Here is a 144,179-nt window from a genome sequence, read left to right as displayed (position 1 = left end):
CCTGAGCACCGAGCACCCAGCACCCTGAGTACTGAGCACCCAGAACCCTGAGTACTGAGCCCCCAGCATACTGAGCACCGAGCACGCAGCACCCTGAGTACTGAGCACCCAGCACCCTGAGAACTGAGCACCCAGCACCCTGAGTACTGAGCACTGAGCACCCCGAGTACTGAGCACCGAGCACCCCGAGCACTGAGCACCCAGCACCCCGAGCACCGAGCACCCTGAGTACTGAGCACCCAGCACCCTGAGCACTGAGCACCCAGCACCCTGAGCACTGAGCACCCAGCACCCTGAGCACTGAGCACCCTGCACCCTGAGTACTGGGCACCGAGCACCCCGAGCACTGATCACCCAGCACCCTGAGCACTGAGCACCCTTAGTACTGAGCACTGAGCACCCTGAGTACTGAGCACTGAGCACCCTGAGTACTGAGCACCCTGCACCCTGAGTACTGAGCACCCAGCACTCTGAGCAATGATCACCCTGAGTACTGAGCACCCAGCACCTTGAGCACTGAGCACCGAGCACGCCATGCACTGGGCACCCAGCACCCGGAGTACTGAGCACCCAGCACCCTGAGTACTAAGCACCGAGCACCCTGAGTACTGAGCACCCAGCACCCTGAGCACTGAACACACAGCACCCTGAGTACTGAGCACCCCGAGCACTGAGCACCCAGCACCCTGAGTACTGAGCACCGAGCACCCCGAGCACTGAGCACCCAGCACCCCGAGCACTGAGCACCCAGCACCCCGAGCACTGAGCACCCAGCACCCTGAGTACTGAGCACCCAGCACCCTGAGTACTGAGCACCCAGCACCCCGAGCACTGAGCACCCAGCACCCTGAGCACTGAGCACCCAGCACCCTGAGCACTGAGCACCCAGCACCCCGAGCACTGAGCACCAAGCACCCTGAGTACTGAGCACTGAGCACCCAGCACCCCGAGCACTGAGCACTCAGCACCCTGAGTACTGAGCACTGAGCACCCAGCACCCCGAGCACTGAGCACCCAGCACCCTGAGCACTGAGCACCCAGCACCCGAGTACTGAGCACCCAGCAAAATGAGTACTGAGCACCCAGCTCCCTGAGTACTGAGCACCCAGCACCCCGAGTACTGAGCACCCAGCACCCTGAGTACTGAGCACTCAGCACCCTGAGCACTGAGAACCCAGCAACCTGAGTACTGAGCACCGAGCACCCTGAGTACTGAGCACCCAGCACCCTGAGTACTGAGCACCCAGCACACTGAGTACTGAGCACCCAGCACCCTGAGCACTGATCACCCAGCACCCTGAGTACTGAGCACCGAGTACCCTGAGTACTGAGCACCCAGCACCCCGAGCACTGAGCACTCAGCACCCTGAGTACTGAGCACTGAGCACCCAGCACCCTGAGCACTGAGCACCCAGCACCCTGTGTACTGAGCACTGAGTACCCAGTACCCCGAGCACTGAGAACCAGCACCCTGAGCAGTGAGCACCCAGCACCGCGAGTACTGAGCACACAGCACCCCGAGCACTGAGCAACCAGCACCCTGAGCACTGAGCACCCAGCACGCTGAGTACTGAGCACCCAGCACCCCGAGTACTGAGCACCCAGCACCCTGAGCACTGTGCACCCAGCACCCTGAGCACTGAGCACCGAAAACCCTGAGTACTGAGCACGGAGCACCCTGAGTACTGAGCACCCAGCACCCTGAGCACTGAGCACCCAGCACCCTGAGCACTGAGCACCCAGCACCCTTAGTACTGAGCACCCAGCACCCTGAGTACTGAACACCCAGCACCCCGAGCACTGAGCACCCAGCACCCTGAGCACTGAGCACCGAGCACCCTGAGTACTGAGCACCGAGCACCCTGAGTACTGAGCACCCAGCACCCTGAGCACTGAGCACCCAGCACCCTGAGCACTGAGCACCCAGCACCCTGAGTACTGAGCACCCAGCACCCTGAGTACTGAACACCCAGCACCCTGAGCACTGAGCACTGAGCACCCAGCACCCTGAGCACTGAGCACTGAGCACGCAGCACCCTGAGCACTGAGCACCCAGCACCCCGAGCACTGAGCACCCAGCACCCTGAGCACCCAGCACCCTGAGCACTGAGCACCCTGAGCACTGAGCCCTGAGCACCCAGCACCCTGAGTACTGTGCACCCAACACTCTGAGCACTGAGCACCCAGCACGCTGAGTACTGAGCCCTGAGCACCCAGCACCCTGAGTACTGAGCACCCAGCACCCCGAGCACTGAGCACCCAGCACCCTGTGTACTGAGCATCGAGCAACCCGAGCACTGAGCAACCAGCACCCTGAGTACTGAGCACCCAGCAAACCGAGAATGAGCACCCAGCACCCCGAGCACTGAGCACCCAGCACCCTGAGCACTGAGCACCCAGCACCATGAGTACTGAGCACCCTGAGTACTGACCACCCAGCACCCTGAGTACTGAGCACACTGCACCCCGAGCACTGAGCTCCCTGAGTACTGAGCACCCAGCAACCTGAGTACTGAGCACACAGCACCCTGAGTACTGAGCACTGAGCACCCAGAGAACTGAGCACCCAGCACCCCGAGGACTGAGCACCCAGCACCCTGTGCACTGAGCACTGAGCATTCAGCACCCCGAGCACTGAGCACCCTGAGCTCTTAGCACCCTGAGTACTGAGCACCCAGCACCCTGAGTACTGAGCACCCAGCACCCTGAGCACTGAGCACCCTGCACCCTGAGTACTGAGCACCCAGCACCCTGAGTACTGAGCACCAAGCACCCCGAGCACTGAGCACCCAGCACCCTGAGCACTGAGCACCCAGCACCCTGAGCACTGAGCACCCAGCACCCCGAGTACTGAGCAACGAGCACCCCGAGCACTGAGCACCCAGCACCCTGAGTACTGAGCACTCAGCACCCTGAGCACTGAGCACCCAGCACCCCGAGTACTGAGCACCCAGCACCCCGAGTACTGACCACTGAGCACCCTGAGTACTGAGCACCGAGCACCCCGAGTACTGAGCACTGAGCACTATGAGTACTGAGCACCCAGCACCCTGAGTACTGAGCACCCAGCACCCTGAGCACTGAGGACACAGCACCCTGAGTACTGAGCACGAGGCACCCTGAGCACTGAGCACCCAGCACCCTAAGTACTGAGCATCCAGCACCCCTCGCACTGAGCACCCAGCACCCTGAGTACTGAGCACTGAGCACCCAGCACCCCGAGCACTGAGCACACAGCACCCTGTGTACTGAGCACTGAGTACCCAGCACCCCGAGCACTGAGCACCGAGCACACTGAGTACTGAGCACTGAGCACCCAGCACCCCGAGCACTGAGCACTCAGCACCCTGTGTACTGAGCACTGAGCACCCAGCACCCCGAGCACTGAGCACCGAGCACCCTGAGTATTGAGCACCCAGCACACCGAGTACTGAGCACCCAGCACCCTGAGTACTGAGCACCCAGCACCCCGAGCACTGAGCACCGAGCACCCCGAGCACTGAGCACCCAGCACCCCGAGCACTGAGCACCCAGCACCCTGAGTACTTAGCACCCAGCACCCCGAGCACTGAGCACCCAGCACCCTGAGTACTGAGCACCGAGCACCCTGAGTACTGAGCACCCAGCACCCTGAGCACTGAGCACCCAGCACCCTGAGCACTGAGCACCCAGCACCCTGAGCACTGAGCACCCAGCACCCTGAGTACTGAGCACCCAATGTACTGAGCACTGAGCACCCTGAGCACTGAGCACCCAGCACCCTGAGTACTGAGCACCCAGCACCCTTAGTACTGAGCACCCAATGTACTGAGCACCGAGCACCCTGAGCACTGAGCACCCAGCACCCTGAGTACTGAGCACCCAGCACCCTGAGCACTGAGCACCCTGAGTACTGAGCACTGAGCACCCTGAGTACTGAGCAATGAGCACCCTGAGTACTGAGCACCCAGCACCCTGAGTACTGAGCACCCAGCAACCTGAGCACTGAGCACCGAGCACCCTGAGCACTGAGCACCCAGCACCCTGAGCACTGAGCACCCAGCACCCTGAGCACTGAGCACCCAGCACCCCGAGCACTGAGCACCCAGCACCCTGAGCACTGAGAACCCTGAGTACTGAGCACTGAGCACCCTGAGTACTGAGCACTGAGCACCCTGAGTATTGAGCACCCAGCACCCTGAGTACTGAGCACCCAGGACCCGGAGGAATGAGCACCCTGAGTACTGAGCTCCCAGCACCCTGAGCACTGAGCACCGAGCACCCCGAGCACTGAGCACCCAGCACCCGGAGTACTGAGCACCCAGCACCCTGAGTACTAAGCACCGAGCACGCTGAGTACTGAGCACCCAGTACCCTGAGCACTGAACACACAGCACCCTGAGTACTGAGCTCCCCGAGCACTGAGCACCCAGCATCCTGAGCACTGAGGACCCAGCACCCTGAGTACTGAGCACCCAGCACCCTGAGCACTGAGCACCCAGCACCCTGAGTACTGAGCACCCAGCACCCTGAGCACTGAGCACCCTGATTACTGAGCACTGAGCACCCTGAGTACTGAGCACTGAGCACCCTGAGTACTGAGCACCCAGCACCCTGAGTACTGAGCACCCAGCACCCTGAGTACTGAGCACCCAGCACCCTGAGTACTGAGCACCCAGCACCCTGAGTACTGAGCACCCAGCACCCTGAGCAATGAGCACCCTGAGTACTGAGCACCCAGCACCCTGAGCACTGAGCAGCCAGCACCCTGAGTACTGAGCAACCAGCACCCTGAGCACTGAGCACCCAGCACCCTGAGTACTGAGCATCCAGCACCCAGAGCACTGAGCACCCAGCTCCCTGAGTACTGAGCACTGAGCACCCAGCACCCCGAGCACTGAGCACCCAGCACCCTGTGTACTGAGCACTGAGTACCCAGAACCCCGAGCACTGAGCACCCAGCACCCTGAGCACTGAGCACCCTGAGTACTGAGCACTGAGCACCCTGCACCCTGAGTACTGAGCACCCAGCACCCTGAGCACTGAGCACACTGAGTACTGAGCACCGAGCACCCTGACCACTGAGCACCCTGCACGCTGAGTACTGAGCACTGAGCACCCTGAGCACTGAGCACCCAGCACCCTGAGTACTGAGTACCGAGCACCCTGAGTACTGAGCACCCAGCACTCTAAGCACTGAGCACCCAGCACCCTGAGCACTGAGCACCCAGCACCCCGAGCACTGAGCACCCAGCACTCCGAGCACTGAGCACCCAGCACCCCTAGCACTGAGCCTGAGCACCCTGAGTACTGAGCACTGAGCACCGTGAGTACTGAGTACCGAGCACCCTGAGTACTGAGCACCCAGCACCCTGAGCACTGAGCACCCAGCACAACGAGTACTGAGCACCCAGCACCCTGATTACTGAGCACCAAGCACCCCGAGCACTGAGCACCCAGCACAACGAGTACTGAGCACCCAGCACCCTGATTACTGAGCACCAAGCACCCCGAGCACTGAGCACCGAGCACCCCGAGCACTGAGCACTCAGCACCCTGAGCACTGAGGACCCAGCACCTTGAGCACTGAGCACCCAGCACCCTGAGTACTGAGCAGTGAGCACCCAGCACCCCGAGCACTGAGCACCCAGCACCCTGAGTACTGAGCACCCAGCACCCTGAGCACTGAGCAACCAGCACCCTGAGTACTGAGCACCCAACACCCCAAGCACTGAGCACCCTGAGTACTGAGCACCAGCACCCCAAGCACTGAGCACCCTGAGTACTGAGCACCCAGCACACTGAGTACTGAGCACCCAGCACCCCGAGCACTGAGCACCCAGCACCCTGATTACTGAGCAGCCAGCACCCTGAGTACTTAGCACCCAGCGTACTGAGCACCGAGCACGCAGCACCCTGAGTACTGAGCACCGAGCACCCTGAGTACTGAGCAGCCAGCACCCTGAGTACTGAGCACCCAGCACCCTGAGCACTGAGCACCTAGCACCCTGAGTACTGAGCACCGAGCACCCCGAGTACTGAGCACCCAGCACCCCGAGCACTGAGCACCCAGCACCCCGAGCACTGAGCACCCAGCACCCCGAGCACTGAGCACCCAGCACCCTGAGCACTGAGCACCCAGCACCCTGAGGACTGAGCACCCAGCACCCCGAGCACTGAGCACCCAGCACCCTGAGCACTGAGCACCCTGAGTACTGAGCACTGAGCACCCTGAGTACTGAGCACTGAGCACCCTGAGTACTGAGCACCCAGCACCCTGAGTACTGAGCACCCAGCACCCTGAGAACTGAGCACCGAGCACCCTGAGCACTGAGCACCCAGCACCCTGAGCACTGAGCACCCAGCACCCCGAGCAGTGAGCACCCAGCACCCTGAGCCCTGAGCACCCTGATTACTGAGCACTGAGCACCCTGAGTACTGAGCACTGAGCACCCTGAGTACTGAGCACCCAGAACCCTGAGTACTGAGCACCCAGCACCCTAAGCAATGAGCACCCTGAGTACTGAGCACCCAGCACCCTGAGCACTGAGCACCCAGCACCCTGAGTACTGAGCATCCAGCACCCGGAGCACTGAGCACCCAGCTCTCTGAGTACTGAGCACTGAGCACCCAGCACCCCGAGCACTGCGCACCCAGCACCCTGTGTACTGAGCACTGAGTACCCAGCACCCCGAGCACTGAGCACCCAGCACCCTGAGCACTGAGCACCCTGAGTACTGAGCACTGAGCACCCTGCACCCTGAGTACTGAGCACCCAGCACCCTGAGCACTGAGCACCCTGAGTACTGAGCACCGAGCACCCTGACCACTGAGCACCCTGCACGCTGAGTACTGAGCACTGAGCACCCTGAGCACTGAGCACCCAGCACCCTGAGTACTGAGCACCGAGCACCCTGAGTACTGAGCACCCAGCACTCTAAGCACTGAGCACCCAGCACCCTGAGCACTGAGCACCTAGCACCCTGAGTACTGAGCACCCAGCACCCTGAGTACTGAACACCCAGCACCCCGCGCACTGAGCACCCAGCACCCTGAGCACTTAGCAACGAGCACCCTGAGTACTGAGCACCCAGCACCCTGAGTACTGAGCACACAGCACCCTGAGCACTGAGCACCCAGCACCCTGAGCACTGAGCACCCAGCACCCTGAGTACTGAGCACCCAGCACCATGAGTACTGAACACCCAGCACCCTGAGCACTGAGCACTGAGCACCCAGCACCCTGAGCACTAAGCACTGAGCACCCAGCACCCTGAGCACTGAGCACCCAGCACCCCGAGCACTGAGCACCCAGCACCCTGAGCACCCAGCACCCTGAGCACTGAGCACCCTGAGCACTGAGCACTGAGCACCCAGCACCCTGAGTACTGAGCACCCAACACTCTGAGCACTGAGCACCCAGCACGCTGAGTACTGAGCCCTGAGCACCCAGCACCCTGAGTACTGAGCACCCAGCACCCCGAGCACTGAGCACCCAGCAACCTGTGTACTGAGCATCGAGCACCCTGAGCACTGAGCAACCAGCACCCTGAGTACTGAGCACCCAGCACCCTGAGCACTGAGCACCCAGCACCCTGAGCACTGAGCACCCAGCACCCAGAGCACTGAGCACTGAGCACCCTGAGTACTGAGCACTGAGCACCCTGAGCACTGAGCACTGAGCACCCTGAGTACTGAGCACTGAGCACCCTGAGCACTGAGCACCCAGCACCCCGAGCACTGAGCACCCAGCACCCCGAGCACTGAGCACCCAGCACCCCGAGCACTGAGCACCCAGCGCCCCGAGCACTGAGCACCAAGCACCCCGAGCACTGAGCACCCAGCACCCCGAGCACCGAGCACCCTGAGTACTAAGCACCGAGCACCCTGAGCACTGAGCATCCAGCACCCTGAGCACTGAGCACCCAGCACCCTGAGTACTGAGCACCCAGCACCCCGAGCACTGAGCACCCAGCACCCTGAGTACTGAGCACCCAGCACCCTGATCACTGAGCATCGAGCACCCTGATCACTGAGCACCCAGCAACCTGAGGACTGAGCACCCAGCACCCCGAGCACTGAGCTCCCAGCACCCTGAGCCCTGAGCACCCTGAGTACTGAGCACTGAGCACCCTGAGTACTGAGCACTGAGCACCCTGAGTACTGAGCACCCAGCACCCTGAGTACTGAGCACCCAGCACCCTGAGAACTGAGCACCGAGCACCCTGAGCACTGAGCACCCAGCACCCTGAGCACTGAGCACCCAGCACCCCGAGCAGTGAGCACCCAGCACCCTGAGCCCTGAGCACCCTGAGTACTGACCACTGAGCACCCTGAGTACTGAGCACCCAGCACCCTGAGTACTGAGCACCCAGCACCCTGAGCACTGAGCACCCTGCACCCTGAGTACTGAGCACCCAGCACCCTGAGTACTGAGCACCGAGCACCCCGAGCACTGAGCACACAGCACCCTGAGCACTGAGCACCCAGCACCCTGAGCACTGAGCACCCAGCACCCCGAGTACTGAGCAACGAGCACCCCGAGCACTGAGCACCCAGCACCCTGAGTACTGAGCACTCAGCACCCTGAGAACTGAGCACCCAGCACCCCGAGTACTGAGCACCCAGCACCCCGAGTACTGACCACTGAGCACCCTGAGTACTGAGCACCCAGCACCCCGAGTACTGAGCACTGAGCACTATGAGTACTGAGCACCCAGCACCCTGAGTACTGAGCACCCAGTACCCTGAGCACTGAACACACAGAACCCTGAGTACTGAGCACCCCGAGCACTGAGCACCCAGCACCCTGAGCACTGAGGACACAGCACCCTGAGTACTGAGCACCCAGCACCCTGAGCACTGAGCACCCAGCACCCTGAGTACTGAGCACGAGGCACCCTGAGCACTGAGCACCCAGCACCCTAAGTACTGAGCATCCAGCACCCCTCGCACTGAGCACCCAGCACCCTGAGTACTGAGCACTGAGCACCCAGCACCCCGAGCACTGAGCACACAGCACCCTGTGTACTGAGCACTGAGTACCCAGCACCCCGAGCACTGAGCACCGAGCACACTGAGTACTGAGCACTGAGCACCCAGCACCCCGAGCACTGAGCACTCAGCACCCTGTGTACTGAGCACTGAGCACCCAGCACCCCGAGCACTGAGCACCGAGCACCCTGAGTATTGAGCACCCAGCACACCGAGTACTGAGCACCCAGCACCCTGAGTACTGAGCACCCAGCACCCCGAGCACTGAGCACCGAGCACCCCGAGCACTGAGCACCCAGCACCCCGAGCACTGAGCACCCAGCACCCTGAGTACTTAGCACCCAGCACCCCGAGCACTGAGCACCCAGCACCCTGAGTACTGAGCACCGAGCACCCTGAGTACTGAGCATCCAGCACCCTGAGCACTGAGCACCCAGCACCCTGAGCACTGAGCACCCAGCACCCTGAGCACTGAGCACCCAGCACCCTGAGTACTGAGCACCCAATGTACTGAGCACTGAGCACCCTGAGCACTGAGCACCCAGCAACCTGAGTACTGAGCACCCAGCACCCTTAGTACTGAGCACCCAATGTACTGAGCACCGAGCACCCTGAGCACTGAGCACCCAGCACCCTGAGTACTGATCACCCAGCACCCTGAGCACTGAGCACCCTGAGTACTGAGCACTGAGCACCCTGAGTACTGAGCAATGAGCACCCTGAGTTCTGAGCACCCAGCACCCTGAGTACTGAGCACCCAGCAACCTGAGCACTGAGCACCGAGCACCCTGAGCACTGAGCACCCAGCACCCTGAGCACTGAGCACCCAGCACCCTGAGCACTGAGCATCCAGCACCCCGAGCACTGAGCACCCAGCACCCTGAGCACTGAGAACCCTGAGTACTGAGCACTGAGCACCCTGAGTACTGAGCACTGAGCACCCTGAGTATTGAGCACCCAGCACCCTGAGTACTGAGCACCCAGGACCCGGAGGAATGAGCACCCTGAGTACTGAGCTCCCAGCACCCTGAGCACTGAGCACCGAGCACCCCGAGCACTGAGCACCCAGCACCCGGAGTACTGAGCACCCAGCACCCTGAGTACTAAGCACCGAGCACCCTGAGTACTGAGCACCCAGTACCCTGAGCACTGAACACACAGCACCCTGAGTACTGAGCTCCCCGAGCACTGAGCACCCAGCATCCTGAGCACTGAGGACCCAGCACCCTGAGTACTGAGCACCCAGCACCCTGAGCACTGAGCACGCAGCACCCTGAGTACTGAGCACCCAGCACCCTGAGCACTGAGCACCCTGAGTACTGAGCACTGAGCACCCTGAGTACTGAGCACTGAGCACCCTGAGTACTGAGCACCCAGCACCCTGAGTACTGAGCACCCAGCACCCTGAGTACTGAGCACCCAGCACCCTGAGTACTGAGCACCCAGCACCCTGAGTACTGAGCACCCAGCACCCTGAGCAATGAGCACCCTGAGTACTGAGCACCCAGCACCCTGAGCACTGAGCATCCAGCACCCTGAGTACTGAGCAACCAGCACCCTGAGCACTGAGCACCCAGCACCCTGAGTACTGAGCATCCAGCACCCAGAGCACTGAGCACCCAGCTCCCTGAGTACTGAGCACTGAGCACCCAGCACCCCGAGCACTGAGCACCCAGCACCCTGTGTACTGAGCACTGAGTACCCAGAACCCCGAGCACTGAGCACCCAGCACCCTGAGCACTGAGCACCCTGAGTACTGAGCACTGAGCACCCTGCACCCTGAGTACTGAGCACCCAGCACCCTGAGCACTGAGCACACTGAGTACTGAGCACCGAGCACCCTGACCACTGAGCACCCTGCACGCTGAGTACTGAGCACTGAGCACCCTGAGCACTGAGCACCCAGCACCCTGAGTACTGAGTACCGAGCACCCTGAGTACTGAGCACCCAGCACTCTAAGCACTGAGCACCCAGCACCCTGAGCACTGAGCACCCAGCACCCCGAGCACTGAGCACCCAGCACTCCGAGCCATGAGCACCCAGCACCCCGAGCACTGAGCCTGAGCACCCTGAGTACTGAGCACTGAGCACCGTGAGTACTGAGTACCGAGCACCCTGAGTACTGAGCACCCAGCACCCTGAGCACTGAGCACCCAGCACAACGAGTACTGAGCACCCAGCACCCTGATTACTGAGCACCAAGCACCCCGAGCACTGAGCACCCAGCACAACGAGTACTGAGCACCCAGCACCCTGATTACTGAGCACCAAGCACCCCGAGCACTGAGCACCGAGCACCCCGAGCACTGAGCACTCAGCACCCTGAGCACTGAGGACCCAGCACCTTGAGCACTGAGCACCCAGCACCCTGAGTACTGAGCAGTGAGCACCCAGCACCCCGAGCACTGAGCACCCAGCACCCTGAGTACTGAGCACCCAGCACCCTGAGCACTGAGCAACCAGCACCCTGAGTACTGAGCACCCAACACCCCAAGCACTGAGCACCCTGAGTACTGAGCACCAGCACCCCAAGCACTGAGCACCCTGAGTACTGAGCACCCAGCACACTGAGTACTGAGCACCCAGCACCCCGAGCACTGAGCACCCAGCACCCTGATTACTGAGCAGCCAGCACCCTGAGTACTGAGCACCCAGCGTACTGAGCACCGAGCACGCAGCACCCTGAGTACTGAGCACCGAGCACCCTGAGTACTGAGCAGCCAGCACCCTGAGTACTGAGCACCCAGCACCCTGAGCACTGAGCACCTAGCACCCTGAGTACTGAGCACCGAGCACCCCGAGTACTGAGCACCCAGCACCCCGAGCACTGAGCACCCAGCACCCCGAGCACTGAGCACCCAGCACCCCGAGCACTGAGCACCCAGCACCCTGAGCACTGAGCACCCAGCACCCTGAGGACTGAGCACCCAGCACCCCGAGCACTGAGCACCCAGCACCCTGAGCACTGAGCACCCTGAGTACTGAGCACTGAGCACCCTGAGTACTGAGCACTGAGCACCCTGAGTACTGAGCACCCAGCACCCTGAGTACTGAGCACCCAGCACCCTGAGAACTGAGCACCGAGCACCCTGAGCACTGAGCACCCAGCACCCTGAGCACTGAGCACCCAGCACCCCGAGCAGTGAGCACCCAGCACCCTGAGCCCTGAGCACCCTGATTACTGAGCACTGAGCACCCTGAGTACTGAGCACTGAGCACCCTGAGTACTGAGCACCCAGAACCCTGAGTACTGAGCACCCAGCACCCTGAGCAATGAGCACCCTGAGTACTGAGCACCCAGCACCCTGAGCACTGAGCACCCAGCACCCTGAGTACTGAGCATCCAGCACCCGGAGCACTGAGCACCCAGCTCTCTGAGTACTGAGCACTGAGCACCCAGCACCCCGAGCACTGCGCACCCAGCACCCTGTGTACTGAGCACTGAGTACCCAGCACCCCGAGCACTGAGCACCCAGCACCCTGAGCACTGAGCACCCTGAGTACTGAGCACTGAGCACCCTGCACCCTGAGTACTGAGCACCCAGCACCCTGAGCACTGAGCACCCTGAGTACTGAGCACCGAGCATCCTGACCACTGAGCACCCTGCACGCTGAGTACTGAGCACTGAGCACCCTGAGCACTGAGCACCCAGCACCCTGAGTACTGAGCACCGAGCACCCTGAGTACTGAGCACCCAGCACTCTAAGCACTGAGCACCCAGCACCCTGAGCACTGAGCACCTAGCACCCTGAGTACTGAGCACCCAGCACCCTGAGTACTGAACACCCAGCACCCCGCGCACTGAGCACCCAGCACCCTGAGCACTGAGCAACGAGCACCCTGAGTACTGAGCACCCAGCACCCTGAGTACTGAGCACACAGCACCCTGAGCACTGAGCACATAGCACCCTGAGCACTGAGCACCCAGCACCCTGAGTACTGAGCACCCAGCACCATGAGTACTGAACACCCAGCACCCTGAGCACTGAGCACTGAGCACCCAGCACCCTGAGCACTAAGCACTGAGCACCCAGCACCCTGAGCACTGAGCACCCAGCACCCCGAGCACTGAGCACCCAGCACCCTGAGCACCCAGCACCCTGAGCACTGAGCACCCTGAGCACTGAGCACTGAGCACCCAGCACCCTGAGTACTGAGCACCCAACACTCTGAGCACTGAGCACCCAGCACGCTGAGTACTGAGCCCTGAGCACCCAGCACCCTGAGTACTGAGCACCCAGCACCCCGAGCACTGAGCACCCAGCAACCTGTGTACTGAGCATCGAGCACCCTGAGCACTGAGCAACCAGCACCCTGAGTACTGAGCACCCAGCACCCTGAGCACTGAGCACCCAGCACCCTGAGCACTGAGCACCCAGCACCCAGAGCACTGAGCACTGAGCACCCTGAGTACTGAGCACTGAGCACCCTGAGCACTGAGCACTGAGCACCCTGAGTACTGAGCACTGAGCACCCTGAGCACTGAGCACCCAGCACCCCGAGCACTGAGCACCCAGCACCCCGAGCACTGAGCACCCAGCACCCCGAGCACTGAGCACCGAGCACTCTGAGCACTGAGCATCCAGCACCCTGAGCACTGAGCACCCAGCACCCTGAGTACTGAGCACCGAGCACCCTGATCACTGAGCATCGAGCACCCTGATCACTGAGCACCCAGCAACCTGAGGACTGAGCACCCAGCACCCCGAGCACTGAGCTCCCAGCACCCTGAGCCCTGAGCACCCTGAGTACTGAGCACTGAGCACCCTGAGTACTGAGCACTGAGCACCCTGAGTACTGAGCACCCAGCACCCTGAGTACTGAGCACCCAGCACCCTGAGAACTGAGCACCGAGCACCCTGAGCACTGAGCACCCAGCACCCTGAGCACTGAGCACCCAGCACCCCGAGCAGTGAGCACCCAGCACCCTGAGCCCTGAGCACCCTGAGTACTGACCACTGAGCACCCTGAGTACTGAGCACCCAGCACCCTGAGTACTGAGCACCCAGCACCCTGAGTACTGAGCACCCAGCACCCTGAGCAATGAGCACCCTGAGTACTGAGCACCCAGCACCCTGAGCAATGAGCACCCAGCACCCTGAGTACTGAACAACCAGCACCCTGAGCACTGAGCACCCAGCACCCTGAGTACTGAGCATCCAGCACCCTGAGCACTGAGCACCCAGCTCCCTGAGTACTGAGCACTGAGCACCCAGCACCCCGAGCACTGAGCACCCAGCACCCTGTGTACTGAGCACTGAGTACCCAGCACCCCGAGCACTGAGCACCCAGCACCCTGAGCACTGAGCACCCTGAGTACTGAGCACTGAGCACCCTGCACCCTGAGTACTGAGCACCCAGCACCCTGAGCACTGAGCACCCTGAGTACTGAGCACTGAGCACCCTGACCACTGAGCACCCAGCACGCTGAGTACTGAGCACTGAGCACCCTGAGCACCGAGCACCCAGCACCCTGAGTACTGAGCACCCAGCACCCTGAGTACTGAGCCCCCAGCATACTGAGCACCGAGCACGCAGCACCCTGAGTACTGAGCACCCAGCACCCTGAGAACTGAGCACCCAGCACCCTGAGTACTGAGCACTGAGCACCCCGAGTACTGAGCACCGAGCACCCCGAGCACTGAGCACCCAGCACCCCGAGCACCGAGCACCCTGAGTACTGAGCACCCAGCACCCTGAGCACTGAGCACCCAGCACCCTGAGCACTGAGCACCCAGCACCCTGAGCACTGAGCACCCTGCACCCTGAGTACTGGGCACCGAGCACCCCGAGCACTGATCACCCAGCACCCTGAGCACTGAGCACCCTTAGTACTGAGCACTGAGCACCCTGAGTACTGAGCACTGAGCACCCTGAGTACTGAGCACCCTGCACCCTGAGTACTGAGCACCCAGCACTCTGAGCAATGATCACCCTGAGTACTGAGCACCCAGCACCTTGAGCACTGAGCACCGAGCACGCCATGCACTGGGCACCCAGCACCCGGAGTACTGAGCACCCAGCACCCTGAGTACTAAGCACCGAGCACCCTGAGTACTGAGCACCCAGCACCCTGAGCACTGAACACACAGCACCCTGAGTACTGAGCACCCCGAGCACTGAGCACCCAGCACCCTGAGTACTGAGCACCGAGCACCCCGAGCACTGAGCACCCAGCACCCCGAGCACTGAGCACCCAGCACCCCGAGCACTGAGCACCCAGCACCCTGAGTACTGAGCACCCAGCACCCTGAGTACTGAGCACCCAGCACCCCGAGCACTGAGCACCCAGCACCCTGAGCACTGAGCACCCAGCACCCTGAGCACTGAGCACCCAGCACCCCGAGCACTGAGCACCAAGCACCCTGAGTACTGAGCACTGAGCACCCAGCACGCCGAGCACTGAGCACTCAGCACCCTGAGTACTGAGCACTGAGCACCCAGCACCCCGAGCACTGAGCACCCAGCACCCTGAGCACTGAGCACCCAGCACCCGAGTACTGAGCACCCAGCAAAATGAGTACTGAGCACCCAGCTCCCTGAGTACTGAGCACCCAGCACCCCGAGTACTGAGCACCCAGCACCCTGAGTACTGAGCACTCAGCACCCTGAGCACTGAGAACCCAGCAACCTGAGTACTGAGCACCGAGCACCCTGAGTACTGAGCACCCAGCACCCTGAGTACTGAGCACCCAGCACACTGAGTACTGAGCACCCAGCACCCTGAGCACTGATCACCCAGCACCCTGAGTACTGAGCACCGAGTACCCTGAGTATTGAGCACCCAGCACCCCGAGCACTGAGCACTCAGCACCCTGAGTACTGAGCACTGAGCACCCAGCACCCCGAGCACTGAGCACCCAGCACCCTGTGTACTGAGCACTGAGTACCCAGTACCCCGAGCACTGAGAACCAGCACCCTGAGCAGTGAGCACCCAGCACCGCGAGTACTGAGCACACAGCACCCCGAGCACTGAGCAACCAGCACCCTGAGCACTGAGCACCCAGCACGCTGAGTACTGAGCACCCAGCACCCCGAGTACTGAGCACCCAGCAACCTGAGCACTGTGCACCCAGCACCCTGAGCACTGAGCACCGAGAACCCTGAGTACTGAGCACGGAGCACCCTGAGTACTGAGCACCCAGCACCCTGAGCACTGAGCACCCAGCACCCTGAGCACTGAGCACCCAGCACCCTGAGTACTGAGCACCCAGCACCCTGAGTACTGAACACCCAGCACCCCGAGCACTGAGCACCCAGCACCCTGAGCACTGAGCACCGAGCACCCTGAGTACTGAGCACCGAGCACCCTGAGTACTGAGCACCCAGCACCCTGAGCACTGAGCACCCAGCACCCTGAGCACTGAGCACCCAGCACCCTGAGTACTGAGCACCCAGCACCCTGAGTACTGAACACCCAGCACCCTGAGCACTGAGCACTGAGCACCCAGCACCCTGAGCACTGAGCACTGAGCACGCAGCACCCTGAGCACTGAGCACCCAGCACCCCGAGCACTGAGCACCCAGCACCCTGAGCACCCAGCACCCTGAGCACTGAGCACCCTGAGCACTGAGCCCTGAGCACCCAGCACCCTGAGTACTGTGCACCCAACACTCTGAGCACTGAGCACCCAGCACGCAGAGTACTGAGCCCTGAGCACCCAGCACCCTGAGTACTGAGCACCCAGCACCCCGAGCACTGAGCACCCAGCACCCTGTGTACTGAGCATCGAGCAACCCGAGCACTGAGCAACCAGCACCCTGAGTACTGAGCACCCAGCAAACCGAGAATGAGCACCCAGCACCCCGAGCACTGAGCACCCAGCACCCTGAGCACTGAGCACCCAGCACCCTGAGTACTGAGCACCCTGAGTACTGACCAACCAGCACCCTGAGTACTGAGCACACTGCACCCCGAGCACTGAGCTCCCTGAGTACTGAGCACCCAGCACCCTGAGTACTGAGCACACAGCACCCTGAGTACTGAGCACTGAGCACCCAGAGAACTGAGCACCCAGCACCCCGAGGACTGAGCACCCAGCACCCTGTGCACTGAGCACTGAGCATTCAGCACCCCGAGCACTGAGCACCCTGAGCTCTTAGCACCCTGAGTACTGAGCACCCAGCACCCTGAGTACTGAGCACCCAGCACCCTGAGCACTGGGCACCCTGCACCCTGAGTACTGAGCACCCAGCACCCTGAGTACTGAGCACCGAGCACCCCGAGCACTGAGCACCCAGCACCCTGAGCACTGAGCACCCAGCACCCTGAGCACTGAGCACCCAGCACCCCGAGTACTGAGCACCGAGCACCCCGAGCACTGAGCACCCAGCACCCTGAGTACTGAGCACTCAGCACCCTGAGCACTGAGCACCCAGCACCCCGAGTACTGAGCACCCAGCACCCCGAGTACTGACCACTGAGCACCCTGAGTACTGAGCACCCAGCACCCCGAGTACTGAGCACTGAGCACTATGAGTACTGAGCACCCAGCACCCTGAGTACTGAGCACCCAGTACCCTGAGCACTGAACACACAGAACCCTGAGTACTGAGCACCCCGAGCACTGAGCACCCAGCACCCTGAGCACTGAGGACACAGCACCCTGAGTACTGAGCACCCAGCACCCTGAGCACTGAGCACCCAGCACCCTGAGTACTGAGCACGAGGCACCCTGAGCACTGAGCACCCAGCACCCTAAGTACTGAGCATCCAGCACCCCTCGCACTGAGCACCCAGCACCCTGAGTACTGAGCACTGAGCACCCAGCACCCCGAGCACTGAGCACACAGCACCCTGTGTACTGAGCACTGAGTACCCAGCACCCCGAGCACTGAGCCCCGAGCACCCTGAGTACTGAGCACTGAGCACCCAGCACCCCGAGCACTGAGCACTCAGCACCCTGTGTACTGAGCACTGAGCACCCAGCACCCCGAGCACTGAGCACCGAGCACCCTGAGTATTGAGCACCCAGCACACCGAGTACTGAGCACCCAGCACCCTGAGTACTGAGCACCCAGCACCCCGAGCACTGAGCACCGAGCACCCCGAGCACTGAGCACCCAGCACCCCGAGCACTGAGCACCCAGCACCCTGAGTACTTAGCACCCAGCACCCCGAGCACTGAGCACCCAGCACCCTGAGTACTGAGAACCGAGCACCCTGAGTACTGAGCACCCAGCACCCTGAGCACTGAGCACCCAGCACCCTGAGCACTGAGCACCCAGCACCCTGAGCACTGAGCACCCAGCACCCTGAGTACTGAGCACCCAATGTACTGAGCACTGAGCACCCTGAGCACTGAGCACCCAGCACCCTGAGTACTGAGCACCCAGAACCCTTAGTACTGAGCACCCAATGTACTGAGCACCGAGCACCCTGAGCACTGAGCACCCAGCACCCTGAGTACTGAGCACCGAGCACCCTGAGCACTGAGCACCCAGCACCCTGAGCACTGAGCACCCAGCACCCCGAGCACTGAGCACCCAGCACCCTGAGCACTGAGAACCCTGAGTACTGAGCACTGAGCACCCTGAGTACTGAGCACTGAGCACCCTGAGTATTGAGCACCCAGCACCCTGAGTACTGAGCACCCAGGACCCGGAGGAATGAGCACCCTGAGTACTGAGCTCCCAGCACCCTGAGCACTGAGCACCGAGCACCCCGAGCACTGAGCACCCAGCACCCGGAGTACTGAGCACCCAGCACCCTGAGTACTAAGCACCGAGCACCCTGAGTACTGAGCACCCAGTACCCTGAGCACTGAACACACAGCACCCTGAGTACTGAGCTCCCCGAGCACTGAGCACCCAGCACCCTGAGCACTGAGGACCCAGCACCCTGAGTACTGAGCACCCAGCACCCTGAGCACTGAGCACCCAGCACCCTGAGTACTGAGCACCCAGCACCCTGAGCACTGAGCACCCAGCACCCTGAGTACTGAGCATCCAGCACCCTGAGCACTGAGCAGCCAGCACCCTGAGTACTGAGCACTGAGCACCCAGCACCCAGAGCACTGAGCACTCAGCACCCTGTGTACTGAGCACTGAGCACCCAGCACCCTGAGCACTAAGCACCCTGAGTACCGAGCACTCAGCACCCTGAGCACTGAGCACCCAGCACCCCGAGCACTGAGCACCCAGCACCCTGAGCACTGAGCACTGAGCACCCTGAGTACTGAGCACTGAGCACCCTGAGCACTGAGCACCGAGCACCCTGAGTACTGAGCACTGAGCACCCTGAGCACTGAGCACCCAGCACCCTGAGTACTGAGCACCCAGCACCCTGAGCACTGAGCACGCCGCACGCTGAGGACTGAGCACTGAGCACCGTGAGTACTGAGTACCGAGCACCCTGAGTACTGAGCACCCAGCACCCTGAGCACTGAGCACCCAGCACAACGAGTACTGAGCACCCAGCACCCTGAGTACTGAGCACCAAGCACCCCGAGCACTGAGCACCGAGCACCCCGAGCACTGAGCACCCAGCACCCCGAGCACTGAGCACCCAGCACCCTGAGTACTAAGCACCCAGCACCCCGAGTACTGAGCACCGAGAACCCCGAGCACTGAGCACCCAGCACCCCGAGAACTGAGCACCCAGCACCCTGAGCACTGAGCACCCAGCACCCCGAGTACTGAGCACCCAGCACCCTGAGTACTGAACACTCAGCACCCTGAGCACTGAGCACCCAGCACCCTGAGTACTGAGCACCCAGCACCCTGAGTACTGAACACCCAGCACCCTGAGTACTGAGCACCCAGCACCCCGAGTACTGAGCACTGAGCACTATGAGTACTGAGCACCCAGCACCCTGAGTACTGAGGACCCAGTACCCTGAGCACTGAACACACAGAACCCTGAGTACTGAGCACCCCGAGCAATGAGCACCCAGCACCCTGAGCACTGAGGACCCAGCACCCTGAGTACTGAGCACCCAGCACCCTGAGCACTGAGCACCCAGCACCCTGAGTACTGAGCACGAGGCACCCTGAGCACTGAGCACCCAGCACCCTAAGTACTGAGCATCCAGCACCCCGAGCACTGAGCACCCAGCACCCTGAGTACTGAGCACTGAGCACCCAGCACCCCGAGCACTGAGCACCGAGCACCCTGAGTACTGAGCACTGAGCACCCAGCACCCCGAGCACTGAGCACTTAGCACCCTGTGTACTGAGCACTGAGCACCCAGCACCCCGAGCACTGAGCACCGAGCACCCTGAGTACTGAGCACCCAGCACACCGAGTACTGAGAACCCAGCACCCTGAGTACTGAGCACCCAGCAACCCGAGCACTGAGCACCGAGCACCCCGAGCACTGAGCACCCAGCACCGCGAGCACTGAGCACCCAGCACCCTGAGTACTGAGCACCCAGCACCCCGAGCACTGAGCACCCAGCACCCTGAGTCCTGAGCACCGAGCACCCTGAGTACTGAGCACCCAGCACCCTGAGCACTGAGCACCCAGCACGCTGAGCACTGAGCACCCAGCACCCTGAGCACTGAGCACCCAGCACCCTGAGTACTGAGCACCCAATGTACTGAGCACTGAGCACCCTGAGCACTGAGCACCCAGCACCCTGAGTACTGAGCACCCAGCATCCTGAGTACTGAGCACCCAATGTACTGAGCACCGAGCACCCTGAGCACTGAGCACCCAGCACCCTGAGTACTGAGCACCCAGCACCCTGAGCACTGAGCACCCAGCACCCTGAGCACTGAGCACCCAGCACCCCGAGCACTGAGCACCCAGCACCCTGAGCACTGAGAACCCTGAGTACTGAGCACTGAGCACCCTGAGTACTGAGCACTGAGCACCCTGAGTATTGAGCACCCAGCACCCTGTGTACTGAGCACCCAGGACCCGGAGCAATGAGCACCCTGAGTACTGAGCACCCAGCACCCTGAGCACTGAGCACCGAGCACCCCGAGCACTGAGCACCCAGCACCTGGAGTACTGAGCACCTAGCACCCTGAGTACTAAGCACCGAGCACCCTGAGTACTGAGCACCCAGTACCCTGAGCACTGAACACACAGCACCCTGAGTACTGAGCTCCCCGAGCGCTGAGCACCCAGCACCCTGAGCACTGAGGACCCAGCACCCTGAGTACTGAGCACCCAGCACCCTGAGCACTGAGCACCTAGCACCCTGAGTACTGAGCACCCAGCACCCTGAGCACTGAGCACCCAGCACCCTGAGTACTGAGCATCCAGCACCCTGAGCACTGAGCAGCCAGCACCCTGAGTACTGAGCACGGAGCACCAAGCACCCAGAGCACTGAGCACTCAGCACCCTGTGTACTGAGCACTGAGCACCCAGCACCATGAGCACTGAGCACCCTGAGTACTGAGCACCCAGCACCCTGAGCACTGAGCACCCAGCACCCCGAGCACTGAGCACCCAGCACCCTGAGCACTGAGCACTGAGCACCCTGAGTACTGAGCACTGAGCACCCTGAGCACAGAGCACCGAGCACCCTGAGTACTGAGCACTGAGCACCCTGAGCACTGAGCACCCAGCACCCTGAGTACTGAGCACCCAGCACCCTGAGCACTGAGCACCCAGCACGCTGAGTACTGAGCACTGAGCACCGTGAGTACTGAGTACCGAGCACCCTGAGTACTGAGCACCCAGCACCCTGAGCACTGAGCACCCAGCACAACGAGTACTGAGCACCCAGCACCCTGATTACTGAGCACCAAGCACCCCGAGCACTGAGCACCGAACACCCCGAGCACTGAGCACCCAGCACCCCGAGCACTGAGCACCCAGCACCCTGAGTACTAAGCACCCAGCACCCCGAGCACTGAGCACCCAGCACCCTGAGTACTAAGCACCCAGCACCCTGAGTACTGAGCACCCAGCACCCTGAGCACTGAGCACCCAGCACCCTGAGTACTGAGCACTCAGCACCCTGAGCACTGAGCACCCAGCACCCTGAGTACTGAGCACCCAGCACCCTGAGTACTGAACACCCAGCACCCCGCGCACTGAGCACCCAGCATCCTGAGCACTGAGCAACGAGCACCCTGAGTACTGAGCACCCAGCACCCTGAGCACTGAGCACCCAGCACCCTGAGCACTGAGCACCCAGCACCCTGAGTACTGAGCACCCAGCACCGTGAGTACTGAACACCCAGCACCCTGAGCACTGAGCACTGAGCACCCAGCACCCTGAGCACTAAGCACTGAGCACCCAGCACCCTGAGCACTGAGCACCCAGCACCCCGAGCACTGAGCACCCAGCACCCTGAGCACCCAGCACCCTGAGCACTGAGCACCCTGAGCACTGAGCACTGAGCACCCAGCACCCTGAGTACTGAGCACCCAACACTCTGAGCACTGAGCACCCAGCACGCTGAGTACTGAGCCCTGAGCACCCAGCACCCTTAGTACTGAGCACCCAGCACCCCGAGCACTGAGCACCCAGCAACCTGTGTACTGAGCATCGAGCACCCCGAGCACTGAGCAACCAGCACCCAGAGCACTGAGCACTGAGCACCCTGAGTACTGAGCACTGAGCATCCTGAGCACTGAGCACTGAGCACCCTGAGTACTGAGCACTGAGCACCCTGAGCACTGAGCACCCAGCACCCCGAGCACTGAGCACCCAGCACCCCGAGCACTGAGCACCCAGCATCCCGAGCACTGAGCACCCAGCACCCCGAGCACTGAGCACCCAGCACCCCGAGCACTGAGCACCCAGCACCCCGAGCACCGAGCACCCTGAGTGCTAAGCACCGAGCACCCTGAGCACTGAGCATCCAGCACCCTGAGCACTGAGCACCCAGCACCCTGAGTACTGAGCACCCAGCACCCCGAGCACTGAGCACCCAGCACCCTGAGTACTGAGCACCCAGCACCCTGATCACTGAGCATCGAGCACCCTGATCACTGAGCACCCAGCAACCTGAGGACTGAGCACCCAGCACCCCGAGCACTGAGCTCCCAGCACCCTGAGCACTGAGAACCCTGAGTACTGAGCACTGAGCACCCTGAGTACAGAGCACTGAGCACCCTGTGTACTGAGCACCCAGCACCCTGAGTACTGAGCGCCCAGCACCCTGAGAACTGAGCACCGAGCACCCTGAGCACTGAGCACCCAGCACCCCGAGCACTGAGCACCCAGCACCCTGAGTACTGAGCACCCAGCACCCCGAGCACTGAGCACCCAGCACCCTGAGAACTGAGCACCCAGCACCCTGAGCACTGAGCACCCAGCACCCCGAGCACTGAGCACCAAGCACCCTGAGTACTGAGCACTGAGCACCCAGCACCCCGAGCACTGAGCACTCAGCACCCTGAGTACTCAGCACTGAGCACCCAGCACCCCGAGCACTGAGCACCCAGCACCCTGAGCACTGAGCACCCAGCACCGGAGTACTGAGCACCCAGCACAATGAGTACTGAGCACCCAGCTCCCTGAGTACTGAGCACCCAGCACCCCGAGTACTGAGCACCCAGCACCCTGAGTACTGAGCACTCAGCACCCTGAGCACTGAGGACCCAGCACCCTGAGTACTGAGCACCGAGCACCCTGAGTACTGAGCACCCAGCACCCTGAGTACTGAGCACCCAGCACACTGAGTACTGAGCACCCAGCACCCTGAGCACTGATCACCCAGCACCCTGAGTACTGAGCACCGAGCACCCAGCACCCCGAGCACTGAGCACTCAGCACCCTGTGTACTGAGCACTGAGCACCCAGCACCCCGAGCACTGAGCAACGAGCACCCTGAGTACTGAGCACCCAGCACACCGAGTACTGAGCACCCAGCACCCCGAGCACTGAGCACCCAGCACCCTGAGTACTGAGCACCCAGCACCCCGAGCACTGAGCACCCAGCACCCTGAGTACTGAGCACCGAGCACCCTGAGTACTGAGCACCCAGCACGCTGAGCACTGAGCACCCAGCACCCTGAGCACTGAGCACCCAGCACCCTGAGCACTGAGCACCCAGCACCCTGAGTACTGAGCACCCAATGTACTGAGCACTGAGCACCCTGAGCACTGAGCACCCAGCACCCTGAGTACTGAGCACCCAGCACCCTGAGTACTGAGCACCCAATGTACTGAGCACCGAGCACCCTGAGCACTGAGCACCCAGCACCCTGAGTACTGAGCACCCAGCACCCTGAGCACTGAGCACCCTGAGTACTGAGCACTGAGCACCCTGAGTACTGAGCAATGAGCACACTGAGTACTGAGCACCCAGCACCCTGAGTACTGAGCACCCAGCAACCTGAGCACTGAGCACCCAGCACCCTGAGCACTGAGCACCCAGCACCCTGAGCACTGAGCACCCAGCACCCTGAGCACTGAGCACCCAGCACCCCGAGCACTGAGCACCCAGCACCCTGAGCACTGAGAACCCTGAGTACTGAGCACTGAGCACCCTGAGTACTGAGCACTGAGCACCCTGTGTACTGAGCACCCAGCACACCGAGTACTGAGCACCCAGCACCCTGAGTACTGAGCACCCAGCACCCCGAGCACAGAGCACCGAGCACGCCGTGCACTGGGCACCCAGCACCCTGAGTACTAAGCACCGAGCACCCTGAGTACTGAGCACCCAGCACCCTGAGCACTGAACACACAGCACCCTGAGTACTGAGCACCCCGAGCACTGAGCACCCAGCACCCTGAGTACTGAGCACCAAGCACCCCGAGCACTGAGCACCCAGCACCCCGAGCACTGAGCACCCAGCACCCCGAGCACTGAGCACCCAGCACCCCGAGCACTGAGCACCCAGCACCCTGAGTACTGAGCACCCAGCACCCCGAGCACTGAGCACCCAGCACCCTGAGCACTGAGCACCCAGCACCCTGAGCACTGAGCACCCAGCACCCCGAGCACTGAGCACCAAGCACCCTGAGTACTGAGCACTGAGCACCCAGCACCCCGAGCACTGAGCACTCAGCACCCTGAGTACTCAGCACTGAGCACCCAGCACCCCGAGCACTGAGCACCCAGCACCCTGAGCACTGAGCACCCAGCACCCGAGTACTGAGCACCCAGCACAATGAGTACTGAGCACCCAGCTCCCTGAGTACTGAGCACCCAGCACCCCGAGTACTGAGCACCCAGCACCCTGAGTACTGAGCACTCAGCACCCTGAGCACTGAGGACCCAGCACCCTGAGTACTGAGCACCGAGCACCCTGAGTACTGAGCACCCAGCACCCTGAGTACTGAGCACCCAGCACACTGAGTACTGAGCACCCAGCACCCTGAGCACTGATCACCCAGCACCCTGAGTACTGAGCACCGAGCACCCAGCACCCCGAGCACTGAGCACTCAGCACCCTGTGTACTGAGCACTGAGCATCCAGCACCCCGAGCACTGAGCACCGAGCACCCTGAGTACTGAGCACCCAGCACACCGAGTACTGAGCACCCAGCACCCTGATTACTGAGCACCCAGCACCCCGAGCACAGAGCACCGAGCACACCGAGCACTGAGCACCCAGCACCCCGAGTACTGAGCACCCAGCACCCTGAGTACTGAGCACCCAGCACCCCGAGCACTGAGCACCCAGCACCCTGAGTACTGAGCACCGAGCACCCTGAGTACTGAGCACCCAGCACGCTGAGCACTGAGCACCCAGCACCCTGAGCACTGAGCACCCAGCACCCTGAGCACTGAGCACCCAGCACCCTGAGTACTGAGCACCCAATGTACTGAGCACTGAGCACCCTGAGCACTGAGCACCCAGCACCCTGAGTACTGAGCACCCAGCACCCTGAGTACTGAGCACCCAATGTACTGAGCACCGAGCACCCTGAGCACTGAGCACCCAGCACCCTGAGTACTGAGCACCCAGCACCCTGAGCACTGAGCACCCTGAGTACTGAGCACTGAGCACCCGGAGTACTGAGCAATGAGCACCCTGAGTACTGAGCACCCAGCACCCTGAGTACTGAGCACCCAGCAACCTGAGCACTGAGCACCCAGCACCCTGAGCACTGAGCACCCAGCACCCTGAGCACTGAGCACCCAGCACCCTGAGCACTGAGCACCCAGCACCCCGAGCACTGAGCACCCAGCACCCTGAGCACTGAGCACCCTGAGTACTGAGCACCGAGCACCCTGAGTACTGAGCACCCAGCACACCGAGTACTGAGCACCCAGCACCCTGAGTACTGAGCACCCAGCACCCCGAGCACAGAGCACCGAGCACACCGAGCACTGAGCACCCAGCACCCCGAGCACTGAGCACCCAGCACCCTGAGTACTGAGCACCCAGCACCCCGAGCACTGAGCACCCAGCACCCTGAGTACTGAGCACCGAGCACCCTGAGTACTGAGCACCCAGCACCCTGAGCACTGAGCACCCAGCACCCTGAGCACTGAGCACCCAGCACCCTGAGCACTGAGCACCCAGCACCCTGAGTACTGAGCACCCAATGTACTGAGCACTGAGCACCCTGAGCACTGAGCACCCAGCACCCTGAGTACTGAGCACCCAGCACCCTGAGTACTGAGCACCCAATGTACTGAGCACCGAGCACCCTGAGCACTGAGCACCCAGCACCCTGAGTACTGAGCACCCAGCACCCTGAGCACTGAGCACCCTGAGTACTGAGCACTGAGCACCCTGAGTACTGAGCAATGAGCACCCTGAGTACTGAGCACCCAGCACCCTGAGTACTGAGCACCCAGCAACCTGAGCACTGAGCACCAAGCACCCTGAGCACTGAGCACCCAGCACCCTGAGCACTGAGCACCCAGCACCCTGAGCACTGAGCACCCAGCACCCCGAGCACTGAGCACCCAGCACCCTGAGCACTGAGAACCCTGAGTACTGAGCACTGAGCACCCTGAGTACTGAGCACTGAGCACCCTGAGTATTGAGCACCCAGCACCCTGAGTACTGAGCACCCAGGACCCGGAGCAATGAGCACCCTGAATACTGAGCACCCAGCACCCTGAGCACTGAGCACCGAGCACCCCGAGCACTGAGCACCCAGCACCCGGAGTACTGAGCACCCAGCACCCTGAGTACTAAGCACCGAGCACCCTGAGTACTGAGCACCCAGTACCCTGAGCACTGAACACACAGCACCCTGTGTACTGAGCTCCCCGAGCACTGAGCACCCAGCACCCTGAGCACTGAGGACCCAGCACCCTGAGTACTGAGCATCCAGACACCCTGAGCACTGAGCAGCCAGCACCCTGAGTACTGAGCACTGAGCACCCAGCACCCAGAGAACTGAGCACTCAGCTCCCTGTGTACTGAGCACTGAGCACCCAGCACCCTGAGCACTGAGCACCCTGAGTACTGAGCACCCAGCACCCTGAGCACTGAGCACCCAGCACCCCGAGCCCTGAGCACCCAGCACCCTGAGCACTGAGCACTGAGCACCCTGAGTACTGAGCACTGAGCACCCTGAGCACTGAGCACCGAGCACCCTGAGTACTGAGCACTGAGCACCCTGAGCACTGAGCACCCAGCACCCTGAGTACTGAGCACCCAGCACCCTGAGCACTGAGCACCCAGCACGCTGAGTACTGAGCACTGAGCACCGTGAGTACTGAGTACCGAGCACCCTGAGTACTGAGCACCCAGCACCCTGAGCACTGAGCACCCAGCACAACGAGTACTGAGCACCCAGCACCCTGATTACTGAGCACCAAGCACCCCGAGCACTGAGCACCGAGCACCCCGAGCACTGAGCACCCAGCACCCCGAGCACTGAGCACCCAGCACCCTGAGTACTAAGCACCCAGCACCCTGAGTACTGAGCACCCAGCACCCCTAGCACTGAGCACCCAGCACCCTGAGTACTGAGCACTCAGCACCCTGAGCACTGAGCACCCAGCACCCTGAGTACTGAGCACCCAGCACCCTGAGTACTGAACACCCAGCACCCCGCGCACTGAGCACCCAGCATCCTGAGCACTGAGCAACGAGCACCCTGAGTACTGAGCACCCAGCACCCTGAGTACTGAGCACCCAGCACCCTGAGCACTGAGCACCCAGCACCCCGAGCACTGAGCATCGAGCACCCTGAGTACTAAGCACCCAGAACCCTGAGTACTGAGCACCCAGCAACCTGAGTACTGAGCACCCAGCACCCTGAGTACTGAGCACCCAGCGTACTGAGCACCGAGCACCCCGAGCACTGAGCACCTAGCACCCTGAGTACTGAACACCCAGCACCCTGAGCACTGAGCACCGAGCACACTGAGTACTGAGCACTGAGCACCCAGCACCCCGAGCACTGAGCACCCAGCACCCCGAGCACTGAGCACCCAGCACCCCGAGCACTGAGCACCCAGCACCCTGAGTACTGAGCACCCAGCACCCTGAGTACTGAGCACCCAACACCCTGATCACTGAGCACCCAGCAACCTGAGTACTGAGCACCCAACACCCCAAGCACTGAGCACCCTGAGTACTGAGCACCCAGCACCCCAAGCACTGAGCTCCCTGAGTACTGAGCACCCAGCACCCTGAGTACTGAGCAGCCAGCACCTTGAGTACTGAGCACCCAGCACCCTGAGCACTGAGCACCCAGCACCCCGAGCACTGAGCACCCAGCACCCCGTGCACTGAGCACCCAGCACCCCGAGCACCGAGTACCCTGAGTACTAAGCACCGAGCACCCTGAGCACTGAGCACCCAGCACCCTGAGCACTGAGCACCCAGCACTCTGAGTACTGAGCACCCAGCACCCTGAGCACTGAGCACACAGCACCCTGAGTACTGAGCACCCAGCACCCTGAGCACTGAGCACTGAGCACCCTGAGAACTGAGCACCCAGCACCCTGAGGACTGAGCACCCAGCACCCTGAGAACTGAGCACCCTGAGTACTGAGCACTGAGCACCCTGAGTACTGAGCACTGAGCACCCTGAGTACTGAGCAACCAGCACCCTGAGTACTGAGCACCCAGCACCCTGAGCACTGAGCACCAAGCACCCTGAGCACTGAGCACCCAGCACCCTGAGCACTGAGCACCCAGCACCCTGAGTAGTGAGCACCCAACGTACTGAGCACTGAGCACCCCGAGAACTGAGCACCCAGCAACCTGAGTACTGAGCACGGATCACCCCGAGCACTGAGCACCCAGCACCCTGAGTAGTGAGCACCCAACGTACTGAGCACCGAGCACACCAAGCACTGAGCACCCAGCAACCTGAGTACTGACCACCCAGCACCCCGAGCACTGAGCACCCAGCACGCTGAGCACTGAGCACCCAGCACCTTGAGCACTGATCACCCAGCAACCTGAGCACTGAGCACCCAGCACCCTGAGTACTGAGCACCCAGCACCCTGAGTACTGAGCACTCAGCACCCTGAGTACTGAGCACCGAGCACCCCGAGCACTGAGCACCCAGCACCCTGAGCACTAAGCACCCTGAGGACTGAGCACCCAGCACCCTGAGCACTGAGCACCCAGCACCCTGAGTACTGAGCACCGATCACCCTGAGCACTGAGCACCCAGAACCCAAAGCACTGAGCACCCAGCACCCTGAATACTGAGCACCCAGCACCCCGAGCACTGAGCACCCAGCACCCTGAGTACTGAGCACCCTGAGTACTGAGCACCGATCACCCTGAGCACTGAGCTCCCAGCACCCTGAGTACTGAGCACTCAGCACCCTGAGCACTGAGCACCCAGCACCCTGAGTACTGAGCACCCAGCACCCTGAGCACTGAGCACCCAGCACCCTGAGTACTGAGCACCCAGCACCCTGAGCACTGAGCACCCAGCACCCTGAGTACTGAGCACCCAGCACCCCGAGCACTGAGCACCAAGCACCCCGAGAATGAGCACCCAGCACCCCGAGTACTGAGCACCGAGCACCCTGAGCACTGAGTACCCAGCAACCTGAGTACTGAGCACCGAGCACCCCGAGCACTGAGCATGCAGCACCGCGAGCAATGAGCACCCAGCACCCGGAGCAATGAGCACCCAGCACCCTGAGCACCGAGCACCCTGAGTACTGAGCACTGAGCACCCTGAGTACTGAGCACAGAGCACCCTGAGTACTGAGCACCCAGCACCCTGAGTACTGAGCACCCAGCACCCTGAGCAATGAGAACCCTGAGTACTGAGCACCCAGCATCCTGAGTACTGAACACCCAGCACCGTGAGCACTGAACACACAGCACCCCGAGCACTGAGCACCCAGCACCCCGAGCACTGAGCACCCAGCAACCCGAGCACTGAGAACCCAGCACCATGTGTACTGAGCACCCAGCACCCTGAGTACTGAGCACCCAGCACCCCGAGCACTGAGCACCCAGCACCCTGAGCACTGAGCACCCAGCACCCCGAGCACTGAGCACCCAGCACCCAGCACCCTGAGCACTGAACACCCAGCACCCCGAGCACCGAGCACCCTGAGTACTAAGCACCGAGCACCCTGAGCACTGAGCACCCAGCACCCTGAGCACTGAGCACCCAGCACTCTGAGTACTGAGCACTCAGCACCCCGAGCACTGAGCACACAGCACCCTGAGTACTGAGCACCCAGCACCCCGAGCACTGAGCACCCAGCACCCCGAGCACCGAGCACCCTGAGTACTAAGCACCGAGCACCCTGAGCACTGAGCACCCAGCACCCTGAGCACTGAGCACCCAGCACTCTGAGTACTGAGCACCCAGCACCCCGAGCACTGAGCACACAGCACCCTGAGTACTGAGCACCCAGCACCCCGAGCACTGAGCACCCAGCACGCTGAGCACTGAGCACCCAGCACCCTGAGCACTGATCACCCAGCAACCTGAGCACTGAGCACCCAGCACCCTGAGTACTGAGCACCCAGCACCCTGAGTACTGAGCACTCAGCACCCTGAGTACTGAGCACCGAGCACCCCGAGCACTGAGCACCCAGCACCCTGAGCACTAAGCACCCTGAGGACTGAGCACCCAGCACCCTGAGCACTGAGCACCAAGCACCCTGAGCACTGAGCACCCTGAGTACTGAGCACCGATCACCCTGAGCACTGAGCTCCCAGCACCCTGAGTACTGAGCACCCAGCACCCTGAGCACTGAGCACCCAGCACCCTGAGTACTGAGCACCCAGCACCCTGAGCACTGGGCACCGAGCACCCCGAGTACTGAGCACCCAGCTCCCTGAGTACTGAACACCCAGCACCCTGAGCACTGAGCACTCAGCACCCTGATCACTGAGTACTGAGCACCGAGCACCCCGAGAACTGAGCACCCAGCACCCGGAGTACTGAGCACCCAACACCCTGAGTACTGAGCACCCAGCACCCCGAGTACTGAGCACCCAGCACCCCGAGCACTGAGCACCCAGCACCCCGAGCACTGAGCACCCAGCACCCTGAGTACTGAGCACTGGGCACCCAGCACCCCGAGCACTGAGCACCCAGCACCCTTAGTACTGAGCACTGAGCACCCAGCACCCCGAGCACTGAGCACCCAGCACCCTGAGCACTGAGCACCCAGCACCCTAAGCACTGAGCACCCAGCACCCTGAGTACTGAGCACTGAGCACCCAGCACCCTGAGTACTGAGCACTGAGCACCCAGCACCCCGAGCACTGAGCACCCAGCACCCTGAGCACTGAGCACCCAGCACCCTGAGCACTGAGCACCCAGCACCCGAGTACTGAGCACCCAGCACCCTGAGTACTGAGCACCCAGCACCCTGAGTACTGAGCACTGAGCACCCAGCACCCCGAGCACTGAGCACCCAGCACCCGAGTACTGAGCACCCAGCACCCCGAGCACTGAGCACCCAGCACCCCGAGAACTGAGCACCCAGCACCCCGAGCACTGAGCACCCAGCACCCTGAGTACTGAGCACCCAGCACCCTGAGTACTGAGCACCCAACACCCTGATCACTGAGCACCCAGCAACCTGAGTACTGAGCACCCAACACCCCAAGCACTGAGCACCCTGAGTACTGAGCACCCAGCAACCCAAGCACTGAGCTCCCTGAGTACTGAGCACCCAGCACCCTGAGTACTGAGCAGCCAGCACCTTGAGTACTGAGCACCCAGCACCCTGAGCACTGAGCACCCAGCACCCCGAGCACTGAGCACCCAGCACCCCGTGCACTGAGCACCCAGCACCCCGAGCACCGAGCACCCTGAGTACTAAGCACCGAGCACCCTGAGCACTGAGCACCCAGCACCCTGAGCACTGAGCACCCAGCACTCTGAGTACTGAGCACCCAGCACCCCGAGCACTGAGCACACAGCACCCTGAGTACTGAGCACCCAGCACCCTGAGCACTGAGCACTGAGCACCCTGAGCACTGAGCACCCAGCACCCTGAGGACTGAGCACCCAGCACCCTGAGAACTGAGCACCCTGAGTACTGAGCACTGAGCACCCTGAGTACTGAGCACTGAGCACCCTGAGTACTGAGCAACCAGCACCCTGAGTACTGAGCACCCAGCACCCTGAGCACTGAGCACCAAGCACCCTGAGCACTGAGCACCCAGCACCCTGAGCACTGAGCACCCAGCACCCTGAGTAGTGAGCACCCAACGTACTGAGCACTGAGCACCCCGAGAACTGAGCACCCAGCAACCTGAGTACTGAGCACGGATCACCCCGAGCACTGAGCACCCAGCACCCTGAGTAGTGAGCACCCAACGTACTGAGCACCGAGCACACCAAGCACTGAGCACCCAGCAACCTGAGCACTGAGCACCCAGCACCCTGAGTACTGAGCACCCAGCACCCTGAGTACTGAGCACTCAGCACCCTGAGTACTGAGCACCGAGCACCCCGAGCACTGAGCACCCAGCACCCTGAGCACTAAGCACCCTGAGGACTGAGCACCCAGCACCCTGAGCACTGAGCACCCAGCACCCTGAGTACTGAGCACCGATCACCCTGAGCACTGAGCACCCAGAACCCAAAGCACTGAGCACCCAGCACCCTGAATACTGAGCACCCAGCACCCCGAGCACTGAGCACCCAGCACCCTGAGTACTGAGCACCCTGAGTACTGAGCACCGATCACCCTGAGCACTGAGCTCCCAGCACCCTGAGTACTGAGCACTCAGCACCCTGAGCACTGAGCACCCAGCACCCTGAGTACTGAGCACCCAGCACCCTGAGCACTGAGCACCCAGCACCCTGAGTACTGAGCACCCAGCACCCTGAGCACTGAGCACCCAGCACCCTGAGTACTGAGCACCCAGCACCCCGAGCACTGAGCACCAAGCACCCCGAGAATGAGCACCCAGCACCCCGAGTACTGAGCACCGAGCACCCTGAGCACTGAGTACCCAGCACCCTGAGTACTGAGCATGCAGCACCGCGAGCAATGAGCACCCAGCACCCGGAGCAATGAGCACCCAGCACCCTGAGCACCGAGCACCCTGAGTACTGAGCACTGAGCACCCTGAGTACTGAGCACTGAGCACCCTGAGTACTGAGCACCCAGCACCCTGAGTACTGAGCACCCAGCACCCTGAGCAATGAGAACCCTGAGTACTGAGCACCCAGCATCCTGAGTACTGAACACCCAGCACCGTGAGCACTGAACACACAGCACCCCGAGCACTGAGCACCCAGCACCCCGAGCACTGAGCACCCAGCAACCCGAGCACTGAGAACCCAGCACCATGTGTACTGAGCACCCAGCACCCTGAGTACTGAGCACCCAGCACCCCGAGCACTGAGTACCCAGCACCCTGAGCACTGAGCACCCAGCACCCTGAGCACTGTGCACCCATCACCCTGAGGACTGAGCACTGAGCACCCAGCGCCCTGAGCACTGAGCACCCAGCACCCTGAGCACTGAGCACCCAGCACCCCGAGCACTGAGCACCCAGCACCCTGAGTACTGAGCACTGAGCACCCAGCACCCCGAGCACTGAGCACCCAGCACCCTGAGCACTGAGCACCCAGCACCCGAGTACTGAGCACCCAGCACCCTGAGTACTGAGCACCCAGCACCCCGAGCACTGAGCACCCAGCACCCTGAGCACTGAGCACCCAGCACCCCGAGCACTGAGCACCCAGCACCCTGAGTACTGAGCACTGAGCACCCAGCACCCCGAGCACTGAGCACCCAGCACCCTGAGTACTGAGCACCCAGCACCCGAGTACTGAGCACCCAGCACCCTGAGTACTGAGCACCCAGCACCCCGAGCACTGAGCACCCAGCACCCTGAGTACTGTGCACCCAGCACCCTGAGCACTGAGCACCCAGCACCCTGAGCACTGAGCACCCAGCACCCTGAGCACTGAACACCCAGCACCCCGAGCACCGAGCACCCTGAGTACTAAGCACCGAGCACCCTGAGCACTGAGCACCCAGCACCCTGAGCACTGAGCACCCAGCACTCTGAGTACTGAGCACTCAGCACCCCGAGCACTGAGCACACAGCACCCTGAGTACTGAGCACCCAGCACCCCGAGCACTGAGCACCCAGCACCCCGAGCACCGAGCACCCTGAGTACTAAGCACCGAGCACCCTGAGCACTGAGCACCCAGCACCCTGAGCACTGAGCACCCAGCACTCTGAGTACTGAGCACCCAGCACCCCGAGCACTGAGCACACAGCACCCTGAGTACTGAGCACCCAGCACCCCGAGCACTGAGCACCCAGCACGCTGAGCACTGAGCACCCAGCACCCTGAGCACTGATCACCCAGCAACCTGAGCACTGAGCACCCAGCACCCTGAGTACTGAGCACCCAGCACCCTGAGTACTGAGCACTCAGCACCCTGAGTACTGAGCACCGAGCACCCCGAGCACTGAGCACCCAGCACCCTGAGCACTAAGCACCCTGAGGACTGAGCACCCAGCACCCTGAGCACTGAGCACCAAGCACCCTGAGCACTGAGCACCCTGAGTACTGAGCACCGATCACCCTGAGCACTGAGCTCCCAGCACCCTGAGTACTGAGCACCCAGCACCCTGAGCACTGAGCACCCAGCACCCTGAGTACTGAGCACCCAGCACCCTGAGCACTGGGCACCGAGCACCCCGAGTACTGAGCACCCAGCTCCCTGAGTACTGAACACCCAGCACCCTGAGCACTGAGCACTCAGCACCCTGATCACTGAGTACTGAGCACCGAGCACCCCGAGAACTGAGCACCCAGCACCCGGAGTACTGAGCACCCAACACCCTGAGTACTGAGCACCCAGCACCCCGAGTACTGAGCACCCAGCACCCCGAGCACTGAGCACCCAGCACCCCGAGCACTGAGCACCCAGCACCCTGAGTACTGAGCACTGGGCACCCAGCACCCCGAGCACTGAGCACCCAGCACCCTGAGTACTGAGCACTGAGCACCCAGCACCCCGAGCACTGAGCACCCAGCACCCTGAGCACTGAGCACCCAGCACCCTAAGCACTGAGCACCCAGCACCCTGAGTACTGAGCACTGAGCACCCAGCACCCTGAGTACTGAGCACTGAGCACCCAGCACCCCGAGCACTGAGCACCCAGCACCCTGAGCACTGAGCACCCAGCACCCTGAGCACTGAGCACCCAGCACCCGAGTACTGAGCACCCAGCACCCTGAGTACTGAGCACCCAGCACCCTGAGTACTGAGCACTGAGCACCCAGCACCCCGAGCACTGAGCACCCAGCACCCGAGTACTGAGCACCCAGCACCCCGAGCACTGAGCACCCAGCACCCCGAGAACTGAGCACCCAGCACCCCGAGCACTGAGCACCCAGCACCCTGAGTACTGAGCACCCAGCACCCTGAGTACTGAGCACCCAACACCCTGATCACTGAGCACCCAGCAACCTGAGTACTGAGCACCCAACACCCCAAGCACTGAGCACCCTGAGTACTGAGCACCCAGCAACCCAAGCACTGAGCTCCCTGAGTACTGAGCACCCAGCACCCTGAGTACTGAGCAGCCAGCACCTTGAGTACTGAGCACCCAGCACCCTGAGCACTGAGCACCCAGCACCCCGAGCACTGAGCACCCAGCACCCCGTGCACTGAGCACCCAGCACCCCGAGCACCGAGCACCCTGAGTACTAAGCACCGAGCACCCTGAGCACTGAGCACCCAGCACCCTGAGCACTGAGCACCCAGCACTCTGAGTACTGAGCACCCAGCACCCCGAGCACTGAGCACACAGCACCCTGAGTACTGAGCACCCAGCACCCTGAGCACTGAGCACTGAGCACCCTGAGCACTGAGCACCCAGCACCCTGAGGACTGAGCACCCAGCACCCTGAGAACTGAGCACCCTGAGTACTGAGCACTGAGCACCCTGAGTACTGAGCACTGAGCACCCTGAGTACTGAGCAACCAGCACCCTGAGTACTGAGCACCCAGCACCCTGAGCACTGAGCACCAAGCACCCTGAGCACTGAGCACCCAGCACCCTGAGCACTGAGCACCCAGCACCCTGAGTAGTGAGCACCCAACGTACTGAGCACTGAGCACCCCGAGAACTGAGCACCCAGCAACCTGAGTACTGAGCACGGATCACCCCGAGCACTGAGCACCCAGCACCCTGAGTAGTGAGCACCCAACGTACTGAGCACCGAGCACACCAAGCACTGAGCACCCAGCAACCTGAGCACTGAGCACCCAGCACCCTGAGTACTGAGCACCCAGCACCCTGAGTACTGAGCACTCAGCACCCTGAGTACTGAGCACCGAGCACCCCGAGCACTGAGCACCCAGCACCCTGAGCACTAAGCACCCTGAGGACTGAGCACCCAGCACCCTGAGCACTGAGCACCCAGCACCCTGAGTACTGAGCACCGATCACCCTGAGCACTGAGCACCCAGAACCCAAAGCACTGAGCACCCAGCACCCTGAATACTGAGCACCCAGCACCCCGAGCACTGAGCACCCAGCACCCTGAGTACTGAGCACCCTGAGTACTGAGCACCGATCACCCTGAGCACTGAGCTCCCAGCACCCTGAGTACTGAGCACTCAGCACCCTGAGCACTGAGCACCCAGCACCCTGAGTACTGAGCACCCAGCACCCTGAGCACTGAGCACCCAGCACCCTGAGTACTGAGCACCCAGCACCCTGAGCACTGAGCACCCAGCACCCTGAGTACTGAGCACCCAGCACCCCGAGCACTGAGCACCAAGCACCCCGAGAATGAGCACCCAGCACCCCGAGTACTGAGCACCGAGCACCCTGAGCACTGAGTACCCAGCACCCTGAGTACTGAGCACCGAGCACCCCGAGCACTGAGCATGCAGCACCGCGAGCAATGAGCACCCAGCACCCGGAGCAATGAGCACCCAGCACCCTGAGCACCGAGCACCCTGAGTACTGAGCACTGAGCACCCTGAGTACTGAGCACTGAGCACCCTGAGTACTGAGCACCCAGCACCCTGAGTACTGAGCACCCAGCACCCTGAGCAATGAGAACCCTGAGTACTGAGCACCCACCACCCTGAGTACTGAACACCCAGCACCGTGAGCACTGAACACACAGCACCCCGAGCACTGAGCACCCAGCACCCCGAGCACTGAGCACCCAGCAACCCGAGCACTGAGAACCCAGCACCATGTGTACTGAGCACCCAGCACACTGAGTACTGAGCACCCAGCACCCCGAGCACTGAGTACCCAGCACCCTGAGCACTGAGCACCCAGCACCCTGAGCACTGTGCACCCATCACCCTGAGGACTGAGCACTGAGCACCCAGCGCCCTGAGCACTGAGCACCCAGCACCCTGAGCACTGAGCACCCAGCACCCCGAGCACTGAGCACCCAGCACCCTGAGTACTGAGCACCCAGCACCCGAGTACTGAGCACCCAGCACCCTGAGTACTGAGCACCCAGCACCCCGAGCACTGAGCACCCAGCACCCTGAGTACTGTGCACCCAACACCCTGAGCACTGAGCACCCAGCACCCTGAGCACTGAGCACCCAGCACCCTGAGCACTGAACACCCAGCACCCCGAGCACTGAGCACCCAGCACCCCGTGCACTGAGCACCCAGCACCCCGAGCACCGAGCACCCTGAGTACTAAGCACCGAGCACCCTGAGCACTGAGCACCCAGCACCCTGAGCACTGAGCACCCAGCACTCTGAGTACTGAGCACCCAGCACCCCGAGCACTGAGCACACAGCACCCTGAGTACTGAGCACCCAGCACCCCGAGCACTGAGCACCCAGCACGCTGAGCACTGAGCACCCAGCACCCTGAGCACTGATCACCCAGCAACCTGAGCACTGAGCACCCAGCACCCTGAGTACTGAGCACCCAGCACCCTGAGTACTGAGCACTCAGCACCCTGAGTACTGAGCACCGAGCACCCCGAGCACTGAGCACCCAGCACCCTGAGCACTAAGCACCCTGAGGACTGAGCACCCAGCACCCTGAGCACTGAGCACCCAGCACCCTGAGTACTGAGCACCGATCACCCTGAGCACTGAGCACCCAGAACCCAAAGCACTGAGCACCCAGCACCCTGAATACTGAGCACCCAGCACCCCGAGGACTGAGCACCCAGCACCCTGAGTACTGAGCACCCTGAGTACTGAGCACCGATCACCCTGAGCACTGAGCTCCCAGCACCCTGAGTACTGAGCACTCAGCACCCTGAGCACTGAGCACCCAGCACCCTGAGTACTGAGCACCCAGCACCCTGAGCACTGAGCACCCAGCACCCTGAGTACTGAGCACCCAGCACCCTGAGCACTGAGCACCCAGCACCCTGAGTACTGAGCACCCAGCACCCCGAGCACTGAGCACCAAGCACCCCGAGAATGAGCACCCAGCACCCCGAGTACTGAGCACCGAGCACCCTGAGCACTGAGTACCCAGCACTCTGAGTACTGAGCACCGAGCACCCCGAGCACTGAGCATGCAGCACCGCGAGCAATGAGCACCCAGCACCCGGAGCAATGAGCACCCAGCACCCTGAGCACCGAGCACCCTGAGTACTGAGCACTGAGCACCCTGAGTACTGAGCACTGAGCACCCTGAGTACTGAGCACCCAGCACCCTGAGTACTGAGCACCCAGCACCCTGAGCAATGAGAACCCTGAGTACTGAGCACCCAGCACCCTGAGTACTGAACAACCAGCACCGTGAGCACTGAACACACAGCACCCCGAGCACTGAGCACCCAGCAACCCGAGCACTGAGCACCCAGCAACCCGAGCACTGAGAACCCAGCACCATGTGTACTGAGCACCCAGCACCCTGAGTACTGAGCACCCAGCACCCCGAGCACTGAGTACCCAGCACCCTGAGCACTGAGCACCCAGCACCCTGAGCACTGTGCACCCATAAACCTGAGGACTGAGCACTGAGCACCCAGCGCCCTGAGCACTGAGCACCCAGCACCCTGAGCACTGAGCACCCAGCACCCCGAGCACTGAGCACCCAGCACCCTGAGTACTGAGCACTGAGCACCCAGCACCCCGAGCACTGAGCACCCAGCACCCTGAGCACTGAGCACCCAGCACCCGAGTACTGAGCACCCAGCACCCTGAGTACTGAGCACCCAGCACCCCGAGCACTGAGCACCCAGCACACTGAGCACTGAGCACCCAGCACCCCGAGCACTGAGCACCCAGCACCCTGAGTACTGAGCACTGAGCACCCAGCACCCCGAGCACTGAGCACCCAGCACCCTGAGTACTGAGCACCCAGCACCCGAGTACTGAGCACCCAGCACCCTGAGTACTGAGCACCCAGCACCCCGAGCACTGAGCACCCAGCACCCTGAGTACTGTGCACCCAGCACCCTGAGAACTGAGCACCCAGCACCCCGAGCACTGAGCACCCAGCACCCCGTGCACTGAGCACCCAGCACCCCGTGCACTGAGCACCCAGCACCCCGAGCACCGAGCACCCTGAGTACTAAGCACCGAGCACCCTGAGCACTGAGCACCCAGCACCCTGAGCACTGAGCACCCAGCACTCTGAGTACTGAGCACCCAGCACCCCGAGCACTGAGCACACAGCACCCTGAGTACTGAGCACCCAGCACCCTGAGCACTGAGCACTGAGCACCCTGAGCACTGAGCACCCAGCACCCTGAGGACTGAGCACCCAGCACCCTGAGAACTGAGCACCCTGAGTACTGAGCACTGAGCACCCTGAGTACTGAGCACTGAGCACCCTGAGTACTGAGCAACCAGCACCCTGAGTACTGAGCACCCAGCACCCTGAGCACTGAGCACCAAGCACCCTGAGCACTGAGCACCCAGCACCCTGAGCACTGAGCACCCAGCACCCTGAGTAGTGAGCACCCAACGTACTGAGCACTGAGCACCCCGAGAACTGAGCACCCAGCAACCTGAGTACTGAGCACGGATCACCCCGAGCACTGAGCACCCAGCACCCTGAGTAGTGAGCACCCAACGTACTGAGCACCGAGCACACCAAGCACTGAGCACCCAGCACGCTGAGCACTGAGGACCCAGCACCCTGAGCACTGATCACCCAGCAACCTGAGCACTGAGCACCCAGCACCCTGAGTACTGAGCACCCAGCACCCTGAGTACTGAGCACTCAGCACCCTGAGTACTGAGCACCGAGCACCCCGACCACTGAGCACCCAGCACCCTGAGCACTAAGCACCCTGAGGACTGAGCACCCAGCACCCTGAGCACTGAGCACCCAGCACCCTGAGTACTGAGCACCGATCACCCTGAGCACTGAGCATCCAGAACCCAAAGCACTGAGCACCCAGCACCCTGAATACTGAGCACCCAGCACCCCGAGCACTGAGCACCCAGCACCCTGAGTACTGAGCACCCTGAGTACTGAGCACCGATCACCCTGAGCACTGAGCTCCCAGCACCCTGAGTACTGAGCACCCAGCACCCTGAGCACTGAGCACCCAGCACCCTGAGTACTGAGCACCCAGCACCCTGAGCACTGAGCACCCAGCAGCCTGAGTACTGAGCACCCAGCACCCTGAGCACTGAGCACCCAGCACCCTGAGTACTGAGCACCCAGCACCCCGAGCACTGAGCACCAAGCACCCCGAGAATGAGCACCCAGCACCCCGAGTACTGAGCACCGAGCACCCTGAGCACTGAGTACCCAGCACCCTGAGTACTGAGCACCGAGCACCCCGAGCACTGAGCATGTAGCACCGCGAGCAATGAGCACCCAGCACCCGGAGCAATGAGCACCCAGCACCCTGAGCACCGAGCACCCTGAGTACTGAGCACTGAGCACCCTGAGTACTGAGCACTGAGCACCCTGAGTACTGAGCACCCAGCACCCTGAGTACTGAGCACCCAGCACCCTGAGCAATGAGAACCCTGAGTACTGAGCACCCAGCACCCTGAGCACTGAGCACCAAGCACCCTGAGCACTGAGCACCCTGAGTACTGAGCACCGATCACCCTGAGCACTGAGCTCCCAGCACCCTGAGTACTGAGCACCCAGCACCCTGAGCACTGAGCACCCAGCACCCTGAGTACTGAGCACCCAGCACCCTGAGCACTGAGCACCCAGCACCCTGAGTACTGAGCACCCAGCACCCTGAGCACTGAGCACCCAGCACCCTGAGTACTGAGCACCCAGCACCCCGAGCACTGAGCACCCAGCACCCCGAGAATGAGCACCCAGCACCCCGAGTACTGAGCACCGAGCACCCTGATCACTGAGTACCCAGCACCCTGAGTACTGAGCACCCAGCACCCTGAGCACTGGGCACCGAGCACCCCGAGTACTGAGCACCCAGCAGCCTGAGCACTGAGCACCCAGCACCCTGAGTACTGAGCACCCAGCTCCCTGAGTACTTAACACCCAGCACCCTGAGCACTGAGCACTCAGCACCCTGATCACTGAGTACTGAGCACCGAGCACCCCGAGAACTGAGCACCCAGCACCCGGAGTACTGAGCACCCAACACCCTGAGGACTGAGCACCCAGCACCCCGAGTACTGAGCACCCAGCACCCCGAGCACTGAGCACCCAGCACCCCGAGCACTGAGCACCCAGCACCCTGAGTACTGAGCACTGGGCACCCAGCACCCTGAGCACTGAGCACCCAGCACCCTGAGTACTGAGCACTGAGCACCCAGCACCCCGAGCACTGAGCACCCAGCACCCTGAGCACTGAGCACCCAGCACCCTAAGCACTGAGCACCCAGCACCCTGAGTACTGAGCACTGAGCACCCAGCACCCTGAGTACTGAGCACTGAGCACAAAGCACCCCGAGCACTGAGCACCCAGCACCCTGAGCACTGAGCACCCAGCACCCTGAGCACTGAGCACCCAGCACCCGAGTACTGAGCACCCAGCACCCTGAGTACTGAGCACCCAGCACCCTGAGCACTGAGCACCAAGCACCCTGAGCACTGAGCACCCAGCACCCCGAGCACTGAGCAACCAGCACCCCAAGCAATGAGCACCCCGCACCCTGAGTACTGAGCACCCAGCGCCCCGAGTACTGACCACCCAGCAACCTGAGCACCGAGCAGCCAGCACCCCTAGGACTGAGCACCCAGCGCCCTGAGCACTGAGCACCCAGCACCCTGAGTACTGAGCACTGAGCACCACGAGTACTGAGCACCCAGCACCCCGAGCACTGAGCACCGAGCACCCCGAGCACTGAGAACCCAGCACCCCGAGCACTGAGCACCCAGCACCCCGAGCACTGAGCACCCAGCACCCTGAGCACTGAGCACCCAGCACCCCGAGCACTGAGCACCCAGCACCCCGAGCACTGAGCACCCAGCACCCCGAGCACTGAGCATCCAGCACCCCGAGGACTGAGCACCCAGCACCCTGAGTACTGAGCACCCAGCACCCTGAGTACTGAGCACCCAACACCCTGATCACTGAGCACCCAGCAACCTGAGTACTGAGCACCCAACACCCCAAGCACTGAGCACCCTGAGTACTGAGCACCCAGCACCCCAAGCACTGAGCTCCCTGAGTACTGAGCACCCAGCACCCTGAGTACTGAGCAGCCAGCACCTTGAGTACTGAGCACCCAGCACCCTGAGCACTGAGCACCCAGCACCCCGAGCACTGAGCACCCAGCACCCCGTGCACTGAGCACCCAGCACCCCGAGCACCGAGCACCCTGAGTACTAAGCACCGAGCACCCTGAGCACTGAGCACCCAGCACCCTGAGCACTGAGCACCCAGCACTCTGAGTACTGAGCACCCAGCACCCCGAGCACTGAGCACACAGCACCCTGAGTACTGAGCACCCAGCACCCTGAGCACAGAGCACTGAGCACCCTGAGCACTGAGCACCCAGCACCCTGAGCACTGAGCACCCAGCACCCTGAGAACTGAGCACCCTGAGTACTGAGCACTGAGCACCCTGAGTACTGAGCACTGAGCACCCTGAGTACTGAGCAACCAGCACCCTGAGTACTGAGCACCCAGCACCCTGAGCACTGAGCACCCAGCACCCTGAGCACTGAGCACCCAGCACCCTGAGCACTGAGCACCCAGCACCCTGAGTAGTGAGCACCCAACGTACTGAGCACTGAGCACCCCGAGAACTGAGCACCCAGCAACCTGAGTACTGAGCACGGATCACCCCGAGCACTGAGCACCCAGCACCCTGAGTAGTGAGCACCCAACGTACTGAGCACCGAGCACACCAAGCACTGAGCACCCAGCAACCTGAGTACTGAGCACCCAGCACCCCGCGCACTGAGCACCCAGCACGCTGAGCACTGAGCACCCAGCACCCTGAGCACTGATCACCCAGCAACCTGAGCACTGAGCACCCAGCACCCTGAGTACTGAGCACCCAGCACCCTGAGTACTGAGCACTCAGCACCCTGAGTACTGAGCACCGAGCACCCCGAGCACTGAGCACCCAGCACCCTGAGCACTAAGCACCCTGAGGACTGAGCACCCAGCACCCTGAGCACTGAGCACCCAGCACCCTGAGTACTGAGCACCGATCACCCTGAGCACTGAGCACCCAGAACCCAAAGCACTGAGCACCCAGCACCCTGAATACTGAGCACCCAGCACCCCGAGCACTGAGCACCCAGCACCCTGAGTACTGAGCACCCTGAGTACTGAGCACCGATCACCCTGAGCACTGAGCTCCCAGCACCCTGAGTACTGAGCACTCAGCACCCTGAGCACTGAGCACCCAGCACCCTGAGTACTGAGCACCCAGCACCCTGAGCACTGAGCACCCAGCACCCTGAGTACTGAGCACCCAGCACCCTGAGCACTGAGCACCCAGCACCCTGAGTACTGAGCACCCAGCACCCCGAGCACTGAGCACCAAGCACCCCGAGAATGAGCACCCAGCTCCCCGAGTACTGAGCACCGAGCACCCTGAGCACTGAGTACCCAGCACCCTGAGTACTGAGCACCGAGCACCCCGAGCATTGAGCTTGCAGCACCGCGAGCAATGAGCACCCAGCACCCGGAGCAATGAGCACCCAGCACCCTGAGCACCGAGCACCCTGAGTACTGAGCACTGAGCACCCTGAGTACTGAGCACTGAGCACCCTGAGTACTGAGCACCCAGCACCCTGAGTACTGAGCACCCAGCACCCTGAGCAATGAGAACCCTGAGTACTGAGCACCCAGCACCCTGAGTACTGAACACCCAGCACCGTGAGCACTGAACACACAGCACCCCGAGCACTGAGCACCCAGCACCCCGAGCACTGAGCACCCAGCAACCCGAGCACTGAGAACCCAGCACCATGTGTACTGAGCACCCAGCACCCTGAGTACTGAGCACCCAGCACCCCGAGCACTGAGTACCCAGCACCCTGAGCACTGAGCACCCAGCACCCTGAGCACTGTGCACCCATCACCCTGAGGACTGAGCACTGAGCAACCAGCGCCCTGAGCACTGAGCACCCAGCACCCTGAGCACTGAGCACCCAGCACCCCGAGCACTGAGCACCCAGCACCCTGAGTACTGAGCACTGAGCACCCAGCACCCCGAGCACTGAGCACCCAGCACCCTGAGCACTGAGCACCCAGCACCCGAGTACTGAGCACCCAGCACCCTGAGTACTGAGCACCCAGCACCCCGAGCACAGAGCACCCAGCACCCTGAGCACTGAGCACCCAGCACAGCGAGGACTGAGCACCCAGCACCCTGAGTACTGAGCACTGAGCACCCAGCACCCCGAGCACTGAGCACCCAGCACCCTGAGTACTGAGCACCCAGCACCCGAGTACTGAGCACCCAGCACCCTGAGTACTGAGCACCCAGCACCCCGAGCACTGAGCACCCAGCACCATGAGTACTGTGCACACAGCACCCTGAGCACTGAGCACCCAGCACCCTGAGCACTGAGCACCCAGCACACTGAGCACTGAGCACCCAGCACCCTGAGTAGTGAGCACCCAACGTACTGAGCACCAAGCACCCCGAGCACTGAGCACCCAGCACCCTGAGTACTGAGCACCGATCACCCCGAGAACTGAGCACCCAGCACCCTGAGTACTGAGCTCCGAGTACCCCGAGCACTGAGCACCCAGCACCCGGAGTACTGAGCACCCAGCACCCTGAGTACTAAGCACCGAGCACCCTGAGTACTGAGCATCCAGTACCCTGAGCACTGAACACACAGCACCCTGAGTACTGAGCACCCCGAGCACTGAGCACCCAGCACCCTGAGCACTGAGCACCCAGCACCCTGAGTACTGAGCAACCAGCACCCTGAGTACTGAACATACAGCACCCTGAGCACTGAGCACTGAGCACCCTGAGCACTGAGTACTGAGCACTGAGCACAGTGAGCACTGAGCACCCAGCACCCCGAGTACTGAGCACCCTGAGCACTGAGTACTGAGCACTGAGCACCCTGAGCACTGAGCACCCAGCACCCTGAGTACTGAGCACCCAGCACCCCGAGCACTGAGCACCCAGCGCCCCGAGCACTGAGCACCCAGCACCCCGAGCACTGAGCACCCTGAGCACTGAGCACACAGCACCCCGAGTACTGAGCATTGAGCACCCTGAGCTCTGAGCACCCAGCACCCCGAGTACTGAGCACTGAGCACCCTGAGCACTGAGCACCCAGCACCCCAAGCACTGAACACCAAGCACCCTGAGTACTGAGCACTGAGCACCCAGCACCCCGAATACTGAGCACCCAGCACCCTGAGCACTGAGCACCCAGCACCTGAGTACTGAGCACCCAGCACCCTGAGTGCTGAGCACCGAGCACCCCGAGCACTGAGCACGCAGCACCGCGAGTAATGAGCACCCAGCACCCCGAGCACTGAGCACCCAGCACCCTGAGCACCGAGCACCCTGAGTACTGAGCACTGAGCACCCTGAGTACTGAGCACTGAGCACCCTGAGCACTGAGCACTCAGCACCCTGAGTAGTGAGCACCCAACATACTGAGCACCGTGCAACCCGAGCACTGAGAACCCAGCACCCTGAGTACTGAGCACCGAGCACCCAGAGCACTGAGCACCCAGCGCCCCGAGCACTGAGCAACCAGCGCCCCGAGCACTGAGCACCCAGCGCCCCGAGCACTGAGCACCCAGCACCCCGAGCACTGAGCAACCAGCACCCCAAGCAATGAGCACCCCGCACCCTGAGTACTGAGCACCCAGCACCCCGAGTACTGACCACCCAGCAACCTGAGCACCGAGCAGCCAAAACCCTGAGCACTGAGCACCCAGCGCCCTGAGCACTGGGCACCCAGCACCCTGAGTACTGAGCACTGATTACCACGAGTACTGAGCACCCAGCACCCCGAGCACTGAGCACCGAGCACCCCGAGCACTGAGAACCCAGCACCCCGAGCACTGAGCACCCAGCACCCCGAGCACTGAGCACCCAGCACCCTGAGCACTGAGCACCCAGCACCCCGAGCACTGAGCACCCAGCACCCCGAGCACTGAGCACCCAGCACCCCGAGCACTGAGCACCCAGCACCCCGAGCACTGAGCACCCAGCACCCTGAGTACTGAGCACCCAGCACCCTGAGTACTGAGCACCCAACACCCTGATCACTGAGCACCCAGCAACCTGAGTACTGAGCACCCAACACCCCAAGCACTGAGCACCCTGAGTACTGAGCACCCAGCACCCCAAGCACTGAGCTCCCTGAGTACTGAGCACCCAGCACCCTGAGTACTGAGCAGCCAGCACCTTGAGTACTGAGCACCCAGCACCCTGAGCACTGAGCACCCAGCACCCCGAGCACTGAGCACCCAGCACCCCGTGCACTGAGCACCCAGCACCCCGAGCACCGAGCACCCTGAGTACTAAGCACCGAGCACCCTGAGCACTGAGCACCCAGCACCCTGAGCACTGAGCACCCAGCATTCTGAGTACTGAGCACCCAGCACCCCGAGCACTGAGCACAATGCACCCTGAGTACTGAGCACCCAGCACCCTGAGAACTGAGCACCCTGAGTACTGAGCACTGAGCACCCTGAGTACTGAGCACTGAGCACCCTGAGTACTGAGCAACCAGCACCCTGAGTACTGAGCACCCAGCACCCTGAGCACAGAGCACCAAGCACCCTGAGCACTGAGCACCCAGCACCCTGAGCACTGAGCACCCAGCACCCTGAGTAGTGAGCACCCAACGTACTGAGCACTGAGCACCCCGAGCACTGAGCACCCAGCAACCTGAGTACTGAGCACGGATCACCCCGAGCACTGAGCACCCAGCACCCTGAGTAGTGAGCACCCAACGTACTGAGCACCGAGCACACCAAGCACTGAGCACCCAGCACGCTGAGCACTGGGCACCCAGCACCCTGAGCACTGATCACCCAGCAACCTGAGCACTGAGCACCCAGCACCCTGAGTACTGAGCACCCAGCACCCTGAGTACTGAGCACTCAGCACCCTGAGTACTGAGCACCGAGCACCCCGAGCACTGAGCACCCAGCACCCTGAGCACTAAGCACCCTGAGGACTGAGCACCCAGCACCCTGAGCACTGAGCACCCAGCACCCTGAGTACTGAGCACCGATCACCCTGAGCACTGAGCACCCAGAACCCAAAGCACTGAGCACCCAGCACCCTGAATACTGAGCACCCAGCACCCCGAGCACTGAGCACCCAGCACCCTGAGTACTGAGCACCCTGAGTACTGAGCACCGATCACCCTGAGCACTGAGCTCCCAGCACCCTGAGTACTGAGCACCCAGCACCCTGAGCACTGAGCACCCAGCACCCTGAGTACTGAGCACCCAGCACCCTGAGCACTGAGCACCCAGCACCCTGAGTACTGAGCACCCAGCACCCCGAGCACTGAGCACCCAGCACCCTGAGTACTGAGCACCCAGCACCCCGAGCACTGAGCACCCAGCACCCCGAGAATGAGCACCCAGCACCCCGAGTACTGAGCACCGAGCACCCTGAGCACTGAGTACCCAGCACCCTGAGTACTGAGCACCCAGAACCCTGAGCACTGGGCACCGAGCACCCCGAGTACTGAGCACCCAGCAGCCTGAGCACTGAGCACCCAGCACCCTGAGTACTGAGCACCCAGCTCCCTGAGTACTGAACACCCAGCACCCTGAGCACTGAGCACTCAGCACCCTGATCACTGAGTACTGAGCACCGAGCACCCCGAGAACTGAGCACCCAGCACCCGGAGTACTGAGCACCCAACACCCTGAGGACTGAGCACCCAGCACCCCGAGTACTGAGCACCCAGCACCCCGAGCACTGAGCACCCAGCACCCCGAGCACTGAGCACCGAGCACCCTGAGTACTGAGCACTGGGCACCCAGCACCCCGAGCACTGAGCACCCAGCACCCTGAGTACTGAGAACTGAGCACCCAGCACCCCGAGCACTGAGCACCCAGCACCCTGAGCACTGAGCACCCAGCACCCTAAGCACTGAGCACCCAGCACCCTGAGTACTGAGCACTGAGCACCCAGCACCCTGAGTACTGAGCACTGAGCACCCAGCACCCCGAGCACTGAGCACCCAGCACCCTGAGCACTGAGCACCCAGCACCCTGAGCACTGAGCACCCAGCACCCGAGTACTGAGCACCCAGCACCCTGAGTACTGAGCACCCAGCACCCTGAGCACTGAGCACCAAGCACCCTGAGCACTGAGCACCCAGCACCCCGAGCACTGAGCAACCAGCACCCCAAGCAATGAGCACCCCGCACCCTGAGTACCGAGCACCCAGCGCCCCGAGTACTGACCACCCAGCCACCTGAGCACCGAGCAGCCAGCACCCCTAGCACTGAGCACCCAGCGCCCTGAGCACTGAGCACCCAGCACCCTGAGTACTGAGCACTGAGCACCACGAGTACTGAGCACCCAGCACCCCGAGCACTGAGCACCGAGCACCCCGAGCACTGAGAACCCAGCACCCCGAGCACTGAGCACCCAGCACCCCGAGCACTGAGCACCCAGCACCCCGAGCACTGAGCACCCAGCACCCCGAGCACTGAGCACCCAGCACCCTGAGTACTGAGCACCCAGCACCCTGAGTACTGAGCACCCAACACCCTGATCACTGAGCACCCAGCAACCTGAGTACTGAGCACCCAACACCCCAAGCACTGAGCACCCTGAGTACTGAGCACCCAGCACCCCAAGCACTGAGATCCCTGAGTACTGAGCACCCAGCACCCTGAGTACTGAGCAGCCAGCACCTTGAGTACTGAGCACCCAGCACCCTGAGCACTGAGCTCCCAGCACCCCGAGCACTGAGCACCCAGCACCCCGTGCACTGAGCACCCAGCACCCCGAGCACCGAGCACCCTGAGTACTAAGCACCGAGCACCCTGAGCACTGAGCACCCAGCACCCTGAGCACTGAGCACCCAGCACTCTGAGTACTGAGCACCCAGCACCCCGAGCACTGAGCACACAGCACCCTGAGTACTGAGCACCCAGCACCCTGAGCACTGAGCACTGAGCACCCTGAGCACTGAGCACCCAGCACCCTGAGGACTGAGCACCCAGCACCCTGAGAACTGAGCACCCTGAGTACTGTGCACTGAGCACCCTGAGTACTGAGCACTGAGCACCCTGAGTACTGAGCAACCAGCACCCTGAGTACTGAGCACCCAGCACCCTGAGCACTGAGCACCCAGCACCCTGAGCACTGAGCACCCAGCACCCTGAGCACTGAGCACCCAGCACCCTGAGTAGTGAGCACCCAACGTACTGAGCACTGAGCACCCCGAGAACTGAGCACCCAGCAACCTGAGTACTGAGCACGGATCACCCCGAGCACTGAGCACCCAGCACCCTGAGTAGTGAGCACCCAACGTACTGAGCACCGAGCACACCAAGCACTGAGCACCCAGCAACCTGAGTACTGAGCACCCAGCACCCCGCGCACTGAGCACCCAGCACGCTGAGCACTGAGCACCCAGCACCCTGAGCACTGATCACCCAGCAACCTGAGCACTGAGCACCCAGCACCCTGAGTACTGAGCACCCAGCACCCTGAGTACTGAGCACTCAGCACCCTGAGTACTGAGCACCGAGCACCCCGAGCACTGAGCACCCAGCACCCTGAGCACTAAGCACCCTGAGGACTGAGCACCCAGCACCCTGAGCACTGAGCACCCAGCACCCTGAGTACTGAGCACCGATCACCCTGAGCACTGAGCACCCAGAACCCAAAGCACTGAGCACCCAGCACCCTGAATACTGAGCACCCAGCACCCCGAGCACTGAGCACCCAGCACCCTGAGTACTGAGCACCCTGAGTACTGAGCACCGATCACCCTGAGCACTGAGCTCCCAGCACCCTGAGTACTGAGCACTCAGCACCCTGAGCACTGAGCACCCAGCACCCTGAGTACTGAGCACCCAGCACCCTGAGCACTGAGCACCCAGCACCCTGAGTACTGAGCACCCAGCACCCTGAGCACTGAGCACCCAGCACCCTGAGTACTGAGCACCCAGCACCCCGAGCACTGAGCACCAAGCACCCCGAGAATGAGCACCCAGCACCCCGAGTACTGAGCACCGAGCACCCTGAGCACTGAGTACCCAGCACCCTGAGTACTGAGCACCGAGCACCCCGAGCACTGAGCTTGCAGCACCGCGAGCAATGAGCACCCAGCACCCGGAGCAATGAGCACCCAGCACCCTGAGCACCGAGCACCCTGAGTACTGAGCACTGAGCACCCTGAGTACTGAGCACTGAGCACCCTGAGTACTGAGCACCCAGCACCCTGAGTACTGAGCTCCCAGCACCCTGAGCAATGAGAACCCTGAGTACTGAGCACCCAGCACCCTGAGTACTGAACACCCAGCACCGTGAGCACTGAACACACAGCACCCCGAGCACTGAGCACCCAGCACCCCGAGCACTGAGCACCCAGCAACCCGAGCACTGAGAACCCAGCACCATGTGTACTGAGCACCCAGCACCCTGAGTACTGAGCACCCAGCACCCTGAGGACTGAGCACCCAGCACCCCGAGTACTGAGCACCCAGCACCCCGAGCACTGAGCACCCAGCACCCCGAGCACTGAGCACCGAGCACCCTGAGTACTGAGCACTGGGCACCCAGCACCCCGAGCACTGAGCACCCAGCACCCTGAGTACTGAGCACTGAGCACCCAGCACCCCGAGCACTGAGCACCCAGCACCCTGAGCACTGAGCACCCAGCACCCTAAGCACTGAGCACCCAGCACCCTGAGTACTGAGCACTGAGCACCCAGCACCCTGAGTACTGAGCACTGAGCACCCAGCACCCCGAGCACTGAGCACCCAGCACCCTGAGCACTGAGCACCCAGCACCCTGAGCACTGAGCACCCAGCACCCGAGTACTGAGCACCCAGCACCCTGAGTACTGAGCACCCAGCACCCTGAGCACTGAGCACCAAGTACCCTGAGCACTGAGCACCCAGCACCCCGAGCACTGTGCAACCAGCACCCCAAGCAATGAACACCCCGCACCCTGAGTACCGAGCACCCAGCGCCCCGAGTACTGACCACCCAGCCACCTGAGCACCGAGCAGCCAGCACCCCTAGCACTGAGCACCCAGCGCCCTGAGCACTGAGCACCCAGCACCCTGAGTACTGAGCACTGAGCACCACGAGTACTGAGCACCCAGCACCCCGAGCACTGAGCACCGAGCACCCCGAGCACTGAGAACCCAGCACCCCGAGCACTGAGCACCCAGCACCCCGAGCACTGAGCACCCAGCACCCCGAGCACTGAGCACCCAGCACCCCGAGCACTGAGCACCCAGCACCCTGAGTACTGAGCACCCAGCACCCTGAGTACTGAGCACCCAACACCCTGATCACTGAGTACCCAGCAACCTGAGTACTGAGCACCCAACACCCCAAGCACTGAGCACCCTGAGTACTGAGCACCCAGCACCCCAAGCACTGAGCTCCCTGAGTACTGAGCACCCAGCACCCTGAGTACTGAGCAGCCAGCACCTTGAGTACTGAGCACCCAGCACCCTGAGCACTGAGCACCCAGCACCCCGAGCACTGAGCACCCAGCACCCCGTGCACTGAGCACCCAGCACCCCGAGCACCGAGCACCCTGAGTACTAAGCACCGAGCACCCTGAGCACTGAGCACCCAGCACCCTGAGCACTGAGCACCCAGCACTCTGAGTACTGAGCACCCAGCACCCCGAGCACTGAGCACACAGCACCCTGAGTACTGAGCACCCAGCACCCTGAGCACTGAGCACTGAGCACCCTGAGCACTGAGCACCCAGCACCCTGAGGACTGAGCACCCAGCACCCTGAGAACTGAGCACCCTGAGTACTGAGCACTGAGCACCCTGAGCACTGAGCACTGAGCACCCTGAGTACTGAGCAACCAGCACCCTGAGCACTGAGCACCCAGCACCCTGAGCACTGAGCACCCAGCACCCTGAGCACTGAGCACCCAGCACCCTGAGTAGTGAGCAACCAACGTACTGAGCACTGAGCACCCCGAGAACTGAGCACCCAGCAACCTGAGTACTGAGCACGGATCACCCCGAGCACTGAGCACCCAGCACCCTGAGTAGTGAGCACCCAACGTACTGAGCACCGAGCACACCAAGCACTGAGCACCCAGCAACCTGAGTACTGAGCACCCAGCACCCCGCGCACTGAGCACCCAGCACGCTGAGCATTGAGCACCCAGCACGCTGAGCACTGATCACCCAGCAACCTGAGCACTGAGCACCCAGCACCCTGAGTACTGAGCACCCAGCACCCTGAGTACTGAGCACTCAGCACCCTGAGTACTGAGCACCGAGCACCCCGAGCACTGAGCACCCAGCACCCTGAGCACTAAGCACCCTGAGGACTGAGCACCCAGCACCCTGAGCACTGAGCACCCAGCACCCTGAGTACTGAGCACCGATCACCCTGAGCACTGAGCACCCAGAACCCAAAGCACTGAGCACCCAGCACCCTGAATACTGAGCACCCAGCACCCCGAGCACTGAGCACCCAGCACCCTGAGTACTGAGCACCCTGAGTACTGAGCACCGATCACCCTGAGCACTGAGCTCCCAGCACCCTGAGTACTGAGCACTCAGCACCCTGAGCACTGAGCACCCAGCACCCTGAGTACTGAGCACCCAGCACCCTGAGCACTGAGCACCCAGCACCCTGAGTACTGAGCACCCAGCACCCTGAGCACTGAGCACCCAGCACCCTGAGTACTGAGCACCCAGCACCCCGAGCACTGAGCACCAAGCACCCCGAGAATGAGCACCCAGCACCCCGAGTACTGAGCACCGAGCACCCTGAGCACTGAGTACCCAGCACCCTGAGTACTGAGCACTGAGCACCCCGAGCACTGAGCTTGCAGCACCGCGAGCAATGAGCACCCAGCACCCGGAGCAATGAGCACCCAGCACCCTGAGCAACGAGCACCCTGAGTACTGAGCACTGAGCACCCTGAGTACTGAGCACTGAGCACCCTGAGTACTGAGCACCCAGCACCCTGAGTACTGAGCTCCCAGCACCCTGAGCAATGAGAACCCTGAGTACTGAGCACCCAGCACCCTGAGTACTGAACACCCAGCACCGTGAGCACTGAACACACAGCACCCCGAGCACTGAGCACCCAGCACCCCGAGCACTGAGCACCCAGCAACCCGAGCACTGAGAACCCAGCACCATGTGTACTGAGCACCCAGCACCCTGAGTACTGAGCACCCAGCACTCCGAGCACTGAGTACCCAGCACCCTGAGCACTGAGCACCCAGCACCCTGAGCACTGTGCACCCATCACCCTGAGGACTGAGCACTGAGCACCCAGCGCCCTGAGCACTGAGCACCCAGCACCCTGAGCACTGAGCACCCAGCACCCCAAGCACTGAGCACCCAGCACCCTGAGTACTGAGCACTGAGCACCCAGCACCCCGAGCACTGAGCACCCAGCACCCTGAGCACTGAGCACCCAGCACCCGAGTACTGAGCACCCAGCACCCTGAGTACTGAGCACCCAGCACCCCGAGCACAGAGCACCCAGCACCCTGAGCACTGAGCACCCAGCACCCCGAGCACTGAGCACCCAGCACCCTGAGTACTGAGCACTGAGCACCCAGCACCCCGAGCACTGAGCACCCAGCACCCTGAGTACTGAGCACCCAGCACCCGAGTACTGAGCACCCAGCACCCTGAGTACTGAGCACCCAGCACCCCGAGCACAGAGCACCCAGCACCCTGAGTACTGAGCACTGAGCACCCTGAGTACTGAGCATTGAGCACCCTGAGTACTGAGCAACCAGCACCCTGAGTACTGAGCACCCAGCACCCTGAGCACAGAGCACCAAGCACCCTGAGCACTGAGCACCCAGCACCCTGAGCACTGAGCACCCAGCACCCTGAGTAGTGAGCACCCAACGTACTGAGCACTGAGCACCCCGAGCACTGAGCACCCAGCAACCTGAGTACTGAGCACGGATCACCCCGAGCACTGAGCACCCAGCACCCTGAGTAGTGAGCACCCAACGTACTGAGCACCGAGCACACCAAGCACTGAGCACCCAGCACGCTGAGCACTGAGCACCCAGCACCCTGTGCACTGATCACCCAGCAACCTGAGCACTGAGCACCCAGCACCCTGAGTACTGAGCACCCAGCACCCTGAGTACTGAGCACTCAGCACCCTGAGTACTGAGCACCGAGCACCCCGAGCACTGAGCACCCAGCACCCTGAGTACTGAGCACCGATCACCCTGAGCACTGAGCACCCAGAACCCAAAGCACTGAGCACCCAGCACCCTGAATACTGAGCACCCAGCACCCCGAGCACTGAGCACCCAGCACCCTGAGTACTGAGCACCCTGAGTACTGAGCACCGATCACCCTGAGCACTGAGCTCCCAGCACCCTGAGTACTGAGCACCCAGCACCCTGAGCACTGAGCACCCAGCACCCTGAGTACTGAGCACCCAGCACCCTGAGCACTGAGCACCCAGCACCCTGAGTACTGAGCACCCAGCACCCTGAGCACTGAGCACCCAGCACCCTGAGTACTGAGCACCCAGCACCCCGAGCACTGAGCACCAAGCACCCCGAGAATGAGCACCCAGCACCCCGAGTACTGAGCACCGAGCACCCTGAGCACTGAGTACCCAGCACCCTGAGTACTGAGCACCGAGCACCCCGAGCACTGAGCATGTAGCACCGCAAGCAATGAGCACCCAGCACCCGGAGCAATGAGCACCCAGCACCCTGAGCACCGAGCACCCTGAGTACTGAGCACTGAGCACCCTGAGTACTGAGCACTGAGCACCCTGAGTACTGAGCACCCAGCACCCTGAGTACTGAGCACCCAGCACCCTGAGCAATGAGAACCCTGAGTACTGAGCACCCAGCACCCTGAGCACTGAGCACCAAGCACCCTGAGCACTGAGCACCCTGAGTACTGAGCACCGATCACCCTGAGCACTGAGCTCCCAGCACCCTGAGTACTGAGCACCCAGCACCCTGAGCACTGAGCACCCAGCACCCTGAGTACTGAGCACCCAGCACCCTGAGCACTGAGCACCCAGCACCCTGAGTACTGAGCACCCAGCACCCTGAGCACTGAGCACCCAGCACCCTGAGTACTGAGCACCCAGCACCCCGAGCACTGAGCACCCAGCACCCCGAGAATGAGCACCCAGCACCCCGAGTACTGAGCACCGAGCACCCTGAGCACTGAGTACCCAGCACCCTGAGTACTGAGCACCCAGCACCCTGAGCACTGGGCACCGAGCACCCTGAGTACTGAGCACCCAGCTCCCTGAGTACTGAACACCCAGCACCCTGAGCACTGAGCACTCAGCACCCTGATCACTGAGTACTGAGAACCCAGCAGCCTGAGCACTGAGCACCCAGCACCCTGAGTACTGAGCACCCAGCTCCCTGAGTACTGAACACCCAGCACCCTGAGCACTGAGCACTCAGCACCCTGATCACTGAGTACTGAGCACCGAGCACCCTGAGAACTGAGCACCCAGCACCCGGAGTACTGAGCACCCAACACCCTGAGGACTGAGCACCCAGCACCCCGAGTACTGAGCACCCAGCACCCCGAGCACTGAGCACCCAGCACCCCGAGCACTGAGCACCGAGCACCCTGAGTACTGAGCACTGTGCACCCAGCACCCCGAGCACTGAGCACCCAGCACCCTGAGTACTGAGCACTGAGCACCCAGCACCCCGAGTACTGAGCACCCAGCACCCTGAGCACTGAGCACCCAGCACCCTAAGCACTGAGCACCCAGCACCCTGAGTACTGAGCACTGAGCACCCAGCACCCTGAGTACTGAGCACTGAGCACCCAGCACCCCGAGCACTGAGCACCCAGCACCCTGAGCACTGAGCACCCAGCACCCTGAGCACTGAGCACCCAGCACCCGAGTACTGAGCACCCAGCACCCTGAGTACTGAGCACCCAGCACCCTGAGCACTGAGCACCAAGCACCCTGAGCACTGAGCACCCAGCACCCCGAGCACTGAGCAACCAGCACCCCAAGCAATGAGCACCCCGCACCCTGAGTACTGAGCACCCAGCGCCCCGAGTACTGACCACCCAGCAACCTGAACACCGAGCAGCCAGCACCCCTAGCACTGAGCACCCAGCGCCCTGAGCACTGAGCACCCAGCACCCTGAGTACTGAGCACTGAGCACCACGAGTACTGAGCACCCAGCACCCCGAGCACTGAGCACCGAGCACCCCGAGCACTGAGAACCCAGCACCCCGAGCACTGATCACCCAGCACCCCGTGCACTGAGCACCCAGCACCCTGAGCACTGAGCACCCAGCACCCCGAGCACTGAGCACCCAGCACCCCGAGCACTGAGCACCCAGCACCCCGAGCACTGAGCACCCAGCACCCCGAGCACTGAGCACCCAGCACCCTGAGTACTGAGCACCCAGCACCCTGAGTACTGAGCACCCAACACCCTGATCACTGAGCACCCAGCAACCTGAGTACTGAGCACCCAACACCCCAAGTACTGAGCACCCTGAGTACTGAGCACCCAGCACCCCAAGCACTGAGCTCCCTGAGTACTGAGCACCCAGCACCCTGAGTACTGAGCAGCCAGCACCTTGAGTACTGAGCACCCAGCACCCTGAGCACTGAGCACCCAGCACCCCGAGCACTGAGCACCCAGCACCCCGTGCACTGAGCACCCAGCACCCCGAGCACCGAGCACCCTGAGTACTAAGCACCGAGCACCCTGAGCACTGAGCACCCAGCACCCTGAGCACTGAGCACCCAGCACTCTGAGTACTGAGCACCCAGCACCCCGAGCACTGAGCACACAGCACCCTGAGTACTGAGCACCCAGCACCCTGAGCACTGAGCACTGAGCACCCTGAGCACTGAGCACCCAGCACCCTGAGGACTGAGCACCCAGCACCCTGAGAACTGAGCACCCTGAGTACTGAGCACTGAGCACCCTGAGTACTGAGCACTGAGCACCCTGAGTACTGAGCAACCAGCACCCTGAGTACTGAGCACCCAGCACCCTGAGCACTGAGCACCCAGCACCCTGAGCACTGAGCACCCAGCACCCTGAGCACTGAGCACCCAGCACCCTGAGTAGTGAGCACCCAACGTACTGAGCACTGAGCACCCCGAGAACTGAGCACCCAGCAACCTGAGTACTGAGCACCCAGCAACCTGAGTACTGAGCCCCCAGCACCCTGAGTACTGAGCACCCAGCACCCTGAGCACTGAGCACCCAGCACCCTGAGTACTGAGCACCCAGCACCCTGAGCACTGAGCACCCAGCACCCTGAGTACTGAGCACCCAGCACCCTGAGCACTGAGCACCCAGCACCCTGAGTACTGAGCACCCAGCACCCCGAGCACTGAGCACCAAGCACCCCGAGAATGAGCACCCAGCACCCCGAGTACTGAGCACCGAGCACCCTGAGTACTGAGCACTGAGCACCCTGAGTACTGAGCAACCAGCACCCTGAGTACTGAGCACCCAGCACCCTGAGCACAGAGCACCAAGCACCCTGAGCACTGAGCACCCAGCACCCTGAGCACTGAGCACCCAGCACCCTGAGTAGTGAGCACCCAACGTACTGAGCACTGAGCACCCCGAGCACTGAGCACCCAGCAACCTGAGTACTGAGCACGGATCACCCCGAGCACTGAGCACCCAGCACCCTGAGTAGTGAGCACCCAACGTACTGAGCACCTAGCACACCAAGCACTGAGCACCCAGCACGCTGAGCACTGAGCACCCAGCACCCTGAGCACTGATCACCCAGCAACCTGAGCACTGAGCACCCAGCACCCTAAGTACTGAGCACCCAGCACCCTGAGTACTGAGCACTCAGCACCCTGAGTACTGAGCACCGAGCACCCCGAGCACTGAGCACCCAGCACCCTGAGCACTAAGCACCCTGAGGACTGAGCACCCAGCACCCTGAGCACTGAGCACCCAGCACCCTGAGTACTGAGCACCGATCACCCTGAGCACTGAGCACCCAGAACCCAAAGCACTGAGCACCCAGCACCCTGAATACTGAGCACCCAGCACCCCGAGCACTGAGCACCCAGCACCCTGAGTACTGAGCACCCTGAGGACTGAGCACCGATCACCCTGAGCACTGAGCTCCCAGCACCCTGAGTACTGAGCACCCAGCACCCTGAGCACTGAGCACCCAGCACCCTGAGTACTGAGCACCCAGCACCCTGAGCACTGAGCACCCAGCACCCTGAGTACTGAGCACCCAGCACCCTGAGCACTGAGCACCCAGCACCCTGAGTACTGAGCACCCAGCACCCCGAGCACTGAGCACCAAGCACCCCGAGAATGAGCACCCAGCACCCCGAGTACTGAGCACCGAGCACCCTGAGCACTGAGTACCCAGCACCCTGAGTACTGAGCACCGAGCACCCCGAGCACTGAGCATGTAGCACCACGAGCAATGAGCACCCAGCACCCGGAGCAATGAGCACCCAGCACCCTGAGCACCGAGCACCCTGAGTACTGAGCACTGAGCACCCTGAGTACTGAGCACTGAGCACCCTGAGTACTGAGCACCCAGCACCCTGAGTACTGAGCACCCAGCACCCTGAGCAATGAGAACCCTGAGTACTGAGCACCCAGCACCCTGAGCACTGAGCACCAAGCACCCTGAGCACTGAGCACCCTGAGTACTGAGCACCGATCACCCTGAGCACTGAGCTCCCAGCACCCTGAGTACTGAGCACCCAGCACCCTGAGCACTGAGCACCCAGCACCCTGAGTACTGAGCACCCAGCACCCTGAGCACTGAGCACCCAGCACGCTGAGTACTGAGCACCCAGCACCCTGAGCACTGAGCACCCAGCACCCTGAGTACTGAGCACCCAGCACCCCGAGCACTGGGCACCGAGCACCCCGAGTACTGAGCACCCAGCAGCCTGAGCACTGAGCACCCAGCACCCTGAGTACTGAGCACCCAGCTCCCTGAGTACTGAACACCCAGCACCCTGAGCACTGAGCACTCAGCACCCTGATCACTGAGTACTGAGCACCGAGCACCCCGAGAAATGAGCACCCAGCACCCGGAGTACTGAGCACCCAACACCCTGAGGACTGAGCACCCAGCACCCCGAGTACTGAGCACCCAGCACCCCGAGCACTGATCACCCAGCACCCCGAGCACTGAGCACCGAGCACCCTGAGTACTGAGCACTGGGCACCCAGCACCCCGAGCACTGAGCACCCAGCACCCTGAGTACTGAGCACTGAGCACCCAGCACCCCGAGCACTGAGCACCCAGCACCCTGAGCACTGAGCACCCAGCACCCTAAGCACTGAGCACCCAGCACCCTGAGTACTGAGCACTGAGCACCCAGCACCCTGAGTACTGAGCACTGAGCACCCAGCACCCCGAGCACTGAGCACCCAGCACCCTGAGCACTGAGCACCCAGCACCCTGAGCACTGAGCACCCAGCACCCGAGTACTGAGCACCCAGCACCCTGAGTACTGAGCACCCAGCACCCTGAGCACTGAGCACCAAGCTCCCTGAGCACTGAGCACCCAGCACCCCGAGCACTGAGCAACCAGCACCCCAAGCAATGAGCACCCCGCACCCTGAGTACTGAGCACCCAGCGCCCCGAGTACTGACCACCCAGCAACCTGAGCACCGAGCAGCCAGCACCCCTAGCACTGAGCACCCAGCGCCCTGAGCACTGAGCACCCAGCACCCTGAGTACTGAGCACTGAGCACCACGAGTACTGAGCACCCAGCACCCCGAGCACTGAGCACCGAGCACCCCGAGCACTGAGAACCCAACACCCCGAGCACTGAGCACCCAGCACCCCGAGCACTGAGCACCCAGCACCCTGAGCACTGAGCACCCAGCACCCCGAGCACTGAGCACCCAGCACCCCGAGCACTGAGCACCCAGCACCCCGAGCACTGAGCACCCAGCACCCCGAGCACTGAGCACCCAGCACCCTGAGTACTGAGCACCCAGCACCCTGAGTACTGAGCACCCAACACCCTGATCACTGAGCACCCAGCAACCTGAGTACTGAGCACCCAACACCCCAAGCACTGAGCACCCTGAGTACTGAGCACCCAGCACCCCAAGCACTGAGCTCCCTGAGTACTGAGCACCCAGCACCCTGAGCACTGAGCACCCAGCACACCGAGCACTGAGCACCCAGCACCCCGTGCACTGAGCACCCAGCACCCCGAGCACCGAGCACCCTGAGTACTAAGCACCGAGCACCCTGAGCACTGAGCACCCAGCACCCTGAGCACTGAGCACCCAGCACTCTGAGTACTGAGCACCCAGCACCCCGAGCACTGAGCACACAGCACCCTGAGTACTGAGCACCCAGCACCCTGAGCACTGAGCACTGAGCACCCTGAGCACTGAGCACCCAGCACCCTGAGGACTGAGCACCCAGCACCCTGAGAACTGAGCACCCTGAGTACTGAGCACTGAGCACCCTGAGTACTGAGCACTGAGCACCCTGAGTACTGAGCAACCAGCACCCTGAGTACTGAGCACCCAGCACCCTGAGCACTGAGCACCAAGCACCCTGAGCACTGAGCACCCAGCACCCTGAGCACTGAGCACCCAGCACCCTGAGTAGTGAGCACCCAACGTACTGAGCACTGAGCACCCCGAGAACTGAGCACCCAGCAACCTGAGTACTGAGCACGGATCACCCCGAGCACTGAGCACCCAGCACCCTGAGTAGTGAGCACCCAACGTACTGAGCACCGAGCACACCAAGCACTGAGCACCCAGCAACCTGAGTACTGAGCACCCAGCACCCCGCGCACTGAGCACCCAGCACGCTGAGCACTGAGCACCCAGCACCCTGAGCACTGATCACCCAGCAACCTGAGCACTGAGCACCCAGCACCCTGAGTACTGAGCACCCAGCACCCTGAGTACTGAGCACTCAGCAACCTGAGTACTGAGCACCGAGCACCCCGAGCACTGAGCACCCAGCACCCTGAGCACTAAGCACCCTGAGGACTGAGCCCCCAGCACCCTGAGCACTGAGCACCCAGCACCCTGAGTACTGAGCACCGATCACCCTGAGCACTGAGCACCCAGAACCCAAAGCACTGAGCACCCAGCACCCTGAATACTGAGCACCCAGCACCCCGAGCACTGAGCACCCAGCACCCTGAGTACTGAGCACCCTGAGTACTGAGCACCGATCACCCTGAGCACTGAGCTCCCAGCACCCTGAGTACTGAGCACTCAGCACCCTGAGCACTGAGCACCCAGCACCCTGAGTACTGAGCACCCAGCACCCTGAGCACTGAGCACCCAGCACCCTGAGTACTGAGCACCCAGCACCCTGAGCACTGAGCACCCAGCAAACTGAGTACTGAGCACCCAGCACCCCGAGCACTGAGCACCAAGCACCCCGAGAATGAGCACCCAGCACCCCGAGTACTGAGCACCGAGCACCCTGAGCACTGAGTACCCAGCACCCTGAGTACTGAGCACCGAGCACCCCGAGCACTGAGCTTGCAGCACCGCGAGCAATGAGCACCCAGCACCCAGAGCAATGAGCACCCAGCACCCTGAGCACCGAGCACCCTGAGTACTGAGCACTGAGCACCCTGAGTACTGAGCACTGAGCACCCTGAGTACTGAGCACCCAGCACCCTGAGTACTGAGCACCCAGCACCCTGAGCAATGAGAACCCTGAGTACTGAGCACCCAGCACCCTGAGTACTGAACACCCAGCACCGTGAGCACTGAACACACAGCACCCCGAGCACTGAGCACCCAGCACCCCGAGCACTGAGCACCCAGCAACCCGAGCACTGAGAACCCAGCACCATGTGTACTGAGCACCGAGCACCCTGAGTACTGAGCACCCAGCACCCCGAGCACTGAGTACCCAGCACCCTGAGCACTGAGCACCCAGCACCCTGAGCACTGTGCACCCATCACCCTGAGGACTGAGCACTGAGCACCCAGCGCCCTGAGCACTGAGCACCCAGCACCCTGAGCACTGAGCACCCAGCACCCCGAGCACTGAGCACCCAGCACCCTGAGTACTGAACACTGAGCACCCAGCACCCCGAGCACTGAGCACCCAGCACCCTGAGCACTGAGCACCCAGCACCCGAGTACTGAGCACCCAGCACCCTGAGTACTGAGCACCCAGCACCCCGAGCACAGAGCACCCAGCACCCTGAGCACTGAGCACCCAGCACCCCGAGCACTGAGCACCCAGCACCCTGAGTACTGAGCACTGAGCACCCAGCACCCCGAGCACTGAGCACCCAGCACCCTGAGTACTGAGCACCCAGCACCCGAGTACTGAGCACCCAGCACCCTGAGTACTGAGCACCCAGCACCCCGAGCACTGAGCACCCAGCACCCTGAGTACTGTGCACACAGCACCCTGAGCACTGAGCACCCAGCACCCTGAGCACTGAGCACCCAGCACACTGAGCACTGAGCACCCAGCACCCTGAGTAGTGAGCACCCAACGTACTGAGCACCAAGCACCCCGAGCACTGAGCACCCAGCACCCTGAGTACTGAGCACCGATCACCCCGAGAACTGAGCACCCAGCACCCTGAGTACTGAGCTCCGAGTACCCCGAGCACTGAGCACCCAGCACCCGGAGTACTGAGCACCCAGCACCCTGAGTACTAAGCACCGAGCACCCTGAGTACTGAGCATCCAGTACCCTGAGCACTGAACACACAGCACCCTGAGTACTGAGCACAACGAGCACTGAGCAGCCAGCACCCTGAGCACTGAGCACCCAGCACCCTGAGTACTGAGCAACCAGCACCCTGAGTACTGAACATACAGCACCCTGAGCACTGAGCACTGAGCACCCTGAGCACTGAGTACTGAGCACTGAGCACCCTGAGCACTGAGCACCCAGCACCCCGAGTACTGAGCACCCTGAGCACTGAGTACTGAGCACTGAGCACCCTGAGCACTGAGCACCCAGCACCCTGAGTACTGAGCACCCAGCACCCCGAGCACTGAGCACCCAGCGCCCCGAGCACTGAGCACCCAGCACCCCGAGCACTGAGCACCCTGAGCACTGAGCACACAGCACGCCGAGTACTGAGCATTGAGCACCCTGAGCTCTGAGCACCCAGCACCCCGAGTACTGAGCACTGAGCACCCTGAGCACTGAGCACCCAGCACCCCAAGCACTGAACACCAAGCACCTGAGTACTGAGCACCCAGCACCCTGAGTGCTGAGCACCGAGCACCCCGAGCACTGAGCACGCAGCACCGCGAGTAATGAGCACCCAGCACCCCGAGCACTGAGCACCCAGCACCCTGAGCACCGAGCACCCTGAGTACTGAGCACTGAGCACCCTGAGTACTGAGCACTGAGCACCCTGAGCACTGAGCACTCAGCACCCTGAGTAGTGAGCACCCAACGTACTGAGCACCGTGCAACCCGAGCACTGAGAACCCAGCACCCTGAGTACTGAGCACCGAGCACCCAGAGCACTGAGCACCCAGCGCCCCGAGCACTGAGCAACCAGCGCCCCGAGCACTGAGCACCCAGCGCCCCGAGCACTGAGCACCCAGCACCCCGAGCACTGAGCAACCAGCACCCCAAGCAATGAGCACCCCGCACCCTGAGTACTGAGCACCCAGCACCCCGAGTACTGACCACCCAGCAACCTGAGCACCGAGCAGCCAGCACCCTGAGCACTGAGCACCCAGCGCCCTGAGCACTGGGCACCCAGCACCCTGAGTACTGAGCACTGAGCACCACGAGTACTGAGCACCCAGCACCCCGAGCACTGAGCACCGAGCACCCCGAGCACTGAGAACCCAGCACCCCGAGCACTGAGCACCCAGCACCCCGAGCACTGAGCACCCAGCACCCCGAGCACTGAGCACCCAGCACCCCGAGCACTGAGCACCCAGCACCCCGAGCACTGAGCACCCAGCACCCCGAGCACTGAGCACCCAGCACACTGAGTACTGAGCACCCAGCACCCTGAGTACTGAGAACCCAACACCCTGATCACTGAGCACCCAGCAACCTGAGTACTGAGCACCCAACACCCCAAGCACTGAGCACCCTGAGTACTGAGCACCCAGCACCCCAAGCACTGAGCTCCCTGAGTACTGAGCACCCAGCACCCTGAGTACTGAGCAGCCAGCACCTTGAGTACTGAGCACCCAGCACCCTGAGCACTGAGCACCCAGCACCCCGAGCACTGAGCACCCAGCACCCCGTGCACTGAGCACCCAGCACCCCGAGCACCGAGCACCCTGAGTACTAAGCACCGAGCACCCTGAGCACTGAGCACCCAGCACCCTGAGCACTGAGCACCCAGCATTCTGAGTACTGAGCACCCAGCACCCCGAGCACTGAGCACAATGCACCCTGAGTACTGAGCACCCAGCACCCTGAGAACTGAGCACCCTGAGTACTGAGCACTGAGCACCCTGAGTACTGAGCACTGAGCACCCTAAGTACTGAGCAACCAGCACCCTGAGTACTGAGCACCCAGCACCCTGAGCACAGAGCACCAAGCACCCTGAGCACTGAGCACCCAGCACCCTGAGCACTGAGCACCCAGCACCCTGAGTAGTGAGCACCCAACGTACTGAGCACTGAGCACCCCGAGCACTGAGCACCCAACAACCTGAGTACTGAGCACGGATCACCCCGAGCACTGAGCACCCAGCACCCTGAGTAGTGAGCACCCAACGTACTGAGCACCGAGCACACCAAGCACTGAGCACCCAGCACGCTGAGCACTGAGCACCCAGCACCCTGAGCACTGATCACCCAGCAACCTGAGCACTGAGCACCCAGCACCCTGAGTACTGAGCACCCAGCACCCTGAGTACTGAGCACTCAGCACCCTGAGTACTGAGCACCGAGCAACCCAAGCACTGAGCACCCAGCACCCTGAGCACTAAGCACCCTGAGGACTGAGCACCCAGCACCCTGAGCACTGAGCACCCAGCACCCTGAGTACTGAGCACCGATCACCCTGAGCACTGAGCACCCAGAACCCAAAGCACTGAGCACCCAGCACCCTGAATACTGAGCACCCAGCACCCCGAGCACTGAGCACCCAGCACCCTGAGTACTGAGCACCCTGAGTACTGAGCACCGATCACCCTGAGCACTGAGCTCCCAGCACCCTGAGTACTGAGCACCCAGCACCCTGAGCACTGAGCACCCAGCACCCTGAGTACTGAGCACCCAGCACCCTGAGCACTGAGCACCCAGCACCCTGAGTACTGAGCACCCAGCACCCTGAGCACTGAGCACCCAGCACCCTGAGTACTGAGCACCCAGCACCCCGAGCACTGAGCACCCAGGACCCCGAGAATGAGCACCCAGCACCCCGAGTACTGAGCACCGAGCACCCTGAGCACTGAGTACCCAGCACCCTGAGTACTGAGCAACCAGCACCCAGAGCCCTGGGCACCGAGCACCCCGAGTACTGAGCACCCAGCAGCCTGAGCACTGAGCACTCAGCACCCTGAGTACTGAGCACCCAGCTCCCTGAGTACTGAACACCCAGCACCCTGAGCACTGAGCACTCAGCACCCTGATCACTGAGTACTGAGCACCGAGCACCCCGAGAACTGAGCACCCAGCACCCGGAGTACTGAGCACCCAACACCCTGAGTACTGAGCACCCAGCACCCCGAGTACTGATCACCCAGCACCCCGAGCACTGAGCACCCAGCACCCCGAGCACTGAGCACCCAGCACCCTGAGTACTGAGCACTGAGCACCCAGCACCCCGAGCACTGAGCACCCAGCACCCTGAGTACTGAGCACTGAGCACCCAGCACCCCGAGCACTGAGCACCCAGCACCCTGAGCACTGAGCACCCAGCACCCTGAGCACTGAGCACCCAGCACCCTGAGTACTGAGCACTGAGCACCCAGCACCCTGAGTACTGAGCACTGAGCACCCAGCACCCCGAGCAATGAGCACCCAGCACCCTGAGCACTGAGCACCCAGCACCCTGAGCACTGAGCACCCAGCACCCGAGTACTGAGCACCCAGCACCCTGAGTACTGAGCACCCAGCACCCTGAGCACTGAGCACCAAGCACCCCGAGCACTGAGCACCCAGCACCCCGAGCACTGAGCAACCAGCACCCCAAGCAATGAGCACCCCGCACCCTGAGTACTGAGCACCCAGCACCCCGAGTACTGACCACCCAGCAACCTGAGCACCGAGCAGCCAGCACCCTGAGCACTGAGCACCCAGCGCCCTGAGCACTGGGCACCCAGCACCCTGAGTACTGAGCACTGAGCACCACGAGTACTGAGCACCCAGCACCCCGAGCACTGAGCACCGAGCACCCCGAGAACTGAGAACCCAGCACCCCGAGCACTGAGCACCCAGCACCCCGAGCACTGAGCACCCAGCATCCCGAGCACTGAGCACCCAGCACCCCGAGCACTGAGCACCCAGCACCCCGAGCACTGAGCACCCAGCACCCCGAGCACTGAGCACCCAGCACCCTGAGTACTGAGCACCCAGCACCCTGAGTACTGAGAACCCAACACCCTGATCACTGAGCACCCAGCAACCTGAGTACTGAGCACCCAACACCCCAAGCACTGAGCACCCTGAGTACTGAGCACCCAGCACCCCAAGCACTGAGCTCCCTGAGTACTGAGCACCCAGCACCCTGAGTACTGAGCATCCAGCACCTTGAGTACTGAGCACCCAGCACCCTGAGCACTGAGCACCCAGCACCCCGAGCACTGAGCACCCAGCACCCCGTGCACTGAGCACCCAGCACCCTGAGCACTGAGCACCCAGCATTCTGAGTACTGAGCACCCAGCACCCCGAGCACTGAGCACAATGCACCCTGAGTACTGAGCACCCAGCACCCTGAGAACTGAGCACCCTGAGTACTGAGCACTGAGCACCCTGAGTACTGAGCACTGAGCACCCTGAGTACTGAGCAACCAGCACCCTGAGTACTGAGCACCCAGCACCCTGAGCACAGAGCACCAAGCACCCTGAGCACTGAGCACCCAGCACCCTGAGCACTGAGCACCCAGCACCCTGAGTAGTGAGCACCCAACGTACTGAGCACTGAGCACCCCGAGCACTGAGCACCCAACAACCTGAGTACTGAGCACGGATCACCCCGAGCACTGAGCACCCAGCACCCTGAGTAGTGAGCACCCAACGTACTGAGCACCGAGCACACCAAGCACTGAGCACCCAGCACGCTGAGCACTGAGCACCCAGCACCCTGAGCACTGATCACCCAGCAACCTGAGCACTGAGCACATAGCACCCTGAGTACTGAGCACCCAGCACCCTGAGTACTGAGCACTCAGCACCCTGAGTAATGAGCACCGAGCAACCCAAGCACTGAGCACCCAGCACCCTGAGCACTAAGCACCCTGAGGACTGAGCACCCAGCACCCTGAGCACTGAGCACCCAGCACCCTGAGTACTGAGCACCGATCACCCTGAGCACTGAGCACCCAGAACCCAAAGCACTGAGCACCCAGCACCCTGAATACTGAGCACCCAGCACCCCGAGCACTGAGCACCCAGCACCCTGAGTACTGAGCACCCTGAGTACTGAGCACCGATCACCCTGAGCACTGAGCTCCCAGCACCCTGAGTACTGAGCACCCAGCACCCTGAGCACTGAGCACCCAGCACCCTGAGTACTGAGCACCCAGCACACTGAGCACTGAGCACCCAGCACCCTGAGTACTGAGCACCCAGCACCCTGAGCACTGAGCACCCAGCACCCTGAGTACTGAGCACCCAGCACCCCGAGCACTGAGCACCCAGGACCCCGAGAATGAGCACCCAGCACCCCGAGTACTGAGCACCGAGCACCCTGAGCACTGAGTACCCAGCACCCTGAGTACTGAGCAACCAGCACCCAGAGCACTGGGCACCGAGCACCCCGAGTACTGAGCACCCAGCAGCCTGAGCACTGAGCACTCAGCACCCTGAGTACTGAGCACCCAGCTCCCTGAGTACTGAACACCCAGCACCCTGAGCACTGAGCACTCAGCACCCTAATCACTGAGTACTGAGCACCGAGCACCCCGAGAACTGAGCACCCAGCACCCGGAGTACTGAGCACCCAACACCCTGAGTACTGAGCACCCATCACCCCGAGTACTGATCACCCAGCACCCCGAGCACTGAGCACCCAGCACCCCGAGCACTGAGCACCCAGCACCCTGAGTACTGAGCACTGAGCACCCAGCACCCCGAGCACTGAGCACCCAGCACCCTGAGTACTGAGCACTGAGCACCCAGCACCCCGAGCACTGAGCACCCAGCACCCTGAGCACTGAGCACCCAGCACCCTGAGCACTGAGCACCCAGCACCCTGAGTACTGAGCACTGAGCACCCAGCACCCTGAGTACTGAGCACTGAGCACCCATCACCCCGAGCAATGAGCACCCAGCACCCTGAGCACTGAGCACCCAGCACCCTGAGCACTGAGCACCCAGCACCCGAGTACTGAGCACCCAGCACCCTGAGTACTGAGCACCCAGCACCCTGAGCACTGAGCACCAAGCACCCTGAGCACTGAGCACCCAGCACCCCGAGCACTGAGCAACCAGCACCCCAAGCAATGAGCACCCTTCACCCTGAGTACTGAGCACCCAGCACCCCGAGTACTGACCACCCAGCAACCTGAGCACCGAGCAGCCAGCACCCCGAGCACTGAGCACAAAGCGCCCTGAGCACTGAGCACCCAGCACCCTGAGTACTGAGCACTGAGCACCACGAGTACTGAGCACCCAGCACCCCGAGCACTGAGCACCGAGCACCCCGAGCACTGAGAACCCAGCACCCCGAGCACTGAGCACCCAGCACCCCGAGCACTGAGCACCCAGCACCCCGAGCACTGAGCAACCAGCACCCCGAGCACTGAGCACCCAGCACCCCGAGCACTGAGCACCCAGAACCCCGAGCACTGAGCACCCAGCACCCCGAGCACTGAGCACCCAGCACCCTGAGTACTGAGCACCCAGCACCCTGAGTACTGAGCACCCAACACCCTGATCACTGAGCACCCAGCAACCTGAGTACTGAGCACCCAACACCCCAAGCACTGAGCACCCTGAGTACTGAGCACCCTGCACCCCAAGCACTGAGCTCCCTGAGTACTGAGCACCCAGCACCCTGAGTACTGAGCAGCCAGCACCTTGAGTACTGAGCACCCAGCACCCTGAGCACTGAGAACCCAGCACCCCGAGCACTGAGCACCCAGCACCCCGTGCACTGAGCACCCAGCACCCCGAGCACCGAGCACCCTGAGTACTAAGCACCGAGCACCCTGAGCACTGAGCACCCAGCACCCTGAGCACTGAGCACCCAGCACACTGAGTACTGAGCACCCAGCACCCCGAGCACTGAGCACACAGCACCCTGAGTACTGAGCACCCAGCACCCTGAGCACTGAGCACTGAGCACCCTGAGCACTGAGCACCCAGCACCCTGAGGACTGAGCACCCAGCACCCTGAGAACTGAGCACCCTGAGTACTGAGCACTGAGCACCCTGAGTACTGAGCACTGAGCACCCTGAGTACTGAGCAACCAGCACCCTGAGTACTGAGCACCCAGCACCCTGAGCACTGAGCACCAAGCACCCTGAGCACTGAGCACCCAGCACCCTGAGCACTGAGCACCCAGCACCCTGAGTAGTGAGCACCCAACGTACTGAGCACTGAGCACCCCGAGAACTGAGCACCCAGCAACCTGAGTACTGAGCACGGATCACCCCGAGCACTGAGCACCCAGCACGCTGAGCACTGAGCACCCAGCACCGTGAGCACTGATCACCCAGCAACCTGAGCACTGAGCACCCAGCACCCTGAGTACTGAGCACCCAGCACCCTGAGTACTGAGCAACCAGCACCCCGAGCACTGAGCACCCAGCACCCCGTGCACTGAGCACCCAGCACCCCGAGCACCGAGCACCCTGAGTACTAAGCACCGAGCACCCTGAGCACTGAGCACCCAGCACCCTGAGCACTGAGCACCCAGCACACTGAGTACTGAGCACCCAGCACCCCGAGCACTGAGCACACAGCACCCTGAGTACTGAGCACCCAGCACCCTGAGCACTGAGCACTGAGCACCCTGAGCACTGAGCACCCAGCACCCTGAGGACTGAGCACCCAGCACCCTGAGAACTGAGCACCCTGAGTACTGAGCTCTGAGCACCCTGAGTACTGAGCACTGAGCACCCTGAGTACTGAGCAACCAGCACCCTGAGTACTGAGCACCCAGCACCCTGAGCACTGAGCACCAAGCACCCTGAGCACTGAGCACCCAGCACCCTGAGCACTGAGCACCCAGCACCCTGAGTAGTGAGCACCCAACGTACTGAGCACTGAGCACCCCGAGAACTGAGCACCCAGCAACCTGAGTACTGAGCACGGATCACCCCGAGCACTGAGCACCCAGCACGCTGAGCACTGAGCACCCAGCACCATGAGCACTGATCACCCAGCAACCTGAGCACTGAGCACCCAGCACCCTGAGTACTGAGCACCCAGCACCCTGAGTACTGAGCACTCAGTACCCTGAGTACTGAGCACCGAGCACCCCGAGCACTGAGCACCCAGCACCCTGAGCATTAAGCACCCTGAGGACTGAGCACCCAGCACCCTGAGCACTGAGCACCCAGCACCCTGAGTACTGAGCACCGATCACCCTGAGCACTGAGCACCCAGAACCCAAAGCATTGAGCACCCAGCACCCTGAATACTGAGCACCCAGCACCCCGAGCACTGAGCACCCAGCACCCTGAGTACTGAGCACCCTGAGTACTGAGCACCGATCACCCTGAGCACTGAGCTCCCAGCACCCTGAGTACTGAGCACCCAGCACCCTGAGCACTGAGCACCCAGCACCCTGAATACTGAGCACCCAGCACCCTGAGCACTGAGCACCCAGCACCCTGAGTACTGTGCACCCAGCACCCTGAGCACTGAGCACCCAGCACCCTGAGTACTGAGCACCCAGCACCCCGAGCACTGAGCACCCAGCACCCCGAGAATGAGCACCCAGCAGCCTGATCACTGAGTACTGAGCACCGAGCACCCCGAGAACTGAGCACCCAGCACCCGGAGTACTGAGCACCCAACACCCTGAGTACTGAGCACCCAGCACCCCGAGTACTGAGCGCCCAGCACACCGAGCACTGAGCACCCAGCACCCCGAGCACTTAGCACCCAGCACCCTGAGTACTGAGCACTGAGCACCCAGCACCCCGAGCACTGAGCACCCAGCACCCTGAGTACTGAGCACTGAGCACCCAGCACCCCGAGCACTGAGCACCCAGCACCCTGAGCACTGAGCACCCAGCACCCTGAGCACTGAGCACCCAGCACCCTGAGTACTGAGCACTGAGCACCCAGCACCCTGAGTACTGAGCACTGAGCACCCAGCACCCCGAGCACTGAGCACCCAGCACCCTGAGCACTGAGCACCCAGCACCCTGAGCACTGAGCACCCAGCACCCGAGTACTGAGCACCCAGCACCCTGAGTACTGAGCACCCAGCACCCTGAGTACTGAGCACCCAGCACCCTGAGTACTGAGCACCCAGCACCCCGAGCACTGAGCACCCAGCACCCCAAGTACTGAGCACCCAGCACCCTGAGCACTGAGCACCCAGCACCCTGAGCACTGAGCACCCAGCACCCTGAGCACTGAGCACCCAGCACCCTGAGTACTGAGCACCCAGCACCCTGAGCACTGAGCACCCAGCACCCTGAGCACTGAGCACCCAGCACCCTGAGCACTGAGCACACAGCACCCTGAGTAGTGAGCACCCAACGTACTGAGCACCGAGAACCCCGAGCACTGAGCACCCAGCACCCCGAGCACTGAGCACCCAGCGCCCCGAGCACCGAGCACCCTGAGCACTGAGCACCCAGCACCCTGACTACTGAGCACCCAGCACCCTGAGCACTGAGCACCCAGCACCCCAAGCACTGAGCACCCAGCACCCTCAGCACTGAGCACCCAGCGCCCCGAGCACCGAGCACCCTGAGCACTGAGCACCCAGCACCCTGACTACTGAGCACCCAGCACCCTGAGTACTGAGCACCCTGCGCCCCGAGCACTGAGCACCCAGCACCCTCAGCACTGAGCACCCAGCACCCTGAGCACTGAGCACCCAGCACCCTGAGTAGTGAGCACCCAACGTACTGAGCACTGAGCACCCCGAGAACTGAGCACCCAGCAACCTGAGTACTGAGCACGGATCACCCCGAGCACTGAGCACCCAGCACGCTGAGCACTGAGCACCCAGCACCGTGAGCACTGATCACCCAGCAACCTGAGCACTGAGCACCCAGCACCCTGAGTACTGAGCACCCAGCACCCTGAGTACTGAGCAACCAGCACCCCGAGCACTGAGCACCCAGCACCCCGTGCACTGAGCACCCAGCACCCCGAGCACTGAGCACCCAGAACCCCGAGCACTGAGCACCCAGCACCCTGAGTACTGAGCACCCAGCACCCTGAGTACTGAGCACCCAGCACCCCGAGCACTGAGCAACCAGCACCCCGAGCACTGAGCACCCAGCACCCCGAGCACTGAGCACCCAGAACCCCGAGCACTGAGCACCCAGCACCCCGAGCACTGAGCACCCAGCACCCTGAGTACTGAGCACCCAGCACCCTGAGTACTGAGCACCCAACACCCTGATCACTGAGCACCCAGCAACCTGAGTACTGAGCACCCAACACCCCAAGCACTGAGCACCCTGAGTACTGAGCACCCTGCACCCCAAGCACTGAGCTCCCTGAGTACTGAGCACCCAGCACCCTGAGTACTGAGCAGCCAGCACCTTGAGTACTGAGCACCCAGCACCCTGAGCACTGAGCACCCAGCACCCCGAGCACTGAGCACCCAGCACCCCGTGCACTGAGCACCCAGCACCCCGAGCACCGAGCACCCTGAGTACTAAGCACCGAGCACCCTGAGCACTGAGCACCCAGCACCCTGAGCACTGAGCACCCAGCACACTGAGTACTGAGCACCCAGCACCCCGAGCACTGAGCACACAGCACCCTGAGTACTGAGCACCCAGCACCCTGAGCACTGAGCACTGAGCACCCTGAGCACTGAGCACCCAGCACCCTGAGGACTGAGCACCCAGCACCCTGAGAACTGAGCACCCTGAGTACTGAGCACTGAGCACCCTGAGTACTGAGCACTGAGCACCCTGAGTACTGAGCAACCAGCACCCTGAGTACTGAGCACCCAGCACCCTGAGCACTGAGCACCAAGCACCCTGAGCACTGAGCACCCAGCACCCTGAGCACTGAGCACCCAGCACCCTGAGTAGTGAGCACCCAACGTACTGAGCACTGAGCACCCCGAGAACTGAGCACCCAGCAACCTGAGTACTGAGCACGGATCACCCCGAGCACTGAGCACCCAGCACGCTGAGCACTGAGCACCCAGCACCGTGAGCACTGATCACCCAGCAACCTGAGCACTGAGCACCCAGCACCCTGAGTACTGAGCACCCAGCACCCTGAGTACTGAGCAACCAGCACCCCGAGCACTGAGCACCCAGCACCCCGTGCACTGAGCACCCAGCACCCCGAGCACCGAGCACCCTGAGTACTAAGCACCGAGCACCCTGAGCACTGAGCACCCAGCACCCTGAGCACTGAGCACCCAGCACACTGAGTACTGAGCACCCAGCACCCCGAGCACTGAGCACACAGCACCCTGAGTACTGAGCACCCAGCACCCTGAGCACTGAGCACTGAGCACCCTGAGCACTGAGCACCCAGCACCCTGAGGATTGAGCACCCAGCACCCTGAGAACTGAGCACCCTGAGTACTGAGCTCTGAGCACCCTGAGTACTGAGCACTGAGCACCCTGAGTACTGAGCAACCAGCACCCTGAGTACTGAGCACCCAGCACCCTGAGCACTGAGCACCAAGCACCCTGAGCACTGAGCACCCAGCACCCTGAGCACTGAGCACCCAGCACCCTGAGTAGTGAGCACCCAACGTACTGAGCACTGAGCACCCCGAGAACTGAGCACCCAGCAACCTGAGTACTGAGCACGGATCACCCCGAGCACTGAGCACCCAGCACGCTGAGCACTGAGCACCCAGCACCATGAGCACTGATCACCCAGCAACCTGAGCACTGAGCACCCAGCACCCTGAGTACTGAGCACCCAGCACCCTGAGTACTGAGCACTCAGCACCCTGAGTACTGAGCACCGAGCACCCCGAGCACTGAGCACCCAGCACCCTGAGCATTAAGCACCCTGAGGACTGAGCACCCAGCACCCTGAGCACTGAGCACCCAGCACCCTGAGTACTGAGCACCGATCACCCTGAGCACTGAGCACCCAGAACCCAAAGCATTGAGCACCCAGCACCCTGAATACTGAGCACCCAGCACCCCGAGCACTGAGCACCCAGCACCCTGAGTACTGAGCACCCTGAGTACTGAGCACCGATCACCCTGAGCACTGAGCTCCCAGCACCCTGAGTACTGAGCACCCAGCACCCTGAGCACTGAGCACCCAGCACCCTGAATACTGAGCACCCAGCACCCTGAGCACTGAGCACCCAGCACCCTGAGTACTGTGCACCCAGCACCCTGAGCACTGAGCACCCAGCACCCTGAGTACTGAGCACCCAGCACCCCGAGCACTGAGCACCCAGCACCCCGAGAATGAGCACCCAGCAGCCTGATCACTGAGTACTGAGCACCGAGCACCCCGAGAACTGAGCACCCAGCACCCGGAGTACTGAGCACCCAACACCCTGAGTACTGAGCACCCAGCACCCCGAGTACTGAGCGCCCAGCACACCGAGCACTGAGCACCCAGCACCCCGAGCACTTAGCACCCAGCACCCTGAGTACTGAGCACTGAGCACCCAGCACCCCGAGCACTGAGCACCCAGCACCCTGAGTACTGAGCACTGAGCACCCAGCACCCCGAGCACTGAGCACCCAGCACCCTGAGCACTGAGCACCCAGCACCCTGAGCACTGAGCACCCAGCACCCTGAGTACTGAGCACTGAGCACCCAGCACCCTGAGTACTGAGCACTGAGCACCCAGCACCCCGAGCACTGAGCACCCAGCACCCTGAGCACTGAGCACCCAGCACCCTGAGCACTGAGCACCCAGCACCCGAGTACTGAGCACCCAGCACCCTGAGTACTGAGCACCCAGCACCCTGAGTACTGAGCACCCAGCACCCTGAGTACTGAGCACCCAGCACCCCGAGCACTGAGCACCCAGCACCCCAAGTACTGAGCACCCAGCACCCTGAGCACTGAGCACCCAGCACCCTGAGCACTGAGCACCCAGCACCCTGAGCACTGAGCACCCAGCACCCTGAGTACTGAGCACCCAGCACCCTGAGCACTGAGCACCCAGCACCCTGAGCACTGAGCACCCAGCACCCTGAGCACTGTGCACACAGCACCCTGAGTAGTGAGCACCCAACGTACTGAGCACCGAAAACCCCGAGCACTGAGCACCCAGCACCCCGAGCACTGAGCACCCAGCGCCCCGAGCACCGAGCACCCTGAGCACTGAGCACCCAGCACCCTGACTACTGAGCACCCAGCACCCTGAGCACTGAGCACCCAGCACCCCAAGCACTGAGCACCCAGCACCCTGAGTACTGAGCACCCTGCGCCCCGAGCACTGAGCACCCAGCACCCTCAGCACTGAGCACCCAGCACCCTGAGTACTGAGCACCCAGCGCCCCGAGCACTGAGCACCCAGCACCCCGAGCGCTGAGCACTGAGCACCCAGCACCCCGAGTACTGAGCACTGAGCACCCTGAGTACTGAGCACCCAGCACATTGAGCACTGAGTACCCAGCACCCTGATCACTGAGCACCCAGCACCCTGAGCACTGAGCATCCAGCACCCTGAGTACTGATCACTGAGCACCCAGCACCCCGAGCACTGAGCACCCAGCACCCTGAGCACTGAGCACCCAGCACCCGAGTACTGAGCACCCAGCACCCTGAGTACTGAGCACCGAGCACCCTGAGTACTGAGCACCCAGCACCCCGAGTACTGAGCACCCAGCACCCTGAGTACTGAGCACCCAGCACCCTGAGCACTGAGCACCCAGCACCCCGAGCACTGAGCACCCAGCACCCTGAGTATTGAGCACCCAGCACCCTGAGCACTGAGCACCCAGCACCCTGAGCACTGAGCACCCAGCACCCTGAGCACTGAGCACCCAGCACCCTGAGTAGTGAGCACCCAACGTACTGAGCACCGAGCACCCCGAGCACTGAGCACACAGCACCCTGAGTACTGAGCACCGAGCACCCTGAGCACTGAGCACCCAGCACCCTGAGTACTGAGCTCCGAGCACCCCGAGCACTGAGCACCCAGCGCCCCGAGCACCGAGCACCCTGAGCACTGAGCACCCAGCACCCTGAGTACTGAGCACCCTGAACAATGAGCAATGAGCACCCTGAGTACTGAGCACCCAGCACCTTGAGCACTGAGCACTCAGCACCCGGAGTACTGAGCACCCAGCACCCTGAGTACTGAGCACCCAGCACCCCGAGAACTGAGCACCCAGCACCCTGAGTACTGAGCACCCAGCACCCTGAGCACTGAGCACCCAGCACCCCGACCACTGAGCACCCAGCACCCTGAGTACTGAGCACCCAGCACCCTGAGTACTGAGCGCCCAGCACCCTGAGTACTGAGCACCCAGCACCCCGAGTACTGAGCACCCAGCACCCTGAGTACTGAGCACCCAGCACCCTGAGCACAGAGCACCCAGCACCCCGAGCACTGAGCACCCAGCACCCTGAGTACTGAGCACACAGCACCCTGAGCACTGAGCACCCAGCACCCTGAGCACTGAGCACCCAGCACCCTAAGCACTGAGCACCCAGCACCCTGAGTAGTGAGCACCCAACGTACTGAGCACCGAGCAGCCCGAGCACTGAGCACCCAGCACCCTGAGTACTGAGCACCGAGCACCCTGAGCACTGAGCACCCAGCACCCTGAGTACTGAGCTCCGAGCACCCCGAGCACTGAGCACCCAGCGCCCCGAGCACCGAGCACCCTGAGCACTGAGCACCCAGCACCCTGAGTACTGATCACCCTGAACAATGAGCAATGAGCACCCTGAGTACTGAGCACCCAGCACCTTGAGCACTGAGCACTCAGCACCCTGAGCACTGAGCACCCAGCACCCTGAGCACTGAGCACCCAGCACCCTGAGCACTGAGCACCCAGCACCCTGAGTAGTGAGCACCCAACGTATTGAGCACCGAGCACCCCGAGCACTGAGCACCCAGCACCCTGAGTACTGAGCACCCAGCACCCTGAGTACTGAGCACCCAGCACCCTGAGTACTGAGCACCCAGCACCCTGAGTACTGAGTACCCAGCACCCCGAGCACTGAGCACCCAGCACCCCAAGTACTGAGCACCCAGCACCCTGAGCACTGAGCACCCAGCACCCTGAGCACTGAGCACCCAGCACCCTGAGCACTGAGCACCCAGCACCCTGAGTACTGAGCACCCAGCACCCTGAGCACTGAGCACCCAGCACCCTGAGCACTGAGCACCCAGCACCCTGAGCACTGAGCACACAGCACCCTGAGTAGTGAGCACCCAACGTACTGAGCACCGAGCACCCCGAGCACTGAGCACCCAGCACCCTGAGTACTGAGCACCGAGCACCCCGAACTCTGAGCACACAGCACCCTGAGTAGTGAGCACCCAACGTACTGAGCACCGAGAACCCCGAGCACTGAGCACCCAGCACCCCGAGCACTGAGCACCCAGCGCCCCGAGCACCGAGCACCCTGAGCACTGAGCACCCAGCACCCTGACTACTGAGCACCCAGCACCCTGAGCACTAAGCACCCAGCACCCCAAGTACTAAGCACCCAGCACCCTGAGTACTGAGCACCCAGCGCCCCGAGCACTGAGCACCCAGCACCCTGAGCACTGAGCACCCAGCACCCTGAGTACTGAGCACCCAGCACCCTGAGTACTGAACACCCAGCACCCTGAGCACTGAGCACTGAGCACCCTGAGCACTGAGTACTGAGCACTGAGCACCTTGAGCACTGAGCACCCAGCACCCCGAGTATTGAGCACACAGCACCCCGAGCACAGAGCACCCAGCGCCCCGAGCACTGAGCACCCAGCACCCCGTGCGCTGAGCACTGAGCACCCAGCACCCCGAGTACTGAGCACTGAGCACCCTGAGCACTGAGCATCCAGCACCCCGAGTACTGAGCACTGAGCACACTGAGTACTGAGCACCCAGCACATTGAGCACTGAGTACCCAGCACCCTGAGCACTGAGCACCCAGCACCCTGAGTTCTGAGCACCCAGCACCCTGAGTACTGATCACTGAGCACCCAGCACCCCGAGCACTGAGCACCCAGCACCCTGAGTACTGAGCACTGAGCACCCAGCACCCCGAGCACTGAGCACCCAGCACCCTGAGCACTGAGCACCCAGCACCCGAGTACTGAGCACCCAGCACCCTGAGTACTGAGCACCCAGCACCCTGAGTACTGAGCACCCAGCACCCCGAGTACTGAGCACCCAGCACCCTGAATACTGAGCACCCAGCACCCTGAGCACAGAGCACCCAGCACCCCGAGCACTGAGCACCCAGCACCCTGAGTACTGAGCACCCAGCACCCTGAGCACTGAGCACCCAGCACCCTGAGCACTGAGCACCCAGCACCCTGAGCACTGAGCACCCAGCACCCTGAGTAGTGAGCACCCAACGTACTGAGCACCGAGCACCCCGAGCACTGAGCACCCAGCACCCTGAGTACTGAGCACCGAGCACCCTGAGCACTGAGCACCCAGCACCCTGAGTACTGAGCTCCGAGCACCCCGAGCACTGAGCACCCAGCGCCCCGAGCACCGAGCACCCTGAGCACTGAGCACCCAGCACCCTGAGTACTGAGCACCCTGAACAATGAGCAATGAGCACCCTGAGTACTGAGCACCCAGCACCTTGAGCACTGAGCACTCAGCACCCGGAGTACTGAGCACCCAGCACCCTGAGTACTGAGCACCCAGCACCCCGAGTACTGAGCACCCAGCACCCTGAGTACTGAGCACCCAGCACCATGAGCACTGAGCACCCAGCACCCCGAGCACTGAGCACCCAGCACCCTGAGTACTGAGCACGCAGCACCCTGAGTACTGAGCACCCAGCACCCCGAGTACTGAGCACCCAGCACCCTGAGTACTGAGCACCCAGCACCCTGAGCACTGAGCACCCAGCACCCCGAGCACTGAGCACCCAGCACCCTGAGTACTGAGCACCCAGCACCCTGAGCACTGAGCACCCAGCACCCTGAGCACTGAGCACCCAGCACCCTAAGCACTGAGCACCCAGCACCCTGAGTAGTGAGCACCCAACGTACTGAGCACCGAGCAGCCCGAGCACTGAGCACCCAGCACCCTGAGTACTGAGCACCGAGCACCCTGAGCACTGAGCACCCAGCACCCTGAGTACTGAGCTCCGAGCACCCCGAGCACTGAGCACCCAGCGCCCCGAGCACCGAGCACCCTGAGCACTGAGCACCCAGCACCCTGAGTACTGAGCACCCTGAACAATGAGCAATGAGCACCCTGAGTACTGAGCACCCAGCACCTTGAGCACTGAGCACTCAGCACCCTGAGCACTGAGCACCCAGCACCCTGAGCACTGAGCACCCAGCACCCTGAGCACTGAGCACCCAGCACCCTGAGTAGTGAGCACCCAACGTACTGAGCACCGAGCACCCCGAGCACTGATCACCCAGCACCCTGAGTACTGAGCACCGAGCACCCTGAGCACTGAGCACCCAGCACCCTGAGTACTGAGCTCCGAGCACCCCGAGCACTGAGCACCCAGCGCCCCGAGCACCGAGCACCCTGAGCACTGAGCACCCAGCACCCTGAGGACTGAGCACCCAGCACCCTGAGCACTGAGCACCCTGAGTACTGAGCACTGAGCACCCTGAGTACTGAGCACTGAGCACCCTGAGTACTGAGCAACCAGCACCCTGAGTACTGAGCACCCAGCACCCTGAGCACTGAGCACCGAGCACCCTGAGCACTGAGCACCCAGCACCCTGAGCACTGAGCACCCAACACCCTGAGTAGTGAGCACCCAACGTACTGAGCACCGAGCACCCCGAGCACTGAGCACCCAGCACCCTGAGTACTGAGCACCCAGCACCCCGAGCACTGAGCACCCAGCACCCTGAGCACTGAGCACCCAGCACCCTGAGCACTGATCACCCAGCACCCTGAGCAGTGAGCACCCAGCACCCTGAGTACTGAGCACCCAGCACCCTGAGTACTGAGCACTCAGCACCCTGAGTACTGAGCACCGAGCACCCCGAGCACTGAGCACCCAGCACCCTGAGTACTGAGCACCCAGCACCCTGAGTACTGAGCACTCAGCACCCTGAGTACTGAGCACCCAGCTCCCTGAGCACTGAGCACCCAGAACCCAAAGCACTGAGCACCCAGCACCCTCAGTACTGAGCACCCAGCACCCCGAGCACTGAGCACCCAGCACCCTGAGTACTGAGCACCCTGAGTACTGAGCACCGATCACACTGAGCACTGAGCTCCCAGCACCCTGAGTACTGAGCACCCAGCAACCTGAGGACTGAGCACCCAGCACCCTGAGTACTGAGCACCCAGCACCCTGAGCACTGAGCACCCAGCACCCTGAGTACTGAGCACCCAGCACCCTGAACACTGAGCACCCAGCACCCCGAGATTGAGCACCCAGCACCCCGAGTACTGAGCACCGAGCACCCTAAGCACTGAGTACCCAGCACCCTGAGTACTGAGCACCCAGCACCCTGAGCACTGAGCACCGAGCACCCCGAGTACTGAGCACCCAGCACCCTGAGCACTGAGCACCCAGCACCCTGAGTACTGAGCAGGCAGCACCCTGAGTACTGAACACCCAGCACCCTGAGCACTGACCACTGAGCACCCTGAGCACTGAGCACCCAGCACCCTGAGCACTGAGCACCCAGCACCCTGAGTAGTGAGCACCCAACGTACTGAGCACCGAGCAGCCCGAGCACTGAGCACCCAGCACCCTGAGTACTGAGCACCGAGCACCCTGAGCACTGAGCACCCAGCACCCTGAGTACTGAGCTCCGAGCACCCCGAGCACTGAGCACCCAGCGCCCCGAGCACCGAGCACCCTGAGCACTGAGCACCCAGCACCCTGAGTACTGAGCACCCTGAACAATGAGCAATGAGCACCCTGAGTACTGAGCACCCAGCACCTTGAGCACTGAGCACTCAGCACCCTGAGCACTGAGCACCCAGCACCCTGAGCACTGAGCACCCAGCACCCTGAGCACTGAGCTCCCAGCACCCTGAGTAGTGAGCACCCAACGTACTGAGCACCGAGCACCCCGAGCACTGATCACCCAGCACCCTGAGTACTGAGCACCGAGCACCCCGAGCACTGAGCACCCAGCGCCCCGAGCACCGAGCACCCTGAGCACTGAGCACCCAGCACCCTGAGTACTGAGCACCCTGAACAATGAGCAATGAGCACCCTGAGTACTGAGCACCCAGCACCTTGAGCACTGAGCACTCAGAACCCGGAGTACTGAGCACCCAGCACCCTGAGTACTAAGCACCGAGCACCCTGAGTACTGAGCACCCAGCACCCTGAGAACTGAACACACAGCACCCTGAGTACTGAGCACCTCGAGCACTGAGCACCCAGCACCCTGAGTACTGAGCACCGAGCACCCCGAGCACTGATCACCCAGCACCGCGAGCACTGAGCACATAGCACCCCGAGCACTGAGCACCCAGCACCCTGAGTACTGAGCACCCAGCACCCTGAGTACTGAGCACCCAGCACCCTGAGCACTGAGTACCCAGCACCCTGAGCACTGAGCACCCAGCACCCTGAGCACTGAGCACACAGCACCCTGAGCACTGAGCACCCAGCACCCTGAGTACTGAGCACTGAGCACCCAGCAACCCGAGCACTGAGCACCCAGCACCCTGAGTACTGAGCACCGAGCACCCCGAGCACTGAGCACCCTGAGCACTGAGCACCGAGCACCCTGAGTACTGAGCACTGAGAACCCAGCACCCCGAGCACTGAGCACCCAGCACCCTGAGTACTGAGCTCCGAGCACCCCGAGCACTGAGCACCCTGAGCACTGAGCACCGAGCACCCTGAGCACTGAGCACCCAGAACCCTGAGTACTGAGCACCTAGCACCCTGAGCAATGAGCACCCTGAGTACTGAGCACCCAGCACCCTCAGCACTAAACACACAGCACCCTGAGTACTGAGCACCTCGAGCACTGAGCACCCAGTACCCTGAGTACTGAGCACCGAGCACCCCGAGCACTGAGCACCCAGTGCCGCGAGCACTGAGCACATAGCACCCCGAGCACTGAGCACCCAGCACCCTGAGTACTGAGCACCCAGCACCCTGAGTACTGAGCACCCAGCACCCTGAGCACTGAGTACCCAGCACCCTGAGCACAGAGCACCCAGCACCCTGAGCACTGAGCACACAGCACCCTGAGCACTGAGCACCCAGCACCCTGAGTACTGAGCACTGAGCACCCAGCACCCCGAGCACTGAGCACCCAGCACCCTGAGTACTGAGCACCGAGCACCCCGAGCACTGAGCACCCAGCACCCTGAGTACTGAGCTCCGAGCACCCCGAGCACTGAGCACCCTGAGCACTGAGCACCGAGCACCCTGAGCACTGAGCACCCAGCACCCTGAGGACTGAGCACCCAGCACCCTGAGCACTGAGCACCCTGAGTACTGAGCACTGAGCACCCTGAGTACTGAGCACTGAGCACCCTGAGTACTGAGCAACCAGCACCCTGAGTACTGAGCACCCAGCACCCTGAGCACTGAGCACCGAGCACCCTGAGCACTGAGCACCCAGCACCCTGAGCACTGAGCACCCAGCACCCTGAGTAGTGAGCACCCAACGTACTGAGCACCGAGCACCCCGAGCACTGAGCACCCAGCACCCTGAGTACTGAGCACCCAGCACCCCGAGCACTGAGCACCCAGCACCCTGAGCACTGAGCACCCAGCACCCTGAGCACTGATCACCCAGCACCCTGAGCAGTGAGCACCCAGCACCCTGAGTACTGAGCACCCAGCACCCTGAGTACTGAGCACTCAGCACCCTGAGTACTGAGCACCGAGCACCCCGAGCACTGAGCACCCAGCACCCTGAGTACTGAGCACCCAGCACCCTGAGTACTGAGCACTCAGCACCCTGAGTACTGAGCACCCAGCTCCCTGAGCACTGAGCACCCAGAACCCAAAGCACTGAGCACCCAGCACCCTCAGTACTGAGCACCCAGCACCCCGAGCACTGAGCACCCAGCACCCTGAGTACTGAGCACCCTGAGTACTGAGCACCGATCACACTGAGCACTGAGCTCCCAGCACCCTGAGTACTGAGCACCCAGCAACCTGAGGACTGAGCACCCAGCACCCTGAATACTGAGCACCCAGCACCCTGAGCACTGAGCACCCAGCACCCTGAGTACTGAGCACCCAGCACCCTGAACACTGAGCACCCAGCACCCCGAGATTGAGCACCCAGCACCCCGAGTACTGAGCACCGAGCACCCTAAGCACTGAGTACCCAGCACCCTGAGTACTGGGCACCCAGCACCCTGAGCACTGAGCACCGAGCACCCCGAGTACTGAGCACCCAGCACCCTGAGCACTGAGCACCCAGCACCCTGAGTACTGAGCAGGCAGCACCCTGAGTACTGAACACCCAGCACCCTGAGCACTGACCACTGAGCACCCTGAGCACTGAGCACCCAGCACCCTGAGCACTGAGCACCCAGCACCCTGAGTAGTGAGCACCCAACGTACTGAGCACCGAGAACCCCGAGCACTGAGCACCCAGCACCCCGAGCACTGAGCACCCAGCGCTCCGAGCACCGAGCACCCTGAGCACTGAGCACCCAGCACCCTGACTACTGAGCACCCAGCACCCTGAGCACTAAGCACCCAGCACCCCAAGTACTAAGCACCCAGCACCCTGAGTACTGAGCACCCAGCGCCCCGAGCACTGAGCACCCAGCACCCTGAGCACTGAGCACCCAGCACCCTGAGTACTGAGCACCCAGCACCCTGAGTACTGAACACCCAGCACCCTGAGCACTGAGCACTGAGCACCCTGAGCACTGAGTACTGAGCACTGAGCACCTTGAGCACTGAGCACCCAGCACCCCGAGTATTGAGCACACAGCACCCCGAGCACAGAGCACCCAGCGCCCCGAGCACTGAGCACCCAGCACCCCGAGCGCTGAGCACTGAGCACCCAGCACCCCGAGTACTGAGCACTGAGCACCCTGAGCACTGAGCATCCAGCACCCCGAGTACTGAGCACTGAGCACCCTGAGTACTGAGCACCCAGCACATTGAGCACTGAGTACCCAGCACCCTGAGCACTGAGCACCCAGCACCCTGAGTACTGAGCACCCAGCACCCTGAGTACTGATCACTGAGCACCCAGCACCCCGAGCACTGAGCACCCAGCACCCTGAGTACTGAGCACTGAGCACCCAGCACCCCGAGCACTGAGCACCCAGCACCCTGAGCACTGAGCACCCAGCACCCGAGTACTGAGCACCCAGCACCCTGAGTACTGAGCACCCAGCACCCTGAGTACTGAGCACCCAGCACCCCGAGTACTGAGCACCCAGCACCCTGAGTACTGAGCACCCAGCACCCTGAGCACAGAGCACCCAGCACCCCGAGCACTGAGCACCCAGCACCCTGAGTACTGAGCACCCAGCACCCTGAGCACTGAGCACCCAGCACCCTGAGCACTGAGCACCCAGCACCCTGAGCACTGAGCACCCAGCACCCTGAGTAGTGAGCACCCAACGTACTGAGCACCGAGCACCTCGAGCACTGAGCACCCAGCACCCTGAGTACTGAGCACCGAGCACCCTGAGCACTGAGCACCCAGCACCCTGAGTACTGAGCTCCGAGCACCCCGAGCACTGAGCACCCAGCGCCCCGAGCACCGAGCACCCTGAGCACTGAGCACCCAGCACCCTGAGTACTGAGCACCCTGAACAATGAGCAATGAGCACCCTGAGTACTGAGCACCCAGCACCTTGAGCACTGAGCACTCAGCACCCGGAGTACTGAGCACCCAGCACCCTGAGTACTGAGCACCCAGCACCCCGAGTACTGAGCACCCAGCACCCTGAGTACTGAGCACCCAGCACCCTGAGCACTGAGCACCCAGCACCCCGAGCACTGAGCACCCAGCACCCTGAGTACTGAGCACGCAGCACCCTGAGTACTGAGCACCCAGCACCCCGAGTACTGAGCACCCAGCACCCTGAGTACTGAGCACCCAGCACCCTGAGCACTGAGCACCCAGCACCCCGAGCACTGAGCACCCAGCACCCTGAGTACTGAGCACCCAGCACCCTGAGCACTGAGCACCCAGCACCCTGAGCACTGAGCACCCAGCACCCTAAGCACTGAGCACCCAGCACCCTGAGTAGTGAGCACCCAACGTACTGAGCACCGAGCAGCCCGAGCACTGAGCACCCAGCACCCTGAGTACTGAGCCCCGAGCACCCTGAGCACTGAGCACCCAGCACCCTGAGTACTGAGCTCCGAGCACCCCGAGCACTGAGCACCCAGCGCCCCGAGCACCGAGCACCCTGAGCACAGAGCACCCAGCACCCTGAGTACTGAGCACCCTGAACAATGAGCAATGAGCACCCTGAGTACTGAGCACCCAGCACCTTGAGCACTGAGCACTCAGCACCCTGATCACTGAGCACCCAGCACCCTGAGCACTGAGCACCCAGCACCCTGTGCACTGAGCACCCAGCACCCTGAGTAGTGAGCACCCAACGTACTGAGCACCGAGCACCCCGAGCACTGATCACCCAGCACCCTGAGTACTGAGCACCGAGCACCCTGAGCACTGAGCACCCAGCACCCTGAGTACTGAGCTCCGAGCACCCCGAGCACTGAGCACCCAGCGCCCCGAGCACCGAGCACCCTGAGCACTGAGCACCCAGCACCCTGAGTACTGAGCACCCTGAACAATGAGCAATGAGCACCCTGAGTACTGAGCACCCAGCACCTTGAGCACTGAGCACTCAGCACCCGGAGTACTGAGCACCCAGCACCCTGAGTACTAAGCACCGAGCACCCTGAGTACTGAGCACCCAGCACCCTGAGCACTGAACACACAGCACCCTGAGTACTGAGCACCTCGAGCACTGAGCACCCAGCACCCTGAGTACTGAGCACCGAGCACCCCGAGCACTGATCACCCAGCACCGCGAGCACTGAGCACATAGCACCCCGAGCACTGAGCACCCAGCACCCTGAGTACTGAGCACCCAGCACCCTGAGTACTGAGCACCCAGCACCCTGAGCACTGAGTACCCAGCACCCTGAGCACTGAGCACCCAGCACCCTGAGCACTGAGCACACAGCACCCTGAGCACTGAGCACCCAGCACCCTGAGTACTGAGCACTGAGCACCCAGCAACCCGAGCACTGAGCACCCAGCACCCTGAGTACTGAGCACCGAGCACCCCGAGCACTGAGCACCCTGAGCACTGAGCACCGAGCACCCTGAGTACTGAGCACTGAGAACCCAGCACCCCGAGCACTGAGCACCCAGCACCCTGAGTACTGAGCTCCGAGCACCCCGAGCACTGAGCACCCTGAGCACTGAGCACCGAGCACCCTGAGCACTGAGCACCCAGAACCCTGAGTACTGAGCACCCAGCACCCTGAGCAATGAGCACCCTGAGTACTGAGCACCCAGCACCCTCAGCACTAAACACACAGCACCCTGAGTACTGAGCACCTCGAGCACTGAGCACCCAGTACCCTGAGTACTGAGCACCGAGCACCCCGAGCACTGAGCACCCAGCGCCGCGTGCACTGAGCACATAGCACCCCGAGCACTGAGCACCCAGCACCCTGAGTACTGAGCACCCAGCACCCTGAGTACTGAGCACCCAGCACCCTGAGCACTGAGTACCCAGCACCCTGAGCACAGAGCACCCAGCACCCTGAGCACTGAGCACACAGCACCCTGAGCACTGAGCACCCAGCACCCTGAGTACTGAGCACTGAGCACCCAGCACCCCGAGCACTGAGCACCCAGCACCCTGAGTACTGAGCACCGAGCACCCCGAGCACTGAGCACCCAGCACCCTGAGTACTGAGCTCCGAGCACCCCGAGCACTGAGCACCCTGAGCACTGAGCACCGAGCACCCTGAGCACTGAGCACCCAGCACCCTGAGGACTGAGCACCCAGCACCCTGAGCACTGAGCACCCTGAGTACTGAGCACTGAGCACCCTGAGTACTGAGCACTGAGCACCCTGAGTACTGAGCAACCAGCACCCTGAGTACTGAGCACCCAGCACCCTGAGCACTGAGCACCGAGCACCCTGAGCACTGAGCACCCAGCACCCTGAGCACTGAGCACCCAACACCCTGAGTAGTGAGCACCCAACGTACTGAGCACCGAGCAGCCCGAGCACTGAGCACCCAGCACCCTGAGTACTGAGCACCGAGCACCCTGAGCACTGAGCACCCAGCACCCTGAGTACTGAGCTCCGAGCACCCCGAGCACTGAGCACCCAGCGCCCCGAGCACCGAGCACCCTGAGCACTGAGCTCCCAGCACCCTGAGTACTGAGCACCCTGAACAATGAGCAATGAGCACCCTGAGTACTGAGCACCCAGCACCTTGAGCACTGAGCACTCAGCACCCTGAGCACTGAGCCCCCAGCACCCTGAGCACTGAGCACCCAGCACCCTGAGCACTGAGCACCCAGCACCCTGAGTAGTGAGCACCCAACGTACTGAGCACCGAGCACCCCGAGCACTGATCACCCAGCACCCTGAGTACTGAGCACCGAGCACCCTGAGCACTGAGCACCCAGCACCCTGAGTACTGAGCTCCGAGCACCCCGAGCACTGAGCACCCAGCGCCCCGAGCACCGAGCACCCTGAGCACTGAGCACCCAGCACCCTGAGTACTGAGCACCCTGAACAATGAGCAATGAGCACCCTGAGTACTGAGCACCCAGCACCTTGAGCACTGAGCACTCAGCACCCGGAGTACTGAGCACCCAGCACCCTGAGTACTAAGCACCGAGCACCCTGAGTACTGAGCACCCAGCACCCTGAGCACTGAACACACAGCACCCTGAGTACTGAGCACCTCGAGCACTGAGCACCCAGCACCCTGAGTACTGAGCACCGAGCACCCCGAGCATTGATCACCCAGCACCTCGAGCACTGAGCACATAGCACCCCGAGCACTGAGCACCCAGCACCCTGAGTACTGAGCACCCAGCACCCTGAGTACTGAGCACCCAGCACCCTGAGCACTGAGTACCCAGCACCCTGAGCACTGAGCACCCAGCACCCTGAGCACTGAGCACACAGCACCCTGAGCACTGAGCACCCAGCACCCTGAGTACTGAGCACTGAGCACCCAGCAACCCGAGCACTGAGCACCCAGCACCCTGAGTACTGAGCACCGAGCACCCCGAGCACTGAGCACCCTGAGCACTGAGCACCGAGCACCCTGAGTACTGAGCACTGAGAACCCAGCACCCCGAGCACTGAGCACCCAGCACCCTGAGTACTGAGCTCCGAGCACCCCGAGCACTGAGCACCCTGAGCACTGAGCACCGAGCACCCTGAGCACTGAGCACCCAGAACCCTGAGTACTGAGCACCCAGCACCCTGAGCAATGAGCACCCTGAGTACTGAGCACCCAGCACCCTCAGCACTAAACACACAGCACCCTGAGTACTGAGCACCTCGAGCACTGAGCACCCAGTACCCTGAGTACTGAGCACCGAGCACCCCGAGCACTGAGCACCCAGCGCCGCGAGCACTGAGCACATAGCACCCCGAGCACTGAGCACCCAGCACCCTGAGTACTGAGCACCCAGCACCCTGAGTACTGAGCACCCAGCACCCTGAGCACTGAGTACCCAGCACCCTGAGCACAGAGCACCCAGCACCCTGAGCACTGAGCACACAGCACCCTGAGCACTGAGCACCCAGCACCCTGAGTACTGAGCACTGAGCACCCAGCACCCCGAGCACTGAGCACCCAGCACCCTGAGTACTGAGCACCGAGCATCCCGAGCACTGAGCACCCAGAACCCTGAGTACTGAGCTCCGAGCACCCCGAGCACTGAGCACCCTGAGCACTGAGCACCGAGCACCCTGAGCACTGAGCACCCAGCACCCTGAGGACTGAGCACCCAGCACCCTGAGCACTGAGCACCCTGAGTACTGAGCACTGAGCACCCTGAGTACTGAGCACTGAGCACCCTGAGTACTGAGCAACCAGCACCCTGAGTACTGAGCACCCAGCACCCTGAGCACTGAGCACCGAGCACCCTGAGCACTGAGCACCCAGCACCCTGAGCACTGAGCACCCAACACCCTGAGTAGTGAGCACCCAACGTACTGAGCACCGAGCACCCCGAGCACTGAGCACCCAGCACCCTGAGTACTGAGCACCCAGCACCCCGAGCACTGAGCACCCAGCACCCTGAGCACTGAGCACCCAGCACCCTGAGCACTGATCACCCAGCACCCTGAGCAGTGAGCACCCAGCACCCTGAGTACTGAGCACCCAGCACCCTGAGTACTGAGCACTCAGCACCCTGAGTACTGAGCACCGAGCACCCCGAGCACTGAGCACCCAGCACCCTGAGTACTGAGCACCCAGCACCCTGAGTACTGAGCACTCAGCACCCTGAGTACTGAGCACCCAGCTCCCTGAGCACTGAGCACCCAGAACCCAAAGCACTGAGCACCCAGCACCCTCAGTACTGAGCACCCAGCACCCCGAGCACTGAGCACCCAGCACCCTGAGTACTGAGCACCCTGAGTACTGAGCACCGATCACACTGAGCACTGAGCTCCCAGCACCCTGAGTACTGAGCACCCAGCAACCTGAGGACTGAGCACCCAGCACCCTGAGTACTGAGCACCCAGCACCCTGAGCACTGAGCACCCAGCACCCTGAGTACTGAGCTCCGAGCACCCCGAGCACTGAGCACCCAGCGCCCCGAGCACCGAGCACACTGAGCACAGAGCACCCAGCACCCTGAGTACTGAGCACCCTGAACAATGAGCAATGAGCACCCTGAGTACTGAGCACCCAGCACCTTGAGCACTGAGCACTCAGCACCCTGATCACTGAGCACCCAGCACCCTGAGCACTGAGCACCCAGCACCCTGTGCACTGAGCACCCAGCACCCTGAGTAGTGAGCACCCAACGTACTGAGCACCGAGCACCCCGAGCACTGATCACCCAGCACCCTGAGTACTGAGCACCGAGCACCCTGAGCACTGAGCACCCAGCACCCTGAGTACTGAGCTCCGAGCACCCCGAGCACTGAGCACCCAGCGCCCCGAGCACCGAGCACCCTGAGCACTGAGCACCCAGCACCCTGAGTACTGAGCACCCTGAACAATGAGCAATGAGCACCCTGAGTACTGAGCACCCAGCACCTTGAGCACTGAGCACTCAGCACCCGGAGTACTGAGCACCCAGCACCCTGAGTACTAAGCACCGAGCACCCTGAGTACTGAGCACCCAGCACCCTGAGCACTGAACACACAGCACCCTGAGTACTGAGCACCTCGAGCACTGAGCACCCAGCACCCTGAGTACTGAGCACCGAGCACCCCGAGCACTGATCACCCAGCACCGCGAGCACTGAGCACATAGCACCCCGAGCACTGAGCACCCAGCACCCTGAGTACTGAGCACCCAGCACCGTGAGTACTGAGCACCCAGCACCCTGAGCACTGAGTACCCAGCACCCTGAGCACTGAGCACCCAGCACCCTGAGCACTGAGCACACAGCACCCTGAGCACTGAGCACCCAGCACCCTGAGTACTGAGCACTGAGCACCCAGCAACCCGAGCACTGAGCACCCAGCACCCTGAGTACTGAGCACCGAGCACCCCGAGCACTGAGCACCCTGAGCACTGAGCACCGAGCACCCTGAGTACTGAGCACTGAGAACCCAGCACCCCGAGCACTGAGCACCCAGCACCCTGAGTACTGAGCTCCGAGCACCCCGAGCACTGAGCACCCTGAGCACTGAGCACCGAGCACCCTGAGCACTGAGCACCCAGAACCCTGAGTACTGAGCACCCAGCACCCTGAGCAATGAGCACCCTGAGTACTGAGCACCCAGCACCCTCAGCACTAAACACACAGCACCCTGAGTACTGAGCACCTCGAGCACTGAGCACCCAGTACCCTGAGTACTGAGCACCGAGCACCCCGAGCACTGAGCACCCAGCGCCGCGAGCACTGAGCACATAGCACCCCGAGCACTGAGCACCCAGCACCCTGAGTACTGAGCACCCAGCACCCTGAGTACTGAGCACCCAGCACCCTGAGCACTGAGTACCCAGCACCCTGAGCACAGAGCACCCAGCACCCTGAGCACTGAGCACACAGCACCCTGAGCACTGAGCACCCAGCACCCTGAGTACTGAGCACTGAGCACCCAGCACCCCGAGCACTGAGCACCCAGCACCCTGAGTACTGAGCACCGAGCACCCCGAGCACTGAGCACCCAGCACCCTGAGTAATGAGCTCCGAGCACCCCGAGCACTGAGCACCCTGAGCACTGAGCACCGAGCACCCTGAGCACTGAACACCCAGCACCCTGAGGACTGAGCACCCAGCACCCTGAGCACTGAGCACCCTGAGTACTGAGCACTGAGCACCCTGAGTACTGAGCACTGAGCACCCTGAGTACTGAGCAACCAGCACCCTGAGTACTGAGCACCCAGCACCCTGAGCACTGAGCACCGAGCACCCTGAGCACTGAGCACCCAGCACCCTGAGCACTGAGCACCCAACACCCTGAGTAGTGAGCACCCAACGTACTGAGCACCGAGCAGCCCGAGCACTGAGCACCCAGCACCCTGAGTACTGAGCACCGAGCACCCTGAGCACTGAGCACCCAGCACCCTGAGTACTGAGCTCCGAGCACCCCGAGCACTGAGCACCCAGCGCCCCGAGCACCGAGCACCCTGAGCACTGAGCACCCAGCACCCTGAGTACTGAGCACCCTGAACAATGAGCAATGAGCACCCTGAGTACTGAGCACCCAGCACCTTGAGCACTGAGCACTCAGCACCCTGAGCACTGAGCCCCCAGCACCCTGAGCACTGAGCACCCAGCACCCTGAGCACTGAGCACCCAGCACCCTGAGTAGTGAGCACCCAACGTACTGAGCACCGAGCACCCCGAGCACTGATCACCCAGCACCCTGAGTACTGAGCACCGAGCACCCTGAGCACTGAGCACCCAGCACCCTGAGTACTGAGCTCCGAGCACCCCGAGCACTGAGCACCCAGCGCCCCGAGCACCGAGCACCCTGAGCACTGAGCACCCAGCACCCTGAGTACTGAGCACCCTGAACAATGAGCAATGAGCACCCTGAGTACTGAGCACCCAGCACCTTGAGCACTGAGCACTCAGCACCCGGAGTACTGAGCACCCAGCACCCTGAGTACTAAGCACCGAGCACCCTGAGTACTGAGCACCCAGCACCCTGAGCACTGAACACACAGCACCCTGAGTACTGAGCACCTCGAGCACTGAGCACCCAGCACCCTGAGTACTGAGCACCGAGCACCCCGAGCATTGATCACCCAGCACCTCGAGCACTGAGCACATAGCACCCCGAGCACTGAGCACCCAGCACCCTGAGTACTGAGCACCCAGCACCCTGAGTACTGAGCACCCAGCACCCTGAGCACTGAGTACCCAGCACCCTGAGCACTGAGCACCCAGCACCCTGAGCACTGAGCACACAGCACCCTGAGCACTGAGCACCCAGCACCCTGAGTACTGAGCACTGAGCACCCAGCAACCCGAGCACTGAGCACCCAGCACCCTGAGTACTGAGCACCGAGCACCCCGAGCACTGAGCACCCTGAGCACTGAGCACCGAGCACCCTGAGTACTGAGCACTGAGAACCCAGCACCCCGAGCACTGAGCACCCAGCACCCTGAGTACTGAGCTCCGAGCACCCCGAGCACTGAGCACCCTGAGCACTGAGCACCGAGCACCCTGAGCACTGAGCACCCAGAACCCTGAGTACTGAGCACCCAGCACCCTGAGCAATGAGCACCCTGAGTACTGAGCACCCAGCACCCTCAGCACTAAACACACAGCACCCTGAGTACTGAGCACCTCGAGCACTGAGCACCCAGTACCCTGAGTACTGAGCACCGAGCACCCCGAGCACTGAGCACCCAGCGCCGCGAGCACTGAGCACATAGCACCCCGAGCACTGAGCACCCAGCACCCTGAGTACTGAGCACCCAGCACCCTGAGTACTGAGCACCCAGCACCCTGAGCACTGAGTACCCAGCACCCTGAGCACAGAGCACCCAGCACCCTGAGCACTGAGCACACAGCACCCTGAGCACTGAGCACCCAGCACCCTGAGTACTGAGCACTGAGCACCCAGCACCCCGAGCACTGAGCACCCAGCACCCTGAGTACTGAGCACCGAGCATCCCGAGCACTGAGCACCCAGAACCCTGAGTACTGAGCTCCGAGCACCCCGAGCACTGAGCACCCTGAGCACTGAGCACCGAGCACCCTGAGCACTGAGCACCCAGCACCCTGAGGACTGAGCACCCAGCACCCTGAGCACTGAGCACCCTGAGTACTGAGCACTGAGCACCCTGAGTACTGAGCACTGAGCACCCTGAGTACTGAGCAACCAGCACCCTGAGTACTGAGCACCCAGCACCCTGAGCACTGAGCACCGAGCACCCTGAGCACTGAGCACCCAGCACCCTGAGCACTGAGCACCCAACACCCTGAGTAGTGAGCACCCAACGTACTGAGCACCGAGCACCCCGAGCACTGAGCACCCAGCACCCTGAGTACTGAGCACCCAGCACCCCGAGCACTGAGCACCCAGCACCCTGAGCACTGAGCACCCAGCACCCTGAGCACTGATCACCCAGCACCCTGAGCAGTGAGCACCCAGCACCCTGAGTACTGAGCACCCAGCACCCTGAGTACTGAGCACTCAGCACCCTGAGTACTGAGCACCGAGCACCCCGAGCACTGAGCACCCAGCACCCTGAGTACTGAGCACCCAGCACCCTGAGTACTGAGCACTCAGCACCCTGAGTACTGAGCACCCAGCTCCCTGAGCACTGAGCACCCAGAACCCAAAGCACTGAGCACCCAGCACCCTCAGTACTGAGCACCCAGCACCCCGAGCACTGAGCACCCAGCACCCTGAGTACTGAGCACCCTGAGTACTGAGCACCGATCACACTGAGCACTGAGCTCCCAGCACCCTGAGTACTGAGCACCCAGCAACCTGAGGACTGAGCACCCAGCACCCTGAGTACTGAGCACCCAGCACCCTGAGCACTGAGCACCCAGCACCCTGAGTACTGAGCTCCGAGCACCCCGAGCACTGAGCACCCAGCGCCCCGAGCACCGAGCACCCTGAGCACAGAGCACCCAGCACCCTGAGTACTGAGCACCCTGAACAATGAGCAATGAGCACCCTGAGTACTGAGCACCCAGCACCTTGAGCACTGAGCACTCAGCACCCTGATCACTGAGCACCCAGCACCCTGAGCACTGAGCACCCAGCACCCTGTGCACTGAGCACCCAGCACCCTGAGTAGTGAGCACCCAACGTACTGAGCACCGAGCACCCCGAGCACTGATCACCCAGCACCCTGAGTACTGAGCACCGAGCACCCTGAGCACTGAGCACCCAGCACCCTGAGTACTGAGCTCCGAGCACCCCGAGCACTGAGCACCCAGCGCCCCGAGCACCGAGCACCCTGAGCACTGAGCACCCAGCACCCTGAGTACTGAGCACCCTGAACAATGAGCAATGAGCACCCTGAGTACTGAGCACCCAGCACCTTGAGCACTGAGCACTCAGCACCCGGAGTACTGAGCACCCAGCACCCTGAGTACTAAGCACCGAGCACCCTGAGTACTGAGCACCCAGCACCCTGAGCACTGAACACACAGCACCCTGAGTACTGAGCACCTCGAGCACTGAGCACCCAGCACCCTGAGTACTGAGCACCGAGCACCCCGAGCACTGATCACCCAGCACCGCGAGCACTGAGCACATAGCACCCCGAGCACTGAGCACCCAGCACCCTGAGTACTGAGCACCCAGCACCGTGAGTACTGAGCACCCAGCACCCTGAGCACTGAGTACCCAGCACCCTGAGCACTGAGCACCCAGCACCCTGAGCACTGAGCACACAGCACCCTGAGCACTGAGCACCCAGCACCCTGAGTACTGAGCACTGAGCACCCAGCAACCCGAGCACTGAGCACCCAGCACCCTGAGTACTGAGCACCGAGCACCCCGAGCACTGAGCACCCTGAGCACTGAGCACCGAGCACCCTGAGTACTGAGCACTGAGAACCCAGCACCCCGAGCACTGAGCACCCAGCACCCTGAGTACTGAGCTCCGAGCACCCCGAGCACTGAGCACCCTGAGCACTGAGCACCGAGCACCCTGAGCACTGAGCACCCAGAACCCTGAGTACTGAGCACCCAGCACCCTGAGCAATGAGCACCCTGAGTACTGAGCACCCAGCACCCTCAGCACTAAACACACAGCACCCTGAGTACTGAGCACCTCGAGCACTGAGCACCCAGTACCCTGAGTACTGAGCACCGAGCACCCCGAGCACTGAGCACCCAGCGCCGCGAGCACTGAGCACATAGCACCCCGAGCACTGAGCACCCAGCACCCTGAGTACTGAGCACCCAGCACCCTGAGTACTGAGCACCCAGCACCCTGAGCACTGAGTACCCAGCACCCTGAGCACAGAGCACCCAGCACCCTGAGCACTGAGCACACAGCACCCTGAGCACTGAGCACCCAGCACCCTGAGTACTGAGCACTGAGCACCCAGCACCCCGAGCACTGAGCACCCAGCACCCTGAGTACTGAGCACCGAGCACCCCGAGCACTGAGCACCCAGCACCCTGAGTAATGAGCTCCGAGCACCCCGAGCACTGAGCACCCTGAGCACTGAGCACCGAGCACCCTGAGCACTGAACACCCAGCACCCTGAGGACTGAGCACCCAGCACCCTGAGCACTGAGCACCCTGAGTACTGAGCACTGAGCACGCTGAGTACTGAGCACTGAGCACCCTGAGTACTGAGCAACCAGCACCCTGAGTACTGAGCACCCAGCACCCTGAGCACTGAGCACCGAGCACCCTGAGCACTGAGCACCCAGCACCCTGAGCACTGAGCACCCAACACCCTGAGTAGTGAGCACCCAACGTACTGAGCACCGAGCAGCCCGAGCACTGAGCACCCAGCACCCTGAGTACTGAGCACCGAGCACCCTGAGCACTGAGCACCCAGCACCCTGAGTACTGAGCTCCGAGCACCCCGAGCACTGAGCACCCAGCGCCCCGAGCACCGAGCACCCTGAGCACTGAGCACCCAGCACCCTGAGTACTGAGCACCCTGAACAATGAGCAATGAGCACCCTGAGTACTGAGCACCCAGCACCTTGAGCACTGAGCACTCAGCACCCTGAGCACTGAGCCCCCAGCACCCTGAGCACTGAGCACCCAGCACCCTGAGCACTGAGCACCCAGCACCCTGAGTAGTGAGCACCCAACGTACTGAGCACCGAGCACCCCGAGCACTGATCACCCAGCACCCTGAGTACTGAGCACCGAGCACCCTGAGCACTGAGCACCCAGCACCCTGAGTACTGAGCTCCGAGCACCCCGAGCACTGAGCACCCAGCGCCCCGAGCACCGAGCACCCTGAGCACTGAGCACCCAGCACCCTGAGTACTGAGCACCCTGAACAATGAGCAATGAGCACCCTGAGTACTGAGCACCCAGCACCTTGAGCACTGAGCACTCAGCACCCGGAGTACTGAGCACCCAGCACCCTGAGTACTAAGCACCGAGCACCCTGAGTACTGAGCACCCAGCACCCTGAGCACTGAACACACAGCACCCTGAGTACTGAGCACCTCGAGCACTGAGCACCCAGCACCCTGAGTACTGAGCACCGAGCACCCCGAGCATTGATCACCCAGCACCTCGAGCACTGAGCACATAGCACCCCGAGCACTGAGCACCCAGCACCCTGAGTACTGAGCACCCAGCACCCTGAGTACTGAGCACCCAGCACCCTGAGCACTGAGTACCCAGCACCCTGAGCACTGAGCACCCAGCACCCTGAGCACTGAGCACACAGCACCCTGAGCACTGAGCACCCAGCACCCTGAGTACTGAGCACTGAGCACCCAGCAACCCGAGCACTGAGCACCCAGCACCCTGAGTACTGAGCACCGAGCACCCCGAGCACTGAGCACCCTGAGCACTGAGCACCGAGCACCCTGAGTACTGAGCACTGAGAACCCAGCACCCCGAGCACTGAGCACCCAGCACCCTGAGTACTGAGCTCCGAGCACCCCGAGCACTGAGCACCCTGAGCACTGAGCACCGAGCACCCTGAGCACTGAGCACCCAGAACCCTGAGTACTGAGCACCCAGCACCCTGAGCAATGAGCACCCTGAGTACTGAGCACCCAGCACCCTCAGCACTAAACACACAGCACCCTGAGTACTGAGCACCTCGAGCACTGAGCACCCAGTACCCTGAGTACTGAGCACCGAGCACCCCGAGCACTGAGCACCCAGCGCCGCGAGCACTGAGCACATAGCACCCCGAGCACTGAGCACCCAGCACCCTGAGTACTGAGCACCCAGCACCCTGAGTACTGAGCACCCAGCACCCTGAGCACTGAGTACCCAGCACCCTGAGCACAGAGCACCCAGCACCCTGAGCACTGAGCACACAGCACCCTGAGCACTGAGCACCCAGCACCCTGAGTACTGAGCACTGAGCACCCAGCACCCCGAGCACTGAGCACCCAGCACCCTGAGTACTGAGCACCGAGCATCCCGAGCACTGAGCACCCAGCACCCTGAGTACTGAGCTCCGAGCACCCCGAGCACTGAGCACCCTGAGCACTGAGCACCGAGCACCCTGAGCACTGAGCACCCAGCACCCTGAGGACTGAGCACCCAGCACCCTGAGCACTGAGCACCCTGAGTACTGAGCACTGAGCACCCTGAGTACTGAGCACTGAGCACCCTGAGTACTGAGCAACCAGCACCCTGAGTACTGAGCACCCAGCACCCTGAGCACTGAGCACCGAGCACCCTGAGCACTGAGCACCCAGCACCCTGAGCACTGAGCACCCAACACCCTGAGTAGTGAGCACCCAACGTACTGAGCACCGAGCACCCCGAGCACTGAGCACCCAGCACCCTGAGTACTGAGCACCCAGCACCCCGAGCACTGAGCACCCAGCACCCTGAGCACTGAGCACCCAGCACCCTGAGCACTGATCACCCAGCACCCTGAGCAGTGAGCACCCAGCACCCTGAGTACTGAGCACCCAGCACCCTGAGTACTGAGCACTCAGCACCCTGAGTACTGAGCACCGAGCACCCCGAGCACTGAGCACCCAGCACCCTGAGTACTGAGCACCCAGCACCCTGAGTACTGAGCACTCAGCACCCTGAGTACTGAGCACCCAGCTCCCTGAGCACTGAGCACCCAGAACCCAAAGCACTGAGCACCCAGCACCCTCAGTACTGAGCACCCAGCACCCCGAGCACTGAGCACCCAGCACCCTGAGTACTGAGCACCGATCACACTGAGCACTGAGCTCCCAGCACCCTGAGTACTGAGCACCCAGCAACCTGAGGACTGAGCACCCAGCACCCTGAGTACTGAGCACCCAGCACCCTGAGCACTGAGCACCCAGCACCCTGAGTACTGAGCACCCAGCACCCTGAACACTGAGCACCCAGCACCCCGAGATTGAGCACCCAGCACCCCGAGTACTGAGCACCGAGCACCCTGAGCACTGAGTACCCAGCACCCTGAGTACTGAGCACCCAGCACCCTGAGCACTGAGCACCGAGCACCCCGAGTACTGAGCACCCAGCACCCTGAGCACTGAGCACCCAGCACCCTGAGTACTGAGCAGGCAGCACCCTGAGTACTGAACACCCAGCACCCTGAGCACTGACCACTGAGCACCCTGAGCACTGAGCACCCAGCACCCTGAGCACTGAGCACCCAGCACCCTGAGTAGTGAGCACCCAACGTACTGAGCACCGAGAACCCCGAGCACTGAGCACCCAGCACCCCGAGCACTGAGCACCCAGCGCTCCGAGCACCGAGCACCCTGAGCACTGAGCACCCAGCACCCTGACTACTGAGCACCCAGCACCCTGAGCACTGAGCACCCAGCACCCCAAGCACTGAGCACCCAGCACCCTGAGTACTGAGCACCCAGCGCCCCGAGCACTGAGCACCCAGCACCCTGAGCACTGAGCACCCAGCACCCTGAGTACTGAGCACCCAGCACCCTGAGTACTGAACACCCAGCACCCTGAGCACTGAGCACTGAGCACCCTGAGCACTGAGTACTGAGCACTGAGCACCCTGAGCACTGAGCACCCAGCACCCCGAGTACTGAGCACCCAGCACCCCGAGCACTGAGCACCCAGCGCCCCGAGCACTGAGCACCCAGCACCCCGAGCGCTGAGCACTGATCACCCAGCACCCCGAGTACTGAGAAGTGAGCACCCTGAGCACTGAGCACCCAGCACCCTGAGCACTGAGCATCCAGCACCCTGAGTACTGATCACTGAGCACCCAGCACCCCGTGCACTGAGCACCCAGCACCCTGAGTACTGAGCACTGAGCACCCAGCACCCCGAGCACTGAGCACCCAGCACCCTGAGCACTGAGCACCCAGCACCCGAGTACTGAGCACCCAGCACCCTGAGTACTGAGCACCCAGCACCCCGAGTACTGAGCACCCAGCACCCCGAGTACTGAGCACCCAGCACCCTGAGTACTGAGCACCCAGCACCCTGAGCACTGAGCACCCAGCACCCCGAGCACTGAGCACCCAGCACCCTGAGTACTGAGCACCCAGCACCCTGAGCACTGAGCACCCAGCACGCTGAGCACTGAGCACCCAGCACCCTGAGCACTGAGCACCCAGCACCCTGAGTAGTGAGCACCCAACGTACTGAGCACCGAGCACCCCGAGCACTGAGCACCCAGCACCCTGAGTACTGAGCACCGAGCACCCTGAGCACTGAGCACCCAGCACCCTGAGTACTGAGCTCCGAGCACCCCGAGCACTGAGCACCCAGCGCCCTGAGCACCGAGCACCCTGAGCACTGAGCACCCAGCACCCTGAGTACTGAGCACCCTGAACAATGAGCAATGAGCACCCTGAGTACTGAGCACCCAGCACCTTGAGCACTGAGCACTCAGCAGCCGGAGTACTGAGCACCCAGCACCCTGAGTACTAAGCACCGAGCACCCTGAGTACTGAGCACCCAGCACCCTGAGCACTGAACACACAGCACCCTGAGTACTGAGCACCTCGAGCACTGAGCACCCAGCACCCTGAGTACTGAGCACCGAGCACCCTGAGCACTGATCACCCAGCACCGCGAGCACTGAGCACATAGCACCCCGAGCACTGAGCACCCAGCACCCTGAGTACTGAGAACCCAGCACCCTGAGTACTGAGCACCCAGCACCCTGAGCACTGAGTACCCAGCACCCTGAGCACTGAGCACCCAGCACCCTGAGCACTGAGCACACAGCACCCTGAGCACTGAGCACCCAGCACCCTGAGTACTGAGCACTCAGCACCCTGAGTACTAAGCACCGAGCACCGCGAGCACTGAGCACCCAGCACCCTGAGCACAGAGCACCCTTAGGACTGAGCACCCAGCACCCCAAGCACTGAGCACCCTGAGTATTGAGCACCCAGCACCCTGAGTACTGAGCAGCCAGCACCCTGAGTACTGAGCACCCAGCACCCTGAGTACTGAGCACCCAGCACACTGAGTACTGAGCACCCAACACCCCAAGCACTGAGCACCCTGAGTACTGAGCACCCAGCACCCCAAGCACTGAGCACCCTGAGTATTGAGCACCCAGCACCCTGAGTACTGAGCAGCCAGCACCCTGAGTACTGAGCACCCAGCACCCTGAGTACTGAGCACCCAGCACCCCGAGCACTGAGCACCCAGCACCCTGAGTATTGAGCACCCAGCACCCTGAGCACTGAGCACCGAGCACCCTGAGCACTGAGCACCCAGCACCCTGAGGACTGAGCACCCAGCACCCTGAGCACTGAGCACCCTGAGTACGGAGCACTGAGTACCCTGAGTACTGAGCACTGAGCACCCTGAGTACTGAGCAACCAGCACCCTGAGTACTGAGCACCCAGCACCCTGAGCACTGAGCACCGAGCACCCTGAGCACTGAGCACCCAGCACCCTGAGCACTGAGCACCCAACACCCTGAGTAGTGAGCACCCAACGTACTGAGCACCGAGCACCCCGAGCACTGAGCACCCAGCACCCTGAGTACTGAGCACCCAGCACCCCGAGCACTGAGCACCCAGCACCCTGAGCACTGAGCACCCAGCACCCTGAGCACTGATCACCCAGCACCCTGAGCACTGAGCACCCAGCACCCTGACTACTGAGCACCCAGCACCCTGAGTACTGAGCACTCAGCACCCTGAGTACTGAGCACCGAGCACCCCGAGCACTGAGCACCCAGCACCCTGAGCACTGCGCACCCTGGGGACTGAGCACCCAGCACCCTGAGCACTGAGCACCCAGGTCCCTGAGCACTGAGCACCCAGAACCCAAAGCACTGAGCACCCAGCACCCTCAGTACTGAGCACCCAGCACCCCGAGCACTGAGCACCCAGCACCCCAAGCACTGAGCACCCTGAGTATTGAGCACCCAGCACCCTGAGTACTGAGCAGCCAGCACCCTGAGTACTGAGCACCCAGCACCCTGAGTACTGAGCACCCAGCACACTGAGTACTGAGCACCCAACACCCCAAGCACTGAGCACCCTGAGTACTGAGCACCCAGCACCCCAAGCACTGAGCACCCTGAGTATTGAGCACCCAGCACCCTGAGTACTGAGCAGCCAGCACCCTGAGTACTGAGCACACAGCACCCTGAGTACTGAGCACCCAGCACCCCGAGCACTGAGCACCCAGCACCCTGAGTATTGAGCACCCAGCACCCTGAGCACTGAGCACCGAGCACCCTGAGCACTGAGCACCCAGCACCCTGAGTACTGAGCACCCAGCACCCTGAGTATTGAGCACCCAGCACCCTGAGCACTGAGCACCGAGCACCCTGAGCACTGAGCACCCAGCACCCTGAGGCCTGAGCACCCAGCACCCTGAGCACTGAGCACCCTGAGTACGGAGCACTGAGTACCCTGAGTACTGAGCACTGAGCACCCTGAGTACTGAGCAACCAGCACCCTGAGTACTGAGCACCCAGCACCCTGAGCACTGAGCACCGAGCACCCTGAGCACTGAGCACCCAGCACCCTGAGCACTGAGCACCCAACACCCTGAGTAGTGAGCACCCAACGTACTGAGCACCGAGCAGCCCGAGCACTGAGCACCCAGCACCCTGAGTACTGAGCACCGAGCACCCTGAGCACTGAGCACCCAGCACCCTGAGTACTGAGCTCCGAGCACCCCGAGCACTGAGCACCCAGCGCCCCGAGCACCGAGCACCCTGAGCACTGAGCACCCAGCACCCTGAGTACTGATCACCCTGAACAATGAGCAATGAGCACCCTGAGTACTGAGCACCCAGCACCTTGAGCACTGAGCACTCAGCACCCTGAGCACTGAGCACCCAGCACCCTGAGCACTGAGCACCCAGCACCCTGAGCACTGAGCACCCAGCACCCTGAGTAGTGAGCACCCAACGTATTGAGCACCGAGCACCCCGAGCACTGAGCACCCAGCACCCTGAGTACTGAGCACCCAGCACCCTGAGTACTGAGCACCCAGCACCCTGAGTACTGAGCACCCAGCACCCTGAGTACTGAGTACCCAGCACCCCGAGCACTGAGCACCCAGCACCCCAAGTACTGAGCACCCAGCACCCTGAGCACTGAGCACCCAGCACCCTGAGCACTGAGCACCCAGCACCCTGAGCACTGAGCACCCAGCACCCTGAGTACTGAGCACCCAGCACCCTGAGCACTGAGCACCCAGCACCCTGAGCACTGAGCACCCAGCACCCTGAGCACTGAGCACACAGCACCCTGAGTAGTGAGCACCCAACGTACTGAGCACCGAGCACCCCGAGCACTGAGCACCCAGCACCCTGAGTACTGAGCACCGAGCACCCCGAGCTCTGAGCACACAGCACCCTGAGTAGTGAGCACCCAACGTACTGAGCACCGAGAACCCCGAGCACTGAGCACCCAGCACCCCGAGCACTGAGCACCCAGCGCCCCGAGCACCGAGCACCCTGAGCACTGAGCACCCAGCACCCTGACTACTGAGCACCCAGCACCCTGAGCACTAAGCACCCAGCACCCCAAGTACTAAGCACCCAGCACCCTGAGTACTGAGCACCCAGCGCCCCGAGCACTGAGCACCCAGCACCCTGAGCACTGAGCACCCAGCACCCTGAGTACTGAGCACCCAGCACCCTGAGTACTGAACACCCAGCACCCTGAGCACTGAGCACTGAGCACCCTGAGCACTGAGTACTGAGCACTGAGCACCTTGAGCACTGAGCACCCAGCACCCCGAGTATTGAGCACACAGCACCCCGAGCACAGAGCACCCAGCGCCCCGAGCACTGAGCACCCAGCACCCCGAGCGCTGAGCACTGAGCACCCAGCACCCCGAGTACTGAGCACTGAGCACCCTGAGCACTGAGCGTCCAGCACCCCGAGTACTGAGCACTGAGCACACTGAGTACTGAGCACCCAGCACATTGAGCACTGAGTACCCAGCACCCTGAGCACTGAGCACCCAGCACCCTGAGTTCTGAGCACCCAGCACCCTGAGTACTGATCACTGAGCACCCAGCACCCCGAGCACTGAGCACCCAGCACCCTGAGTACTGAGCACTGAGCACCCAGCACCCCGAGCACTGAGCACCCAGCACCCTGAGCACTGAGCACCCAGCACCCGAGTACTGAGCACCCAGCACCCTGAGTACTGAGAACCCAGCACCCTGAGTACTGAGCACCCAGCACCCCGAGTACTGAGCACCCAGCACCCTGAATACTGAGCACCCAGCACACTGAGCACAGAGCACCCAGCACCCCGAGCACTGAGCACCCAGCACCCTGAGTACTGAGCACCCAGCACCCTGAGCACTGAGCACCCAGCACCCTGAGCACTGAGCACCCAGCACCCTGAGCACTGAGCACCCAGCACCCTGAGTAGTGAGCACCCAACGTACTGAGCACCGAGCACCCCGAGCACTGAGCACCCAGCACCCTGAGTACTGAGCACCGAGCACCCTGAGCACTGAGCACCCAGCACCCTGAGTACTGAGCTCCGAGCACCCCGAGCACTGAGCACCCAGCGCCTCGAGCACCGAGCACCCTGAGCACTGAGCACCCAGCACCCTGAGTACTGAGCACCCTGAACAATGAGCAATGAGCACCCTGAGTACTGAGCACCCAGCACCTTGAGCACTGAGCACTCAGCACCCGGAGTACTGAGCACCCAGCACCCTGAGTACTGAGCACCCAGCACCCCGAGTACTGAGCACCCAGCACCCTGAGTACTGAGCACCCAGCACCCTGAGCACTGAGCACCCAGCACCCCGAGCACTGAACACCCAGCACCCTGAGTACTGAGCACGCAGCACCCTGAGTACTGAGCACCCAGCACCCCGAGTACTGAGCACCCAGCACCCTGAGTACTGAGCACCCAGCACCCTGAGCACTGAGCACCCAGCACCCCGAGCACTGAGCACCCAGCACCCTGAGTACTGAGCACCCAGCACCCTGAGCACTGAGCACCCAGCACCCTGAGCACTGAGCACCCAGCACCCTAAGCACTGAGCACCCAGCACCCTGAGTAGTGAGCACCCAACGTACTGAGCACCGAGCAGCCCGAGCACTGAGCACCCAGCACCCTGAGTACTGAGCACCGAGCACCCTGAGCACTGAGCACCCAGCACCCTGAGTACTGAGCTCCGAGCACCCCGAGCACTGAGCACCCAGCGCCCCGAGCACCGAGCACCCTGAGCACTGAGCACCCAGCACCCTGAGTACTGAGCACCCTGAACAATGAGCAATGAGCACCCTGAGTACTGAGCACCCAGCACCTTGAGCACTGAGCACTCAGCACCCTGAGCACTGAGCACCCAGCACCCTGAGCACTGAGCACCCAGCACCCTGAGCACTGAGCACCCAGCAAGCACCCTGAGTAGTGAGCACCCAACGTACTGAGCACCGAGCACCCCGAGCACTGATCACCCAGCACCCTGAGTACTGAGCACCGAGCACCCTGAGCACTGAGCACACAGCACCCTGAGTACTGAGCTCCGAGCACCCCGAGCACTGAGCACCCAGCGCCCCGAGCACCGAGCACCCTGAGCACTGAGCACCCAGCACCCTGAGTACTGAGCACCCTGAACAATGAGCAATGAGCACCCTGAGTACTGAGCACCCAGCACCTTGAGCACTGAGCACTCAGCACCCGGAGTACTGAGCACCCAGCACCCTGAGTACTAAGCACCGAGCACCCTGAGTACTGAGCACCCAGCACCCTGAGCACTGAACACACAGCACCCTGAGTACTGAGCACCTCGAGCACTGAGCACCCAGCACCCTGAGTACTGAGCACCGAGCACCCCGAGCACTGATCACCCAGCACCGCGAGCACTGAGCACATAGCACCCCGAGCACTGAGCACCCAGCACCCTGAGTACTGAGCACCCAGCACCCTGAGTACTGAGCACCCAGCACCCTGAGCACTGAGTACCCAGCACCCTGAGCACTGAGCACCCAGCACCCTGAGCACTGAGCACACAGCACCCTGAGCACTGAGCACCCAGCACCCTGAGTACTGAGCACTGAGCACCCAGCAACCCGAGCACTGAGCACCCAGCACCCTGAGTACTGAGCACCGAGCACCCCGAGCACTGAGCACCCTGAGCACTGAGCACCGAGCACCCTGAGTACTGAGCACTGAGAACCCAGCACCCCGAGCACTGAGCACCCAGCACCCTGAGTACTGAGCTCCGAGCACCCCGAGCACTGAGCACCCTGAGCACTGAGCACCGAGCACCCTGAGCACTGAGCACCCAGAACCCTGAGTACTGAGCACCCAGCACCCTGAGCAATGAGCACCCTGAGTACTGAGCACCCAGCACCCTCAGCACTAAACACACAGCACCCTGAGTACTGAGCACCTCGAGCACTGAGCACCCAGTACCCTGAGTACTGAGCACCGAGCACCCCGAGCACTGAGCACCCAGCGCCGCGAGCACTGAGCACATAGCACCCCGAGCACTGAGCACCCAGCACCCTGAGTACTGAGCACCCAGCACCCTGAGTACTGAGCACCCAGCACCCTGAGCACTGAGTACCCAGCACCCTGAGCACAGAGCACCCAGCACCCTGAGCACTGAGCACACAGCACCCTGAGCACTGAGCACCCAGCACCCTGAGTACTGAGCACTGAGCACCCAGCACCCCGAGCACTGAGCACCCAGCACCCTGAGTACTGAGCACCGAGCACCCCGAGCACTGAGCACCCAGCACCCTGAGTACTGAGCTCCGAGCACCCCGAGCACTGAGCACCCTGAGCACTGAGCACCGAGCACCCTGAGCACTGAGCACCCAGCACCCTGAGGACTGAGCACCCAGCACCCTGAGCACTGAGCACCCTGAGTACTGAGCACCCAGCACCCTGAGCACTGAGCACCCAACACCCTGAGCACTGAGCACCCAACACCCTGAGTAGTGAGCACCCAACGTACTGAGCACCGAGCACCCCGAGCACTGAGCACCCAGCACCCTGAGTACTGAGCACCCAGCACCCCGAGCACTGAGCACCCAGCACCCTGAGCACTGAGCACCCAGCACCCTGAGCACTGATCACCCAGCACCCTGAGCAGTGAGCACCCAGCACCCTGAGTACTGAGCACCCAGCACCCAGAGTACTGAGCACTCAGCACCCTGAGTACTGAGCACCGAGCACCCCGAGCACTGAGCACCCAGCACCCTGAGTACTGAGCACCCAGCACCCTGAGTACTGAGCACTCAGCACCCTGAGTACTGAGCACCCAGCTCCCTGAGCACTGAGCACCCAGAACCCAAAGCACTGAGCACCCAGCACCCTCAGTACTGAGCACCCAGCACCCCGAGCACTGAGCACCCAGCACCCTGAGTACTGAGCACCCTGAGTACTGAGCACCGATCACACTGAGCACTGAGCTCCCAGCACCCTGAGTACTGAGCACCCAGCAACCTGAGGACTGAGCACCCAGCACCCTGAGTACTGAGCACCCAGCACCCTGAGCACTGAGCACCCAGCACCCTGAGTACTGAGCACCCAGCACCCTGAACACTGAGCACCCAGCACCCCGAGATTGAGCACCCAGCACCCCGAGTACTGAGCACCGAGCACCCTAAGCACTGAGTACCCAGCACCCTGAGTACTGAGCACCCAGCACCCTGAGCACTGAGCACCGAGCACCCCGAGTACTGAGCACCCAGCACCCTGAGCACTGAGCACCCAGCACCCTGAGTACTGAGCAGGCAGCACCCTGAGTACTGAACACCCAGCACCCTGAGCACTGACCACTGAGCACCCTGAGCACTGAGCACCCAGCACCCTGAGCACTGAGCACCCAGCACCCTGAGTAGTGAGCACCCAACGTACTGAGCACCGAGCAGCCCGAGCACTGAGCACCCAGCACCCTGAGTACTGAGCACCGAGCACCCTGAGCACTGAGCACCCAGCACCCTGAGTACTGAGCTCCGAGCACCCCGAGCACTGAGCACCCAGCGCCCCGAGCACCGAGCACCCTGAGCACTGAGCACCCAGCACCCTGAGTACTGAGCACCCTGAACAATGAGCAATGAGCACCCTGAGTACTGAGCACCCAGCACCTTGAGCACTGAGCACTCAGCACCCTGAGCACTGAGCACCCAGCACCCTGAGCACTGAGCACCCAGCACCCTGAGCACTGAGCACCCAGCACCCTGAGTAGTGAGCACCCAACGTACTGAGCACCGAGCACCCCGAGCACTGATCACCCAGCACCCTGAGTACTGAGCACCGAGCACCCTGAGCACTGAGCACCCAGCACCCTGAGTACTGAGCTCCGAGCACCCCGAGCACTGAGCACCCAGCGCCCCGAGCACCGAGCACCCTGAGCACTGAGCACCCAGCACCCTGAGTACTGAGCACCCTGAACAATGAGCAATGAGCACCCTGAGTACTGAGCACCCAGCACCTTGAGCACTGAGCACTCAGCACCCGGAGTACTGAGCACCCAGCACCCTGAGTACTAAGCACCGAGCACCCTGAGTACTGAGCACCCAGCACCCTGAGCACTGAACACACAGCACCCTGAGTACTGAGCACCTCGAGCACTGAGCACCCAGCACCCTGAGTACTGAGCACCGAGCACCCCGAGCACTGATCACCCAGCACCGCGAGCACTGAGCACATAGCACCCCGAGCACTGAGCACCCAGCACCCTGAGTACTGAGCACCCAGCACCCTGAGTACTGAGCACCCAGCACCCTGAGCACTGAGTACCCAGCACCCTGAGCACTGAGCACCCAGCACCCTGAGCACTGAGCACACAGCACCCTGAGCACTGAGCACCCAGCACCCTGAGTACTGAGCTCCGAGCACCCCGAGCACTGAGCACCCTGAGCACTGAGCACCGAGCACCCTGAGCACTGAGCACCCAGAACCCTGAGTACTGAGCACCCAGCACCCTGAGCAATGAGCACCCTGAGTACTGAGCACCCAGCACCCTCAGCACTAAACACACAGCACCCTGAGTACTGAGCACCTCGAGCACTGAGCACCCAGTACCCTGAGTACTGAGCACCGAGCACCCCGAGCACTGAGCACCCAGCGCCGCGAGCACTGAGCACATAGCACCCCGAGCACTGAGCACCCAGCACCCTGAGTACTGAGCACCCAGCACCCTGAGTACTGAGCACCCAGCACCCTGAGCACTGAGTACCCAGCACCCTGAGCACAGAGCACCCAGCACCCTGAGCACTGAGCACACAGCACCCTGAGCACTGAGCACCCAGCACCCTGAGTACTGAGCACTGAGCACCCAGCACCCCGAGCACTGAGCACCCAGCACCCTGAGTACTGAGCACCGAGCACCCCGAGCACTGAGCACCCAGCACCCTGAGTACTGAGCTCCGAGCACCCCGAGCACTGAGCACCCTGAGCACTGAGCACCGAGCACCCTGAGCACTGAGCACCCAGCACCCTGAGGACTGAGCACCCAGCACCCTGAGCACTGAGCACCCTGAGTACTGAGCACTGAGCACCCTGAGTACTGAGCACTGAGCACCCTGAGTACTGAGCAACCAGCACCCTGAGTACTGAGCACCCAGCACCCTGAGCACTGAGCACCGAGCACCCTGAGCACTGAGCACCCAGCACCCTGAGCACTGAGCACCCAACACCCTGAGTAGTGAGCACCCAACGTACTGAGCACCGAGCACCCCGAGCTCTGAGCACCCAGCACCCTGAGTACTGAGCACCCAGCACCCCGAGCACTGAGCACCCAGCACCCTGAGCACTGAGCACCCAGCACCCTGAGCACTGATCACCCAGCACCCTGAGCAGTGAGCACCCAGCACCCTGAGTACTGAGCACCCAGCACCCTGAGTACTGAGCACTCAGCACCCTGAGTACTGAGCACCGAGCACCCCGAGCACTGAGCACCCAGCACCCTGAGTACTGAGCACCCAGCACCCTGAGTACTGAGCACTCAGCACCCTGAGTACTGAGCACCCAGCTCCCTGAGCACTGAGCACCCAGAACCCAAAGCACTGAGCACCCAGCACCCTCAGTACTGAGCACCCAGCACCCCGAGCACTGAGCACCCAGCACCCTGAGTACTGAGCACCCTGAGTACTGAGCACCGATCACACTGAGCACTGAGCTCCCAGCACCCTGAGTACTGAGCACCCAGCAACCTGAGGACTGAGCACCCAGCACCCTGAGTACTGAGCACCCAGCACCCTGAGCACTGAGCACCCAGCACCCTGAGTACTGAGCACCCAGCACCCTGAACACTGAGCACCCAGCACCCCGAGATTGAGCACCCAGCACCCCGAGTACTGAGCACCGAGCACCCTAAGCACTGAGTACCCAGCACCCTGAGTACTGAGCACCCAGCACCCTGAGCACTGAGCACCGAGCACCCCGAGTACTGAGCACCCAGCACCCTGAGCACTGAGCACCCAGCACCCTGAGTACTGAGCAGGCAGCACCCTGAGTACTGAACACCCAGCACCCTGAGCACTGACCACTGAGCACCCTGAGCACTGAGCACCCAGCACCCTGAGCACTGAGCACCCAGCACCCTGAGTAGTGAGCACCCAACGTACTGAGCACCGAGAACCCCGAGCACTGAGCACCCAGCACCCCGAGCACTGAGCACCCAGCGCTCCGAGCACCGAGCACCCTGAGCACTGAGCACCCAGCACCCTGACTACTGAGCACCCAGCACCCTGAGCACTAAGCACCCAGCACCCCAAGTACTAAGCACCCAGCACCCTGAGTACTGAGCACCCAGCGCCCCGAGCACTGAGCACCCAGCACCCTGAGCACTGAGCACCCAGCACCCTGAGTACTGAGCACCCAGCACCCTGAGTACTGAACACCCAGCACCCTGAGCACTGAGCACTGAGCACCCTGAGCACTGAGTACTGAGCACTGAGCACCTTGAGCACTGAGCACCCAGCACCCCGAGTATTGAGCACACAGCACCCCGAGCACAGAGCACCCAGCGCCCCGAGCACTGAGCAACCAGCACCCCGAGCGCTGAGCACTGAGCACCCAGCACCCCGAGTACTGAGCACTGAGCACCCTGAGCACTGAGCATCCAGCACCCCGAGTACTGAGCACTGAGCACCCTGAGTACTGAGCACCCAGCACATTGAGCACTGAGTACCCAGCACCCTGAGCACTGAGCACCCAGCACCCTGAGTACTGAGCACCCAGCACCCTGAGTACTGATCACTGAGCACCCAGCACCCCGAGCACTGAGCACCCAGCACCCTGAGTACTGAGCACTGAGCACCCAGCACCCCGAGCACTGAGCACCCAGCACCCTGAGCACTGAGAACCCAGCACCCCGAGTACTGAGCACCCAGCACCCTGAGCACAGAGCACCCAGCACCCCGAGCACTGAGCACCCAGCACCCTGAGTACTGAGCACCCAGCACCCTGAGCACTGAGCACCCAGCACCCTGAGCACTGAGCACCCAGCACCCTGAGCACTGAGCACCCAGCACCCTGAGCACTGAGCACCCAGCACCCTGAGTAGTGAGCACCCAACGTACTGAGCACCGAGCACCTCGAGCACTGAGCACCCAGCACCCTGAGTACTGAGCACCGAGCACCCTGAGCACTGAGCACCCAGCACCCTGAGTACTGAGCTCCGAGCACCCCGAGCACTGAGCACCCAGCGCCCCGAGCACCGAGCACCCTGAGCACTGAGCACCCAGCACCCTGAGTACTGAGCACCCTGAACAATGAGCAATGAGCACCCTGAGTACTGAGCACCCAGCACCTTGAGCACTGAGCACTCAGCACCCGGAGTACTGAGCACCCAGCACCCTGAGTACTGAGCACCCAGCACCCCGAGTACTGAGCACCCAGCACCCTGAGTACTGAGCACCCAGCACCCTGAGCACTGAGCACCCAGCACCCCGAGCACTGAGCACCCAGCACCCTGAGTACTGAGCACGCAGCACCCTGAGTACTGAGCACCCAGCACCCCGAGTACTGAGCACCCAGCACCCTGAGTACTGAGCACCCAGCACCCTGAGCACTGAGCACCCAGCACCCCGAGCACTGAGCACCCAGCACCCTGAGTACTGAGCACCAAGCACCCTGAGCACTGAGCACCCAGCACCCTGAGCACTGAGCACCCAGCACCCTAAGCACTGAGCACCCAGCACCCTGAGTAGTGAGCACCCAACGTACTGAGCACCGAGCAGCCCGAGCACTGAGCACCCAGCACCCTGAGTACTGAGCCCCGAGCACCCTGAGCACTGAGCACCCAGCACCCTGAGTAATGAGCTCCGAGCACCCCGAGCACTGAGCACCCAGCGCCCCGAGCACCGAGCACCCTGAGCACAGAGCACCCAGCACCCTGAGTACTGAGCACCCTGAACAATGAGCAATGAGCACCCTGAGTACTGAGCACCCAGCACCTTGAGCACTGAGCACTCAGCACCCTGATCACTGAGCACCCAGCACCCTGAGCACTGAGCACCCAGCACCCTGTGCACTGAGCACCCAGCACCCTGAGTAGTGAGCACCCAACGTACTGAGCACCGAGCACCCCGAGCACTGATCACCCAGCACCCTGAGTACTGAGCACCGAGCACCCTGAGCACTGAGCACCCAGCACCCTGAGTACTGAGCTCCGAGCACCCCGAGCACTGAGCACCCAGCGCCCCGAGCACCGAGCACCCTGAGCACTGAGCACCCAGCACCCTGAGTACTGAGCACCCTGAACAATGAGCAATGAGCACCCTGAGTACTGAGCACCCAGCACCTTGAGCACTGAGCACTCAGCACCCGGAGTACTGAGCACCCAGCACCCTGAGTACTAAGCACCGAGCACCCTGAGTACTGAGCACCCAGCACCCTGAGCACTGAACACACAGCACCCTGAGTACTGAGCACCTCGAGCACTGAGCACCCAGCACCCTGAGTACTGAGCACCGAGCACCCCGAGCACTGATCACCCAGCACCGCGAGCACTGAGCACATAGCACCCCGAGCACTGAGCACCCAGCACCCTGAGTACTGAGCACCCAGCACCCTGAGTACTGAGCACCCAGCACCCTGAGCACTGAGTACCCAGCACCCTGAGCACTGAGCACCCAGCACCCTGAGCACTGAGCACACAGCACCCTGAGCACTGAGCACCCAGCACCCTGAGTACTGAGCACTGAGCACCCAGCAACCCGAGCACTGAGCACCCAGCACCCTGAGTACTGAGCACCGAGCACCCCGAGCACTGAGCACCCTGAGCACTGAGCACCGAGCACCCTGAGTACTGAGCACTGAGAACCCAGCACCCCGAGCACTGAGCACCCAGCACCCTGAGTACTGAGCTCCGAGCACCCCGAGCACTGAGCACCCTGAGCACTGAGCACCGAGCACCCTGAGCACTGAGCACCCAGAACCCTGAGTACTGAGCACCCAGCACCCTGAGCAATGAGCACCCTGAGTACTGAGCACCCAGCACCCTCAGCACTAAACACACAGCACCCTGAGTACTGAGCACCTCGAGCACTGAGCACCCAGTACCCTGAGTACTGAGCACCGAGCACCCCGAGCACTGAGCACCCAGCGCCGCGAGCACTGAGCACATAGCACCCCGAGCACTGAGCACCCAGCACCCTGAGTACTGAGCACCCAGCACCCTGAGTACTGAGCACCCAGCACCCTGAGCACTGAGTACCCAGCACCCTGAGCACAGAGCACCCAGCACCCTGAGCACTGAGCACACAGCACCCTGAGCACTGAGCACCCAGCACCCTGAGTACTGAGCACTGAGCACCCAGCACCCCGAGCACTGAGCACCCAGCACCCTGAGTACTGAGCACCGAGCACCCCGAGCACTGAGCACCCAGCACCCTGAGTACTGAGCTCCGAGCACCCCGAGCACTGAGCACCCTGAGCACTGAGCACCGAGCACCCTGAGCACTGAGCACCCAGCACCCTGAGGACTGAGCACCCAGCACCCTGAGCACTGAGCACCCTGAGTACTGAGCACTGAGCACCCTGAGTACTGAGCACTGAGCACCCTGAGTACTGAGCAACCAGCACCCTGAGTACTGAGCACCCAGCACCCTGAGCACTGAGCACCGAGCACCCTGAGCACTGAGCACCCAGCACCCTGAGCACTGAGCACCCAACACCCTGAGTAGTGAGCACCCAACGTACTGAGCACCGAGCAGCCCGAGCACTGAGCACCCAGCACCCTGAGTACTGAGCACCGAGCACCCTGAGCACTGAGCACCCAGCACCCTGAGTACTGAGCTCCGAGCACCCCGAGCACTGAGCACCCAGCGCCCCGAGCACCGAGCACCCTGAGCACTGAGCACCCAGCACCCTGAGTACTGAGCACCCTGAACAATGAGCAATGAGCACCCTGAGTACTGAGCACCCAGCACCTTGAGCACTGAGCACTCAGCACCCTGAGCACTGAGCCCCCAGCACCCTGAGCACTGAACACCCAGCACCCTGAGCACTGAGCACCCAGCACCCTGAGTAGTGAGCACCCAACGTACTGAGCACCGAGCACCCCGAGCACTGATCACCCAGCACCCTGAGTACTGAGCACCGAGCACCCTGAGCACTGAGCACCCAGCACCCTGAGTACTGAGCTCCGAGCACCCCGAGCACTGAGCACCCAGCGCCCCGAGCACCGAGCACCCTGAGCACTGAGCACCCAGCACCCTGAGTACTGAGCACCCTGAACAATGAGCAATGAGCACCCTGAGTACTGAGCACCCAGCACCTTGAGCACTGAGCACTCAGCACCCGGAGTACTGAGCACCCAGCACCCTGAGTACTAAGCACCGAGCACCCTGAGTACTGAGCACCCAGCACCCTGAGCACTGAACACACAGCACCCTGAGTACTGAGCACCTCGAGCACTGAGCACCCAGCACCCTGAGTACTGAGCACCGAGCACCCCGAGCATTGATCACCCAGCACCTCGAGCACTGAGCACATAGCACCCCGAGCACTGAGCACCCAGCACCCTGAGTACTGAGCACCCAGCACCCTGAGTACTGAGCACCCAGCACCCTGAGCACTGAGTACCCAGCACCCTGAGCACTGAGCACCCAGCACCCTGAGCACTGAGCACACAGCACCCTGAGCACTGAGCACCCAGCACCCTGAGTACTGAGCACTGAGCACCCAGCAACCCGAGCACTGAGCACCCAGCACCCTGAGTACTGAGCACCGAGCACCCCGAGCACTGAGCACCCTGAGCACTGAGCACCGAGCACCCTGAGTACTGAGCACTGAGAACCCAGCACCCCGAGCACTGAGCACCCAGCACCCTGAGTACTGAGCTCCGAGCACCCCGAGCACTGAGCACCCTGAGCACTGAGCACCGAGCACCCTGAGCACTGAGCACCCAGAACCCTGAGTACTGAGCACCCAGCACCCTGAGCAATGAGCACCCTGAGTACTGAGCACCCAGCACCCTCAGCACTAAACACACAGCACCCTGAGTACTGAGCACCTCGAGCACTGAGCACCCAGTACCCTGAGTACTGAGCACCGAGCACCCCGAGCACTGAGCACCCAGCGCCGCGAGCACTGAGCACATAGCACCCCGAGCACTGAGCACCCAGCACCCTGAGTACTGAGCACCCAGCACCCTGAGTACTGAGCACCCAGCACCCTGAGCACTGAGTACCCAGCACCCTGAGCACAGAGCACCCAGCACCCTGAGCACTGAGCACACAGCACCCTGAGCACTGAGCACCCAGCACCCTGAGTACTGAGCACTGAGCACCCAGCACCCCGAGCACTGAGCACCCAGCACCCTGAGTACTGAGCACCGAGCATCCCGAGCACTGAGCACCCAGCACCCTGAGTACTGAGCTCCGAGCACCCCGAGCACTGAGCACCCTGAGCACTGAGCACCGAGCACCCTGAGCACTGAGCACCCAGCACCCTGAGGACTGAGCACCCAGCACCCTGAGCACTGAGCACCCTGAGTACTGAGCACTGAGCACCCTGAGTACTGAGCACTGAGCACCCTGAGTACTGAGCAACCAGCACCCTGAGTACTGAGCACCCAGCACCCTGAGCACTGAGCACCGAGCACCCTGAGCACTGAGCACCCAGCACCCTGAGCACTGAGCACCCAACACCCTGAGTAGTGAGCACCCAACGTACTGAGCACCGAGCACCCCGAGCACTGAGCACCCAGCACCCTGAGTACTGAGCACCCAGCACCCCGAGCACTGAGCACCCAGCACCCTGAGCACTGAGCACCCAGCACCCTGAGCACTGATCACCCAGCACCCTGAGCAGTGAGCACCCAGCACCCTGAGTACTGAGCACCCAGCACCCTGAGTACTGAGCACTCAGCACCCTGAGTACTGAGCACCGAGCACCCCGAGCACTGAGCACCCAGCACCCTGAGTACTGAGCACCCAGCACCCTGAGTACTGAGCACTCAGCACCCTGAGTACTGAGCACCCAGCTCCCTGAGCACTGAGCACCCAGAACCCAAAGCACTGAGCACCCAGCACCCTCAGTACTGAGCACCCAGCACCCCGAGCACTGAGCACCCAGCACCCTGAGTACTGAGCACCCTGAGTACTGAGCACCGATCACACTGAGCACTGAGCTCCCAGCACCCTGAGTACTGAGCACCCAGCAACCTGAGGACTGAGCACCCAGCACCCTGAGTACTGAGCACCCAGCACCCTGAGCACTGAGCACCCAGCACCCTGAGTACTGAGCACCCAGCACCCTGAACACTGAGCACCCAGCACCCCGAGATTGAGCACCCAGCACCCCGAGTACTGAGCAGCGAGCACCCTGAGCACTGAGTACCCAGCACCCTGAGTACTGAGCACCCAGCACCCTGAGCACTGAGCACCGAGCACCCCGAGTACTGAGCACCCAGCACCCTGAGCACTGAGCACCCAGCACCCTGAGTACTGAGCAGGCAGCACCCTGAGTACTGAACACCCAGCACCCTGAGCACTGACCACTGAGCACCCTGAGCACTGAGCACCCAGCACCCTGAGCACTGAGCACCCAGCACCCTGAGTAGTGAGCACCCAACGTACTGAGCACCGAGAACCCCGAGCACTGAGCACCCAGCACCCCGAGCACTGAGCACCCAGCGCTCCGAGCACCGAGCACCCTGAGCACTGAGCACCCAGCACCCTGACTACTGAGCACCCAGCACCCTGAGCACTGAGCACCCAGCACCCCAAGCACTGAGCACCCAGCACCCTGAGTACTGAGCACCCAGCGCCCCGAGCACTGAGCACCCAGCACCCTGAGCACTGAGCACCCAGCACCCTGAGTACTGAGCACCCAGCACCCTGAGTACTGAACACCCAGCACCCTGAGCACTGAGCACTGAGCACCCTGAGCACTGAGTACTGAGCACTGAGCACCCTGAGCACTGAGCACCCAGCACCCCGAGTACTGAGCACCCAGCACCCCGAGCACTGAGCACCCAGCGCCCCGAGCACTGAGCACCCAGCACCCCGAGCGCTGAGCACTGATCACCCAGCACCCCGAGTACTGAGAAGTGAGCACCCTGAGCACTGAGCACCCAGCACCCTGAGCACTGAGCATCCAGCACCCTGAGTACTGATCACTGAGCACCCAGCACCCCGAGCACTGAGCACCCAGCACCCTGAGTACTGAGCACTGAGCACCCAGCACCCCGAGCACTGAGCACCCAGCACCCTGAGCACTGAGCACCCAGCACCCGAGTACTGAGCACCCAGCACCCTGAGTACTGAGCACCCAGCACCCCGAGTACTGAGCACCCAGCACCCCGAGTACTGAGCACCCAGCACCCTGAGTACTGAGCACCCAGCACCCTGAGCACTGAGCACCCAGCACCCCGAGCACTGAGCACCCAGCACCCTGAGTACTGAGCACCCAGCACCCTGAGCACTGAGCACCCAGCACGCTGAGCACTGAGCACCCAGCACCCTGAGCACTGAGCACCCAGCACCCTGAGTAGTGAGCACCCAACGTACTGAGCACCGAGCACCCCGAACACTGAGCACCCAGCACCCTGAGTACTGAGCACCGAGCACCCTGAGCACTGAGCACCCAGCACCCTGAGTACTGAGCTCCGAGCACCCCGAGCACTGAGCACCCAGCGCCCCGAGCACCGAGCACCCTGAGCACTGAGCACCCAGCACCCTGAGTACTGAGCACCCTGAACAATGAGCAATGAGCACCCTGAGTACTGAGCACCCAGCACCTTGAGCACTGAGCACTCAGCAGCCGGAGTACTGAGCACCCAGCACCCTGAGTACTAAGCACCGAGCACCCTGAGTACTGAGCACCCAGCACCCTGAGCACTGAACACACAGCACCCTGAGTACTGAGCACCTCGAGCACTGAGCACCCAGCACCCTGAGTACTGAGCACCGAGCACCCTGAGCACTGATCACCCAGCACCGCGAGCACTGAGCACATAGCACCCCGAGCACTGAGCACCCAGCACCCTGAGTACTGAGAACCCAGCACCCTGAGTACTGAGCACCCAGCACCCTGAGCACTGAGTACCCAGCACCCTGAGCACTGAGCACCCAGCACCCTGAGCACTGAGCACACAGCACCCTGAGCACTGAGCACCCAGCACCCTGAGTACTGAGCACTCAGCACCCTGAGTACTAAGCACCGAGCACCGCGAGCACTGAGCACCCAGCACCCTGAGCACAGAGCACCCTTAGGACTGAGCACCCAGCACCCCAAGCACTGAGCACCCTGAGTATTGAGCACCCAGCACCCTGAGTACTGAGCAGCCAGCACCCTGAGTACTGAGCACCCAGCACCCTGAGTACTGAGCACCCAGCACACTGAGTACTGAGCACCCAACACCCCAAGCACTGAGCACCCTGAGTACTGAGCACCCAGCACCCCAAGCACTGAGCACCCTGAGTATTGAGCACCCAGCACCCTGAGTACTGAGCAGCCAGCACCCTGAGTACTGAGCACCCAGCACCCCGAGCACTGAGCACCCAGCACCCTGAGTATTGAGCACCCAGCACCCTGAGCACTGAGCACCGAGCACCCTGAGCACTGAGCACCCAGCACCCTGAGGACTGAGCACCCAGCACCCTGAGCACTGAGCACCCTGAGTACGGAGCACTGAGTACCCTGAGTACTGAGCACTGAGCACCCTGAGTACTGAGCAACCAGCACCCTGAGTACTGAGCACCCAGCACCCTGAGCACTGAGCACCGAGCACCCTGAGCACTGAGCACCCAGCACCCTGAGCACTGAGCACCCAACACCCTGAGTAGTGAGCACCCAACGTACTGAGCACCGAGCACCCCGAGCACTGAGCACCCAGCACCCTGAGTACTGAGCACCCAGCACCCCGAGCACTGAGCACCCAGCACCCTGAGCACTGAGCACCCAGCACCCTGAGCACTGATCACCCAGCACCCTGAGCACTGAGCACCCAGCACCCTGACTACTGAGCACCCAGCACCCTGAGTACTGAGCACTCAGCACCCTGAGTACTGAGCACCGAGCACCCCGAGCACTGAGCACCCAGCACCCTGAGCACTGAGCACCCTGGGGACTGAGCACCCAGCACCCTGAGCACTGAGCACCCAGGTCCCTGAGCACTGAGCACCCAGAACCCAAAGCACTGAGCACCCAGCACCCTCAGTACTGAGCACCCAGCACCCCGAGCACTGAGCACCCAGCACCCCAAGCACTGAGCACCCTGAGTATTGAGCACCCAGCACCCTGAGTACTGAGCAGCCAGCACCCTGAGTACTGAGCACCCAGCACCCTGAGTACTGAGCACCCAGCACACTGAGTACTGAGCACCCAACACCCCAAGCACTGAGCACCCTGAGTACTGAGCACCCAGCACCCCAAGCACTGAGCACCCTGAGTATTGAGCACCCAGCACCCTGAGTACTGAGCAGCCAGCACCCTGAGTACTGAGCACACAGCACCCTGAGTACTGAGCACCCAGCACCCCGAGCACTGAGCACCCAGCACCCTGAGTATTGAGCACCCAGCACCCTGAGCACTGAGCACCGAGCACCCTGAGCACTGAGCACCCAGCACCCTGAGTACTGAGCACCCAGCACCCTGAGTATTGAGCACCCAGCACCCTGAGCACTGAGCACCGAGCACCCTGAGCACTGAGCACCCAGCACCCTGAGGACTGAGCACCCAGCACCCTGAGCACTGAGCACCCTGAGTACGGAGCACTGAGTACCCTGAGTACTGAGCACTGAGCACCCTGAGTACTGAGCAACCAGCACCCTGAGTACTGAGCACCCAGCACCCTGAGCACTGAGCACCGAGCACCCTGAGCACTGAGCACCCAGCACCCTGAGCACTGAGCACCCAACACCCTGAGTAGTGAGCACCCAACGTACTGAGCACCGAGCACCCCGAGCACTGAGCACCCAGCACCCTGAGTACTGAGCACCCAGCACCCCGAGCACTGAGCACCCAGCACCCTGAGCACTGAGCACCCAGCACCCTGAGCACTGATCACCCAGCACCCTGAGCACTGAGCACCCAGCACCCTGACTACTGAGCACCCAGCACCCTGAGTACTGAGCACTCAGCACCCTGAGTACTGAGCACCGAGCACCCCGAGCACTGAGCACCCAGCACCCTGAGCACTGAGCACCCTGAGGACTGAGCACCCAGCACCCTGAGCACTGAGCACCCAGGTCCCTGAGCACTGAGCACCCAGAACCCAAAGCACTGAGCACCCAGCACCCTCAGTACTGAGCACCCAGCACCCCGAGCACTGAGCACCCAGCACCCTGAGTACTGAGCACCCTGAGTACTGAGCACCGATCACCCTGAGCACTGAGCTCCCAGCACCCTGAGTACTGAGCACCCAGCACCCTGAGGACTGAGCACCCAGCACCCTGAGTACTGAGCACCCAACACCCTGAGCACTGAGCACCCAGCACCCTGAGTACTGAGCACCCAGCACCCTGAACACTGAGCACCCAGCACCCCGAGAATGAGCACCCAGCACCCCGAGTACTGAGCACCGAGCACCCTGAGCACTGAGTACCCAGCACCCTGAGTACTGAGCACCCAGCACCCTGAGCACTGAGCACCGAGCACCCCGAGTACTGAGCACCCAGCACCCTGACCACTAAGAACCCAGCACCCTGAGTACTGAGCACGCAGCACCCTGAGTACTGAACACCCAGCACCCTGAGCACTGACCACTGAGCACCCTGATCACTGAGTACTGAGCACCGAGCACCCCGAGAACTGAGCACCCAGCACCCGGAGTACTGAGCACCCAGCACCCTGAGTACTGAGCACCCAGCACCCCGAGCACTGAGCACCCAGCACCCTGAGTACTGAGCACTGAGCACCCAGCACCCCGAGCACTGAGCACCCAGCACCCTGAGCACTGAGCACCCAGCACCCGAGTACTGAGCACCCAGCACCCTGAGTACTGAGCACCCAGGACCCTGAGTACTGAGCACCCAGCACCCCGAGTACTGAGCACCCAGCACCCTGAGTACTGAGCACCCAGCACCCTGAGCACTGAGCACCGAGCACCCTGAGCACTGAGCACCCAGCACCCTGAGGACTGAGCACCCAGCACCCTGAGCACTGAGCACCCTGAGTACGGAGCACTGAGTACCCTGAGTACTGAGCACTGAGCACCCTGAGTACTGAGCAACCAGCACCCTGAGTACTGAGCACCCAGCACCCTGAGCACTGAGCACCGAGCACCCTGAGCACCTAGCACCCAGCACCCTGAGCACTGAGCACCCAACACGCTGAGTAGTGAGCACCCAACGTACTGAGCACCGAGCACCCCGAGCACTGAGCACCCAGCACCCTGAGTACTGAGCACCCAGCACCCCGAGCACTGAGCACCCAGCACCCTGAGCACTGAGCACCCAGCACCCTGAGCACTGATCACCCAGCACCCTGAGCACTGAGCACCCAGTACCCTGACTACTGAGCACCCAGCACCCTGAGTACTGAGCACTCAGCACCCTGAGTACTGAGCACCGAGCACCCCGAGCACTGAGCACCCAGCACCCTGAGCACTGAGCACCCTGGGGACTGAGCACCCAGCACCCTGAGCACTGAGCACCCAGGTCCCTGAGCACTGAGCACCCAGAACCCAAAGCACTGAGCACCCAGCACCCTCAGTACTGAGCACCCAGCACCCCGAGCACTGAGCACCCAGCACCCTGAGTACTGAGCACCCTGAGTACTGAGCACCGATCACCCTGAGCACTGAGCTCCCAGCACCCTGAGTACTGAGCACCCAGCACCCTGAGGACTGAGCACCCAGCACCCTGAGTACTGAGCACCCAACACCCTGAGCACTGAGCACCGAGCACCCTGAGTACTGAGCACCCAGCACCCTGAACACTGAGCACCCAGCACCCCGAGAATGAGCACCCAGCACCCCGAGTACTGAGCACCGAGCACCCTGAGCACTGAGTACCCAGCACCCTGAGTACTGAGCACCCAGCACCCTGAGCACTGAGCACCGAGCACCCCGAGTACTGAGCACCCAGCACCCTGACCACTAAGAACCCAGCACCCTGAGTACTGAGCACGCAGCACCCTGAGTACTGAACACCCAGCACCCTGAGCACTGACCACTGAGCACCCTGATCACTGAGTACTGAGCACCGAGCACCCCGAGAACTGAGCACCCAGCACCCGGAGTACTGAGCACCCAGCACCCTGAGTACTGAGCACCCAGCACCCCGAGCACTGAGCACCCAGCACCCTGAGTACTGAGCACTGAGCACCCAGCACCCCGAGCACTGAGCACCCAGCACCCTGAGCACTGAGCACCCAGCACCCGAGTACTGAGCACCCAGCACCCTGAGTACTGAGCACCCAGGACCCTGAGTACTGAGCACCCAGCACCCCGAGTACTGAGCACCCAGCACCCTGAGTACTGAGCACCCAGCACCCTGAGCACTGAGCACCCAGCACCCCGAGCGCTGAGCACCCAGCACCCTGAGCACTGAGCACCCAGCACCCTGAGCACTGAGCACCCAGCACCCTGAGCACTGAGCACCCAGCACCCTGAGCACTGAGCACCCAGCACCCTGAGCACTGAGCACCCAGCACCCTGAGTAGTGAGCACCCAACGTACTGAGCACCAAGCACCCCGAGCACTGAGCACCCAGCACCCTTAGTACTGAGCACCGAGCACCCTGAGCACTGAGCACCCAGCACCCTGAGTACTGAGCTCCGAGCACCCCGAGCACTGAGCACCCAGCGCCCCGAGCACCGAGCACCCTGAGCACTGAGCACCCAGCACCCTGAGTACTGAGCACCCTGCACAATGAGCAATGAGCACCCTGAGTACTGAGCACCCAGCACCTTGAGCCCTGAGCACCCAGCACCCGGAGTACTGAGCACCCAGGACACTGAGTACTAAGCACCGAGCACCCTGAGTACTGAGCACCCAGCACCCTGAGCACTGAACACACAGCACCCTGAGTACTGAGCACCTCGAGCACTGAGCACCCAGCACCCTGAGTACTGAGCACCGAGCACCCCGAGCACTGAGCACCCAGCACCGCGAGCACTGAGCACATAGCACCCCGAGCACTGAGCACCCAGCACCCTGAGTACTGAGCACCCAGCACCCTGAGCACTGAGTACCCAGCACCCTGAGCACTGAGCACCCAGCACCCTGAGCACTGAGCACACAGCACCCTGAGCACTGAGCACCCAGCACCCTGAGTACTGAGCACTCAGCACCCTGAGTACTAAGCACCGAGCACCGCGAGCACTGAGCACCCAGCACCCTGAGCACAGAGCACCCTTAGGACTGAGCACCCAGCACCCCAAGCACTGAGCACCCTGAGTATTGAGCACCCAGCACCCTGAGTACTGAGCAGCCAGCACCCTGAGTACTGAGCACCCAGCACCCTGAGTACTGAGCACCCAGCACCCCGAGCACTGAGCACCCAGCACCCTGAGTATTGAGCACCCAGCACCCTGAGCACTGAGCACCGAGCACCCTGAGCACTGAGCACCCAGCACCCTGAGGACTGAGCACCCAGCACCCTGAGCACTGAGCACCCTGAGTACGGAGCACTGAGTACCCTGAGTACTGAGCACTGAGCACCCTGAGTACTGAGCAACCAGCACCCTGAGTACTGAGCACCCAGCACCCTGAGCACTGAGCACCGAGCACCCTGAGCACTGAGCACCCAGCACCCTGAGCACTGAGCACCCAACACCCTGAGTAGTGAGCACCCAACGTACTGAGCACCGAGCACCCCGAGCACTGAGCACCCAGCACCCTGAGTACTGAGCACCCAGCACCCCGAGCACTGAGCACCCAGCACCCTGAGCACTGAGCACCCAGCACCCTGAGCACTGATCACCCAGCACCCTGAGCACTGAGCACCCAGCACCCTGACTACTGAGCACCCAGCACCCTGAGTACTGAGCACTCAGCACCCTGAGTACTGAGCACCGAGCACCCCGAGCACTGATCACCCAGCACCCTGAGCACTGAGCACCCTGGGGACTGAGCACCCAGCACCCTGAGCACTGAGCACCCAGGTCCCTGAGCACTGAGCACCCAGAACCCAAAGCACTGAGCACCCAGCACCCTCAGTACTGAGCACCCAGCACCCCGAGCACTGAGCACCCAGCACCCCAAGCACTGAGCACCCTGAGTATTGAGCACCCAGCACCCTGAGTACTGAGCAGCCAGCACCCTGAGTACTGAGCACCCAGCACCCTGAGTACTGAGCACCCAGCACACTGAGTACTGAGCACCCAACACCCCAAGCACTGAGCACCCTGAGTACTGAGCACCCAGTACCCCAAGCACTGAGCACCCTGAGTATTGAGCACCCAGCACCCTGAGTACTGAGCAGCCAGCACCCTGAGTACTGAGCACCCAGCACCCTGAGTACTGAGCACCCAGCACCCCGAGCACTGAGCACCCAGCACCCTGAGTATTGAGCACCCAGCACCCTGAGCACTGAGCACCGAGCACCCTGAGCACTGAGCACCCAGCACCCTGAGTACTGAGCACCCAGCACCCTGAGTATTGAGCACCCAGCACCCTGAGCACTGAGCACCGAGCACCCTGAGCACTGAGCACCCAGCACCCTGAGGACTGAGCACCCAGCACCCTGAGCACTGAGCACCCTGAGTACGGAGCACTGAGTACCCTGAGTACTGAGCACTGAGCACCCTGAGTACTGAGCAACCAGCACCCTGAGTACTGAGCACCCAGCACCCTGAGCACTGAGCACCGAGCACCCTGAGCACTGAGCACCCAGCACCCTGAGCACTGAGCACCCAACACCCTGAGTAGTGAGCACCCAACGTACTGAGCACCGAGCACCCCGAGCACTGAGCACCCAGCACCCTGAGTACTGAGCACCCAGCACCCCGAGCACTGACCACCCAGCACCCTGAGCACTGAGCACCCAGAACCCTGAGCACTGATCACCCAGCACCCTGAGCACTGAGCACCCAGCACCCTGACTACTGAGCACCCAGCACCCTGAGTACTGAGCACTCAGCACCCTGAGTACTGAGCACCGAGCACCCCGAGCACTGAGCACCCAGCACCCTGAGCACTGAGCACCCTGGGGACTGAGCACCCAGCACCCTGAGCACTGAGCACCCAGGTCCCTGAGCACTGAGCACCCAGAACCCAAAGCACTGAGCACCCAGCACCCTCAGTACTGAGCACCCAGCACCCCGAGCACTGAGCACCCAGCACCCTGAGTACTGAGCACCCTGAGTACTGAGCACCGATCACCCTGAGCACTGAGCTCCCAGCACCCTGAGTACTGAGCACCCAGCACCCTGAGGACTGAGCACCCAGCACCCTGAGTACTGAGCACCCAACACCCTGAGCACTGAGCACCCAGCACCCTGAGTACTGAGCACCCAGCACCCTGAACACTGAGCACCCAGCACCCCGAGAATGAGCACCCAGCACCCCGAGTACTGAGCACCGAGCACCCTGAGCACTGAGTACCCAGCACCCTGAGTACTGAGCACCCAGCACCCTGAGCACTGAGCACCGAGCACCCCGAGTACTGAGCACCCAGCACCCTGACCACTAAGAACCCAGCACCCTGAGTACTGAGCACGCAGCACCCTGAGTACTGAACACCCAGCACCCTGAGCACTGACCACTGAGCACCCTGATCACTGAGTACTGAGCACCGAGCACCCCGAGAACTGAGCACCCAGCACCCGGAGTACTGAGCACCCAGCACCCTGAGTACTGAGCACCCAGCACCCCGAGCACTGAGCACCCAGCACCCTGAGTACTGAGCACTGAGCACCCAGCACCCCGAGCACTGAGCACCCAGCACCCTGAGCACTGAGCACCCAGCACCCGAGTACTGAGCACCCAGCACCCTGAGTACTGAGCACCCAGGACCCTGAGTACTGAGCACCCAGCACCCCGAGTACTGAGCACCCAGCACCCTGAGTACTGAGCACCCAGCACCCTGAGCACTGAGCACCCAGCACCCCGAGCGCTGAGCACCCAGCACCCTGAGTACTGAGCACCCAGCACCCTGAGCACTGAGCACCCAGCACCCTGAGCACTGAGCACCCAGCACCCTGAGCACTGAGCACCCAGCACCCTGAGCACTGAGCACCCAGCACCCTGAGTAGTGAGCACCCAACGTACTGAGCACCAAGCACCCCGAGCACTGAGCACCCAGCACCCTTAGTACTGAGCACCGAGCACCCTGAGCACTGAGCACCCAGCACCCTGAGTACTGAGCTCCGAGCACCCCGAGCACTGAGCACCCAGCGCCCCGAGCACCGAGCACCCTGAGCACTGAGCACCCAGCACCCTGAGTACTGAGCACCCTGCACAATGAGCACCCTGAGTACTGAGCACCCAGCACCTTGAGCCCTGAGCACCCAGCACCCGGAGTACTGAGCACCCAGGACACTGAGTACTAAGCACCGAGCACCCTGAGTACTGAGCACCCAGCACCCTGAGCACTGAACACACAGCACCCTGAGTACTGAGAACCTCGAGCACTGAGCACCCAGCACCCTGAGTACTGAGCACCGAGCACCCCGAGCACTGAGCACCCAGCACCGCGAGCACTGAGCACATAGCACCCCGAGCACTGAGCACCCAGCACCCTGAGTACTGAGCACCCAGCACCCTGAGCACTGAGCACTGAGCACCCACCACCCTGAGCACTGAGCACTGAGTACCAAGCACCCTGAGCACTGAGCACCCAGCACCCTGAGCACTGAGTACCCAGCACCCTGAGCACTGAGCACCCAGCACCCTGAGCACTGAGCACACAGCACCATGAGCACTGAGCACCTAGCACCCTGAGGACTGAGCACTGAGCACCCAGCACCCTGAGCACTGAGCACCCAGCACCCTGAGTACTGAGCACCGAGCACCCCGAGCACTGAGCACCCAGCACCCTGAGTACTGAGCTCCGAGCACCCTGAGCACTAAGCACCCTGAGCACTGAGCACCGAGCACCCTGAGCACTGAGTACCCAGCACCCTGAGCAATGTGCACCCAGCACCCTGAGCACTGAGCACCCAGGACCCTGAGCACTGAGCACCCAGCACCCTGAGTACTGAGCACTGAGCACCCAGCCCTCCGAGCACTGAGCACCCAGCACCCTGAGTACTGAGCACTGAGCACCCAGCACCCCGAGCACTGAGTACCCAGCACCCTGAGCACTGAGCACCCAGCACCCGAGTACTGAGCACACAGCATCCTGAGTACTGAGCACCCAGCACCCTGAGTACTGAGCACCCAGCACTCTGAGTACTGAGCACCCAGCACCCTGAGTACTGAGCACCCAGCACCCTGAGCACTGAGCACCCAGCACGCCGAGCACTGAGCACCCAGCACCCTGAGTACTGAGCACCCAGCACCCTGAGCACTGAGCACCCAGCACCCTGAGCACTGAGCACCCAGCACCCTGAGCACTGAGCACTGAGCACCCTGATCACTGAGTACTGAGCACCGAGCACCCCGAGAACTGTGCACCCAGCACCCTGAGTACTGAGCACCCAGCACCCCAAGCACTGAGCACCCTGAGTATTGAGCACCCAGAACCCTGAGTACTGAGCAGCCAGCACCCTGAGTACTGAGCAAACAGCACCCTGAGTATTGAGCACCCAGCACCCCGAGCACTGAGCACCCAGCACCCTGAGGACTGAGCACCCAGCACCATGAGCACTGAGCACACTGAGTACTGAGCACTGAGCACCCTGAGTACTGAGCACTGAGCACCCTGAGTACTGAGCAACCAGCACCCTGAGTACTGAACACCCAGCACCCTGAGCACTGAGCACCGAGCACCCTGAGCACTGAGCACCCAGCACCCTGATCACTGAGCACCCAGCACCCAGAGTAGTGAGCACCCAACGTACTGAGCACCGAGCACCCCGAGCACTGAGCACCCAGCACCTTGAGTACTGAGCACCCAGCACCCCGAGCACTGAGCACCCAGCACCCTGAGCACTGAGCACCCAGCACCCTGAGCACTGATCACCCAGCAACCTGAGCTCTGAGCACCCAGCACCCTGAGTACTGAGCACCCAGCACCCTGAGTACTGAGCACTCAGCACCCTGAGTACTAAGCACCGAGCACCGCGAGCACTGAGCACCCAGCACCCTGAGCACAGAGCACCCTGAGGACTGAGCACCCAGCACCCTGAGCACTGAGCACCCAGCACCCTGAGTACTGAGCACGGATAATCCTGAGCACTGAGCACCCAGAACCCAAAGCACTGAGCACCCAACACCCTCAGTACTGAGCACCCAGCACCCCGAGCACTGAGCACCCAGCACCCTGAGTACTGAGCACCCTGAGTACTGAGCACCGAGCACCCCGAGCACTGAGCACCCAGCACCCTGAGTACAGAGCACTCAGCACCCTGAGTACTGAGAACCCAGCACCCTGAGTACTGAGCACTCAGCACCCTGAGCACTGAGCACCGAGCACCCCGAGTACTGAGCACCCAGCACCCTGAGCACTGAGCACCCAGCACCCTGAGTACTGAGCACCCAGCACCCTGAGTACTGAACACCCAGCACCCTGAGCACTGAGCACTGAGCACCCTGATCACTGAGTACTGAGCACCGAGCACCCCGAGAACTGAGCACCCAGCACCCGGAGTACTGAGCACCCAGCACCCTGAGTACTGAGCACCGAGCACCCCGAGCACTGAGCACCCAGCACCCCGAGTACTGAGCACCGAGCACCCTGATCACTGAGGACTGAGCACCGAGCACCCCGAGCACTGAGTACCCAGCACCCTGAGTACTGAGCACTCAGCACCCTGAGCACTGAGCACCGAGCACCCCGAGTACTGAGCACCCAGCACCCTGAGCACTGAGCACCCAGCACGCTGAGTACTGAGCACCCAGCACCCTGAGTACTGAACACCCAGCAACCTGAGCAATGAGCACTGAGCACCCTGATCACTGAGTACTGAGCACCGAGCACCCCGAGAACTGAGCACCCAGCACCCGGAGTACTGAGCACCCAGCACCCTGAGTACTGAGCACCCAGCACCCCGAGCACTGAGCACCCAGCACCCTGAGCACTGAGCACCCAGCACCCTGAGTACTGAGCACTGAGCACCCAGCACACCGAGCACTGAGCACCCAGGACCCTGATTACTGAGCACTGAGCACCCAGCACCCCGGGCACTGAGCACCCAGAACCCTCAGCACTGAGCACCCAGCACCCTGAGTACTGAGCACTCAGCACCCAGCACCCCGGGCACTGAGCACCCAGCACCCTGAGTACTGAGCACTGAGCACCCAGCACCCCGAGCACTGAGCACCCAGCACCCTGAGCACTGAGCACCCAGCACCCGAGTACTGAGCACCCAGCACCCTGAGTACTGAGCACCCAGCACCCTGAGTACTGAGCACCCAGCACCCTGAGTACTGAGCACCCAGCACCCCGAGCACTGAGCACCCAGAACCCTCAGCACTGAGCACCCAGCACCCTGAGTACTGAGCACCCAGCACCCTGAGTACTGAGCACTCAGCACCCTGAGTACTGAGCACCCAGCACCCTGAGTACTGAGCACTGAGCACACAGCACCCTGAGCACTGAGCACCCAGAACCCTCAGCACTGAGCACCCAGTACCCTGAGTACTGAGCACTGAACACCCAGCACCCGAGTACTGAGCACCCAGCACCCTGAGTACTGAGCACCCAGCACCCTGAGTACTGAGCACCCAGCACCCTGAGTACTGAGCACTGAGCACACAGCACCCTGAGCACTGAGCACCCAGAACCCTCAGCACTGAGCACCCAGCACCCTGAGTACTGAGCACTGAGCACCCAGCACCCCGGGCACTGAGCACCCAGCACCCTGAGTACTGAGCACTGAGCACCCAGCACCCCGAGCACTGAGCACCCTGCACCCTGAGCACTGAGCACCCAGCACCCGAGTACTGAGCACCCAGCACCCTGAGTACTGAGCACCCAGCACCCTGAGTACTGAGCACCCAGCACCCTGAGTACTGAGCACCCAGCACCCCGAGCACTGAGCACCCAGCACCCCGAGTACTGAGCACCCAGCACACTGAGTACTGAGCACCCAGCACCCTGTGCACTGAGCACCCAGCACCCCGAGCACTGAGCACCCAGCACCCTGAGTACTGAGCACCCAGCACCCTGAGCACTGAGCACCCAGCACCCTGAGTAGTGAGCACCCAACGTACTGAGCACCGAGCACCCCGAGCACTGAGCACCCAGCACCCTGAGTACTGAGCACCGAGCACCCCGAGCACTGAACACCCAGCACCCTGAGTACTGAGCTCCGAGGACCCCGAGCACTGAGCACCCAGCGCCCCGAGCACCGAACACCCTGAGCACTGAGCACCCAGCACCCTGACTACTGAGCACCCAGCACCCTGAGCAATGAGCAACCTGAGTAATGAGCACCCAGCACCTTGAGCACTGAGCACCGAGCACCCCGAGCACTGAGCACCCAGCACCCTGAGCACTGAACACACAGCACCCTAAGTACTGAGCACCTCGAGCACTGAGCACCCAGCACCCTGAGCACTGAGTACCCAGCACCCTTAGCACTGAGCACCCAGCACCCTGAGCACTGAGCACACAGCACCCTGAGCACTGAGCACCCAGCACCCTGAGTACTGAGCACTGAGCACCCAGCACCCCGAGCATTGAGCACCCAGCAACCTGAGTACTGAGCACTGAGCACCCAGCACCCCGAACACTGAGCACCCAGCACCCTGAGCACTGAGCACCCAGCACCCGAGTACTGAGCACCCAGCACCCTGAGTACTGAGCACCCAGCACCCTGAGTACTGAGCACAGAGCACCCCGAGTACTGAGCACCCAGCACCCTGAGTACTGAGCACCCAGCATCCTGAGCACTGAGCACCCAGCACCCCGAGCACTGAGCAACCAGCACCCTGAGTACTGAGCACCCAGGGCCCCGAGCACTGAGCACCCAGCACCCTGAGCACTGAGCACCCAGCACCCTGAGTACTGAGCACCCAGCACCCTGAGTACTGAACACCCAGCACCCTGAGCACTGAGCACTGAGCACCCTGAGCACTGAGTACTGAGCACTGAGCACCCTGAGCACTGAGCACCCAGCACCCCGAGTACTGAGCACCCAGCACCCCGAGCACTGAGCACCCAGCGCCCCGAGCACTGAGCACCCAGCACCCCGAGCACTGAGCACTGAGCAACCAGGACCCGGAGTACTGAGCAGTGAGCACCCCGAGCACTGAGCACCCAGCACCCCGAGTTCTGAGCACTGAGCACCCTGAGTACTGAGCAACCAGCACCCTGAGCACTGAGTACCCAGCACCCTGAGGACTGAGCACCCAGCACCCTGAGCACTGAGCACCCAGCACCCTGAGCACTGAGCACCCAGCACCCTGAGTACTGATCACTGAGCACCCAGCACCCCGAGCACTGAGCACCCAGCACCCTGAGTACTGAGCACTGAGCACCCAGCACCCCGAGCACTGAGCACCCAGCACCCTGAGCACTGAGCACCCAGCACCCGAGTACTGAGCACCCAGCACCCTGCGTACTGAGCACCCAGCACCCTGAGTACTGAGCACCCAGCACCCTGAGTACCAAGCACCCAGCACCCCGAGCACTGAGCACCCAGCACCCCGAGTACTGAGCACCCAGCACCCTGAGTACTGAGCACCCAGCACCCTGAGCACTGAGCACCCAGCACCCCGAGCACTGAGCACCCAGCACCCTGAGTACTGAGCACCCAGCACCCTGAGCACTGAGCACCCAGCACCCTGAGTAGTGAGCACCCAACATACTGAGCACCGAGCACCCCGAGCACTGAGCACCCAGCACCCTGAGTACTGAGCACCGAGCACCCCGAGCACTGAACACCCAGCACCCTGAGTACTGAGCTCTGAGGACCCCGAGCACTGAGCACCCAGCGCCCCGAGCACCGAGCACCCTGAGCACTGAGCACCCAGCACCCTGACTACTGAGCACCCAGCACCCTGAGCAATGAGCAACCTGAGTACTGAGCACCCAGCACCTTGAGCACTGAGCACCGAGCACCCCGAGCACTGAGCACCCAGCACCCTGAGCACTGAGTACCGAGCACCCTGAGCACTGAGCACACAGGCCCCTGAGCACTGAGCACCCAGCAGCCTGAGTACTGAGCACTGAGCACCCAGCACCCCGAGCACTGAGCACCCAGCACCCTGAGTACTGAGCACTGAGCACCCAGCACCCCGAACACTGAGCACCCAGCACCCTGAGCACTGAGCACCCAGCACCCGAATACTGAGCACCCAGCACCCTGAGTACTGAGCACCCAGCACCCTGAGTACTGAGCACCCAGCACACCGAGTACTGAGCACCCAGCACCCTGAGTACTGAGCACCCAGCATCCTGAGCACTGAGCACCCAGCACCCCGAGCACTGAGCACCCAGCACCCTGAGTACTGAGTACCCAGCACCCTGAGCACTGAGCACCCAGCACCCCGAGCACTGAGCACCCAGCACCCTGAGTACTGAGCACCCAGTACCCTGAGCACTGAGCACCCAGCACCCTGAGTAGTGAGCACCCAACGTACTGAGCACCGAGCACCCCGAGCACTGAGCACCCAGCACCCTGAGTACTGAGCACCGAGCACCCCGAGCACTGAACACCCAGCACCCTGAGTACTGAGCTCCGAGGACCCCGAGCACTGAGCACCCAGCGCCCCGAGCACCGAGCACCCTGAGCACTGAGCACCCAGCACCCTGACTACTGAGCACCCAGCACCCTGAGCAATGAGCAACCTGAGTACTGAGCACCCAGCACCCTGAGCACTGAGCACACAGCACCCTGAGCACTGAGCACCCAGCACCCTGAGTACTGAGCACTGAGCACCCAGCACCCCGAGCACTGAGCACCCAGCACCCTGAGTACTGAGCACTGAGCACCCAGCACCCCGAACACTGAGCACCCAGCACCCTGAGCACTGAGCACCCAGTACCCGAGTACTGAGCACCCAGCACCCTGAGTACTGAGCACCCAGCACCCTGAGTACTGAGCACCCAGCAACCCGAGTACTGAGCACCCAGCACCCTGAGTACTGAGCACCCAGCATCCTGAGCACTGAGCACCCAGCACCCCGAGCACTGAGCACCCAGCACCCTGAGTACTGAGCACCCAGCGCCCCGAGCACTGAGCACCCAGCACCCTGAGCACTGAGCACCCAGCACCCTGAGTACTGAGCACCCAGCACCCTGAGTACTGAACACCCAGCACCCTGAGCACTGAGCACTGAGCACCCTGAGCACTGAGTACTGAGCACTGAGCACCCTGAGCACTGAGCACCCAGCACCCCGAGTACTGAGCACCCAGCACCCCGAGCACTGAGCACCCAGCGCCCCGAGCACTGAGCACCCGGCACCCCGAGCACTGAGCACTGAGCACCCAGCACCCCGAGTACTGAGCAGTGAGCACCCTGAGCACTGAGCACCCAGCACCCTGAGTACTGAGCACCGATAATCCTGAGCACTGAGCACCCAGAACCCAAAGCACTGAGCACCCAGCACCCTCAGTACTGAGCACCCAGCACCCCGAGCACTGAGCACCCAGCACCCTGAGTACTGAGCACCCTGAGTACTGAGCACCGAGCACCCCGAGCACTGAGCACCCAGCACCCTGAGTACAGAGCACTCAGCACCCTGAGTACTGAGAACCCAGCACCCTGAGTACTGAGCACTCAGCACCCTGAGCACTGAGCACCGAGCACCCCGAGTACTGAGCACCCAGCACCCTGAGCACTGAGCACCCAGCAACCTGAGTACTGAGCACCCAGCACCCTGAGTACTGAACACCCAGCACCCTGAGCACTGAGCACTGAGCACCCTGATCACTGAGTACTGAACACTGAGCACCCCGAGAACTGAGCACCCAGCACCCGGAGTACTGAGCACCCAGCACCCTGAGTACTGAGCACCGAGCACCCCGAGCACTGAGCACCCAGCACCCCGAGTACTGAGCACCGAGCAGCCTGGGCACTGAGTACCCAGCACCCTGAGTACTGAGCACTCAGCACCCTGAGCACTGAGCACCGAGCACCCCGAGTACTGAGCACCCAGCACCCTGAGCACTGAGCACCCAGCACGCTGAGTACTGAGCACCCAGCACCCTGAGTACTGAACACCCAGCACCCTGAGCACTGAGCACTGAGCACCCTGATCACTGAGTACTGAGCACCGAGCACCCCGAGAACTGAGCACCCAGCACCCGGAGTACTGAGCACCCAGCACCCCGAAAACTGAGCACCCAGCACCCGGAGTACTGAGCACCCAGCACCCTGAGCACTGAGCACCCAGCACCCTGAGTACTGAGCACTGAGCACCCAGCACACCGAGCACTGAGCACCCAGGACCCTGATTACTGAGCACTGAGCACCCAGCACCCCGAGCACTGAGCACCCAGCACCCTGAGCACTGAGCACCCAGAACCCTGAGCACTGAGCACACAGCACCCTGAGTACTGAGCACTGAGCACCCAGCACCCCGGGCACTGAGCACCCAGCACCCTGAGTACTGAGCACTGAGCACCCAGCACCCCGAGCACTGAGCAACCAGCACCCTGAGCACTGAGCACCCAGCACCCTAGTACTGAGCACCCAGCACCCTGAGTACTGAGCACCCAGCACCCTGAGTACTGAGCACCCAGCACCCTGAGTACTGAGCACCCAGCACCCCGAGCACTGAGCACCCAGCACCCCGAGTACTGAGCACCCAGCACCCTGAGTACTGAGCACCCAGCACCCTGAGCACTGAGCACCAAGCACCCCGAGCACTGAGCACCCAGCACCCTGAGTACTGAGCACCCAGCACCCTGAGCACTGAGCACCCAGCACCAGGAGTAGTGAGCACCCAACGTACTGAGCACCGAGCACCCCGAGCCCTGAGCACCCAGCACCCTGAGTACTGAGCACCGAGCACCCCGAGCACTGAGCACCCAGCACCCTGAGTACTGAGCTCCGAGGACCCCGAGCACTGAGCACCCAGCGCCCCGAGCACCGAACACCCTGAGCACTGAGCACCCAGCACCCTGACTCCTGAGCACCCAGCACCCTGAGCAATGAGCAACCTGAGTACTGAGCACCCAGCACCTTGAGCACTGAGCACCGAGCACCCCGAGCACTGAGCACCCAGCACACTGAGCACTGAACACACAGCACCCTGAGTACTGAGCACCTCGAGCACTGAGCACCCAGCACCCTGAGCACTGAGTACCCAGCACCCTTAGCACTGAGCACACAGCACACTGAGCACTGAGCACACAGCACCCTGAACACTGAGCACCCAGCACCCTGAGTACTGAGCACTGAGCACCCAGCACACCGAGCACTGAGCACCCAGCACCCTGAGTACTGAGCACTGAGCACCCAGCACCCCGAACACTGAGCACCCAGCACCCTGAGCACTGAGCACCCAGCACCCGAGTACTGAGCACCCAGCACCCTGAGTACTGAGCACCCAGCACCCTGAGTACTGAGCACCCAGCACCCCGAGTACTGAGCACCCAGCACCCTGAGTACTGAGCACCCAGCATCCAGAGCACAGAGTACCCAGCACCCCGAGCACTGAGCACCCAGCACCCTGAGTACTGAGCACCCAGCGCCCCGAGCACTGAGCACCCAGCACCCTGAGCACTGAGCACCCAGCACCCTGAGTACTGAACACCCAGCACCCTGAGTACTGAACACCCAGCACCCTGAGCACTGAGCACTGAGCACCCTGAGCACTGAGCACCCAGCACCCCGAGTACTGAGCACCCAGCACCCCGAGCACTGAGCACCCAGCGCCCCGAGCACTGAGCACCCAGCACCCCGAGCACTGAGCACTGAGCACCCAGCACCCTGAGTACTGAGCAGTGTGCACCCTGAGCACTGAGCACCCAGCACCCCGAGTACTGAGCACTGAGCACCCTGAGTACTGAGCAACCAGCACCCTGAGCACTGAGTACCCAGCACCCTGAGGACTGAGCACCCAGCACCCTGAGCACTGAGCACCCAGCACCCTGAGCACTGAGCACCCAGCACCCTGAGTACTGATCACTGAGCACCCAGCACCCCGTGCACTGAGCACCCAGCACCCTGAGTACTGAGCACTGAGCACCCAGCACCCCGAGCACTGAGCACCCAGCACCCTGAGCACTGAGCACCCAGCACCCGAGTACTGAGCACCCAGCACCCTGCGTACTGAGCACCCAGCACCCTGAGTACTGAGCACCCAGCACCCTGAGAACCGAGCACCCAGCACCCCGAGCACTGAGCACCCAGCACCCCGAGTACTGAGCACCCAGCACCCTGAGTACTGAGCACCCAGCACCCTGAGCACTGAGCACCCAGCAACCTGAGTAGTGAGCACCCAGCACCCCGAGCACAGAGCACCCAGCACCCTGAGTAGTGAGCACCCAACATACTGAGCACCGAGCACCCCGAGCACTGAGCACCCAGCACCCTGAGTACTGAGCACCGAGCACCCCGAGCACTGAACACCCAGCACCCTGAGTACTGAGCTCCGAGGACCCCGAGCACTGAGCACCCAGCGCCCCGAGCACCCAGCACCCTGACTACTGAGCACCCAGCACCCTGAGCAATGAGCAACCTGAGTACTGAGCACCCAGCACCTTGAGCACTGAGCACCGAGCACCCCGAGCACTGAGCACCCAGCACCCTGAGCACTGAACACACAGCACCCTGAGTACTGAGCACCTCGAGCACTGAGCACCCAGCACCCTGAGCACTGAGTACCCAGCACACTGAGCACTGAGCACCCAGCACCCTGAGCACTGAGCACACAGCACCCTGAGCACTGAGCACCCAGCACCCTGAGTACTGAACACTGAGCACCCAGCACCCCGAGCACTGAGCACCCAGCACCCTGAGTACTGAGCACTGAGCACCCAGCACCCCGAACACTGAGCACCCAGCACCCTGAGCACTGAGCACCCAGCACCCGAGTACTGAGCACCCAGCACCCTGAGTACTGAGCACCCAGCACCCTGAGTACTGAGCACCCAGCACCCCGAGTACTGAGCACCCAGCACCCTGAGTACTGAGCACCCAGCATCCTGAGCACTGAGCACCAAGCACCCCGAGCACTGAGCACCCAGCACCCTGAGTACTGAGCACCCAGCACCCTGAGCACTGAGCACCCAGCACCCCGAGCACTGAGCACCCAGCACCCTGAGCACTGAGCACCAAGCACCCCGAGCACTGAGCACCCAGCACCCTGAGTACTGAGCACCCAGCACCCTGAGCACTGAGCAACCAGCACCCCGAGCACTGAGCACCCAGCACCCTGAGTACTGAGCACCCAGCACCCTGAGCACTGAGCACCCAGCACCCTGAGTAGTGAGCACCCAACGTACTGAGCACCGAGCACCCCGAGCACTGAGCACCCAGCACCCTGAGTACTGAGCACCGAGCACCCCGAGCACTGAACAAACAGCACCCTGAGTACTGAGCTCCGAGGACCCCTAGCACTGAGCACCCAGCGCCCCGAGCACCGAGCACCCTGAGCACTGAGCACCCAGCACCCTGACTACTGAGCACCCAGCACCCTGAGCAATGAGCAACCTGAGTACTGAGCACCCAGCACCTTGAGCACTGAGCACTGAGCACCCCGAGCACTGAGCACCCAGCACCCTGAGCACTGAACACACAGCACCCTGAGTACTGAGCACCTCGAGCACTGAGCACCCAGCACCCTGAGCACTGAGTACCCAGCACCCTGAGCACTGAGCACCCAGCACCCTGAGCACTGAGCACACAGCACCCTGAGCACTGAGCACCCAGCACCCTGAGTACTGAGCACTGAGCACCCAGCACCCCGAGCACTGAGCACCCAGCACCCTGAGTACTGAGCACTGAGCACCCAGCACCCCGAACACTGAGCACCCAGCACCCTGAGCACTGAGCACCCAGCACCCGAGTATTGAGCACCCAGCACCCTGAGTACTGAGCACCCAGCACCCTGAGTACTGAGCACCCAGCATCCCGAGTACTGAGCACCCAGCACCCTGAGTACTGAGCACCCAGCATCCTGAGCACTGAGCACCCAGCACCCCGAGCACTGAGCACCCAGCACCCTGATTACTGAGCACCCAGCGCCCCGAGCACTGAGCACCCAGCACCCTGAGCACTGAGCACCCAGCACCCTGAGTACTGAGCACCCAGCACCCTGAGTACTGAACTCCCAGCACCCTGAGCACTGAGCACTGAGCACCCTGAGCACTGAGTACTGAGCACTGAGCACCCTGAGCACTGAGCACCCAGCAACCCGAGTACTGAGCACCCAGCACCCCGAGCACTGAGCACCCAGCGCCCCGAGCACTGAGCACCCAGCACCCCGAGCACTGAGCACTGAGCACCCAGCACCCCGAGTACTGAGCAGTGAGCACCCTGAGCACTGAACACCCAGCACCCCGAGTACTGAGCACTGAGCACCCTGAGTACTGAGCAACCAGCACCCTGAGCACTGAGTACCCAGCACCCTGAGGACTGAGCACCCAGCACACTGAGCACTGAGCACCCAGCACCCTGAGCACTGAGCACCCAGCACCCTGAGTACTGATCACTGAGCACCCAGCACCCCGAGCACTGAGCACCCAGCACCCTGAGTACAGAGCACTGAGCACCCAGCACCCCGAGCACTGAGCACCCAGTACCCTGAGCACTGAGCACCCAGCACCCGAGTACTGAGCACCCAGCACCCTGAGTACTGAGCACCCAGCACCCTGAGTACTGAGAACCCAGCACCCTGAGCACTGAGCACCCAGCCCCCCGAGCACTGAGCACCCAGCACCCTGAGTACTGAGCACCCAGCACCCTGAGAACTGAGCAACCAGCACCCTGAGCTCTGAGCACCCAGCACCCTGAGCACTGAGCACCCAGCACCCTGAGTAGTGAGCACCCAACGTACTGAGCACCGAGCACCCCGAGCACTGTGCACCCAGCACCCTGAGTACTGATCACCGAGTACCCTGAGCACTGAGCACCCAGCACCCTGAGTACTGAGCTCCGAGCACCAGGAGCACTGAGCACCGAGCACCCTGTGCACTGAGTACCCAGCACCCTGAGTACTGAGCACTCAGCACCCTGAGCACTGAGCACCGAGCACCCTGAGTACTGAGCACCGAGCACCCTGAGCACTGAGAACCCAGCACCCTGAGTACTGAGCTCCGAGCACCCCGAGCACTGAGCACCCAGCACCCTGAGTACTGAGCACCCTGCACCCTGAGCAATGAGCACCCTGAGTACTGAGCACCCAGCACCTTGAGCACTGAGCACCCAGCACCCTGAGCACTGAACACACAGCACCCTGAGTACTGAGCACCTCGAGCACTGAGCATCCAGCACCCTGAGTACTGAGCACCGAGCACCCCGAGCACTGAGAACCCAGCACCGCGAACACTGAGCACATAGCACCCCGAGCACTGAGCACCCAGCACCCTGAGTACTGAGCACCCAGCACCCTGAGTACTGAGCACCCAGCACCCTGAGCACTGAGTACCCAACACCCTGAGCACTGAGCACCCAGCACCCTGAGCACTGAGCACACAGCACCCTGAGCACTGAGCACCCAGCACCCTGAGTACTGAGCACTGAGCACCCAGCACCCCGAGCAGTGAGCAGCCAGCACCCTGAGTACTGAGCACCGAGCACCCCGAGCAATGAGCACCCAGCACCCTGAGTACTGAGCTCCGAGCACTCCGAGCACTGAGCACCCTGAGCACTGAGCACCGAGCACCCTGAGCACTGAGTACCCAGCACCCTGAGCGCTGAGCACCCAGCGCCCTGAGCACTGAGCACCCAGCACCCTGAGCACTGAGCACCCAGCACCCTGAGTACTGAGCACTGAGCACCCAGCACCCCGAGCACTGAGCACCCAGCACCCCGAGTACTGAGCACTGAGCACCCTGAGTACTGAGCACCCAGCACCCTGAGCACTGAGTACCCAGCACCCTTAGCACTGAGCACCCAGCACCCTGAGCACTGAGCACCCAGCACCCTGAGCACTGAGCACCCAGCACCCTGAGTACTGAGCACTGAGCACCCAGCACCCTGAGCACTGAGCACCCAGCACCCGAGTACTGAGCACACAGCACCCTGAGTACTGAGCACCCAGCACCCTGAGCACTGAGCACCCAGAACCCCGAGCACTGAGCACCCAGCACCCTGAGTACTGAGCACCCAGCACCCTGAGCACTGAGCACCCAGCACCCCGAGCACTGTGCACCCAGCACCCTGAGTACTGAGCACCCAGCACCCTGAGCACTGAGCACCCAGCACCCTGAGCACTGAGCACGGAGCACCCTGAGCACTGAGCACTGAGCACCCTGATCACTGAGTACTGAGCACCGAGCACCCCGAGAACTGAGCACCCAGCACCCGTAGTACTGAGCACCCAGCAGCCCAAGCACTGAGCACCCTGAGTATTGAGCACCCAGCACCCTGAGTACTGAGCAGCCAGCATCCTGAGTACTGAGCAACGAGCACCCTGAGTACAGAGCACCCAGCACCCCGAGCACTGAGCACCCAGCACCCTGAGGACTGAGCACCCAGCACCCTGAGCACTGAGCACCCTGAGTACTGAGCACTGAGCACCCTGAGTACTGAGCACTGAGCACCCTGAGTACTGAGCAACCAGCACCCTGAGCAATGAGCACCGAGCACCCTGAGCACTTAGCACCCAGCATCCCGAGTACTGAGCACCCAGCACCCTGAGTACTGAGCACCCAGCATCCTGAGCACTGAGCACCCAGCACCCCGAGCACTGAGCACCCAGCACCCTGAGTACTGAGCACCCAGCGCCCCGAGCACTGAGCACCCAGCACCCTGAGCACTGAGCACCCAGCACCCTGAGTACTGAGCACCCAGCACCCTGAGTACTGAACACCCAGCACCCTGAGCACTGAGCACTGAGCACCCTGAGCACTGAGTACTGAGCACTGAGCACCCTGAGCACTGAGCACCCAGCACCCCGAGTACTGAGCAACCAGCACCCCGAGCACTGAGCACAAAGCGCCCCGAGCACTGAGCACCCAGCACCCCGAGCACTGAGCACTGAGCACCCAGCACCCCGAGTACTGAGCAGTGAGCACCCTGAGCACTGAACACCCAGCACCCCGAGTACTGAGCACTGAGCACCCTGAGTACTGAGCAACCAGCACCCTGAGCACTGAGTACCCAGCACCCTGAGGACTGAGCACCGAGCACCCCGAGCACTGAGAACCCAGCACCGCGAACACTGAGCACATAGCACCCCGAGCACTGAGCACCCAGCACCCTGAGTACTGAGCACCCAGCACCCTGAGTACTGATCACCGAGTACCCTGAGTATTGAGCACCCAGCACCCTGAGTACTGAGCAGCCAGCATCCTGAGTACTGAGCAACGAGCACCCTGAGTACAGAGCACCCAGCACCCCGAGCACTGAGCACCCAGCACCCTGAACACTGAGCACCCAGCACCCTGAGCACTGAGCACCCAGCACCCTGAGTACTGATCACTGAGCACCCAACACCCCGAGCACTGAGCACCCAGCACCCTGAGTACAGAGCACTGAGCACCCAGCACCCCGAGCACTGAGCACCCAGCACCCTGAGCACTGAGCACCCAGCACCCGAGTACTGAGCACCCAGCACCCTGAGTACTGAGCACCCAGCACCCTGAGTACTGAGAACCCAGCACCCTGAGCACTGAGCACCCAGCCCCCCGAGCACTGAGCACCCAGCACCCTGAGTACTGAGCACCCAGCACCCTGAGAACTGAGCAACCAGCACCCTGAGCTCTGAGCACCCAGCACCCTGAGCACTGAGCACCCAGCACCCTGAGTAGTGAGCACCCAACGTACTGAGCACCGAGCACCCCGAGCACTGTGCACCCAGCACCCTGAGTACTGATCACCGAGTACCCTGAGCACTGAGCACCCAGCACCCTGAGTACTGAGCTCCGAGCACCAGGAGCACTGAGCACCGAGCACCCTGTGCACTGAGTACCCAGCACCTTGAGTACTGAGCACTCAGCACCCTGAGCACTGAGCACCGAGCACCCTGAGAACTGAGCACCGAGCACCCTGAGCACTGAGAACCCAGCACCCTGAGTACTGAGCTCCGAGCACCCCGAGCACTGAGCACCCAGCACCCTGAGTACTGAGCACCCTGCACCCTGAGCAATGAGCACCCTGAGTACTGAGCACCCAGCACCTTGAGCACTGAGCACCCAGCACCCTGAGCACTGAACACACAGCACCCTGAGTACTGAGCACCTCGAGCACTGAGCATCCAGCACCCTGAGTACTGAGCACCGAGCACCCCGAGCACTGAGAACCCAGCACCGCGAACACTGAGCACATAGCACCCCGAGCACTGAGCACCCAGCACCCTGAGTACTGAGCACCCAGCACCCTGAGTACTGAGCACCCAGCACCCTGAGCACTGAGTACCCAACACCCTGAGCACTGAGCACCCAGCACCCTGAGTACTGAGCACTGAGCACCCAGCACCCCGAGCAGTGAGCAGCCAGCACCCTGAGTACTGAGCACCGAGCACCCCGAGCAATGAGCACCCAGCACCCTGAGTACTGAGCTCCGAGCACTCCGAGCACTGAGCACCCTGAGCACTGAGCACCGAGCACCCTGAGCACTGAGTACCCAGCACCCTGAGCGCTGAGCACCCAGCGCCCTGAGCACTGAGCACCCAGCACCCTGAGCACTGAGCACCCAGCACCCTGAGTACTGAGCACTGAGCACCCAGCACCCCGAGCACTGAGCACCCAGCACCCCGAGTACTGAGCACTGAGCACCCTGAGTACTGAGCACCCAGCACCCTGAGCACTGAGTACCCAGCACCCTTAGCACTGAGCACCCAGCACCCTGAGCACTGAGCACCCAGCACCCTGAGCACTGAGCACCCAGCACCCTGAGTACTGAGCA

Source organism: Microtus oregoni, unplaced genomic scaffold (genome assembly GCF_018167655.1).
Source record: "Microtus oregoni isolate MIOR12 unplaced genomic scaffold, Mior012 000051F_ref0000332, whole genome shotgun sequence".
NCBI classification, from domain to species: domain Eukaryota; kingdom Metazoa; phylum Chordata; class Mammalia; order Rodentia; family Cricetidae; genus Microtus; species Microtus oregoni.
This window is presented reverse-complemented; position numbering follows the sequence as displayed.